The 144,179-nt window shown below is 46.6% G+C and overlaps 1 protein-coding gene and 2 long non-coding RNA genes across 4 annotated transcripts; 2 read left to right on the top strand and 1 right to left on the bottom strand.

The window, feature by feature from the left end:
• Positions 1-22,226: 22,226 nt before the first annotated feature.
• On the top strand, positions 22,227-27,038 carry LOC120324009. The gene is made up of 3 exons (XR_005564997.1): positions 22,227-22,325; positions 25,995-26,054; positions 26,792-27,038. It is a non-coding gene; the product is annotated as an uncharacterized LOC120324009 (long non-coding RNA).
• Positions 27,039-27,297: 259 nt separating this feature from the next.
• On the top strand, positions 27,298-30,838 carry LOC120324008. The gene is made up of 5 exons (XR_005564996.1): positions 27,298-27,584; positions 27,671-27,884; positions 27,972-28,078; positions 29,191-29,313; positions 30,488-30,838. It is a non-coding gene; the product is annotated as an uncharacterized LOC120324008 (long non-coding RNA).
• Positions 30,839-73,705: 42,867 nt separating this feature from the next.
• Positions 73,706-139,261, bottom strand: KCTD16 (potassium channel tetramerization domain containing 16). Of its 2 annotated transcripts, none has more exons than XM_027718674.2 (3): positions 139,098-139,261; positions 137,415-138,553; positions 73,706-74,257 (listed from the first exon to the last, which is right to left on the bottom strand). In XM_027718674.2, the coding sequence occupies exons 2-3, from the start codon at positions 138,244-138,246 to the stop codon at positions 73,806-73,808; spliced, it is 1,284 nt and encodes a 427-aa protein (XP_027574475.1). In that variant the 5' UTR covers positions 138,247-138,553; positions 139,098-139,261; the 3' UTR covers positions 73,706-73,805. The 2 variants fall into 2 exon arrangements, with proteins under 2 accessions (XP_027574475.1, XP_027574474.1); XM_027718673.2 differs by lacking the exon at positions 139,098-139,261 and adding an exon at positions 138,826-139,088.
• Positions 139,262-144,179: the final 4,918 nt, after the last annotated feature.

Genomic DNA, 144,179 nt, shown 5'->3' with positions numbered 1-144,179 from the left:
ATAAAGTCTGCTGGTCCCTTTACTTCGGCCTGTTTAGGTTTGAAAAATATCTGTAGTTCAACCTGTTTCTGAGTGAACTCTCAAATTCCCCGTAAAAGAAACAACCTGGTACAACTGAAACAGCTCAATGTCATCATGGAATTTTTTAGTAATGACGTTGCTATTCCTGGAAAATAAATGGACCCCTCAGCACCTTTGCTGTGGGTGACATCGGAGGCAACATCTGTAATTCTGCACCTCCTCTGGCGTCGTTCCGGAATTGCTGAACCAGCTCCCAGCAAAAGCAGCCTTGTATCAGCAGCTTGATATTTATATCTTGGCAGAGAGCATGTGTTTGCCAGGATCATTTGTCTCTGAAGAACAATAGCTGTAGTACATGAAAATACATTTTCTACCCTTCTCCTTCGCCCCCGTTACTGATGTCACCTGAGCCGGCTGTCTCGCTGCCGCCTTCCTTTCCGTGGCAGTGCCTATTTTTACAATTTTTTTTCATTAAGATGGACAAAAAAAAAATGTTTTTTCAGCCAAGCAAAAGGCAAACCAGTCCTTTGCAGCCTTAGGGCAAACCTGTGTGGGTTCCTCTTTGGGTCGAGGGGACTGAACTCCATAATGAGGGCAGTGGGCACTGCTCAGCTCCAAGGGGCACAACAAGGTGTTGGGAAATACCCATTTCTCAATCTCCCACTATCCACTGAGCCCAGACCTCCTGTGCCAGCCACTGCTCTGGGGACGGGCGAGTCCCACATGGCAGGAGATCACAGAATCATTAAGTTAGGAAAAGACCTCCAAGATCATAGAGTCCACACTTTGACTGATCACCACCTTGTCAGCTTGCACCAGAGCCTAACCCTTGACTTCCAGCTGGGTTAGAAGAGTTCGATTCACTTTTTTCAGTAGAACAAAATTTGAATATAATTAAACTGTGATTTTGGTGAATCGAAATCATAATTTGAAAGTGCCAAAACAAACTGGCTTGAGTTTGTTAAAGATTTTTAATGTTAATTTAGCAAATATTTTGATCAACTCAAATTTGATTGATTTCATTTATTGATTCTGGGTTTTTTTTGATGTGGGAAGAGACAGAAAGTTTCAGCTCAGTTATTCACTGAGTTTCAGTTAGAATTTCACATTTTAATGCTAGTGATCTATAAGCATGTCCAAATGTTTCACTTGCAACAGGTAAATTTTAGGATTTATTCTCATAGACAAAAAATAGTTGGTTGACTAGAATCCAGTTATGTTGTGTTCAGTTGATTTTTTTGTCTGGCTTTAGTTTGACTCACCTAACAGCTGATTTGCTGTGTTAAGTCTTGCTTTGTCTGCCATGAGAACAACAATTGCTCCACAGCAGAAATGGTTAATGAGAAACAGTCAACTGTCAATAATCAGTAATCACAACATTTTAGAAATGCAGATTCATTTCTCTACAACTGAAATAATTGTAGCTAGAGCAGTTTAAAATACATCAGAAAGGAAAATAAAAAAGTTACAAAATTGGGAGAAAATTAGTTTTTCCCGGGTGACCCCTGAGTTTTGGCTGAGATGGCTGAGGGTCTGCCTGGACCTTTGATTAAACAGCTTCAGTTTCAGGGAAAGTGAATCTTGAGGAGCAAAATGAGTTCATGTAATAAATAAGAGCGTTCTCTGTAAAAGTGGAATAGTCAAAGTCATCAAACAAAAGGTGAAAACAAGAGTTCCCACTGAACCAAGCAAGGTAAAGGTGTGCCTGGAGCTAGGGGAAGGGGATGGAATGTGCATACCCCTTGAGGGTCCATCCAGCTGAGCATGGGGGTCTGTCACTGGTGTTATCCCCAGTCTGAACTGAATGCCACAGGAGAGTAGGAGTGAAATCACCACAAGCTTGTCTGTACAATTGCTGGGTGTAACTTAGCAGCGATGCCTCAATGCCTTTCAAAGTGGTATTTCACTTAGGAAAAAATGGAATAGAAAGCAAGCCAGAGGTCTACTGCAGTGTGTCAAAGTGTTTTATATCGCCAAAGGAAACGATAAAACAACCCTGAAACAACCTGACAGCTGGGAGAAATGGGCAGCCAGGAGCAGCTTGTGCTCGGCTGGAGTGATGCACTGTGATGCCTTGGAAAACACATCAGTTCTGGTGTCCAAAGGGGCTCTGTAGGGCACAGTTGGGCTTGCAGCTGGGACAGCTGAGAAGGTTTTTTTCCCCCCTCTAAGTTTACGTGGTTTGGGGTTTTGGGCTGGGTTTTTTGAGAGAGCAGTTGCTTCAGGTGGCATCTGGATGTCCTCCCTCCAGGGCACTTCTCGCTGCTTGCAGCACAAAGTTGTTGAATGGGTTTGGAAATCATGGGAAGGTGAAATAATTTTGGAAAGGGATCACCAGAAAGGTTAAAAAGTTGGTGTTACACAAAATGAGACTCTCTGTCTTGTTTCAACTTGTGTGTAGAAAATAAGCTGCCCTGTGCTCTGCCTGGGGAGGAGAAGGTTTCCTCGCTGGGGTGGTCTGTCCAAGGTGTCGTTTGTCTCTCAGGAGCTGTGTGCATCAGGCAGGAGCTGAGACCTGGAAAGCTGTTGGAAAAGCAGGTTTTCTGTAGGAAAAGCATGGGACAGGTGCGGAGCAAAGAACTCTGCATCTGAGGTTGTGGACTCCCCATCCCTGGAAGTGTTCAAGGCCAGGTTGGACGGGGCTTGGAGGAACCTGGTCTAGTGGAAGGTGTCCCTGCCCATGTTAGGGGATGGAATGAGATGAGCTTTAAGGTCTCTTCCAACCCAAACCACTCTATGGAGAAAAGCCAGTCTGGCCCAGCCTGTAGTGTGCTGTGCTGGCAATAGTGGGGGAGACAATCCATCTTTTTATTTTGAGAAAATTAAGTCAATAATTTTGCTTAGTTTTAGTATTTAGATATGCAGAATGCAATGCAGAAACCCAGGGGCAGTCTTCCTCATGTTGTTTGAGAAGGAATTACGGGGTTTTGGCCTTTTAAAAATGCTTCTGTAGATTTGGGCAGATTCATTCTTGGCTTGACTCTATTAACTTACAAGTGTTATTATCAAGAGTACCAAAGTGCCAGCAAGCTGTGTGTGACAACGAGCCAGGGACGTACAACAGAAGTGATTAAGGAGCTCAAAGAACTTAGAGGGAAAGATTAAAAGAACAAAACACTTAAATTGGATAAACAGCGACTGAGAGCGGCTGTGATAATCAGCTGCTGGTGTCTGAGGGGTGCGAGTGCCAAGAACGTAATTTTAAAATGGATTTAGCCAGAAGTAGTGGGATAAACTGCAAGAGGTGAATGAGACTTTTTTTTGTCTTTTAATATTTAGTGCTATTAGAGAACAGTCACGGCCAGTAAGGACCCCTGCATGAAGGTGGGTGCACAGATTGAGGCACAACTGAGGTGCACGGGTACTTTATTCTTCATGCAATGCCCTGAGCCTGCTCATGACACAGTAAATTCTGTGGTGGCTGCTATTAAGGAATGTTCCTTTACCTGAATTTTTTCCCAGTACAACCTCAGAGGCTGCAGCTCTGCACAGACACCTGTTGAGGCGAATGGAGCTTTGAGTCCCTGCAGCTGCTGTTTATGTGCTGTTGTTATGCTGTTTTATGTTAAAGCACAAAAATCCTGCACCAAAAAAGCATTGTGATATTCATAGGAGGATGGTGATTCATGGAAAATTGCCAAGTTGGACTAAACTATCAGTTTCTACTGATCTGATATACGGTAGTCACCATAAAACAGCAGTGTGGAGGGCAGAGGGATGTTTTATGGCACCTGAGAAATGACATGAATGCTCTGGTGAAGAGCTATTAAACTGGGGGGGGGGGGGGAATACCCACACTGCCCATAAATACTGATTGGTCTGACTTCATGGGTTACCCAATAACATCAGCAAAAGATGTATTCTGTACATATAATGTGGCCAGAACATACTTCCTGTAGATTGGCTGAAGCAGCAGCAGTTGGCTCTTACTTCCTTGGCACCTGCTCTGGCATAGGGAGAGGCTGCTGATATTTTAACCAGTGTTTTTAATAAAGGGGGACATTCTTGGCCTGAGATCAACCTGGTTCCTCTGCAGAGTGTAGGGTAACAGCTATTTGTCTGTGTGTGACAACAAAGCGCTTTATAATTCCAGCAGGCAGAGAGGTAACACCATTTGGCAAATAAACATTTATTGCTTAGTGTGTGTTCAGAGCACTCTAGAAAAATGTCTTCGACAGGTTGGTAGTGGAGCAGAGAGGCTTCAAAGTGTTGCTTTGAGGCAAGGTGGGGGGGGAGAATTTTTATGGATTTATAGCTCCTAGGGAGGGCTTTTTTGAAGACCTGGGTCTATCCATGGGCACACAGGCTCTTTCAGAAACATTTTTCAGCCAGAACAATTCTGTCATGAATGGTATGGGGGCTTCCAAAAGCCTCCAAGTAAGCGACAGACTCTACCAGAGGCTTTGCTAATTGAAATGTATTGATGGCAATTATCCATTCAGGTGCCTTCCCAAGGCATTCCCATGCTGGGAGCCAGGCTCCATCAAACCTGTGCAGCAGCTGATGGGAGTTGCTGACTGTTAATCTCCCCCAGGCTCCGAGTGGGATCTGGGAGCTCTGAGGTGATGTAGGTAGGTGATGTGTTAAGCTCTCAGACACATAGGTGTAGTTCCACTCTGCTACCAAAGAGTCGTTTTTGTTGAGCCAGTTTGGTGCTTTTTCTCCACCCCTAGTGTGGTTTGAATCTTAGCACTGAGCAGTAGCCTGAGCTGTTCCTTTCTGTAGCCACTTGCTCTCCCTGGCCTTGGGGTTGTCTCTTTGGGGTTAACAATTATGGGGTACCCTCCCACTCATATACATAAGCCCAATTACATGGCCTAGTGCTTGGGAAAGGGGCTGGGATGCTGGGAATGGGCTGTGCCTCGGTGTCTGTGGAGTGCATATCTAATTACTAATCTTATTACTATGCCTGCTGCAAAGTTTATGGAATTCTGTCCTGTGGGGTCAGGGAGCTCAAACAAATAAGATCTCCCCAGAGGGATCAGTGTATTCCATAATGTCATAATCAATTTGGAGAATGACTTTTTGCTGCAGCTCCAATTTGGGTCTTCAAACGGTGGTGTGGTTAATAGGATTTCCCATGTGCTGTGCAATTCCTGAACCCGTCCGTGCTGTTGTTTGACATGCAAAGTGCGATGTTGTCTTTTTATTAGCAAGGCTGCCTGACTGACATAGCTCCGTATGAGTGCTGGGGAGAGACAACTTAAAAGCAAATTGTAATCGGAATTCTGAGCAGGGCGAGATGAGAATTAGCTGCCTGTCTAGTGCTTTTCTGTTTATCTCCAAATGTCAGCACTCTGCACTGCAAGTTTTGATAGGAAGGCATCTGCTGTTCCCGCCTGGAGAATTAGTGAAGGAGAGAACGAGGATGTGGGGGGAGAGGGCTAATTGAATCAGGCTGCAGCGTCAATGGCTCTGGAATATGCTCATGGCAAGTCCAAAGCAATAACGGCATTTAAGGCCAGCAGGAATCACAGAATTGCAGAATATGCTCAGTTGGATGGGACCCAGAAGGATCATAGAGTCCAATACTCAGCCCTGCACAGGACCATCCCCATATGCCTTTGAGAATATCATCCAAACGTTTCTTGAACTCTGCCAGGCTTGGTGCTGTGACCACTGCCCTGGGAGCCTGTTCCAGTGCCCAGCTGCCCCCTGGGGGAAGAACCCTTTTCTCATATCTATCCTAAGCCTCCCCTGACACAACCTCAGGCCATTCCCTTAGGTGCTGTCACTGGTCACCACAGAGAAGAGATCAGTGCCTGTCCCTCTTCTTCCCCTCACAAAGAAGTTGTAGAATGACTCCTGTTGATTTGCAAAGCCACCCCTCTTACGAAGTCCTGTATTGCCAAATGCCTGGGACAGGCTGAAGATAGGGATTTCTGTACTTTAACTCAGAGCAGGGGAGGCAGCTGGCTGATGGAGCTGAGTGGACAACCTTACATCCATCTTCTGGCCTTGAGCTCAAAGCTGCCTTCTGGAACAATCAGCCACCAGCGGGTGTTGGAGCAGGAGGCGATGGCATTGCTGTTCATCACTGATTCTTCCTGTGGTGAACACTATGCCTTACATCAGAAATGATGTGTTTGTACATGTTTTGTGTGAGATTTAATGTGATGTCAGAAACCTCACAAGCTTCCAAAGATGTGAAGTCACAATTTCACAGCTGTTACTCTGGGAAAACTTTCGGTTCAGCATATTTGCTCTTCCCTGGCGGATGTGCTGTCGGAAGTGGGTGTTGAGTCTCCAGTCTTTTAACCCAAAGCCAGGAATTTGTGTTGAACACAGCCATTGGATGTGGTGTAGGAAGCTGTGACTCTCACCCTGCTGCAGACCCCGCGGTGGTCCCGTGGTTTGGCCACACGCGGGACCTGGACATGGCTGTTGTCACTCATCTGTCCCAGCAAGGGCAGGACAAGCAGCTCCAGATCTGCTCACCGAGCACTTTTCACAGCATTTTGCTGCTGTTTTCACACACACAAACCTCATTCTTCTCCCTGTGGCTTTTCAATCCCCGCTCCCAGTGGGCTGTTTTATTTTTAATGCCTGTTCAATGCTGGAATTTTCTCCCAGGCTTTGCCATCCCTGGTCCCACACCGGTGGTGCTATTTTTACTAGGAGCTGAGAAATGCCAGCACAGCACTGAAAATTTTATCATGCCAACTGTGCAGCTGTATCTGCTCAGATCTTTATTGCGTCACTGAGCTTCAGCCTGGACTGTTCTTTGCTGGCTTTGTATTTCATTATTTACAACACACGTTTTCTGACCCCAAATCATCATCTCTCTCACTTCTCTCAAGTCAGAAAACTGCTCTGAGCCCTGCTGGAGCGTGGCAGGTGATGCCCAGACTGGGGGATGTGTTACCCACCTCTCCTGTCCCTGTGCTGGTGAATCCTGCAGTGAGTGGGACATTTGTGTGGTTACATTTCTGTGCTGAGCAGCTCATGTAAAAACTACCAGTATCACCTCTGGTGTGTTCCCTACACATCCCTCTGTACCCAAGGCCCCTGTGACCCATTGTCACAGCAGTGGGGTGTCTCTCCCTGTTGCCCTGTGGCTGTGCCAGTTGTGGTGCTGCACAGCTCCACACAGAGCCCACCAGTGGCTGTCCCTGTCCTGTCTCCCACCATCTGTTCCAGAACTATCTGTTCTCTCCTTGTTTTCCCATTGCTCTTGCTGCTGGTGTACAGCACTGTGATCAGCACTCCCTGGGGAGTGCTTGCTGCTCTCTCCACCTTCCTCTCACCTTCTTTAGTACCAATATTTCCGTCTTGGCAGCCAAAAAAGGAAAGACCACATAGAAAGAAACTTTTTCCTCTAAAGTCTCTTCAAGAACCTGTGACGTGAGCTGAAAATATAACAGCAAGAAGGTTGAGTGATTGTGTAACTGGGTGAGGGAAGTATCAGGTGAGAAGCAGAAAGGACTGTGTTGGGGCTGCTTGGGAGGTGAAAGCTGATGACAAATTCGAGTGGTGTCCCACTGCAAATTCACAGAATCCCAGAACAACTTGGATTGGAAGAAACCTTGAAACTCACCTTGCTCCACACCCTGCCATGGGCAGAGACACCTTCCACTAGACCAGGTTGCTCCAAGCCCCGTCCAACTTGGACTTGAACACTTCCAGGGATGGGGCAGCCACAGCTTCTCTGGGTAACCTGTACCAGTTTGGAAGAATTTCTTCCAAATATCCGATATAACCTACTCTCTTTCAGTCTGAAGCCATTCCCCCTTGTTCTCTCACCACAGTTCCTGATGCAGAGTCCCCCTCTGGCTTCCTTGTAGGCCCCTTCAGATACTGGAAGGGGCTGTGAGGTCTCCACTCAACCTCCAATTGAAGCTGAGAACTTTCCTGGGACATTTTCCATGCCTGGAGCACAGCATGGGCTTGTCCCAGACGGAAAGGGGCCATGCTGATCTGCTCTTTCTAAGGTTATCTATACAAAAGTTATTTTTACCATCATTTTTAAGGATATCTGTACAAAAGATATTTTTATCATTTTTTAACTCATTTATATTCTGTTCCCACTACAAGCACTATGCAAAATGAAGGCTCAGACAGTCCTCAGAGCTTTCGGTCTAAATGGAGAAGAAATATTAGGCCTTTCTCCCACAAATGGGTTTGTAAGATAACTATAATACCAGAAAACAGCTGCCTATAAAATCAGTATTAACCTGTTCTCTTGCCAGGGCAGCTACTTGTAATTTTTCCAAGTTCAGTTCATTGGAATGTTAATGGCAGCGAAGGAGGGAGAGGGAACTATGGACATTTTTATTCCATTAATTACATTATTTATATATTTTGTTGCTTATGTATCATCCTGTGGTAGAGCTGCTTTCCAGGAAGCATTACCTGAGTGCTGACAAAAGCTGCCATCACTTTGCTGTGGCTCCAGGACCTGTGGAGTGACTGTGGATCTCCTGGAGGAGTGCTGAGCTCTGGAGAATGCAATGGAGGCACTCCCTAAGTAAAGGGAGTTATTTAATCAGGTGATCGAGTGTAAATGTGATGAAAAGGTTGGTGAGGAATTAAATTTTGGTGCGCATGTACAATGTGCAGAAGGTACCTGTCATGAGATTGATTTATTACAAAGCTGTCATGGAAATAAGGTACAAACACAAGGGATGAGGGGCTGCTGTGTTCTCCTCATGTGTATCACAGACAAGCATCCATCTACAGTGATTAATTAATGGCAGTAAAAACTGCAGAAGAAGGAAGAGTTTGGGAAGTTGTTTGGGTTTTGTTTTTGTGTTTTTTTGGATTTTTTTTAAGAAGTAAGACTAAAAGAGTTCTTTGCCAAAATTAAGAGGAATAAATTAAAAGGTCAGGATTAAAAGCTGTGTTTTGGAAATGTTTATAGCAAGAATTTCTCATCCAGGAGGTAAAAAACCCCAACCTCCCAAAACAAACTCTGTTGATGTTCTCATCTCACTGCAAGGAGTGGGAGAGCCATGGCCTCATCCTGCATGAGGGAAGAGCAGCTCACAGCTACCAGTGGTTGTAAAACCACAGGACCCTTTGCATAGAAGTGCTGGGTGATGTTGGAGGTCTTGGGTCTGTCCCTGCCCTCAGCACAGATGGGTTTGGTTCATCATCTCACCCAGTGGGAGCTGTGCTGACCTTCACCTGTCCATGGTGTCACCTGTGTGTGCCTCCCTCCTACCTGTACTGACCCCCTCCTGCTGGAGGGGGGGTAATTAAACATCAGCTTCCTGAGGGGCTTTTATCTTCTTGAGGTTTGAATAATGAGGTTTGATCTTGCTCTGTGGGGCCTGACCTTCTCATGAACTAAACATCTGGGATAGAGCACAGGCTGGGGAGAGAATTAATTGCATCTCCGTGAGGACTGTGGGCTCTCAGGAGCAATGGGAGGAGCAGTAGTTCCTATCTACCAGGAGCATCAGCTCCTTGCTGCACCACAAGTTCATATCCCCCTTTTTTTTCTTTTTTTTTTTTTTTCCCCACCTCCTGGCAGCAGCATGGAAGGATGAGAGAACAGGAAAAACCTGAATGTTAATCTCCTCCCCCCTTGCCCTTAGATACATGTTTCAGAAATGATTTGTTTCTGTACAAATCCTGGGTTTTATACCTTTTTATTAAACAAAACCTCCAAATAAATTTCAGCTGCTTTCCTGCCTGCCTAATCCTCGTGTTTTTGTACAGATAAATCCTGTATAATTAGCTGCAGCTTGGGAAGCCTGTAGTGCCTGACAGGAATGAAATGAAATATCTCCTCCAGCAGCAGTGAGTGTGAGGTGGGGGTCCAGCACCCTTTGGGTCTGGGGGCCCAGCACCCTTTGTCCCACAAGGTGACAGTGCCAGCCCTGGCTGACGTGGCTCCCACCAGCTCCTTTTAACTGCTCCAGCCCTGCAGCAGAACCTTTGCTTCTGACTTTTTGGGAGGAGCAGTGTGTTGAAACCAGTGGGATTTGAAAACATTTGAAACCTTGAATTTCCATGTGGGTAGAAAAGTACTCACTGCTTGCCCCCTTCTATTTGCAGCTCCCTCAGGGGATTCACCGGGACAAACACACACGCAGGAAAAACTGAATCCCACCAGCTTGGATGTGATGATAAAACAGACATTTTAGCTCATGAGAGTTAAAATACAGTTCTTGTTTTCTGTAAAATTTGAAAGCAATATTTGAAATAGGTGAATTGAGTATTTCATCTCTGTAAAATTAAGAAATCCCGCAGAAACACACTAGATTGGTTTTGCATGGCAGGATGTGGAGAGCTGGGGCAGGGATTCTCATTGGACAAGGCCTGAACAGTGAAATACCTTTTTAACAGATTTTTGAAATTAAATGTGTGGTTATTCATGTTCCATGTTGCATTATCTTCTTTTTATTTTAAATAGTTAATGCTTAAATTGATATTTCATCTCTCAACTGAATACTTAGCAGAGAGTTTATGGGTTTTCATTGCAAATCACAGAGTTAAGATGTCAATCACTCAAATTCATTCAACTGTGGATCCTATGAAACAATGACAGGGACTTTGGTGATGCAGGAAAAACATTCTGAGTTTTTTGTGTTTCATGTTACTTTTGGTAAATATGTGCATTATTTTTCAGACATTTCACAGATGTTTCTAAACTCTTGGAGGGCAGGGAGAGGAGGGTTCCTGCTGGGTAAGTGACTGAACTCATGGTGTTAACAGCAATAGCACTGGTAAGGAGTTATATTTTTAAAGGGGAACTTTATGTTGAATTATGTTATATGCTAAACCAGGATGTTGAGTCAGCCTGTTTCACCTCATAGCTTTGCCCTCTCTTGTCTCCATGGATCAGTACATTGGCACAGGGGCAGCAGCACTGCAGAATGGACGAGCAAGGAGTGTTATCCATCAGCCCACTTGGGGTTTTACTGCTGGCACCATATCCTGGGTCTGGAAATGCAGTTTAAAACGAGCAACCTTGTGCTCTGTTCATGGTCTAAGCCCTGTGCGGTGGCTTCACAGAATCACAGAATGGTTTGGGTTTGAAGGGGCCTTAGGGACCACCTTGTTCCACCCCCCTGCCATCTGCCATTGGAAGGGACATGTTCCGCTAGACCAGGTTGTTAATGCCTCATCCAACCTGGCCTTCTGTCTCACTAATGGACACAGCTGAATTCTCCCATCAGTTGGAGCTCTTGCTGGTTTCTGCCATGGCTGGACAGTCCTTCTCCCTTTCTTCAATAGTGGGAGACTTGCTGTTTACATAAAGAAAGTAAAAGAAAAGAGAAATGGGTAGGACCTTTTAAACTGCAGAACTACCCTGATCCAAGCACACATCAAAGCTTTCGGGCATCAAACCAGACCCATCCAGGGTTCATCAGAACATTTCCACTTCAAACTATGCAAGCTTAATCTTTTTCAAAGAAATTCTGTCTCATCTAGATATACACACGTATATAAAAGAAAAAAGTGAAGAAGGACTTGAGAATCAAACATGTCATTTTTTGTTTATGGAGCATGAAGGATCTTGTCAGGCTTGTCATTCAGGCAGCTCTTTGTAACCCCAAACCCTCTCTCTGTAAGGAACATCTCCTGCCTCTCCACAGTCTCATGACTCACTTTCCTCTGGCATTTCTGCATCTATGACCTGCCCCTTTGTCCTCTGAAAGGGCTCAGAGCGAGCTGGGTCTCCCCAAAGTCCTCTGCACCCACCTCATGACAGGAGCAGGACAGAAGAGGTACGAGGGGGTTCATGCTGGGAGTTTGGAATGAAGGTACAAACTCAAACCAGTTTTCTGGACCTTTTCACAAAAGCAACTGCTGAGACAAACATCCCTGAATTCTGCATTAATGCTGTCTGTGCATACATGGGTTGTACTTACTCTGTACCCAAGATGGGTTAAAAACATTCTGTGCCTTTGTTTCAGCTCTGATTGAATTGAAAATGTAAAGTCCCAGAAAAAAATGAATTTCTTGGGAAGGGACTGTGCGAGTGAACCCACGGAGCTCAGCTGGTATTTAATTCTGCTATGCAGTCACACTGACTGTGAGAGCTCAGGCTTCACAGAGAAAAAGGGAATTCTATTATATTAAGAACATGGCAGAGAGACTGATAACATTATCAGAAAGATGAAACTTTGCAAATGCTATTTAGCCCTTGCCTTCCTTTCCCCAAATGTGAAAATGAATGATGAGAGGAGGACAAAGCCTGTACCCTCTCAAACTCTTTCCTTTGGGTTTGATTTGGTTTCTCTGTCATGATGGCCATGACTTCTGCCTGATTAAGAGTTCAGGGAATAAACTCAATAGTACCTTGAGCATGAGTGGAAACCAGGTTATTTAACCACCCTTCACCTGTCTCTCACTCTGAGGTTCAGGAGGGGCTGATTAATAACTCCACTGGTGTGAGCTGTTCCGTCCTTTCCTTTTGTGCAGCCTCTTTACAGCTCCATATCTCTAGACATCTGGAATGGAGGTTTTTAGAAGAACAAAGCTTGAAGGAATGATGTAGGTCACTTGGCTTGTTTAGCTGGAGAAGAGGGGACTGAGGTCAGACCTCACCGGGGTTTGCAGCTTCCTCACGGGGGGCAGCTCCGATCTCTGCTCTGTGTGAGCAGTGACAGGACCCCAGGGAATGGCTGGGGCTGTGTCAGGGGAGGGTTAGGCTGGATGTCAGGAAAAGGTTCTTCCCCCAGAGGGTGATTGGGCACTGAACAGGCTTCCCAGGGCAGTGGGCACAGCACCAAGGCTGACAGAGCTCAAGGAGTGTTTGGACAACGCTCTCAGGGACGTGGTGGGATTGTGGGGGTGTCCTGTGCAGGGACAGGAGTTGGACTGGATGATTCCTGTGATCCCTTCCAACTCAGGATATTCTGTGATTCTGTGTAAATGATGGTGAACATGGTAGGGATGCTGCATTGACAGTTGGACTTGATAGTCTTGAAGGTCTTTACCAACCTTGATTCTGTGTTGATTCTATGATTCTATATTGAGGAATGTGGGATTTTCTTCTTTAGTACCTGTAAGCAGATGACTTGTGTGTTCTCAGGCATTTTAGCCAGGATTTCTGTGTGCTAACGCTCAAAAGAAAATGCTGCTGTTTTTTCTTTACCAATGTGTTCCCATCTGATGATTCTGCTACGGTGTTCTCTCAGCAATCCAGGAACAGCAGCAGAGAGGAGGGGATGTTAAATCTTTAAAATGAAGCTGAACAAAAAGTGAATTCATTCCAGCAATAATTGCTTTCTGTGTGCAGAGATTAGCTGCCAAAACAACAAGCCTGTGATTTGAAATGCTGGCTTCCCTTCTATGAAGAACTGTTGGGCTAATCCTCACCTGGAGTAAGAAATCCTAGAATTCCTTAGGAGTAACAGTGCTGTGGCACCTCCCATCAGCTGAGCATGTGACCCCATCCTGTTCAGGGCATAACAAAATTCATCAGTGCAGATTTCTGGAAAACCCAGGACCTGTCACTTTGCAACAACTCCCTGAAAGCTTCTCCATGAAGACACAGTAATTTATGCAACCACCACAGTGGGACCTTGTTGATTTTTCAAAAAAAAAGGCAAGAAAAACTAGTGCCAGTGGCTCTGGCACTGCTGAGCTCTGAGCTGCGAGGGAATTGGCTGAGCAGCAGATTATTAGGGAAGCAAATCAGAGATGTAATAAGCTGTGTACATTCAGTGTTCCCAGGCAATTGGAGCGCTTCTGCTGTGAGGAAAGGCTGAGAGAACTGGACTTTTTTAGCCTTGAGAGAAGAGGATTTCTTGAGGAACTGGGAACAGCCTTCCAGTGACCGTGAAGAGGTCAAAGAAGTCAAAGCCAGGCACTGTACTCTGATGCACAGAGGGAGAAGGAGTGATGAAAGCCAGAAAGTGGAAGAGGGGAGGTTCTAGAGGAACAGATTTTGGCTATGGGGATGACTGGAGGGTGGTCCAGGGGCTTCTGGAGTCTCTGCTGTTGGTGGTTGTCAAGACCCAACTGCCCTAAGTGCCTGTCCAGAACTCAGCATCAACCCTTCCCTGAGCAGAGGGTGGTTGGACCAGCAGTTTCCCAAGGTCCCCTCTCGCCCAAACAACTCATTGACTGTCCTGCCCATTGGAGGAGATGGAGAGATTTCTTCTGACTTCCGTCAACCCTGCATCAAGCTCATGGCATATTCTTCTGCTCTCTGATTTTGTGTCCATGTAAATTCTCTGTATTCACTTTGACGTGGAGTAGGACCAGGAGCTTGACATGAGAGGCTAAACGTGACATTGCACACATCCTTCAGATTCAAGGCTGCCCAAGAGTTTTCACGTAAAAAAATCTATGTATTCAGCGTAAATATGACTTAATTCCATGTGGATTGGAGAGAAGAGCACATCATCTCCCCCAGCCACAATTTCTCCACTGAGAAGGGGCTTCACTGGCTTTTGAACTCAAACAAGCTCAGTGACTGATTTCCATGTTATTCTAAACACCCAGGACTTTAAAGATGGGCTATTATGTTTTGATAATAATTCAGCTGCTCTTAGATGAGGCACTTAATTCCTGAGGATCCTCCTTTGTGCAGATTATGCCCTGGTGCTTTGAAACACACCTGTGCATGAGCTGGCAGGATGCATGATCCGAATGCTCCATCCCTGTGCAGGCCTCCCTGCAGGAACAGATGTCTGAAGCACAGGCTGGCATCGCTCACCAGGTCATTAGAGACACAAAAATTCCAGTGTAATCTAAATTATTTTTAAAAAGGCCCAGTGTACTGCACAGAATGGGAGTGAGTAGCTTTTTTTCCTGACACACAAATCCTCTGCATAAAAACGAGTTGAAAATACCCAGCGATGCGTGGAGCAGAAATAAAAAGAATTTGTGTTTTGCTGCCCTGCTTACATACATCTCCTGGCAGTAATTGAATGTATCATTCCCAGGAGGAGAGAGGAGCAACTCACCTGCTGGAACTCCTGCATTAATTGGCATGAATATTGAGAGTCTTTTGGGAAAAGACACTAGGGGTGGGGTTGGTTTTGGTCAGAAATAAATGAGCGAAGAATTACAAATACATAGTGCTTAAAAAGACTGAAATCCTGAAGTCAAAGGCTGTGACAGGACAATTACAGCAGATGTTTGTCTAACAGATACCTGGTGCTGATTTATGTGGGGTGTGTGCCCACTGTTCTCTCTGCCAGGAAATGGGAAAAGGCACAGAGAATTTGTAATCCTTGTGGCTGGTATTTCTCCATACTCTCCCATTTCTCCAATTATAAATGCTGCTGAGCCTCCTGGCTTTGCCGTGCAGCCTCTTACACCCTTTGATTGTTTCCACTTTAAGGAAAGCAAATTTAAAGAAAATTTTCTTTAGTCTGTTCTTTTGAAACAGTTTTTGCTGGTGGAAATCTCTGACCTTGATTCACAGCCTGGAAAGCCCCTAAAAATTGTCAGTAAATTTATGTGGGATGGGAACTTTTTCATCTGAATTGTGAGCAGTTCAGTCACAAGTTTAGTGACAGGATGAGAGGAAATGGCCTCAAGCTGTGCCAGGGGAGATTCGGGTTGGACATCAGGAAGAATTTCTTTGTGGAAAGGGCTGTCAGGCCTTGGAAGGGGCTCCATCCCTGGAGGTGTTTGAGGAATGACTGGACGTGGCACTCAGTGCTCTGGGCTGTGTGACACGGTGGGGATTGGTCACAGGTTGGACTCGATGATCTTGGAGGTCTTTTCCAACCTTAAAGGGTCTGTGATTCTGGTCTTTCTCCCAGGAGAAGGAAGTCCAGGCAATGCTCTCTGCTCTGAGTCGTGTCTGGAATATTGACACAGAGGAACCAGGCAGCTGGTGGGGCTGTGCTCCTCCTGCCTCGTGCCTTGGCAGCTGTGAGATCGTTATGAAGAATCAACAAGGATAAATGATTTTCTCAGGCTGAAATAGTGATCAGGCCGTTATGTTTACACTTTTGTTTCCAGTACAGCCTCACACAGGACTCTGTGGGGCTCTGTACCGTGGCCGTGGCTCAGAGCTGTGTTTGGTGTGGCCCGTGGGGTGATTCGGTGCCGGGTTTACAGCTCTGCCAGTGCCGGCTTTAATTTGAATGCTCTGTGCTATGTTCCAGGGCTGCTCTGCTCCAGCCTATTAATATTCTTTATGAACATGATGGCAGTATTAATTTTTTCAGAAATTCTAACTCCAGGAGTGCAATAAAAAGGCAATTATGGAGCTCGCGGATACAGATTCCCCACCCTGGAATAGCATTTCTGTGGTGGATTGCAGCCATGTAGCTGTGATTATGATGATAGAATATAAAATAAATCCGATCCAGAATGTGTAACTGCAGCTCCTGGAATTGTTGTTGAGGAATTTAAGCAGATTGCTCTGCAAAATCTTGTGGTTACTTTAATCAGATTCTATTTTGCTTATTAGTGTTAGGTTAGTTTAGTAATTCCTCAAGAGAGCTCCAAACACATATGCAGTGCTGATTCCAGGAATGCTTCTGATCTTTTTATCAGTAAAATACTGAGTTGAATCTCAGAGAAAGTTTGATGTTTTCTTTGTGCAAATGTTATAATCAACTAATCCTGTAAACTCAACTTTATTCAAAACTGATTTAATGTGTATAATTTTGGATGTTGTGTAAGTATTAAATGATAAAATTTTTTTTAGTTTAATTTAATTAATGTTTATAGAATAGCTGCATACAGTATGTTACAACTGAAGACAGGTTTTTACACTGCATAAAGAAATGCAGAACTTTATATTTTAGTTAATTTTATGACTTTCACAAAAAAACACAGTTTGACACCTGGCAGCTGAAGGTCTGGAACAATATCTTTACCACATGGATTTATAACTTCTTCAATGTTTAGATCTTCTCTTGTAGCTGTGCTTCAGCAGTTTTTAATGGTGTAATCGATGAAAGAGATAAACTAAGTGCAGAAAAATGCAGCATTGATTTTGTGATAGACTTTATTCTTCCCATTCCAACAGATTATGTCTGCTCATGGGTAGAGCAGGTCAAGAACTTTGTGGGAAAATTGATCCTATTGGAATGTGCTGGTTAACAGGAACAGAAAGGAGTCGCGAAAATAGGCCTGTCCTGCAAAACTTGGTTTTTCTGGCATTTCACCCTGATGAGCCACTTGAGCCTCCAGCACTGCAAAGGGAACCTCAGGGGTTCACAGCTTGCATGGTGACAGCTGAGAAAGGTAAAGGGACACGTTTAACTTCACACGCGGGTCCAAGGGCCATTCCTCATCCAGGAAACATCAAAACACTGCTGCCAGCCTCAAGCACGACCTCCTTATTTCTGTTTAGTGGGAAATAAAAATGATTTCAAACTGAATTGGCACAAAAATGAATCTCCAAGTATTAAAAAGTTGCTTAAATCAGAGGCTGAGAGATGGTTTATCGGTTTGTTTATAGTCCAGGTCTATGGAGGCTGAAGGCAAACAGAGCAGGAGTTGGGCAATGAACTGTTGTGGCAGCAGCAGTTGGAGCTGGACAAAAAGATTATAATTTTGGAGTTTTAAATATTAGGAAGTGGAGTTTGTTACCTTTGAGAGTGAACTTTATCTCCCTGGACAGGCAGCACTGAGCATGAACAACTGCCTGCAGTGCCCTGGATTTAGGGGGGGTTGCACAGCCCCATCCTTGTGCCCCATGAGGAAGAAAAGTCACGGCAAAACCACCCCAGTGCTGCGGAGGGCCCGGCCAGTGGGTCTGACTGGATTTCATCCTCACACCCTGTGGCATGAGGGGCTCTTCCACGGCACTGTCCTTCCATCCCACGCGGGACTTGAGGGGCACAGGGAAGGCTGAGCTGGCTCTCTAAGCTGTGGAGTTATCTCACTCTGTATGAGAAGTTTTGCTAATTATGTATGTTCAGACAGTAAGCTGAGGGTGGCTGTCACTTATTTACTGGTTTAAAGATGCATTTTGGAGACCCTGAGAGAAAACTGACTGCTCTGACTAGCAGGAGCCCCACGGTTGGTAATAGGATTTGAAAGTCATCCATCTCCTCATGAGTACTGAGCGTGCCACTGGCTCCTTCCCTCCGCTCCAGCTTCCTGGATGTGCTCTCAGCATGAATAAATGATGGGTAAGAGATTAAATATCCCTTTGATGAAGTTGGGGACAGGAGCTTTGAAATAAGTGTGAGTCGATCTGAGCGAGCTCTCATACTTCCTGGAGTGAATTAGGTGCTATTTTCTGGTTGTCTTTGATTCTAATAATGCTTAGTCAAATATTAAGTAGACTGTTAACTGGGGAATAGCATAAGAAGTTTAATCTTGTCAGATCAGTTCTGGAGAGAGCTAAGTATTTGTGGACTTTATGGTTCCTGCATAATTTATTATAAAGTCGTATTTTATGTGTCTGTCTCTTACACAGGTTCACCTCCAACAGAACCCACCACAGGGGGTAAAGGGACAGCTTTAGTCCTCAGGCACAGGAGTCTGTGCCTCTGGGAAGCCTGGGTTTGTGCTTTATTTACTGTCAGACCCAGGCTGGTTCCAGAGCTGCCTGAGGAGGGGTCAGTCATCTTTGCAGGCTTAAGAGTCAGAGCTGACATTTATTCCACACCAATAAACTCTCCCTCAACACACATGGTCAGAGTCACACACATGTGCAAGTCCACAAAGTCTGAAACTGAAGCAGAAATAGTCTCTTCTCTTTTTTATTTCCATTTGCACAGGAACAAAAAGGTGAGAATAACAACATCAGAAAAAATGGAGGAGGAAAACTAACTGAGACCCATAAGGAAGAAAAATAAAGGAAGAGAGGAATTAGTTTGTTCCAAATGTTGTGCCAGAGTTGTTGTTTTGTTTGTAAAAAAACTTGCTTTTACGTATTTCTGCAGGATAAGGTCTCTGGGGGAGGCGAAGATGCAGAGCCAGTGCTGTGGAATAATTGGAGGCAGAGAGATGGGATGCAGGAGACCGGGAAACACTGTCTGGATGATGTGCTCGGGTTATCAGTGCAGGCGGTTCCAGTGGAGGGGGAAAATGCGTGAGTGAATGAATGAATGAATGAATGTCATTTGCCATTTACCCTGGGGATGAAACATTAAAGTACAGACCAGCAGTAGATTCCCCCAGGCAGAACCTGTCTCCTTCCCCCTCCACGTGCTCTCCTATTTCCAGACGGGGCAGTTCTCAGTAATGACCCTGCAGCCCCTTCTGCCTCAGTTACCTGGGCCAGGATGGGACATTCTGCTCTGATTAATGTGCCAAATGATTCTTGCTCTCATTACAATGGAATGTGACCCCTGCTTACCCTGGAACGGGACGTTTTTGTCACCTCTCCCTTCTCTCCTCTAACAGCAATATCTCTCTGCTGCCTGCTGGATAATGTGGATGTCCGTTCACATTCCGGCTACAGCACAATGACTTGTGCTTGACAGATCTCCTTATGTCATAGATCATCCAGGGTAAAATTTACACAGCCTTGGATTAAAAGCCATTAGGCAGAAGACTTACATTCCGTGTGGTTTCAGGTAGGCAAACCCCTCTCCTTATGTCTGTCTGTTTTTTAAATATAATGTAATACCAGCAAATTGGAGAAATGCAATAAAATCCAATCAACTTAATCAGGGTTGTCAAAGACCGTGGTTGAAAATCATAATCCAGATTTCCACAAAGCAGATGGGCTACAGCTGGTCTGAAAACTGTGTCTCGGTGGTTTTAGACCTTTCAAGCCAATATTGTTTCTCCTCATGAAATTTCATTATTCCTGAAGTGACACTCTCCAGTTTTTAAAGCCTACATTAGTGATTGAGTACTAGTACAGACGCTGGCAAAGCGAACACACACCTAATGAAAACCCTGACAGGGAGTCACGGAGGGAGGTTTCTTCTCCACTGTCACCTCACAAAGGTGTTATTCTCCTCCTGCATGGAGAAACATCATGCCAGGGATCTGCAAAGTCCCCTGGGCATGGTCTCTGGAGGGGACATGGAGCAGTGAGGGCAATCTGTGCCCAGTGAACAAACCATGAGTACGTATGTCCTTGCAGAATTGCAACATATGGTCCAATTAAATCCACTCAGGGAAACTTCTACATGACCCAGGTATCTGAGCGTGGTAATCCAACAGATAACAAGGCTATTCTCCATCACCTGCTGCTTTTGACATTGCCCAACTTAAATAACCTTGGAAGGAGAAGCTGACCTATCCCTTGCAAATTCTGTATCATATCTGATCCTTCAGGGCTTGTGTCCCTCCTGAATGCTCCTCCAGCCTGGGCTCTGACCCCTCACACCTGCAAAGTTACCCGTGTCATAAAGGTGGTTGTTTTTATAAAACAAACAAAAAAGTGCAATTTTTTTTTCTGCTTTTTAAAAAAAGAAATGTTTAGTGTTAGGTCTGTCAGTCAGCAAAGAAATATCCCTGTTCACTTAAAATCCCATTGCTCACTCCCATTGCATTCTTACCAGAAAGAACTGGAGACTCTGCAGGGCAAGAAATTGTTAATCCATCCTGCCTGCCAGCCTGCCTTGTTCTGAAAGGGGTACTGTGAGTTTAGCTTTGTTTTCCCAAACTACATTTTGTGGGACCATGAACAAATTCTGCATAATTAAGCTTATCTTGCGTATGTCATCAGCATTCTCCTTCCGTATATGTTCTTATAATGGGATCTCACTGGAGGGGTTTCCATTAACTGCATTTGCAATGCTTCTTCCTTAATACTTCAAACCAAACACTGCCTGTGTCCGTCCATCACCGAGGCAGAGCAGCAAGAGGGTTATCATATGGAAAATGTCTCACAAGCTGCATATTTAAACACTCTTCAGATGTATTTGAAGGAATATTGTGGAAAACATGGAACTGAGTGGAGAGAGACTACAAAAATGAGACTGGTTTCACCACAGTGAGCAAATGACTTCAGACATCTGTGGATTGACTCACTCTGTTGGCAAAACCAGGTGAGTGTTCAGGCACAAAACCTGCCTTCAAGGATGGGATTGGAACAGTGTGCTCGTGGGAAAGCATCCATTGAGCTGATGTGTCTTCTTTTAAGGTCTTCAGTACCTTTGTGTCATGATATCTGCACTAATGACACCAGATTAGAGAAGTACCTGAGAAGGAATTTGTGCTGCTGGTGGGTAATTGCTCTCCAGCTGCAGCAGTTCCTTCCTCATCTTTATTTGTGTCAGAGCAGCCACATATTTCTCCTCTTTCTAGGGAGCCAGCAGATCTGCTTAATTATTCCATTGCTGTACAGATAATAAAGGGATGAAGCTAGGCAGGTACCTTGTACTTTTGGAAATCTGTACACTAATAAGATTTTCTGCATGGGCAATTCTGGGAAAGTTGTGTTTCTGTGCTCAGTTTTAGAAGGTAGGCAAAACCTTCTCCTGATGTTCCACCCGGGAGTTGACTCAATGCCTTGGGTTGAAAGGTTTCCAAGGAAAATGTAAATACACAGAAATAGAAGTGTTTATCAAGAGTGTCTTCAAGTCCACATTGACCAGCAACGGGTGCAAATCCTGAGGGATAGAGCCATTCTTCCCCACCAGAGATGCCTTTGTGGCAGCCACTCCTGGGCAGTGACCATTCCTGGCTACCAGAGCCAGGGCTGCTCTGGAAGTCAGCACTGACCCACATGTGGCAAAACCCCACCCCTCCATTCCGTTTAAATAGAAAACCATAAGATTTATTCAAGAAATGAGCTGGAATAAGGAGGAAGGGTTATTGTTCTATTCACTTTTGGCTCCTCTGTTAATGAAGCTGTGGGAGAGCAGAAGGAGCTGTAAATTGCACAAGGGGTGTCCAGGAAAGGGGCAGGAGAGATGAAGTGTCTCTGCACGGGGCACATCAGCTGCATCCGCCTGCTCAGGGCCATGCTCAGACGAGGTACCTGTGTGGCACTTCTTCCTGGTACATCTCTCACCTGGGGTTCGTCCCTTCCAGGCAAACACAGCCCGTGATGGTTCTGCTGACAGAGAACAATTTCAGCCCCATCTGTTCAAGCAGCGAGAGACCTTTCTGATCACTCCGGAAGTCAGCAAGAGGTACTTGTATGTTTTGTTCTTTTTCCTTTCTTTTCCTTGCCCATTGTAGGTTTATATTTTGTTTAGACTGTGTAGATTTTTTTCTTGCCTGTCCTCCAGTTTGCTGGGTTTTGTGCTCTTCCATCTCATGCACTGACTGAGCCCTGTTTACCTGTTCTGGCCCTCCCCTCTTTGTTCTCTTCTTTCTGTTGCAGAAGAACTGGATTACATATTTTGTCTGAAGGATTGTTTTTCATAAATTTCTTTTTTTTGTCTTTCTGCAGAATTTTTCTCTCAGCTTTCCAGTAGCTCTTCATCAAATATGATTAATCTGGGCTTGATTCTTTGGCTACTTTCCTCGCTTACTCCATCATGGGATTGAAACACATTTATTGCAGTATTGGGGTAGGAAGAACTTTTGTTATTGTTTATGGTTTACCTGTTCTTTGGAGAAAACACTTTCATCTCCAGCGTCATCAGACTTTTATAAACATTAACTGTGTTAATGAGAGTGAGAAAAGAAATTGCATTTGTGCCAACAGTGGGAACAAAATCAGTAATTTCTCCATTAGTCGATCAGGTTTGCTCATGTAAACAACGTGATTAAATTTGTCTGTGTGCATCGTGCTATATGAATAATAATGATAATTAAAAAACCATGCAAGGCCCAAAGATAACAAGATTGTGTTAGGGAAGAGCTAGGAGGGGGTGGCAGTATTGGAACAAACAAAGACACACTGAATTCATTACTGCCAGAGCCAGCCTGGCCATCAGTGTTGGGGGAGCCACTCAGAGGTGGACAGTGACTGCCACCCCAAAACTGAACTTCCCACCACCCTCACCTCTCTGGGGCTCTGTAAAAAGGAATGTAGGGGCTGAGAAAGGAGTAAAAACTGTATTTGAATGGACAATTCTCATGTGCAAGGCAATTTTAAAGAAGTGAAAGGCTTTGGAGTTGAAGTCTTCTTCTTGTTCAACACATCCCTAAATGCTTTTCAGAGCCAGGGCTTTCAATACTGTGTTGATGGGCAAAGAAAATGGTAACCCTTAGATAAGACTGTGAAAGGGATTTTGTGGTTACAAGATTCCTATGTAGAACAAAGATTTTGGCTGGAACAAAGATTTTGATTGCTCTGTAGCAGTTTCCATATTATGTCTGAGTAGCTCTGGTAATGTGTAAGCCTGGTTTAGACCACTGTGAAATAAATGGTTGTCATATATTTCTGTGACCTCTGCTAAAGGCAGAATTCTCTGGATATTGCCCAAGACCTCATGGGATGAGTTTGATATTCCCTGTCTCTCCTGGGCATGGCTGGACCCACAGGAGGCTGGTGCAAGGCAGGTGGAGAGTGTGGTTCTGGGTACCTCAACACTCTGGTGAGCCTCTTAAAACAAGGTCCATGGTGGCCAGATGGAGTTCTTCCCGGACCCTGATAGTTCTGCTGAGCACAGACATAAACTGGGAATAAGTTGGAAAGGCACCAAATGGAATCATTCACAGGCTACACTCAATTACAGGAATGGTCAGTGCTTTGGCTCAGGCAGACGAGCAGCTGGTACAGGAGTTCAGCAAAGCTCCTTCCAGTTTGGATTTAGAGACAAAGTCACTGGATCACAGGGAACTCAAAGGTCTGTTTTTTCAGCCCCTCTCTGGGTTCGTTGACATATCCAGCACACATTAATGACAGTGGGCTCTGAGCTCTTGTCTGAAAGAAGCAGCTTTAAATAAAAAAGAGAAAACTGTATGAAATTATGGCAATGTAGCATTGAAACATTACGGAAATTGGTGGATATTTGCAATGGTATCATTTACCTAGTGTTGTGTGATCTGATAATAGCTTTATTTCCATTATGGAAAAAGAAAACAGAAACATAACTTGATGTTGCTTTATCCTTATTTATTCCCATGAGACTCTCTAGACTGTAAAAAGCCTGAGATGCAAATGTGACTGTACATGATTTAAGGGCACATGGATCAGGAGAAATCGATGAGAGGCTCATCAAGTGCTCTAAGACCATCTGTGCCTGCTCTGTGCTGGAGCCTGTGGAATAGGAATAAGGCTGCAGGCACCGAGTGTTCCGCAGCCAGCACCAACAAATAAAGGTTTCATGTGTACCTGCCTGGCCATGGCACTCATGGTCACTCTTACAGGATTAACAGACCTGCCAAAACCAGTTCTATTCATACTCTTGAGAGTCTGTATGATGAAGGTTCATAATTCCTCTAGGGAGGAAATACCCACACAGCTGTTCCCCGATGGCTTGCTTTTCTTAAGGGTGTTTGAGTGAATAATATTATTTATTTAGAAATACAAAAACCCCATAGATGCTTGAGGGGTTTACTATACTGTTCAGTATTGAGATTTGTATCAGAATTCTTCTTAAACTCCATAATAAAAGATAGGAGAAGTGCCAGATGGACCCTGGAATGCTGTAGGTTTGGGATGTCAGCGAAAGCCTGTAGAAGGTTTAAGAAGTCTGTTACATTCATGCTGTGTGGAGGCATCTTCCTGTTAGGGGCTGCAACACACTCAAATCCAAATCTTCAAAGATAATTATAAGTCCTACTGAGCAAGTATTAAACATACAAATAGCTAAAAGGTGGGACCTCAATCTTTAATTGTGAATGTAAGAAGATTATTTTGATGGTGTGAGATTAACAGTGCTGCATCTCGAGTAATTAATGTCAGACTGGAGCACAGTCTGTCTCTCCTGCCTGGAGAGGATGTCAGGCACCATCTCCCTCTTATGTGGAAAATGTGACGTGTGAGCAGAATCCTTTTGATACTTTTAGTTCTCCCTTCCCAGATGTGTCCAGGGTTGCTGTGTTAGTGTGGCCAGAGGAGTGAGAAGGCTTTTCCCAGAGATTCACAGCTCTGGCACAGATACTCCAAAACTCTTTATTTCTCCCTTTTGTCACCTTGTTGTACTTTGATTGCATCTTCCATCCAATAGTCATGGCTGCTGAACCCACCTCTCCAAAGGGTGTCGACCCTGTTCTTGGGCTTGAGGCAGCATCTCTTGCCCAGAGAAGCTGTGGCTGCCCCATCCCTGGAAGTGTTCAAGGCCACATTGGACAGGGCTTGGAACAACCTGGTCTAGCGGAAGGTGTCCCTGCCCATGGCAGGGGGGTGGAACAAGATGGGCTCTAAGGTCCCTTCCAACTCAAACCATCCTGTGATTCTGTGACTGGAGCTGAGAGGAGGGGATGACCCTGGATTGGTGATGAGTGTCCTGCTGTCCGTTGGTGTTGGGTTTTGTACCCTCTGATTCAGTTTGTGAGGCAGCTTAGCAAATCTCCACAGCAACCCCAAGTGTACCATAAAATTGTGAATTATCTTGTTTAGAAGAGGTTCATTAGGAAGATTAATGAGGTATTATTTTTCCCTCATTCAATGTCGTGATACAGAGGGGACACAGTAATTTTCCCAGCTGTGCACAGCAGCGATTGCTCCTCTCCAGGGTCCCGGCATCGCTGCGTTGTCATCACTTTAACTGCTCAATCTTTGGAAGTGTGATTTGTCAGCTTAATTAGCCCTAAAGGAAGCACTTGTTTTAAAATGAGACAACAGTTTTGTTTTTCCCTGAGAAGGACATAATGTTCTTAGCAGCAGCAACTTGTTTAAATAATAGAGCTTTTAAGCTGAGGTTTAGATGAGCCCTAAGAATCATTTTTAAATTTTTCTCCACTCTGAAGTCTCCAGCTTGCCCATACCTTTTCCCTGGTGAGCCACCAGCCTCATCAGTGTCACATCAGTGCAATTACATGGTGCTGCAATGGGTCAGACACCATCACACAGCAGGGAAAGGTGAGATGTCTTCATCAAGAAGAATGGGGTAAGCTGGGAATTGTCCTGCTGTCCAGAGCTCATTTTCACAGAATCACAGAATCATTTAGGTTGGAAAAGACCTCCAAGACCATCTAGTCCAACCTGTGACAGCTCACCACCTTGTCAACCAGACCAGAGCACTGAGTGCCATGTTTCTTGAACACCTCCAGGGATGGTGATTTCAGCTGGGATGTTTCTGTCTTTGTTTTATAGCAGAAGAATTCAGATTTTCTTATTTTCCTAGTTTTCCAGGGAAGAAAGTTCAGAAGGAGGTTTGGAAATAGCCACAGAAAGTCCTAATTGGGTAAGTCTGATGTTCTGTGTTTGCCTCAGACATGTACGACTACAGAAATCATGTTAAACTAAAAATAGCTGGGGAGGTTTTAGTTAAAATTAAAACATGTGGAAGCTGTGTAAGGGCTAGAACTTGATGAGCATTAATAACCAGATCTGTAGCCCTATTGCCAACCCAAGGGTAGGAGATTCAACAGAGTTTCTTCTTCAGGAAAATATTATATGCTCTTTAAAAAAACCAAAAACTATCTTTAAAAAAACAGTTCTACCTGAACATTCTATTTCAGTCAAGAAAATGTCTCCTCGGTTTCAGGAGCTGGTCTGTAATTGTGATCCCAGCTATGTATCTTTTTCTCATTTATTCTTATTCAGACTGCATGTAACAATCGAGTTTCAGTTAGGGGGTTTTACGGTGTGCTTAAAAATAACAGGCTTTCAGCTGAGATTGCTGGTCTGTGTTTTCTGTCCTAAGCAATTATTTGCCAAGTTAGAATTCTTGTAAATTAATATGCCATTTTCCAATCGCACCAGTGGAGGCTGTTTTTGGCGTGTGTAGGAGGGAGAAGGGCTAACTGCGTGCTGGTTCAGGAGGATGCTCTTCAAATGTGAATGATCAGCAGGAGAAAAATCAAATTCCTTTATTTCAGTGCTGTGGGAATGATGATTGCTTGTTCTGAGTGGGAAGGGGAAGGAAGGAAGGATGGGGGAGACAGGAATGCAGTGTCCTCACAGCACTCTGTCTTCCAGGGTGGTGGGCCAGGATTTGACAGCAGAGCAGAACAGACAAAGCCAAAACAACCTTTGAGCAACAGGTCTTTGGTCTCACCAGGAGAAGGTTGATTTGCCCTGTAATGGGCCACTATGGCTGAACTCTGGAGCTTTAATCAGGTGGTCTGGCCCTTCAATAGCACACTTAGGGTTGGGTTTCTCTTCCTCCTCTTTTTTCCCCTCCTCCTTTTTTTCCCTCCTCCCTTTTTTTCCCTCCTCCTCCCTTTTTCCCCTCCTCTCTTTTCCCTCCTCTTTTTTCCTCCTCTTTTCTTTTTCTTCCTTTCTTTCCACGTATCAGGCCCCACACAGCCCAGTTCCCTGCACCAGTGGCTCTGCCACACATGTCCCTTCCAGCCTCCCTCAGAGATGGGCCCAGCCAAGGCTCCTGCTCTGCTCACGGGGTGTTATGGGAGGACCCTGCGGTGCCAGTTGGTTGCAATTTTCATCAGTTCTCCTTATCATCGTGCTATTAATTGCTTTAATGATGCATTCATTTAGATCGAAAATATGATATCAGTGAAATTTAATTTAAAAAATCGATAACTCATTAACACATTATTGCTACACCTACATGTGTCACCATATTAATCTCCTGTGCTGGAGAAGCAGTTGGCTTCAGCTCTGTGTCCATAGATCTTTGTTAGAAGGGAGTTGTTGGTAGGATAATCATGAAAGGAGAGTTATTGAGGCACCACTTTCTTTCTTCCGAGACTGTGGCCCCAGGTCATATGGATTCTTCTCTTTGGGCCAGGCAAGGCTGAAGAGTACCCAGGTAATATTCATTCTTTATGTTTTTGTTCAAAGAGAAAATGCTGTTTATGTGTTTGTGAGGTTGGTTGAAATTCCATCTTTTCACAGTCCGTGGGAAACAATCAGCCATGAAACTTCTAACTAGCACCCACAGTTCTGGGACACAGCCCAGGAATTCCATCAGTAAAGCAGCACACCTGGATATTAGTCCTGTTCCTGCTGTTGTATCTCAATAACCAACATCGGCTTCGGCTCAATATCTGCCTGATTCTGCTCTGGCACCAAGGGACCGACTGAGATGTGTCAGATGGTGTGACTGAAGGTTTGACACCACTCTGGGTTTCTGTGTGGATGTGTGTGTGTGTGTGCACAGACGTACATGAGCAGCACGATGTTTTGTATTTCTCAGCGGGACAGATGGGAGAAGGAGCAACAGTGACTACTGGAAACCATCCAAATGTTTAAATGAGAAGTGAGCTGGAGAAAGAACGTTTCTGAAAATGCATTTATTCCTTGGTGGGTAAAATACACTCATTACTGGTGTCTTCCCATGCATCAGTTGCTACAGTCTTTAATTAAATTATCCCTGAGTGATATCAAGCCATAGTCAGACAGAGCCTCGTGCTGCCCAGCAGGTATCCCGACCAGCTGTGGAGACTGTCCCCATGCTCTGCAGGGTGGCAGGTCCACCCCTGACACATCAGCAACACGACTGGACAGAGAAGTGTCTCTGTGTCTCAATAACCAACCAAGATGCCGCTGGTTGCTGCTCCAGGTTGGCAAGTGTGTCCTGGCTAAGCATGGAGATGGAGCCCGACCTGTGCTCCTTATTTGAGCTGTTACTGCAGGAGCAGCAGAGCATGGCTCTGGATTTTCACCAGTGACACCGAAAATAGCTGATATTCACACTGCACAAACCCCTGTGACACAGGCCTCTGTGCAAACGGGAGGGTCATGGGGGGCCTCGGCAGCACGAGGCTACAAATCAAAGGCAGTGGCTTCTCAGGGGCGAGTTCTGTTTGGAGGCTGTGTTAGTGACTTCAAGCTCATGCTAAATACTGTGATTTTTCTATATTTTTGTTTTTATTCCAATTTGTTTCAGCATAAAAAGTAACAGCATGTTGGTATGATAAAACTCGGTAAAAATTCAGAAGATATTATCTTAACCACCATATGAGGTTTCCGCTTCTTCTTTTTATCTTCCCCTATGTCTGAGATTGGGAGCTAGCACTGGATTCACAGTAGTTATTGAGCTTACTCTAACCAGTCCCTGCTTGAACAGCTCTGCTTCTGATGCTACTTCAAGCAGTGTGCTGAACCAAAGGGTCCTCCAACAACAGGCACTGGCACAAGCCTTGTCTCCAGAGGGTCCATCAAGGAGCATCATTCTGATGTGGGAGTTTCCCAGATTCAAAGGAATCTCTGTGGTAAAAGAGATAAATTGCAGCTCCCAGTTCACACCCGTGCAAGTGGGAAGGAGACATCACAGGGCAGCAGGAGCCAGGGCTGGGCAGTAACAGAGCCTCTCCCAGCACAGCCACCACCTGTGTCCCCAGGCCGTTACCAACAATTGTGCCAATACCTGATGGATGTTCCTGTCCCCTCTCCCTTTTCCCATGTTTCTGCAGGTGACTGTCCAGCTCCAGTCCTACTACGACCAATGCCACAGGTGGCCTCTCCAGGTGTCTCCTCCATCCCCTTAGAGCTCTCTTCTAAAGAACCAGTGTGTTATGGACAAGATATGACACAAGGTATGTGCTCAGGTATGATGGGTTCAGGGAAGAAGAGTTTAAGAAGAGAATTTTTTTTTTCCAGATAATATGATTTTTTTTAAGAGATTTTATTATCCTAATATTTTTTCCTTATGCTTAAGGAAAAAGTACATTCATATCTGCAACAATTAAAACCTTGTCATTCCATAGACCGCATTTTCTAGATTCCCCATCCGACTGCTCAAGCTCCAAAGTTCACAAGAGATCCCTTAGGGGTCCACCCTATTGCCAGGCATCAACTCCCACACCAAGTTCCCAAAGCTATAACCACACTAACAATGCTAAGGACGATTCATTACTAATAATCCTGCCCTCACCAATGTGCAGAGCTTTTCATTTTCATTGTGCTGTACGTACATTAACTAATAAATCTCTGCAGAATCCCAGTGAGAGTGGTAAGTGCTGTTATTCTTGTTTTATGGATGGCAAAATGAGATACAGAGAGGTTAATAGCAAGTCTAATTGGACAATAATTACCCACTTACCACACTGAAAATTAAGAAATAATCCTCCCATTGTCATTACATCAGCAGAACAGGGTGAGAGCAGTGTTCACATCCTCCCCATCCCACCATTTAGCCAAACAGCTTACATGCAAATTGAAGTAAAGGGAACACAAGAGCAGATAAATAAATTGTTCTTTCCTTGTTTAACATCTATTTTGCACCACTGAGTTATTCAGGATAGAAGAAAATTACTAAATTTCCTCTGTAATCTATTAGGACATGACAAAAAAAAGTCAAGCTCCATTTGTAGAATATATCTTTGAAAAAGAAATGGAAGAATTAGGATTTAATTACTGCTATAGACTGGTTTAACTTCATTTTTCTGGGAAGGAAAGAAAAAATGCAGCCTAAAAATATCTGACTTAAGAAAGACCAGTATTCTGAAGAGTCTGCTTTCCTTAACGTTTGATCTTTCCCAAGCAACTAAGACAATTATACCAATGACACCCACTGTATTAATCTAAATATTGGGTCTTCAGTGACTCAGTTCACGATAGGAATTTTTCTTCCAAGTCAGCATTTCAAAAGCTGTTTTGATACTCAAATTTCAATGTTATGAGTGAAAGAAAATCATAAGACACACTGGAGAAAATGTTTTATTTCATTTTGAGTTAACATTTGAATTTAAGTCTTCTTTTTCTTTCCAGTTTTCAAACCAAAACACCTATTTGGAAGATGACAGTTAAAAATCCATTTGTAATGAAAAGGACTGATTTAAGATTCCCGTGGGAAATGAGAAATTCAGCTTGAATTCTGATTTCAGTGGATAAGCACAAGGACCTACTTCTGCACATACTGAACTTGAGCCAGGCCCTGGCTGTGCAGGGGGGAACTCTCCAGTAAATCTTTAAGTCATTCCAGGTGATGTGACAGCAAAACAGTCCTAACGGTTTTCTTCAGTGACTCCACCTAATCCATAATGGAATAGATTGGAGGGACCCAATCTCGGGCACTTCTGGCTGTTTAATGGGCTGCAGCAAATGACAGGGGTTGTGTCTTCTGCTGGGGTTCGTCTCTCCAGGGGTTTGGGAGGGTGGGCGGCAGATCCTGATGCTGCTCCTCCACCTCAGGCTGGAGGGGATGTCCTTCCACCCGATTTGGGGAAGGAGTGGAGTGGTCCAGCCCCATACTCAGGCTCTGTGGTCTGGGCTTTCACTGAGAGTGTGATGTTCATTGCGGTAGATGCTTCAAGTGTTGAGGTGCTACTCTACTGAAATTGAGTTTTAAAGAGTTGTACCAAACCAAATTGTGAAAATCACCTTCATCAGAATCCCAGAGTGGTTTAGGTTGGAAGGGATTTGACCATCCATTTGGTTCCAGTCCCCTGCCACGGGCAGGGACACCTTCCACTATCCCAGGTTGCTCCAAGCATTGTCCAGCCTGGCCTTGGACACTTCCAGGGATGGGGCAGCCACAGCTTGTCTGAGTGACCTGTGCCAGGGCTTCACCACCCTCACAGGGAAGAATTTCTTCCCAATATCCCATCTAACCCTGCCCTCTCTCAGCGGGAAACCATTCCCTCGTCTACATGTAAGGTAAGAGTTAATAAAAACTGTGATTGTAAAAATTCAGGCTCTCTAAGTATTGTAGAGTTTTTTTAAACTTTATCACTGAATAATTTGAAAATATGGGTCAAGTCCTAAAACCTCTTTTTAAACCCTAAATGCTTTCAAGAAGTTTTACCTGAAGGAACTGCTCTGTCAGACTCCCAGATGGGTGGGAATAGCTGCTCACAGGTAGAAATAACTGGCTGCATGTGCAGCTGAGATTTCTGGTATAGCACTTAACGAAACTAAAGCAACAAGATAATGTTGCCTAAATAGTGCTGTTTGCGTGGGTGTTTTGTGATCAGTACCACAGAATTTATTGTGGAATGAAACTTGTGAAATTCAAAAGAAACAGAAAAGTATATTCCAGATTTTTTCAGAAGTCTGTAACATCCAGCACAAAATCATCATCTTTATCTAGTTTTTAAATTCTGTAGCACAAATGTAACTTTTGATTAAATTCCATAAATCTGATCAATAAATCCGCAGAAATGTAGTATTTTCAATTAAATTCTGTAGAGCTGCTCCCTAAGTACACAAATTGGGAGCTCAGAAAGGAGCTCTGCCTCTTGATACATCATTTTTTGCTGTGGATGCTCTTCTTAATGAAAAATGATGGCAAACAAAAATAGATTTTCTGTCATGGGGGTAATTGTTCTTTTTCTTAGTGCACTCCAAATATTTCTGTAAAGCATCATCTGCTCTTTAAACACACATTGTAGAACATCAATGGAAGTCGATACCTTTTGTCAATGAGTAAAATATTAAAAGTAATGAGCTAACCTGTTTCTTATTTAGCTATTGATCCTGCCTCTCTCTTGGTTTGTTTTCCTGAAACATGCAAAGCTAGGGATTTGGTTTCAGAATCAGGCAGAACAGCCCAGGCTGAAAGGGACCTCAAAAAATCATGTAATGCAGTGTACTGAGGGAAGGGAGCCCAGATGAGGTTCTGGCACCGTGTCCACTTACCTCTTGAACACTCCATGGCCCTGGGGAGGTTGTTGCAGTGACTGTTGTTGTCATGGCAAAAAAAATTCTTAAACTGAGACGAAATTTCTCCCAGTGCAACTTGTACCCATTGTCCCTTGTCTTCCCCACGTGACCACAGGGTTTCATTGTGTAAAACCCAAGTGGCAGGGGATGAGGGGATGAAATGAGTAAGAGCTGTTTCAGCATTCTCTTCGCCATCCAGGCAATTATTCCAGCTGTTCCGCTGACCCAAAAGCTACAAGCAGAGTTTATTCCGGTCAACTGTAAACAAAGCCTTGTGCTTCTACTTATCAAGTCACTTTGCTTCTTTCTGAAGGTCAGGATGGAGAACACTGAGCATCTGAGATAAGTGGGAGCTGATGCCAGTGCCCAGTGCTTCCTAATGCCCTGCCTACTTCTCTGGCAGCTGCCCCAGCTTTCCTCCAGGGACCTTCTTCCCTCTTCGTGGTATGTTAGAAGATGCAATTTTTGTTCAAATTGTGTTTCTGATGAGTGTATTCAGTTCACACAAAGGTTATCAAGTTGTACTTTTATATCTGGGTCTGCCACCCTGCTGAGGCTGCGTGCTGGGGAACGCGACCCCCGTGCAACATGGGTGGCTGGATGTGCTCTTGTGGCCTCATGATGAGACACGAGGTCTGTCCTCTTGTGGGACACTTTATGCACACCTCTCCCCTGGGACAAAGCTGTAGTCAGCAGATGGGAATGTTGCACAGCCCTGAAGGTGCCTGGCATGGGGCTGGGATGAGGCACAGACAGTGGGAGCAGTGGGAAGCTCTACCATGCTTGGCTGACCCATGGCCGTGGTGGGCACTGCTCCACTGTGCTTTCACTCTGCCCTCAGAGGGGTTTATTCCGTGGCTGTTCTGATGGGTGAATTAAATTATTCTTAGATTGTCTTATGAAAAACAATCAATGCAGTGTTTGAAAGGCAGGGGGTCCTACCGATTTTATTTTCATCGATGTTGCTTTTACTGGAAAACTGGTAGTTTTGGTGTATAGATTTTAATTAGGACTGAAAACAACCTTTCAAAGATACAACTAAGATTGGATGGAAAAATTCATTTTTGTGAGTCTGAACTGCCTGTTTCAGTAATTCTGATGATTAAAAAATTGAGCTGGATATTGAAGATAATACACTAAATAAACAACAGAGTGTTTTAAGTTATATTCAGTGCTGTTGTGAGTAAATTAAATAAGTGACTGGCACAGGATTGAAAGAAAGAGAAGCGATGTTGTACATTCAGCCCCACTTTCTGAAGGCTGAACTGTGCAATTCATCATTAAACAGCTTAGTCTGATGTGATGTTGGAAATGTTTCTGATTTGGTGCTGCTCAGGGAACACACATTTCTATGGAAATAAAATTTCTTCCCCAAAAGGGCTGTCAGGCACTGGCACAAGCTGCCCAGGACAGTGGTGGAGTCACCATCCCTGGATGGATTTAAAATGTGAATGTGGCACTTGGGTAAACAAGTTAGTGGTGGTATTAACGGTGCTGGGGGAAGGGTTGGACTCCTTGGTCTTGGGGGACTTTTTGAACCTCAACAACTTCATGATTCTCATCAGCTGTTACCTGTTACCTCAATTATTCTCAGGTTACCGAGTTCAGTTCAACAGCTCAGATGTCATCAGTTGAGAAGAGGGAAGGGAAAACTCAAAGTCCACAAAGGGCAAAAAGAAGTATAAAAGGTTCAGTGGGCTGAGTGGCCCCATGGGCAGTGCCTGCGTCTGCCTGACTGTCCCAGGACATGAAGGATGTTGTCACTGCAGGATTCGGATAGAATTCCTCTGGAATGCTTTGTACAGGAATGCCCTCTGTGCCTGGAGAAGGTCTGTAAAAACAGGCTTGTAAACATCTGACAAAACCACACCTTTCTAATCAACATTGAAATGCACCCTTCCCAGAATTTGGGAACTCTGTTCAAGCCTGTCTCTCATCCAGTAATTGATTTCTTTATTTCTCTTAGCTCCTGCCACCCCTCAAGAATGTGATTGAGTTAAATCTGGAGAACCTTAAAGGCACACTGATTTTATCAGGGAAGGCAATGAGAGTTCCTGGGTGGAGGAGGATCTGCATAGAGGCAGGGCAGGGCAGGGCCATGGCCCAAGCTGTGAATTTGCTGAGTCCCACAAAACAAAGTCATCTGGAAATTGTAATTTCATGGGTTCATTTGAAAGAGGCTGGGCTGGGGAGGTTGGACTATGAGGGATGGGATAGTGACCCAGGGGGGGTTTATGCAGGGACATCCCTGTGCTGTAGAATGTCCGTGCTTACTGACTGGTTGTTGCTTGGATCTCCGCTGGCATCAGCCAGTTCCTGCCATTGAACTCCAGAAACCCCTTTTCTGTTCTTATGAGAAAATGCAGTGTAAAGCAAGCCTGCAGTCTCTGGCAGGGCATTTCCATATCCTTAAACTGGATTATACATTATATAATGTACATTTCTTGCTCATTCTTTCCTCCTTAGTCCATCGTGCATCAACTTCTGCTGAGTGCTGGGGCAGAGGAGATGACGATGTGCTGCTGGGGGTGAAGGGATCCAGGTGTGCAGGTGACACCATTACCCCCCATCAGCATTTACCCCAGAGTTTCTGCATTTCAGTTACAGTATTTAAAGTTGAAATTGCTTTTGTGATGAGCACAGTATCCCAAGAGAAGGCAGCAGGACAATGGGCAGCGTTTCTTCCCTTGCGCCAAGAACCCAAATGAAAAAGCAGGTGCTGCCACAGCGGCTGCGCAGGGAGGGTGAGCAGCAGTTGGCAAAGCACAGATTCCTCAGAAGCAGAATAAAAAATCACAGGCATCCAAAATGCCACTGGGAAAAGCTGGAAAAGCACTGTTTTCTTTAAGAACAAGACAGTTTTACCACCGGGTTTTCCAATAACTCGTGTGTTGGGCTGCTGTTCCTCGTTGTTCCTCTCAGAAAGGACAAGCTGCTGCCTGGCACTATCTGCTCAGGCACAGGGACATTATCTTGCCTTGCAGCCTTTATGGCATTTTCCTGGAGCAGATTAATTAACAAGGGCTAGTTCCTCCCTGTTATTTACATATATAACAAGTTTGTTTCCTCTCTGCATTCTTTGTCCCAAATTTAACCATGTGTGGTTGTAGGCTAGTGGCTGGCAGTGGTGTCCAGAGCCATGACCAGGTGGTGGGAAGGGCCAGAAATAACCAAATGGTGGGTAATTCAGCACAAAATCATTTTCTCGTGGTCAACATGCCATTAAGTTCTTAAGTTTAAAGTGCTTGGAAAAACTGCAGTAAACTCAGTTAAAATGATGGTTATCTCACTAGAAAGTTATTAGCTATTGTTTCCCCCCACCCCGGGTTGATTTTATCAAAAGTTTTATGCTTTCATAAACTGGGATTGTTCTTATACCTCACAAGAACTAGAAATGTTTTTTGGTTGATTTTCATTGTTATTTAGGTCAAGACTTTCAGTCAAGCACAACTGTTGTGAAGCCCAGGGTGTGACTTGGGATTAACCCTTTTCCTCCTCAACTCACAGTAGCTGCTGTTCCCACCCCAGGAGCCCTCAGCCAGCCCGGACCTGCTCCAGAAGCATGGAAACCAGTTCAGCCAGACATTGCTGCAAGGCAGTCCAGAAATATCCCATGGACAGAAGGGATAAGGGCAAGGTTACTATTTGGAGAGTTTGGACTTCTTCCCATCTGTTGCCAAGGTAAATTCTCTCCTAATGTTGCAGAAACTTTCACATCCTCAGCAGAAATAGTGTGTGAAGTGGGGGAGTTATTGACAGTTTAGCAGCGATAGAGCAAGAGAGAGAGTAAATGTTAAATGTGCTTTACTATACAACAAATTTTCCGTATATGGCATCCCAATACATCAAGAAATTTTGCTTGCTTCTGGCCAGGAAAATGTCATTCATTTCACTATTCATATTGCTTGGAAAAAATAAGTGCAGTGCTCATACTTGTTTACACCCTCACGGCTCACTGGGAAAAGGCTGATTTCCCACCCTTCACTCACACAGTTCTGCTCTTTCCATATCAGTGCTGCTGTACCTGTGGGGGCTCTCGGAGCCGTGTGAGAGCACAGCCCGAATGATGCAAGACCAAAACGTGTCTCCTTCCCATCCTGTCCAGTTACCTTCTGCATTAACGAGAAAAAAATGTGTTAAACACACAAAGGTCCTTCTTATTCTTCTTGTGCAGAGGAGGTTGTTGAAGGGGTTGTTCAGTTTGGGCAGGCTGCAGCCCTGTTCCTGCAGATGGAGCACGCGCTGCCCACGCAGTGGGGCCTCCATCTGCCACCCAGCCCACCCGCCCCAGCCCACCCACGGGCCAGCAGCCCACCTACCGAGCAACAGAGCAGCAGGGAGGACTTAAGACAGCTTTTAAACCTTTGGTACGAGCTCCGCAACCGCTCAGCCAGACACAGATCCTCTCCACAGCACTGCGAGGAGGGACAGGGAGCCCAGCAGTTTCACTTTGCCTCTTGGAAGGGCAGCATGAGGTCTGTGCTCTGCCTTCAGGATTAAAGTTGAGCGAGTGGAGGTTCTTCCTGAAAACTGCTCATGAAATCACAGGCAGGATCCTGAGCAAGGCAGAAGACGCACACATACTGCCTGTGAATGCTGCCCTGACACCATCCAAGGGCACACAAATCAGAATAGTGGATGATTTTGTAGCCCGTGCCTTTCCCTGTGCCTCACTTACCCTGACACACATGTAAAGACTGTGTTCCCTCATCTCAGCCAAATTCAGAGTCTGTCTTTCAAAATCTTCAGGAGAAATCTCTGTTGCCTTATTTTTATATCTGCCCAACCCCCTCCTCACCAGGAGTTCGGTTCATCCCACGGCACCAGGTTCTGCTCTGTGGAAACAGACCAAGACAAGCCACGTGCATGGCTGAGGATTGTAATAAATCAAACACAATCTCCTCTCTGGGAACACTTTCCCAGACATGTCTCCAATGCCCCAAACCCTGTGGGATAAGGACATCTGTGACTACCTTTGGCTGTGACAGGAGTGCTCATCTTTCGAGATGTGGTCCCTACGGAAGATGTGAGGAGAGCTGGGGAGTGTAACGTGGCTGATAAGGTTTACTCATGGACTTTACTGTTTGTGAGTGTTGCTGGCAATTACTGGAGTGAGATAAAAGTGTTCCAGGAAGAGAGGAGCAGGAGGGAAAAAACAACCACCTCCAAGTATGCAGAGGAGTATCTTGGTTTTACAGATGCACATAGCATCGATCAAAATGCCACCTGCACACCCTGGCTGATACCTGGAATTACACAGTTCCCCTGAGCGTACAGGATGCATAAAATACACATTTAATGAAGCAGGCTCTGTCTGTGGGTCCAAGAGGCTTAAAAAGTGGAACATAGGATATATATGCCCAATGTCTGTTCACAACAGAGGAAAAAGGATTCATTTCATCACAGCAACTAGTTTTAATTTTTATGATTTAGTAGGTAAAGTTCTAAAGTGTTCAAAATAAGTTCAGATGCTCTCAGGAGTCTTTTTGGGGACACGCAGGTCCTTGTAGCGCATTTATTAATGCCAGGCAGGCTAAGGGCAAATGTTGGAAAATTTTAGGGGTATCTGCATAGAATCAAATCACATATTGGTTTGGGTTGGAGGGGACCTTAAAGCTCATCCAGTTCCAACTCCCTGCCATGGACAGAGACACCTCCCACTAGAGCAGTTTGCTCCAAGCCCTGTCCAACCTGACCCAATGAACCTCTGCATTGGCTGCTCAGAGCCCAGAGGATGAGGTCAGCCTGTCTGAGCTGCTCAATGTGTGTCTGTTCTTCTCAAATCTGAGGGTTGAGGTGGAAAAAATGGAAATAAAGAATAGGCTATTTTTATTTTAGTATGCATCAAATCCTGGTTTTATAACTTATTAATGATAAATTGATCTCAGGAGATATTAACTCTGTATTTACAGAGTGTTTAGACATGCTGGGGGCTGTTTTAAGAGTACCAGCTGCTCAGTGCTGATTTAAGTACACAGATGTTCTTATTAGCATAACATTCAAATTCGATGCCCTTCTTATCTGCATCCTGTCAATGCACAAAAACAACGGCACCAGCAGCCCAGGAGCTCCACGCAGGAAAAGCCTTTTCTCCCTCTGGGACCTCCCCACGGGCTGAACTTGCAGACCCGTGCAGCTCCTCATCCCATCACACCTCAGTGACAACAGGTGGGATCCCAGCACGGGATAGCGCAGGGTGGTGGTGCTGGAGAGAGGGGGCTTCTTGGAGGTGATTTGGTGAACCCCCGTGGGCTCAAGTCTGAACAGCCCTTGGGTTTAATGTAAACCAAAACTAGGGATGACCCTCTGCTTGGCTCTGTTTGACTGAGCTGAATGTTGTTCGCAGGTTACTGCTTCTGCGCTTCCCTTTGTGCTGATTTTTAACAGCCCTGTGCTTGGTTTTTGTTTGCGAGAGATGAGCTGTGATGGGCAGCAATGTCGCTGGTCTTTGAACCGAAGGAATGGCGGGTAATGACAGCAAATTGGTGTCTGGCTCCGTGAATTGCAAGTTACAGAAAAGTGCCTGACTCACAGTTCAGGATGGAGTATGACAAAGCTGGAAAGGGCAAATCCACCCCGGAGTGACTCTTTGCTGACGTGTTGTGATATGCAGAGAGGTCTGTTGTCTTTGGGGTGACAAAGCAGCAGGAACCTCTCACAGCTCTTTTGAATCATCTCGGGATTTTTTATCTTCAAAGGTAAAAAAGTTCATTGAAGTTTTCTTTCTTTGTTGGGTATTTTAAATACACTTGCTATTGCTGACCAGGGTGGAAATGACCCCAGCTGTGACATATTGTAAACCAAAGGTTATCGCAGAGGATCTAACACTCTTTTCCAAAGAGACTGGTCTCTACAGGGGACAAAAGTCTCAGAAGAATGTATATGATTTTCCACATGTATATTTTTGTGCTTCGTTTTTCTTTGCAGCAGCTTTGAGCAACCCCTCGCAGGACCCACGTTTTGATACCCCGTGGTTTCAGACTGTGCCTCAGTGCTCAAGGGACCAGGCAAGGAAAGGAACACAGAAAGGGAGGCTGTTTGGTGGTCCCTCACTCCCCCATAAGAAACATCCAGCAGTCCAGTAGAAATACAAAGTAATGACGACAGAAGAACTGGAAATCGCTTCAAAGGCAAACTCGTATCTTGAGAAACATGAGGAAAAATGTTACAAAGGAAATATGAAAGGCTCAAGAAGGATTTTCTGAGGCACTTTGTTACCGAAGTTGTTACCACCCCCCCCGCAGAGACAATCAAGACTAATGGGGACATTAGCACAGCCCAGGACTACACATCAAAAGAGTCCCTGGAGCAAATAACACCCAGTAACTGGAGCATCGCTGGCACCGCGCTCCAAACCACCCCCCTCTGCCTCAGAAATGAGTAAAAGGGTCGTAAACAGCAGAGAGAAAATTTTTGCCTGGTGACTGCAAATAAGCACCCAGCAGAGCTGTTAAAAGTTGCTTGCTGAAGAGAAAAATATGATTCTTCCAGTTTTATGGGCCATGTTCAGATAGCTCTTACTCCTGCGCCATAAATCCAATTTTCACATAGATTAAATGGAAAGGCAGCAGAGGCTCTGCTGAATAATGCACGGATTGTCATGGACCTGCGGTGTGAGGTACCCAAATCGATCCTCCCCCACGCTCATGCGTGGCTCCAGTGGTGCTGCAGTGCTCCCACCTTGGTGCCTGACTTCAGTGATACCTCTGAACATGAGGAGTACTACTGGTATCCTCACAGACCGTCACCTGTGGTCCTCCTGGGATCATTTATCTAAATTTTAAAACTTAAAAAAAAAAAAAATTATGATAGAGTTTAAGCTAAGAAGAGGTGGCTTGAGGAATACTCGATTGCTCTAGAAGGATGCTCAGAGGAGCTGCACCGGGGTACGGCCACAGCGGTGCCCAAGAGAGGAGGAAGGCAGATAAATGCAGCTCAAGTGTGGCATTTGTCATCCATTTAGTGCGTCTGCACCTCTGGCAGCAGCTCTCAGTGTGCTGTGGTGGAGTCACCATCCCTGGAAGTGTTCAGAAAAGGAGTAGACGTGGCACTTTGTGATGTGATTTGACTGACAAGGTGGAGATTGGTCAAAGGTTGGACATAATGATCTTGGAGCTCTTTTCCAACCTCAGCGATTCTGGGATTCTATGCTTGAGATTAGCTGTTGTGAGAAGCTGAAGCTGCTCCCTGGAGCAGTGGCTGCACCCGTGGGAAACTGCTGGTATCACAAAAAGTGTTTTTTCCAGGTGTGGCATTAAACACTGGTTCCCTTCTCCTAAAACAGTGTCCCATTTGGTCTCTGCAGGTTTGCTGACATTGCTATAATTGTGAATGACAGAGCTTTGGGAATACTGTGTCTATGAACTATGCTGTGGAACCGGTGCCACACAAAGTGTGCTGTGTGCCGTGCTTAATGCTGAGCACAAAGGAATGCCACTGGCTGTGGTGTCTCTCAATAACCAACCCTGTTTGCTGATGCAGTGAGGTTCTCTGAGGTTGCTCCTCGCTATATTTAGATCAAAGGAAAAGCTCAAATCTCTAACCAAGTGCTGCCTGATAGATGTAAGAGATTGCATAGTGTGTGGGGCAACACCTCAGTTATGCTCAGCCAAGGTTTCTGCATGTTTTCTGCATGTGTTTTGCTTAATTTTGGTTTCATCCTTCCAGTTGTACAGGTGTTTAGGGAGTGTGGCTGGCTTTCCATGTCTGTGTCCATTGGTGACTAGTTGAGGTACCTCTCTGAGGACACAGTCCTGGTCAGTGTAAACCCAGTCCTCCCCTCATCAATCAGCACTGGGGTTGGACTCATCTGTCGTTCTGCATCACTGGCACTGCTCTGCATTTCTGCATTTCTGTACTGAGGGTAGTTTTGTACCGATTTGTTCTTGCTCCAATCACTGATCCTCTCGTGCTTTGCTGGGTGTGAGTACCCTAGGGAGTACTGCCTTTGTGCTTGTTTCATTATTTCAAATGCTTCAAGAGAGGGCTTAAAAAGCCATCCCTATTTTTATTATTCACATCTACATGTTGAAATTAGGCTTCTCATACCAATGTGAAGAACAAAATCTCAGGTGTGTTAGATTCTCTGAGTTTTGGGGTTTCCTCTGGCTCCACATGGACCAGGAGTCCTCCCAGCACTGCCATCCCCTAGTTCTTCAGCCACTTGTACCTGTCGGTGTCTCTGGGGGAGTGATACCTGGTTTAAACCTCTGGAAATGCAGCTCAGGGCAGCCCCCTCTGCTCAGGAGCTTTGCCAAGGATCTGTTTGAGTGTGGCTGTTCCATGCCCTCTGAATCACCATCAAAGCTTTCTTAAAAGGGAGTGAGCTTGAGTGCTTTGAGCTTGAACCTTGTGTGCAAATGGGTGATTAAAAATAAACCTGTAGAGATTCCTGGAAGCAATGCTGAGGTGTGGGTGGCAGAGCTGGGCAGGGCAGTTGAGAGATGGCAACTCTTCTCTCACTCAGTGGGGTTGAAAAATTTCAATTCCAAAAATTTTCCCAAGACAGTAATTCAGCATTAGGAATTGGAGTTACCAATCAGGGCGTCATGTTTAGATTTTATCAGACTAATTTCCACTGGGTGTGGCCTTGGAGCTTTTTTAAACTAGAAGTTAGTGACTTCTAGTTTAAAACTTTCTAAAATGTAAAGTCACTTCAAGTCAAAAAATATTTTTTTCCAGAAAATTAGAGATGCAGGAGGTTTGTCAGAGCTGAACCTTCATCACAACAGTCACTGCTCACTGAGCTGCTATTGCCCAGTGATACATTTCTTTTGAAAAAGTGAGCAGCGAACAGACTCAGTGCCTTGCCCTTCCCATCACTGACCTAATCCCGAGGGAACACCTGTAGTATAACCCCCAGATTAGGAATTTCTCTGGCAGCCCTGTTTGAGGTGAAGGAAGGTCTGTGTGGGGATATTTGCCAGACACAGTGACAGCACTCTCAGAGCCCTTGGATGAGTTCCTTGAGTCCCGATTCCCAGAGCTGACAGGGGGTGCCTGGCAGGAGGAGCTGTGGGGGCTCTGGACCTGCTCACCTGTTGCCTTTTATCCAGGTAACAATTTCAGCTGGATGTTGACAGCTGGAACCACCTTTGTGGGGATACTTGCAAAGAGCTGTGTTTTCTCACGGTGGCACAGCTGTGGTGCTCTGTAAATGCTGGATGTTTTCTGATTGCAATTCAGTGCAGGGACTAAGGGGCAGCGCTAAACCTGCTGTGGTTGTGCTGTGCTTCTTCTCACCTTCTCCCTGCTCACTTCATTCCTTCTATTCCCACACAGCCCAGCACTGCCACCAGCCCCTTTCTCACCTGAGCAGGTTTAACTCCATGTCTGTCAGTGATCTCCCTGAACAGGATCGCTCCAACTTCCCTCTAATTCTGCCACCTCACACGACACAGGGATTTCCATAACTCCAGGAGAAGCTGCTTATTATTTTCCATTATTTTCCATTATTTCCCAACCAATCTGTTGTCAGCTCAGCTTCCAGCAGGCCGAGTGCTGGACAGCTTCATGCAACTTTAATGAGGCACAAGGTAAGTGGAAATACAATGCAGAGAGGAGGTCAGCAAAATCCCTTCATCAATTAAATAAGATGGAATGACTTTAATTTTGGCGAGGGCATGTTATCTGTCTGGAAGTGCAGCTCACAAACCAGAAGTGACACGCGGGCTGCGTGTAGGTGCTTCTCCAGAAAGACAAAGGTCCCATCTTGTCTGTGATAGGACATTTCATTTCAGAGGAGACTGACAGCTCTGAGCTCCGCTGACACCTGGGTGTGTGAATTCCAGGTGAAGTCAGTGTGCTCGGGAGTGAGAACTGCAGCCCTGTATTTCTGAGTGGCAGAGAAAGTATCATGTGAGCATTGAGAATTATTAACATTTTACAAATATTAATTATTCCCTGTGAGACCTTTAATTTATTTGCCACAAAATATGCTACAAAACAGGGAGCTTAAGTGTTTTGTTTTTTTTCTCTTTGAGTGAGGAAACTGAGATAGACAAAGAGGTGAAGGATCTGCCTATCTCCTCCCAGCTCTGACCCAGCACCTGTTGGGAAGTTACTTTGTCCACCTTGTCCTCATGAAAGTGTTTTGTTATGCATCAGTTTGCTGTTTATCTCATTCCAGCCAGACAAGCCCTCCCTCTCCCCCGCTGTACCCAAAGCAGGACAGAACTGGCTGAGCAGACCCCCCCACCCTACCCTCCCTCTGCCTTCAGCTGCTCCACTGAAGGGGTTAATTTGTTTAAACCACGGTTGTTCTCACGAGTTATAGGCTGACTCCTGCCAGTGGAATGGAAAAGTGATTTAATTTTCCAGTTCCAGCATGGCAGATGTGTGTGTGGGAGGGTTGTGAGAGAAAAGGGGGGGTTGTTGTTGTTTGTAAGGTGACCAAAATCTGGTCCACCAGATTTAATCTAACCTCCTTCCAGCCTGCTGAGCTGGTGATGGCTGACATGGTGCTGCTCTCGTGGTGGGATGCACAGCAGGGGGGGTGTGATGGGACACAGGGGGGTCCCACAGCCGGTGGTCTGTGCTCAGGGGTGACGAGCTGAGGGGCAGAGGAGCATGGCTGGTGTGAGAACAGCTCTCAGGAGAGGGCTGGTGTGAGAGTGACTCTTGGCTGCTCAGACCCTGCTTGGGCTCTCCCAGAGGCCCCATCGCTGCTCAGTCTTGCTGTAGGACTGGCTCATCCCACTGCCCTCCCTGTGTGTAGGCACATCTCATGCCTCATGCCTTCTGCCTCTCCAGGCTGTGGGGATTTGCACATTATTTGACTTGAAATGTGTCTTGCTTTAACATTCAGTCATATGCTGTGAAGGTCAGAGCCCTGCCTTGAGCTTGGCCTAACAGGTGAAAAGCTGTGATAAAAAAAATCCAATGTTAGAAAGCTTTTTCTCTTCCCTCTGTCTGTGCAGATGAGGAAAGCTAAATTTTATTTTATTATTTATTTATTTTATTTTAAATCTTTTTCTTTCTGTTCTCCTATTAGAATAATCTGTTATTAATAGATACTTTAATAAATAATAATACTAGATAATATTAATAGATACTTATCCTATTAGAATAATTAGAATTATTCCACATGAAACACAATCTTCATAAACATCATCTTCCTTTACTCTCAAAAGTTAGTCTCTGCTTTGGAGTTATTGGAGGGAATTGTGAGGAAACACGGAGCAGTGTTTGTGTGATATCTAACAGAGGTTTCTTTACCATGTGCAAATGGAAATTCATTGCAAACATGATGCAACAACAAAGGATGCAAATTTACAGCCACGGTGAATGGCAAATCAGTTCAGCAAAAAGAAATGGTGTATTTGGTGGGAACTGAGGCGGTGAGGTGTCTGCACACATCAGATGGGAACCACATTAATTCATTGCACAGGGGGTTCATTGCTATATTTTGGTAAAGGTGGTGCTCCGAGTCAGAACCGAGGGATTCCTGCCCAAACCTGCTCCATCCTCACAGCAAACAGGAGCACATAGCAGGGCCGAGTGGTAGCAGACGTCAAGAGAGGGTAACCTGGCTTGGAAATGCTGGGAAAGATGCTGAGCACTGGTTTGGGGTTACAGTTCAAAGCATAACTTGAGGCCATGGATCTGGAGACTCACATCCTGCTCCACTGGGCTGGAGATGTCCTGGCATGGGACACAGAGCCTTTGTGTTCAGCTGCCTCAATCCATACAGGAGAACAAAAGGGGAGATGCTGTTAAGGTTTGCCTCATTCCTATCTGTAAAGCACTTTGAAGTCTCCACAGGTCCATTTGGAATCATGTGTTGCAGGTCCATGGTACCACTCATGGTCCCTGAGAGAGCTGCTCCCTCATGGTCAGTGTCTGCTCTGTGAACCCCCTGAGCCAGACCCTGGTGCTCTGCACGGGGGGGGTTTGGTAGGTCCCCACACCATGTCTCTGTGATGCAATGGTTGGGAAGGTCATTGTGTATTTGGGTTTTTCCTTTAAATCAGCACATGAACTACTCTTGTACCATTGCTACATTCAAAACTGCCAGTCAGAGTTTTGAGCTTGTTTATCAAGAGGTGTTTTTTTTTCTCTGTCCCTTTTAACCTTCTCTGGTTTTGCAAATTAAAAGAAGCTTTCCCATCAGATTCAATTTCTATTTCAAATAAGTAGCGTTTATGCTGGGAAAAAACTCTTCAAACCGCTCAGGAATTGAGCAGTAAATCAATGGCAGAACCAGTTAATGATGCTGAGAAACTGAAATAGTCATGCGTTTGATTGGAAGGTTTTTAGGAAGACACACAAATGGAAACCACACCTTTTGGGTTCAAATCTCTGGATATTTGTCTCTGTGAAGCTAGTCCTGCCTGGATCTTTCTGGATCTTCCTGGATACTTTTCTGGGCTGGCTCAGAGCATGGACAGGCCTCCCCCCCCCCCCCCCCCAGGAAGACAGGCAGTGATACATCGTGCTCTGATATTCTCCAGTTCAGTGGCTATTCAAGCCCAATCCAGATTTTCAGCACCAGATAAAGTCCCACTGACAGCTTGTCTCCATTCCTGACGTGAAACATTCATTGCCATGAAACAGGTAGGAACTTTCCTGGGTTTGGGTGGGAGCTGATTAATGAGTAATATATTTATGTAGAAACAGAGCATGTGGAAAGCAGCTGTTGGGTGCTCTGAGTGACAGCTTCCAGCCTCAAGAGAACTAAGTATTTGGGGCTGAAGCTGTACAAGGAGACACATTGTTGGAAATTGGGAGTAAATGAAGTGTTAAGAAGGAATCAGCTGTTGGGCACGAAGCTGCACCTTCCCTGAGAAGCGAGGCTGTGCCTGGGGCAGCGGCAGCTTTTTTTCTCTTTCTTCCTTTCCCTTTTTTGGCTCTACCTGCAGCCCTTGCAGGCAGTGAGAGGGGAGCAGTGACACAGGATCTGAATGTCAATTCCGATGGCTGTTGGTGCCGCGTGTAGGTTTCCTAGTGGAGAAAGCACCGCAATGTATCTTAAGTATTTTTAGGGTAAAAGGACCATTGAGCAAAGATGAACCATTCTGGAGTGTTAACGCCGCGTGAAAAGGCACCGTTATCCTTGGCAAGTGCTGCTTGCTGTCGGCAGCAACCTGTTATTTGTGTTTATTTGTTTTTGTTAAATGAGGGGTACATTTCCATGCAGTACATTTTTAAAGTGTTAACCCGAGGAATGGGATCTATTTCGGGGACTCAGGGGCCATTACCTTGGTTGCCTGTCTCATTAACACCTCCTGCTCATCACTCCATCCTTTTCCATTCTGAAGCTCCTTTGGAGGGGCTGACACCCCATATTTGTAGTTCAGGCAGCAACAGCAATACGGTTTCCTTTAAGTACCTCACTTAGGAGCAGGATATGGAAACAATCCAATTAATCATTACGATTTCTTGCAAGCACATTAGGACGACATCACAGTGTTCATGCAAAGGAAATACATTTCAAGGCCATACCTAATTTTGTTGAATAGTCTCATTGCTGTCACATCCTGACCCACCTGTACCTGGTGCTTCACTCTCAGGTTTCTCCTCTTCCTAGTCCCATACCTCAGTTAATCCTTCTTCCCTGCATGAGCCCTGGAATGCCATCGCCTGTGCTGGCTCAACGTGTCTGGTTTGTGATTAATCTGTCTCATGCCTGAGCTCTGAACCCATTTAAACAGCCTCAGCAGCCGGGGACTTTCTATGAGATTTTCCATTTTCTTTTCTTATTTACTGTAGAAAATTGCTGATGGAAGAAAAAACAAAGTTCCCCTTTGGTTCATTGCCCACAGCTTGAAGGGATAGCTGAGGTCCATCTGGCTGAGACAGGAAGACAGAAACAAAAAGGGAAAGATGAGAGTGAGAACATCTGGATGCTGGTCCCAAGGTATCCCTGTTAGCAGACTGAAGCACTGAAATACCAAACCCACTACATCAAGACACCCTGGTGCTGAAAAAGAGGGATAGAAGGAGGATAAGCAGGGATTCTATAGAATAATAACTAATGTTAAGGTTATCACTCAGCAACTGGGTCCAGCAACTTTGTGTCTGCTTTGGAGTCAGAGAATGCTGGAGCAGGTTTTCATCCTGCTCAACCTGTCCTGGTGATCTTGGCAAAGCTCTTCATGCGACTCTGCTCTTATCCTAAAATCAGCAAGGTTGGAAATGATCTCTAAGGTTAATGAGTCCAACCACCCCATGACTGTCCTCTTCACCTGTGAGAGGCCAGGACCACCTCACTGCCCTTTCTGTGGGTGGTGCTCGGAGGTGCAGGTGCTCACACACACCCCTGTGCAATGATCTTATATAGAAGTTTTCTGCACTGAAATACTTGGAGGTGACTTAAAAAGCCAATACATAATGTTTTTATGGCTGGATGTGTTTATCACCATGTCTCAGCAGTATCTCTTGATGTGAGGAACAGTTATAAAAGCCCTTTGAGCTTATTTGACAGTAAATGTTTTGTGGCCATTCTCTATTTTTTTCCCCTTGTATTTTAAACTGCTGAGCTGTGTCATCAGTATTTATGAGCATCCAAACCCAGCACGGTGCACAGATCTGTGCCAGGGATGAGGGAGGAGATGGTGCCTGCCTGGGAGCAGGATATGGAGGGGGTGTGAGGGCACAGAGCGGGTGAGGGGGCTGGAAGGTATGCAGGGGTCCGGAGGGGCCACCAGGCATGGGCTACTCAGTGCTGCTCGGTGCTGCTCAGGCCATCCCAGCTGATTCCGCATTCCATAGCAGAATTCCACCTGGATGCCCCATGAGAAGGAAGGCTGCAGGATCAGGTGCAATAGAGCAGCTAACTTTCAAACACTGTAAGTTTTCAGGTGGGCAGGACTGAATGGATTGCCTTGGAATCCAATTCTTTTATAGAAGAGCAGCATTTGTGAGGAGCTTTAGCCCAGGTCCCTCCATGCACAGGCTCTGACCAGCACCAGAGCAGTGTCTCATGGGGTACAAGGGAGCAGTAAGTTCATTATTGATGCTGAGCAAAATATATCTGCTGCATTTTCCTCTGTGTAGGAAGGTCCTTACTGCACAGTAATATGCTGCCAATTCTGAATAATTCAAGTAGCCAAAGGCACTTCTAGATACATGCATGTGTGTTTCAGATCTGCACCCCTTCCTGAGATCCTCCTCCTCAGCCCTGGTACCCCTCAAACCTTCTCCCCCCTTCATGAGGATATCGTGCACAGCTATTAAATGATGAAGCTTTGCCTCCCTCAGCCTGTGATTAATTAGCTGTGCTTTTACCCCAGAGAGCCAATTAAAAGAGAAGCCCGTGCAATCCTACAAAAGAGCATGAAAGTAAACATGGGAGACTTGTCACGAGCTGCTCCCGCTCTGTGTCACCACGCACTGGGCTTGGCTGCTCCTGCTAGTTGAGAGTAATTGAACCAGGTGCTGTATTAATATTTATAAGTCCTCACTAACCCACAACATGATCTCCTCCTGGAAATGCTGCGTGTGGAGCACTTTCTCTGACCAGCTCTTGAGTGCCCTCCACCTTCCCTTGCTCCTGGCACATGGTATGCATGTTGCCAGTGGAATTTCATGTTACTCATAACTTGCTTTTTATATCTCAAAATGTCTGAAGAGAGATACCAATGGCCCTTTTCTCCCTAGGTCTGGCCAGGGAGGGCTGCTCTCTAAAAAGTGAACTCTACTCAAACAATCTTAATAAATAATGCTATAATAATATTATATTAATTATAATTAAGTATACAATAATATACACTGTCAAGTGACTTGGAGGACACTGCATCCAGCACAGGCTTGCCGTGATGTCTGTGGGATTCGGCTCTGCTGGTGCCAGGAGGAGGAAAACAGTGTTATCGTGGTGTATTTCTACTGTTCTTGGGTTTTCCATGAGTGACCTCACTGGGGAGCATTTCTGACTGAAAACAGCCAGGAACAAAACCCTCCATGACAGCCTCATGCTCGACACGGCTGCAACTCCTGCTCCACCTCGGTTTTCCACAGGTGTCGCAGTCTGTAAGTGCTTGCCAGTCCCTTCCCACCCGCCGTTCCTGGCCGTTGGCTGCCTCTGAGCTGTGTAATTGAGACAGAGAGCTTTGTGTGCACACACGAGACGCTGCCTCCTGTCCTCGCCCTTCCCCAGACCCGCTGGCACGTGTCCTGCTGGCACGTGTCCCCCTGGCACGTGTCGTGTCCCTGGCGGTGGCCGTGGCCGCCTCATCCCGTCGCTTGTCTGTTGGCAGTGGCGTCACAGATTATTTCACAGTTGGGTTGGATGGGCATAAGGACAGCAGGATAATGAAAGGTGAATATTGTAATGGCTTTGCACATCAATTCGTACCAAATTCCGTGAGGAATGATGGATAACTGTAGGAATAGGTTGCAATAACCCAGGCGTTCATTTAGCAGGAAACTGTAGTGTGAGTCTTAACTCCATGACCCTTTCCCACTGAAATGTCAATGATCCAAGTATTTTTATTGCTTTTTTTCTGCTGGCAGACTCTGAAGCCAAAGGAACCACTGTGAAGTCTCGTCTGACCTCTTGAGAACAAAGGGAAAAAATACTCCTGAGCCAAACTCACCATGAACTGAATGATGTGCTGCAGGACACAGGATCTAACGGGGGCTGCTCTGCTACCCTGGAGCACCAGGAGACACTGTGGAATGGGAACACATTGTTTTTTCATTGACAGTTTCAGCAAAAGAACAGATTAGAATCTGACCTCTGGGGACAAGATGGACAAGAATACGAAAAAGCATCCATTGAAAGGCTCAAAGAGTAGCACAGGTGTGTGACAGTGTCGTATCTTGGGCATATTTTTATACAATTTATTATTTTGTGGCAGTAGGATCTGAGTGTCACACAGGTGTGGCTGCAGCTTACCCCATGCCATGCTGCCTTCTGGTCAGCCAGGTACCAGCAAATAGAAGGAAAATAAAAGAGTTTGCAGAACAGTGTTTTCCAAATGGTTGCTCAGGATTCTAAATAATTAGGTCTAGGAATTACAGCAGGGAATGGCATGCCAAAGTGCCTTGGAAGAGCTGGGCAAAATGTTTTTAACAAAAACAGGAAAAATCTATTGATTTAACCTTGAAGAGTGAGGCATCCCACAGCAGCCTTCTGCTTAAAGGCCTCGCTCAAACCAGTAGACAGGAGAGACTGGTTTTGATGGTGAGGTCTCACTGGCTGTACTTCCCAGGAAAGGTATCCTTTGGACAAAGGGAGGATTCTGCATGGAAATGCTCAGAGAAGTGAACACAAGTGAATAAAGGCATATATTGAGCTAACCTGGCACTAAGCCCTTTTTTGACTCTCCTAAATTGAACCAAGATCCCTTTGGTTCTGAAATAATTTTGAAGATTTAATTATTCAGTTAATTGTTTGACCTGATTGATAATGCACTGTTAATTGGGAATTTAAACCCCGCAGACCTCAGGTATTTTTTTGGTGAGACATTTTGGTTTAGTTCTTTGTACGTCAGGAGTCATCACATGGATGCAGGGATATTGAGAGCCAGAGGGAAATCATCTTGCTGGAGATTGTGGTAGAGTGTAAAAAATTTTAAAATCCATATTGATTCTATATTTTCTTATTGCTCTGAGCTATGGGGGATACTGAGGTAGATTGGCAGCTGCAGGGGTCCCACACCTGCTGTCAGGGGTGCCTCTTGAGACTGGGGTGGGTCAGGGCCATCCTGGCTGTTTTAGTCTTGGAGAGGTATTTGCTTATCCTCGGGGAGAACTGCGCTTGAGGGAGCACAGACTTCATCTGCTCTTGGTTTGGTCTTCCTGGCTTTTGCCTTGTCCTTGCTCTCCTGGTGCTGCACCAGCTCAGATCAAACAGACCAGAATGTTCTTTGGATTGCAAGTGAGCTTGTCTTTTCTCCCATGGATGTCCACTGGCAGCAATAGCCAGATTTCTTTCTACATAAAGCCAAAGTCCGGGTGAGAAGATTCGTTCTGCCTGTGTGTGGGTAAACCAGGAGAACCTGAGCTCCATTGCCAACCTCGTCCTAGCAGATCTCACCAGCTTCCCACCTGCAGCAGAGACCAACAGCATCCTGCTCTACGTGGGCAGAGTGAGACAGGGAGACATTTCCCAGCATGGAGAGAGCAATTCTCTTCCTTTCTCAGGCAGCGTTTTAAGTATTAGCAACCATGGAAACTGGGATAGCGATGCAACCTGTGCACTGTGCCTTCGGCTTGACACAATTATCTTTGCAGAACAGTTGTGTTAAAAATAAACACAACTTGCACCAGTTTCCTCAGCCACCTCTCTCTGTGCTCTGCAGACCTGTCCAAGGGTTGGTGTTTGGATGAGGCTGGGCAATGGGTTGGTGGTGATGGCACATCTATAATTATTATGGCCATGTATTGCCTTGCTAAAACATCTGGAATCAATGTTTGCTCTTATAACTCTGGGCCTAGATCAGTAATAATTCCAAATTGACTGATGGGAGTGCATCAACCATTGACAGCAGAGACCACCTGGGATAACAAGGATTTCACTTTGGAAATCCTGGATGAGATCAGCTGAGGGCAGTGGTCAGAGCCCCAAGTCTGCTAGAGTTCAAGAAGTGTTTGGATAATGCTGTCAGGCACATTGTGGGACTGTTGGAGCTGTTCTATGCAGGGCCAGGAGTTGGACTCGGTGATCTTTGTGGGTCCCTTTCCACTCAGGATATTCTATGATTCTGTGAGGGTGCACAGGTTGTAAGCTGTGTCTTGAAATAATTGCTAGAAATAAGTTTAACAAGAAAAAAGGATTTGGATACTTTATTTTGTCAATGAACATACTGTGATTTAAAACTCAGAATAGTTTGGATTTGACGTCTCTGCCTCACATCAGTTTACACACTACAAGAGATGGCAGAACGTGGGGGGAAATTGCTATCAAATGGGTCTTGTTTGACATCAGACATCCCTCAGGAGTTTGTGCATTTCAGACCGCCCAGTGCTCACAGTCAGTGCCAGGCATGCAGTGTAAGCCCCATGTGATTTTCTCCAGTGTAACACTGTGCTGAATTCCTCCTCCATCTCCAGCAGATGAGCAGGATCAAAAAGAGCCCCGTCAGATGCTCCTCCACTTGTGTTTGCAAGCTCAGCACATCAGGCCACTGAGCTCTGCCAGGATCAGGCCACTGAGAAACTCGCAGTGGAAAATACCACAGAGCACAAACTAACACAGCCCAAAATGTTCCTGAAGCACCACGGTCTCAGTGTCAGACCCACAGCGGTTCTCGGGGGCGAGCTCAGCCCAGCTGGCTGCAGCAGGACAGGAGGAATGAGCTGCCCGGGGAGGTGGTGGTGTCACCATCCCTGGAGGTGTTCAAGGAACAACTGGACATGGCACTCAGTGGTCTAGGCTGGTTGACAAGGTTGAAATTGCTCATAGGTTGACTTGATGATGTTGGAGGTCTTTTCCAGCCTTATGATCCTGTAATTCTGGAGGGACTCCCCTGTATACCACATTGTTCTTGTCAGAGAAGCAATTAAAACATCGAGCAACTACATCATCAAGGAAAAGCATGTGGAAAAAGGGAACAAAATATGAGTATAGGAAGTATAAATTTTTTCCCCCTTGTCTTTTTGAGTGAAGGTTGTGGAAATCAAGGGAAGGTTTAGATGGCAGGCACTTAACCACTAAAGATTTTTGCAAGAGTCATTTCCACAATGTCTTACAGCCCATCTATAGATCTGGAGTCTGTGCTTTTAATGGACTGACATATGTAGACTAACCCCAGATGACTGTTGCTTCATTGCTTGGCTACCCAGATAAGAGGAATGCTTTCCTTTGATTGAGATCTTAAATCAATTGTTCCTTTACCCAGTGGCTGGTGGTTATTATCCAAAGGGAAGATAAAGTTCAGATGGTAAATTGTTAATATTGTAAGAAAAATGTCTGTTGTGTCCTGCTTAAAGTTTCCTGTCTACATGAAATACATTCTCCTATAATATTTAGGATTGTGTGTAATCCATCAGAGCCCACATTGAATCAGTGACTGTATTTGCTTGTTCTGGCTCTGCACTGTCAGGTTTTGCTGCCTAGTTGTGTGAAATCTGCCTGCACGAAGCATCCAACAGCGCTGGGGATCAGAGCCAAGCTCTCCAGGGCTCTCTGGCTTGCCTGGGTGTCCCCTGGGCGAGATATGAGCTGCTGGGAAGCTGGGCAAGACCCTCTCATAGTAATGGGAAAGCAGTGAGCTGTGCCACAGCAGATCCCCTTGTCCTGCCCCAAAATATCAGGGACCGTGCTGCTGCCAGCATGGAGATGGAAAAAATCCCAAAGGGGTCACTTGGTTCAATCCTGCCTGTCCCTGCCCTGTCACCCCCACTGGTGACACATGGAGGGAGAAGGGAGCAGGGGCTGCAAGTCAGAGGTGTGGGATGGAGCACCCTGAGCTGTGCCACCTCCTGAGTCATGTCAGTGTTCGGCAGTACCAAGCACACATCAAGCAGGTGAACAGCCCTGGTGTGATCCTGGGCATTCACACCCCTTTCCTACAGCTTCTCCCAGCATCGGGGTCTTTGCCATGTTGTGCTGTCTGTGGTGGCCCCTGGACCACCCTTTGCTCTTGAGCCACCAGCACTTTGAAAGGGGGGGGTCCTTCAGTTTCTTCCTGGGATTATTCATTCATTATTCATTACCTCTTCAAGTTCCATGACTACAGTAACAGATGAAAACCATTTGGGTGCTCTTCCTCTATATCATTGTTACCACAGATACCGACTTTCCTCTCAAGCACTCAAAACACATCATCTCACATTTGCTTCCCAAACGAGCACCCACTGTAATTCCTCATCTACTCATCTCCGATTTAGTTGGGATACTAATATTCCACACCCGTTTGCTGTTGAATTTTCACCTCTTGTCATTGAGAGAAATAGTTCTGTTGTTTTCTAATGGTGACTCACGTTGTACCTTATGAACTTTACCTACTCTCAGGGTCATTCTCACTGACAAATTGCTGTAGGCTGCTCCAGTAATTATTCGTCCTTAAGAAGAAGCATATCCTTTATTGAAGGTATCCTAAGAATAAACCGATCTCAGTATTAAAATGTCTGGTCTATCACTGGAAGATTAAATTCTTACCCTTTTGACCAGTTCATGCCAGTCCTTGAGAAGCAGAGGTCTAGAAAAAAGTTCTAAAATTGACTCCATGAAAGCTGTTAGAGAAGGTGTATAATTAACATGAATGCATATAATTAATTCTGATACATTCTTATTTTCATTTAATTTTTATGTATCAGATCTGACAGTGATTACCAAGGAAACTAAAATATGCTGTTTCTTTACATCCCCAGCAAAGCTGAGTTAGATCCTCCTAAGTGTTCTTCACTTGAGGCAAGGACAAGCAGCATCAGGTGTTCCCAGGTAATGGCTCTTCTGGTTGTTTCTCTCTTGAGTTTTGAGCCATTTCAAGCCCTCACTGTGATTTCTGACACTGTTGTTGAAAGGTGACTTCCAGCACCACCAACCTGGGACTGAAGGAGGCAGAGCAGGAATCCCAGTGTCTTTTCATGGCCAAGAGACTGGCACAGGTACCAACAGTATCCAAAAGCAGGGCTCTACTGCTGCTGGTGTCTTTGGTGCTGCCACAGCAAATGTGCACAGAGATTGGTATCTGAACTTTACTTGTGCTCCCACATGTTCAGCCTGAGCACACACAAGTTTGACTGCTGGGAAACACAAGGGGAACACCCTAAATCTAAAACATGTTCACTAAGGGAAGAGCTCAGTGAAGTAGAGCAAACCCTAGTTCCATCAAAATCAATAGGAAAACTGAAGGAAAGCTCACAAACTGGGATTTGGCCCCAAATTTGGTAAGGGAGCAACAAAGAGTGAAGAAACTGTGCCTTGGCAGACCCCAATTACTGCAGCCAGGGAGCCCAGCCCCACAGAGTGAGGCCAGATCCTTCTCCTCCTGTGCCTCTGTTGGTTCGGAGCCACGGACCTGACACCAAACACAATCCCAGTTCCCACACTGCCCTCTCAAACCTGTTTTATTTCCCGTTTCCTTAACCCAGATTTGTGGTGGTGTCAGCTGCTGCTGCTGTGACAGATGCTGAGAGAGGCTGGCAATATTTTTGGTGTGAAAAGCGGTACTTCTTTGCTGACAAGCTGTTAAGGAAAAGATTTACTGTTATGGGGCTGTTTCCCCTCTGGGTCATTTTCTGGAGGGAATAACTTTGGCTCTGTTGGCTAAGGACATGTGGGGGCACAGAACCAGGGGACACAGAGACACCAGAGCCCTCGGGGGAGGACAGTGTCCCATGTCCTCACACAAGGAAGTCAGAGCAGCAGCTTGTCCTGAAATGAAGATCTGTTCACTCCAAGTTCCTTTTTTGTTTTCCTACACTGATGAGACTCTGCTCTAGGTCTGGTTCTGCCTGAGAGGTGAAGTGGTGGCTGCGAGGCAGAGCAGGAGGGAGCACAACCAGCTCAGGTGGGGCACAGCTTGTTTCTCCTCATCCTCCTCCCGCCCTGTGGAGTGAAGCAGCTGGAAACGCCCTCCCCACCAGGCTCTGTGGCCTCTGGTGCTGTGACATGTAAGCAGAGGGGCTCTGAGGCTTGCTCAGGGATTGGTACCCAACTGGTGGGATAGAGGGGGGATGCAGGGGATGTCCCCCTACTCCAGGCACAGAGTGACCAGGCACAGGCCAGCACCACACGCTCCCTCTCCTGACAGCCCTGGCCCTTCTTGGGACAAGTGCTCTGGTCTGGGATGTGTCAAACACACACATCATTCTGCTGAAGTTCAAGGGATCTCGAGTGTATTCACACTTACCTCTTTTCTACGTTGGTGCTGTCATGAGCAGTTTCATCAGGTTCCCTCCAGCTGAGACAGAGCAGCACTGCTCCGGGACTTATTTTTCCTTCCCAGCTCTGCTGATGGCTGTGTACCCATGGCTGTCAGTGCCCATGTCCCCCAGCAGCCTCTGCCTGGGATCTCCTCATTTGTCTTCCACAGGAGCACAGGGTGACTGTTCCCACTGCTCTCACTGACGTGATGGACGGTGTGTGGTTAATGTGTGGCCACAGAGAGCTTGGGAGTAAATGCCACTCCATGGGAATCAGTATGATGTCCTATTCCATGCTCCCTCCTCCATGCAGTCTTTTCTTTTAGTAGAGCTTATACTGCACAGTCTGTGCTTTTCCTGCTTTGTGAATAACTAGATGACAGTTGTCAATCCAGGCCTTCTCCCTGACGTTGAATAAGTGGCTTTTTTTCTTCAAAGACACTTTGGGGATTTTGAATGATTTTTTTACTGTTAACAGAACTCACAGAGCTCCATAACAGCTTTGTAAATATTCACCTAAAATGCATGTCCCCCCTCTACTGCATTCCTGATTTCTTTTCTATTGACGGGGATCAACAGTGGCCTGTGTGAGGAAACAGCTAAATGTATATCCAGCTAACGAGGGGTAAATGGCTCTTCAGAACAAGTTGGCCTCACAAATTTCCACTTGTTTCTGCATTTTTTTTTATTTTTTTCACTAAATATTCAACTATGAATGTTATCCCCCTCACCTTGAATGTATCTGAACTCCCCAACCTCTCTTCTATGTGCTTTCAGTGTTCTGCAATGTCAGATGTTGCTCACAGCTGTAAGAGAAATTATCTTTTATACTTCTTTAAAGGAAAAGCAATTTAGAGCATTTACATCTGCAGAAACAGTAGCTCCTCGAGCGGCCCAACACCCAAGGGGGGTTTGTTTTTGTGCACTACTGGGCGATATCAAAGGCAGCATTGGGGTAGTTAATGATTTCCTCTTCATGGCAGCCTTTACATTTCTGTGTAGTGCCTTTATTATTCACACCAATCTGTCTTTCAGATCATCTTTCAGAGACACTCCAGATTAAATTTTCATCATTATCATGATAGAACTGGATGAATAAGTGGCACATCTGTTCATGAAGTGCTTTATTATGTGTTCTGATGAGGTTTTGGATGAATAGCAGGATGACTTAAATATGGAGCAGAGAAGCGCGTACAGGTTTATGCATAATCTTAAATTCATGACCAGTAGTGCTAACTCAAGGCATCTGATTTTATACAGAAGAGGTAATTATTAATTAGTGATATGGGCCAATCTATCATGAGGGCCAACTTAATGAAGGGACAAGACGAGACAGAGCAAACCTGCCTGTGAAACAGCACTAATGAAGCCCCACACATTGTTAAACTCGTTCTTGTTCCATTGCTGCAAAGGAAAACTCCATAAATATTTTATAAACACACCATTCTGGCCATGTAAAACCAAACTGCACTAATAAATCTATTTATCCAGAAGTTATTTTCTAATCTCTTACAGCTGCATCACTTACAAAGGAGGACGTTGATCATTTGTCTGTCAAAGAGACAAAAGGGCTGAATTTTCCACAGCCGGGTGGCACTGGAGGGTTTCCATGAACGCTCCCAAACTGCAAAACACACACGATCCTGTTCACCTTCAGGACTGGTTGTCTCACAAGGAGACAGAGCCCTCAGAGGCAGCCCAGGATGAACACAGCAGCCAAGGTTTTCCAGCTGTGGGTTCAGATTCCCTTTTAAGGGGGATATTTTTCTCTTCCATGCACCAAACCTTGCTTGAAGTCCCAAAGAAGGTGCCTTAGGCCCAGTAAAAGAATCCTGCTCCACTCAGGTGCACTGAACAGTTTGATGTCCAAGACCACAGAATCCCAGAATAGTTTGGGTTGAAGGACCTTAAAACTCCCCTCATTCCACTCCCCTGCCATGGGCAGGGCCACCTTCCACTAGACCAAGCCCCATCCAACCTGGCCTTGAACACTTCCAGGGATGGGGCAGCCACAGCTTCTCTGGGCAGCCTGTGCCAGGGCCTCACCACCCTTACAGGGAAGAATGTCTTCCCAATATCTGTTCCAACCCTGCCCTCTGTCAGTGGGAAGCCATTCCCCCTTGTCCTGTCACACCAGGCCCTTGCCCAAGGTCCCTCTCCAGCTTTCTTTTAGGTCCCTTCAACATTATATGATGAGGTACTTTACTGACCTCCTGCAGATGAGGTAAAACAAAGCATCAGATTCCTATATGTTCTTGAAATCTTTATTTTGAGGATATAAAATATGAACTTGTGTCAGAGGGAGGAGTCTCATCTGGAGCTCCAAGTGACAAATCCCCGGAGTGCAGGGGCTGTCAGGGGGTACAAGGTTACAGGAATAATCAATGAAATTGCAGCCTTGTACCACAGGGTTGTTCATCCATGGTTATGGAAATAAAGTACCATCAAAACTGCTGCAAAAACTGGAGGGTTACAGGATGCCCAATTTGGGAACACAACAGCAACACTCAATCACAGTATTCTGACAGGTTCTGTTTACAGAAAATGAAAATCACAAACTTCTACTGTTGTTGCCAGGATAATAGGATAACTGTTAAGGTTATTTGTCAGCTGTTACAGAAGAACAAATCTGGGATACTGTACATTGCCTCAGAAAACTGAAATCCCCGGGGCAGCACAGGTGATATGGCAAACTCCAGGATTCTCGTTATTCCTGTGGCCTCTACTGAGCAAAGTGCCCATCAGGTAAGTGATTCTTGTGGAATTTAGAGGGAATTTTACATGGGAGGATAGCACAACAACGAGCGGGTGCAGGATGGGGTTTGAGTTGCAGCTGCCACATGATGCCGGAGCTTTCATTTAATAGAGAAAAAACTGCTCATCTAATCCATTTTGATGGTCTTTTGCTGTCTAGAGCTATGTGGAAATATTTAGCTTCCATCTGAAAACACATAAGGAAAGTTAATTTAATATATCACTTAAAGAACAGGTCATTATACACTCAACTCTCTGCCTTATTAAGGCATTAAGAGCTTAATTTCGGGCTTGAGCTGGAATCTGGGAGAGCAGAGCTGTTCCCAGCCTCCAGGTTCAGACCTGCGGAATCTTGCAATTAAAAAATACTAGTATTTCATTGAATAATATTAACTGAATAATGGCACTTTCAAAAATAATGCAGAAAATGCAGTTTGTCTGAAATTGTACTCACACCACCCTGTTGCTTACAGGTTTTTGAGATGCATTCTTTTCTTATTGATTTCCCAGATTTTACAGAATATCTTTATTATGGCTTTCCTGTGGAGGTAGGATTCAAACCTAAATGGCTGTTGTAGGAATTTTAAATATTTAAAAAAAGTTCTGTACAGCTCAGCTTCAGACCATTGTTTTTGAGATCTGCCACAGTGGCAGATACCACATGGAACATTTTTGTCTCCTTCTGAAGATAGTATCAATCACGTCTGTTCCTGACAAGCCCTGAGGAGAAGAACATTTATCAGTACCTATTAGAACAGTCTAAAAAAAATTCTAGAAATGACATTTCCTAGCGAGGGTATGATCTGGTTGGAAAATAGCAGAAGCTTGATGCTTTCCCTCAAAAATTCTGTGCTGCCTCCTTATATAGCTGCTGTCATCACACCCTCCCCACACCTCATTCCTCTTATTTCAGGAGATCCTTTTTATATATTTTCACGTCAATCCCGTGGGGGAAGATTCCAAAATGGGAGTGAGCAGGAGGCCAGACCCTGTTCAGTCAGCCCCAAACCTCCCCAAAGTGCTGAGCCTACAACTTTCTGTTGGCTCCTGCCCCTCAGTCCCCAAACTAAGCAATGTCTGCTGCAGGGATTTGAGGGAAGTGTGAGGGTGGGGAGGCCCTGGCACAGGTTGCCCAGAGAAGCTGTGGCTGCCCAATCCCTGGAAGTGTTCAAGGCCAGGTTGGACAGGGCTTGGAGCAACCTGTTCTAGTGAAAAGTGTCCCTGCCCATGGCAGGGGAGTGGAACTGGATGAGTTTTAAAACCATGCTGGGATTCTGTGATTCTACAGAGCAGTGAGGGACATCAGTAGGCAACATTTCCCTTTTCCTGCTCTTTCAGGGCCGGACCCAGCCAGCAGGTTCCTGCCCTGGCACTGGTGACATTCTTTCTTCAGAAGTGAGCAGAAGTGTGGGCACTCTTCATCCATGGGCATGTCTTCTCTCCAGCAGGCACTGTATCCCCCAAGAACTGTCCAGAACTTTATACGCTTAAATTTGACACCACATACCTTCAGCTGTAACAGTAAAATCAGTGGGACCATTAAAGCAGATTATGCACTAATAATTATGCAAATATTCCTTCAGTGAAACTATAAAAATCTCATGAAGATTTAGTATATGGCTATTATGGGTTAGAGGAATATGTGGGAAATGAAAATGAAGATTGTCATTAACTTTAAGGAGTTAGGGGAATTTTTTTGCTATCATTTAAATACATGATATGGGACATCTTTGCAGGTTTAACCTGGAGGAGATGATTAGTTATAATAGTACTAAAATACAGCTGCAGGATGGAAATTTGGTCTGCTTGGAGACATGGTTGCTGGAAGAGAACTCACCTGCTTTGTCCTTTTAGAAAGAACTTTATTACCGCGTTAGGGCATTTATAAAAAGCAGAATAACATTTGTATTCCTATCAGGTAGATCTAAAGGGAATATCCATCCTCCTGTTTCAGGGCATAGATCAGTGGTTGGAAGAAATTACACAGGGGTTTGACCTCTCCAATGCCCTTGGATTCAGCTGTGGCTGGAGGAGCAGGAGCCTGGTGGTGGCTCCGAGTAGAGGGTGGAGCAAAGAACCCACAAGCCAGAATAGCAGGGTTTTCACTATGGTTGCAGCTGTGAAGTGATAAAATATTGAATGAAGAGACCACCCAAAGGAGAAAATTTAATTTACTGAAGTCGAGTTCAGCATCCTGGTTGTAATGTAGCACTTTGTTCTCAATTAACTTTAAACCTACAGAAACCTCTGGAGGTGTAGACACCACACTGACAGGAGGGTCTTCAGAGCTGATGGATCTATCCCGGTAGAAATAAAAGAAAAAAAAAAGCTATTTTCTTTGTTATGATTAATTCTTGCTTGGGTACATTGAGGTCAGAAATCTAAGTGGATTTTACTGGCCGTGGTGTAGTGCCCAGCTCTGATCCGGCTTCTGCTCGCCCAGTGCAGTGCCTGAGGGAGTGAGGAGCCTGCAGCACCTTCAGACAAGGGGCCAGGATGGGATAAGCAATGTGCTGCTCCAGGATGATCTGGGTGGGCATCCAGGATGCTTGGCTGCTCATCCAGGATGCTTCAGCCCTCCACTTACTCCAAGAAGATCAGCACCAGAGGTAAGGATGCTACAGAGGTGATTGGGTGCATCCCTGACAGTTTAAAGCAGAGGAAAAGCTGTCACTGCTCTCCCCATGAGGTCCCTGTGGTACCACACAGAGCCCCAGCCACCATTCCCTTGTACCATTCCAGGGACAGGGAGAGGGAACTGTGCTTGCTCATGTTTTGTTTGCTGGGGAGGCACATTGTACAGCCACAACTGAACTGCCAGTTTTGAGTTCTGCTTTGTTACCTGGATTTATTCCTTACTCACAGTGCTGGGAGAAACAAACATGTGACAGGGTAGAGATAAGTGCTAACACTGCACTGCAGCATGGGGCAGCACCAGCAGCACCAGCACAGGTAAGGGGCTGGGGAATGTTTTCTGGCCAGTGCAGCTCACTGTAGACACAAAGGGACGTTGAATGTATGACACAAAGATGTGAGCAATTAAAATATATGAAATTATGAGGGGAAATTTTCAGCCTTTTGTGTTGACTAAAAGCTGAAAAATGTCTGAAGAGGCTGGTGAGGAGTGGAAAGATTTCTGTAGATAATTAAATCAATATATTAGGTTTGTGGACAGCTGAAAGAGTTGCATGGAAATGTAGTGACAAACGTGGCAGTAACTGTGTGGGAAGAACAGGTGAGAAGAACATTCCTGAGCAGGATACAAAGCCAGAGGGAAAGAGGGGACATTGGGGCAGAGGGAAGGTATGGCTGGAGAATCCAGACCTCTGCACTTTAGGGGGCTCAGTCCTGTGGTCGCTGTAATCAGGAGCAGGTTTTCCCTTAAATAACAATTTTACCATGAAAAAAGAGAGCAGCAGTGGTGGGTGCAGGGACAGCAGGCATCTGCCTCTCTCCCTACCCTCCTCCCAAACCTGGCCATCAGGGTTGAAATGATGAGTCATTTCATCCAGGCCAACACTGCTGTTAATTGAGGGGTTATTAGAGACATATTTTTACCCCTTCTATTGCTGCCTGTGTGGGCACTGACCTTCACTGCCGCCCACCCCGGGCTGCACGTCTCATCTCACTGTGTCACTCAGCACTGGCAGCTGTCCCTGTGTTGTGATGACAGAGCTCAGCCCTGCCTGCATCCTCTGCATTCCCTATCCTTTTGCCTAAAGCTGGACCACCCTAGCCCCTGCTCTCCTCAGCTCTCACAGGTTTGATTGGATTAATTCATTATGCAGAAAGGCAGGGAGAGACCTGGTTGCAACAGGAAAAAATGAGTTTCTCTCTCACAAGGCCCTGTCACAAACAGTTATCCCATCCCCCCCAGGATAGGCTGCCCCAGAACCTCTTACACCTGTTTCTACCTGTCCATCTTTCCATGACACACTACCAAAAGCACATTGGGAAAGCGTCGTGGTTGTTCACAAGGCTTGTGATAAGACAGAAAGTATCTTATGACCAAGGGAAGAAGGATTCAGATGTAATGGTTCTAATGAACAATTATAGATATTTTATATTATTATATTTTATATTCATAATGATATATTATAGATCAAGACTTGTTCATTTGGGCTAATGATGAAAACTAAAGCTCACATGAGTAGTACCATTGATTTTAGCACTGGTAATATCACTAAACTATACACTATTCCCAACACATTATGTTAAAATTGCACATATAAGATGTCTTTATTGGATTTAAAAAATAATTAGAGTAGCTTAATAACAATTTCCAGTAACAGAGGCAAGATCATAGAGAAAGCAGAACTCACATTTTGGGAGTGTCCCTGAGTGTCGGCACCATCCAAGTGTCCTGGAGAGGGGCCGGGCCAGGGTGGGGGCAGGTGGAACTTGGGGTTAATGTCTGGGACTGAATGAAAAGGAAGAAAACTGTGGATTTCTTTTGGAGGTTCAGCCAAGGGCATCATTGGTGCCATCAGCATGTACAGTCCATCACCCACGTGGTGCCCTTTACCTGTCACTGCTCATCTGCTGGATCTTATCTGCATTTTATATCAGCTCATAACGAGGGAACGGGGGGAGGGACACAGTGATGTTGGAGTGAGATGTACTGAAATAACCCCAGCTCCGTGCAGAGGGGGGATGGTGTCCCTTTGCCCCCGGCGGTCGATGGGGGGTGGCGCAGCTCCCGGGGACAGCAGTTCCCACAACCCGGCTCTCTTCCCGACCCTCCCGCCAGAGCAGCTGGGGAACATCGCCTCTCCTGACAGCCCTTCTCCTCTGGAGAGCTCAACCCTGCCCGGATCACTGTCCCATTAGCACGAAGCTCTGATCCCCAGTGATGTGACTGCCGGGATTTCAGGGCTGTAGACGAGGTCTGGGATGTCAGAGCAAAGGCAAGAACAGCCCCGTTGCCTTCTGTTCCGCAGCTCAGCAAATCCAGCTGCTAAAATACATTTACATTGAAGTGTGCTAGAGGATTTTTGACAGCCCAGCACTGTCTAAAGCTGGAAGGCTTCAGCAAACCCTCCCCAGAAAGTTCAAGGGGTTAAATTCCAAGCAGAGTGTCTGCCCAAATTCCTTCTGCTCTCCCAGCTCTATTTCATGGGTAAATGGCTGCTCACAGGTATTGAGTTCCCAGTTCAGTCAGCACTAAGTCTCGAAATCAGGAATGTTTTGCTTCAGTAAAGACTAAATAAAAAGTGCTAAAGGGTTTAGATGTGGCAGCCCAACGTGGCACAGGCACACCTAACCGGGAATTTGGTAAGAGGAGGTGCTTTTAGTACCTCCTGGCTGCTTTTACTGGGATCCCTGGGGCAAAATAACCCTAAGAGCTGTGCCTCATTTTCTCCTCCCATTAAATGGGCATAATAATAAAAATACATCTGGAAAGATACAAAATTTATGCCGTGGAGAGGATGTTTATAGTATTAATGGTTTTAGTGATTTTTTAACGAGTCTCTGATGAACCTATTTTTCTCAAGCTTTTCTTTGGGAGGCAGCTCATTAACATGCAGTGTAATTGCTGCAAGTTTTGTTTTTCTTGCTGTGCTTTAAAAATCCTGAGCGTTTGGGGATAATTTTTGAGCCATTTATGATATTTGTGTCATCACAGCCCTGTTTCATGACTCAGTATCGCACCAAGATCCTGGTACAGCTCAGGGCTCACCCAGAGATGGCGACAAGCATGCAGCTCCTCTTCCCACGGACCTCAGGGGACATTTCTCATCCACTCCATTTAAATGGGTGCTGGTCTCTCTTTGGAGAACACCCCAGGAATTGATGTGCTGGGGAGGAGAGGCCAAGGGCTCTGCAGCTTCTCCTGTCACAGGTACCATCTCTATACTCAAGTGCCCACGAGGGGCTCAGCCTGGGTCACACAGACGATGCCAAGTGCCTTTTTTGTCTTTGGTTGATTTTTATTTATCAATAAAACAATACTACAAAACATGGGAAACATCTGCATTAAATACAGACCTGCTGATACTGTGCCAGTTTTTAACCTGCTGTATTTACAGAGCTCTCCCCACAGACACCTCGGCAGCAGTAGCGCGGGGGCGGAGGCAGCACCAGTTCCCGGCTCTCGGCAGCAGCAACGGGAGGGAACAGTCGAGCGAGAAGTGAGTATCCGATGCTCTCTGCCCTCACCTGACACCATCCCGTTGTCCCAGTTCCCTGCAGCAGGTTTCCTCGTTGCCCTGACTCGGGACAGAGGGGAGAGGCTGGAGGATGCAGGGTTTTGCGTCCCAGGCACTGTTATCCCACCCACATCCTGCCTGACAGTGGAGGGATCTTCTCTCCTGGATACCTCTGAACAAGCTGCTGAGCTCCTTGTTTGCTCTGGTTTTGGGGCACAACAATAATTTAGTCCCATTCCTGTCAAGCCCGGAATGACCTGCAGGGTCACACCTCTCCTGCCCGAGCATCGTGCCAGGTGGGAATCGCCCAGGTCAGGGAGCAGAAGGGGTGACAGAGGGACTGCCCACAGCCTTCCCCACCCCACACCTCCTCCAGAGACTGACCACAGCCTTCCCACCCCCCACACCTCCTCCACAGACACCAGGCGTGGGGGTAGCTTGTCATTTTGGGGGGTTGGGGATTACCTATGGGGAGGGGTGGCCTCCCCCCTGAAAGGGCTGTGGAAAGCAATGAGTTTGCTCTTCCCACCCCAACTCACCCTTGTGGCTTACGGCAGCACTCGGCATGGAGCAAGCCCAGTTCTAACCTAGTGCTGCCCACTCTGCTCCCAGGCCAGAACGACTGTAACTCCAGCAGCAAGAAAAAGAAATGTACATATATGTGTGTGAGTGTATATATATATATATATTTCTATATATAAGCTCCTTTAATTATATAGTTGTAAGGCAGATTAAAATCATTTTCTGGTATCACCTGGTATCAAAGGGAATCTCTCCTGTTTTCCATGCACATCATCCAGTGTTGCGCAGGGGAGGTAATTAAATCCTCAGTAATTATTGTGCAGGTGTTCTAACCCGAACACCCACTACTCTTTCACATCTGCCCTGACATGAAAAGAAGACAAGACAGTGCTCAAAAGTGCTCAGAATAGCAAAATTCAGCTTTCTGCCTCAGAATGAGTGTGGGAAGCAGCAGAGGTGAGCTGCTTCTCAGAACTGAGGGATGTCCTGCTGGAGAGGAGACCTGCCACTCATACTGGGGGTCTCAGCTGCTCCCCGTGTGTTCTCCTGTATGGAGAGATGGATTGTGAGAGACAACCCCAGCGAGGGGTAACAGGGCTGCAGACCCCTGGATTTGCTCAGGAACAGCAGCAGAACTGTCTCCTCAGTTCACCCTGCCCTCTCCCCCAGCTCCTTGGCTCCAGGCAAGGGGTGGCTAATCTGGAAGAAGCTCATCCGAGAGCTGTAAGGGGGGTTTAGGGACACTGGCCCTGCTGCAGGTGTGGCTCCGAGGCAGAAGGCAGGTGCCTCCTACAGAGTTCTCTGCCAGGATAGGGATTGTGCCAGGATCACCTGGCTCATGGTGCTGCCAGCACTGGGCTGGTGCCGCAGGTACACCCAGCGAGCAGCCGCCTCACCATCTGAGGAGACACAGCTTCCAACACACTTCGCCTTCCATATGCTTGTGCAGACACTGCAACATCCAAATCCCTGCTACAGGGAAGTACCATATGGGGGAAATGCTGCAAAGATGGATCTTTCACCTTCTCCCAGAAGGGGCCGTTGGAAAGGGCTTCCTCTCAACCACAGCCAAGTACCACAGATTAAAAATAATAATAAAACAAATCATCCCTGGATCCTCAGCTCCACAAGTGAGCCATCATCTGGTTTTCTGGCTTTTTCAGCCCCAGCTTGCCTACAGCGATGCTTCCCAATTCCATCCATGCAAGTATGACTGGGAGCGTTGGGAGCTGGGCCACCCACGTGGCAGTGGCAGCAGGACAGAGCCCTGATTGCTCCCAGAGAGCTGTGCTGAAGGGAGGAAGATCACGGAATCACAGAATGGCCTGGGTGGGAAGGGACCGTAAAGCCCATCTTGTTCTACCCCCTGCCAGGGGAAGGCAGGAACACTTTCCACTAGACCAGGCTGCTCCAATCCCCATCCAACCTGGCCTTGAACACTTCCAGGGATGGGCCAAGATACAGCAATAACCCCAAATTGTGAATCTGCTGCTCCAAGAACAGCCATACTGGGGCAGAACAGCTCCTTCCCACTACCTTTTCCTCTTTTATCTTTGCAGCAGCTACTGCAGGAAGGTGAAGCCTTCACTGCTGGACACCATTCCCCAGGGACCTACCTGGGATGGATGACTGAGGGCCAACTCTGGAAAAGGCCACAGCTGGCTACCTCTCCATGTCCCAAAAAGATATCCTGCCTTTCCCCCTGTATCTTTCTCCTCTTGTCATGCCCTGCACCTTCTCCACTTGTAACTCAGCCGCTGGCTGGGATGAAGCCATCCCTTGCCAAGATGTCTTTAAAATGACAAAGGATAAAGTATTTTTGGATACCCTCTGGCAGGTAACCCCTAATGCAGCAATGGCTTATCCAGCTGCTGGGGCCAGGACTTTCAAATCACAGCATCACAAAATCTCTGTGCGAGACAGGGAGGGAGAAGAACTTTCCCCTGTGACCACTGAACTGCTATTTTCAGACCAATCCAGAAATAAATGAGGAAAAATACCCATCACTTTCACAGGAGAATAATGCCCCACTGGGAGGGAGAGAAGTGGTCACAAGGCCTGATGCTAAATCCCCATGGGCAAGAAAGCCTGGATGGATCTCTGGATGTATTCCTGCGTGTGTATGTGACAGTTGAAGGATACCAACTTATTTATTCTTGTCTGTGCTCTTACAGTGTATATTCACTGCTTTATTTGAATGGCAAGACACAAATTGGCTGCAGTTTTCAGTCGCCCAGCGTCCTGACACCGGTGCTGTGCTCCCCCCATGCAGGGTCTGACACCCACCCTGCACATGGAGCAGCTCTTCACTCATCATCCCCTGAGCCAAAGGCCAGCTCTGCTTCCAGCAGCAATGCCAGAGCAGAAGGCAGCAGCAACACCTTCACTTCCCACCTCCCAGCCTCTAAAAATGGCATTTTTAGCGCCTGTACCACAGCGACCCAGAAGGTGCCATTGCATGAATGACCCCACACAGGTCACAGCTGTGACTTCATTTTTTCCAAGATCTCTCTTTTTCCTGGTGTTCTTTGCACCAGGGAAATACAGCAGGCTAAAAGCTACAAGATTTTTTTTTTTTACATACCACAGTAGAAACAGTTACCGAGTTATATTTGTCAGAGTCACAGTAGTTTATGCATATTTGCTATTCACAGACTGCAGAATATTGCCAATAACCTCACTGGTGGGGACTGACAACACGGATACATGCATTCAGGTGAGACCATTAGCAAGGATGTCTATACTGTATTAAGCACATTCATTTTTTTAAACACCTTCCAGTAAAATCGATTCCTTTAAATTTGTAGTTAAAACTTTTTTTTTTTTTCCACAATTACGCACAAAAGAACCTGTAAACAGTTTGACATTACACTTATGTACAAGTGAACCACGTTGGAAAGTCGAGAGGTAATTCAGTGGGTGCCACTTAATCTACATCAATGTGCAACAGACTGACTCAGCCTCAGCGAAGTCATTAAGTGCTGTATGAGGTCCGAAAATGTAACGTAAGCAAGGCCCCGAGAGATCACAACATCACCAAAACCCCTCTACACCCCGTGTTGGCTGGGACAATATTGCACTGGCAGCACCTGCTCTTTTGTACAACCCCAAATGACTGGGGGGGGAACTGGTCCAGCCACCTCCCTGGGGCTGGGGATGGCCAGAGGGGACCACAAAGGGGCCCCAGGGAGGACATCATCCCCCTCAACTCCAACACCCACCCGTTCAGCCAGCTGGGCCCTGCCACCCTCCTGCTTCACCTCAGTAAGTTTTGTCTGTGTAACTCTGAATTCTGCTTTTTTGTGTTTGCTTTAGCATTGCTATAGTTTAAAATCTGCAATATCCTATTTATAAACGGATTTTTTAGCTAAGTGACATCGATGCCAAGAAAAATAAAGAATGTCTTTTTATAATATAAATAATTTAAAAGTGCTTTTTCTTTTTTTTTTTTTTTTCTGTCCTTTTACTATTAATCTACAAAACCCCGTTGGGGCATAAACTATCCATAAGACTGGACAATTATTTTGTACCATGATACACATGGGGCCTTGTGCATAAAGTACTCTGAAAGTCCATACTCGCCGTGGTAGGAAGGGCTTTGGGAAGGGTAAGGAGCTGGAAAGTTTCCTCCAGCCTTCCTAGGACTGGGAGAACAGATTGGGACACAGCTGAAGGGCTTGGTTACGTGATGGCCATTGCCAATAAACTCCAACCTTGTCTTCTCCTTCAGCCCGCAATTTGAAAATGAAATTAATAAATGGACCACCAAACTAGAATTAAAACACCAAAATGTTCTCCAGAGCACTGTGAAGCCTCTGGACAGTGTGTGCAGATGGTAAAATAATTTGGTCCCTGTGGGTCTGTGTAAACTGACACATTCTCCCTGTGTCTCCCCCTGATGCTCTGAGTCCTGCTCAGGTGTCTCGAGGTGTTTGGGCACATAACAAAACCCTTGGAAACTGGGAATTCTGCCCAGGAGAGGTGGAAGCTGTCATGGGCACTGGGGCAGGTGGGATGTGGGTGGCTGTGACAGGAGCTGTGTCACCCACCCCATGGCCCATAGGGGCAGGGGTTGCTCACCACGTTCCCTCCCCAGCGCCCTAAGCTAAGCTTAAGTAAGACCAGGCCATGATATTTACAGACTGGCTGTGCCACACCATCCCCAAATGACTGGACCTGTGCCACACAAGCAATGTACATGGATGTGTATGTTCTTACTCATCCTCACTGGGACAAGTGCCCATTTTTCTCGAGAAAAGTTGTTTTAGGGGAGACTCAGTCAATGTAAGTTTTTCAGTTAGTTTCAACAGAACTTATACTTGGTCTTCGTTATGTGTGAAAAGTAGCTCAAAGTCCAGTTTGCCCCTAGATATTTTAGAAAGAATAAAGTACTCTGTGAACTGAGTTTAATTTTGGATTGCTACCAAAACTGTCCTAGGGAGAGACATGGGTTCTCTCACTGAAACAAAGTAGAATTGAGTAGAATATACTTTAGAGCCCCAAACCCATCTGCCTTTCTGGCAATCTTATTCCAGTTTCCTTTTTTCCTCTGAAATACCTTGTCTCCATTCTTCCCTTCATGGCCCCATTTCCCAGCACAGCCTCAGGGAAAAGCCCTGGTAGGAGGAAGGTTCTGGACATACCGAGCATGGGCCACGTTCCCCTCCTCCCGTTGGCCATAGGCTTTGAGGTACCACTTTGACACCCACCTATTGCATGGATTTCCTGTCCCTGGGAACAGTGAGAGGTGCCCACCCCTGAGGGGATGGGGAACAACCTTTCCAAGAAGGCATTGGCACCTGCCTTTCATCCCTAGGAGTGTGATTATATCTATCCAACTACATGGAAGTATATATAGTTTTGTGTCTCTGTATGTCCATGGCACTATTTTTAGGAACAGGTCTTCCAGAGTTACTGTCACCCTCCTGCCGCCATCCTGGTGTCTGCAGAAGGTTTGATTGCTCTTTCCTGACCCACTGCCACACACAGCTGAACTATGGGGCCACCATGGAGCACCATTTTTAATTCCCCTGGTCCCTGTCTCTACCTGCCCATGGTTTTTCCACACCATTGCTGGATGCTCCCATCCCCTGCCCCTGCCCAGTGGTGGCAGAATGAGGTGCCCCAAATGTGGCTTTTTGAGGGGGTGCCATGGAACAGGGGTGGTGCAGAGAGAGCAGTGAGTGAGGATGGAGAGAAGGGGAGCTCTGGGCAGCATCCACACAGCTCTGACTCTGTTGGGGAGGAGTGACAGCCCCCCACCACCACCCAGGCCTCCTGTGTTCCACCTACAGCCCACCAGTCACTGTGAGCAGCACAAAACCTGGCAGCACAGCCCCAGCTCTATACAAGCCACTCATAAAACAGCCATACATGTAGTTAGACCAGAACAAGACCCCTTAGTAGCACAGCAGAACACACACAAACATACACACACACGAGCCCCACGTCTGGGCACTGCCCTCCTCCAGCCCCATCTCAAATTGGGTTTCCCAGCAGGTTCAGCCTGCTTGTGATTACTGAAGTTTAAGACCTTTATTTCTGTAGCACTAGAGAGTAATAACCATTTCATCTCAAACTGGAGACATGAAGGCCACATAAATCAAGCCCACTCAGGTGCATTTCATTTGGTCTAATTTTTCCACAGTTATTAATCACTGAGCAATCCTGTGTCCCCGGAACATCAGCCTGGGAACACACACACACACACCCAATGCCTGTTCTTCCACTCTGGCACACGCAGTTTATAGCCCAAATATTTGTGATATTAAAGAGAGACTTGGAAAGATCTGGATTGAAAGGACAAGGTTTTAGCTCCAGTCTGCTGCCAAGGAACAAGGGGACCTGTTTTCCTGCTGGAATTCTGGAGGAGAGCCCTAGCTGTTCTCCATTTTTTCTTGCTTGGTGCCAGAGCAGGTGGGTAAGGTGTGGGAAATGTTTAGCAGGAAAAGAAAAATGTTATAAACTAACCACAACACAACTAAGCAGGGTCAAATCTGTGGATCTTGTGCAAAACATTGGTTTCTGTGGGAAAATGTGCCTTTTGAGCCTGTAAGTGGAAGGTGGCACAACAGCCAGGCCTGAACTCCAGCATGAGGGAATGTCCTAAAACCTGAACTCGTTCTAAAGCAGAATTCTGGGAAACTCTGAGTTTCCTCACTGAGCATTTCCCAGCCCAGAGCCTCTCATTCCCAATCCTTGGTACCAACATGGCATGCCAGCTGTAAGGAATGGCACCTTCTTCATGTACAATCTCCACAGAGGTGATGACCAGCTGCTACATCCAAACCCTGTTCTGCCACAACCTGGAGATGTATTGCTGGGAGGGTTTCCCCCTCCCCACAACCAGCTCATGCTTATGGGTCCCTCTGGACAAGTATTGCTTCCTATTGTTGCTGGTAAAATGTGCATCCTCACCAAAACACACCTGTGTGCTTGTGAAGACTTCACAGTTCTCTGCCAAACCCCTCTGTCCCAGCTGGGCATGATGGAACCCCACAGGAACCAAGCTTCCATCTTGCTGGAACTGCATGAGGATCACAGAGAGAACCAGTGCAGATGGGACAGCATCATCTCCCACAGCAACCTCCGAAATTTAGTAGGTGGGAAGCCCTCGAACCTGCAGGATGTTAAATTAGTCAAAATCCAAGTGCTCTGTGCTACCAGCACTGTCATTGTCTGTAGTTTTTTCTATATATATATAAAATCTTCTTTCTGTGCCTTTAGAAAACAAAAAATTTATCCCAAATCCTCCAGCTGGGTTGTTCCCAGATGTGGCCAACACAGGCTAGCTGGAGCAATTAAGTTTTCCATCACTCTCCATGGCTTCCCTCCTTGGCAGCCTGAGCCCCCAGAGCTGAGCCCCCCCGGCACTCCCCTGCTCCCGGTTTGGCCGATCCCATGCCTTTGCCACCTGCCAACCCCCCGACGCTCTCTGGTCTGTGCTGCCATGCTCAGGCCTTACCTGGCCTTGGAACTTCTGCACCCCATAAACCCACCTGCACCCTTTCCCCGTGGGTCAGTGCAGGACCAGCCTTTCCCATGGCTCCGGGGGTGACACTGCACACACGGTGCAGTTTGCTGGCTGTCCCACCATGGGATCTGTGGGATGGAACGCAGGTACCTCCTGGGGTTGTACTTTCTCTTGGCACACACCTACTCTCTCCTCCAACAGTGGATCCCCACACACAGAGCACCATGGGGCTGGTTGGGTGGGTGATTTCTGTGGGTGCTTCTGTGCCGGATGGGATACAGTGCCCTCTGTCCCTGCCAGCTGGGATAGACACCCCTGGCACTTGTGCCTGGCATCCACAAAAAACAGCACAGCCACTCCACACACAGCCGTGGAACCAGCCCTACAGCTTTCCAGCTGGGATCAGCACACCTTTAACCCACTGACACTGGGGAGCCTTGAGGAACACAAGAAGTGTGGGGAGGACACAGAGGGACAAGATCATCCAAAACAAATGGGAGTATTTGCTGATGGTAACAAAGAACCACAGACTGCACCCTGGTCTCCACTGAAACGCATTTACAGTGTCTCAGAGAAGGGGTAAAGACAGAGAGAGGGAGCAGGGGAGAGACAGTGAGATGGACTTCTACTGTTCAGCCCTCAAAGACCTGGAGAAGAAACTGAACATCCACAGACGGCTAAAAAATGCGCTCTTCTGAGAAAGTGCAGTTATGAGGAGAGAGCCAGAAAATCTTTAAGCAATATATATTGATATATATATATAGATATATATATACATATATATATACACAGAGATATATATACACACATATATATATGCACATATATATATATACACATGCTTAAACTGCCACGGCAGAGCTCGGGGCTTCGCAGTGTGCACCTCCCTCCAAACAGATGTGCTCCGAGGAGGACACAGAGGGCACGGAGCTCACATCCCCCTGACCTGCCTGTTCCCAGGCCACGCTCCCACGGCACTGGCAGCTGCATGCAACCATCCCTCGGCATGGGTCTGGTTGTGCCCTTAAGGTTTTCAGCTTGTGTAAGACTCCGAGTTTACAAACGAAAGCGTTTGTCATTGTGCTTCCAGGACTGCAAAAAATATCGTTACCCTACGACTAGAAATGTTAAGGTGAAATAGGCAAATTAGGCAGTACTAGAGATGGATTTTGGTTTCGGTGACCTAACAAATAATTATTATTGGGAATTATTTTTGTATCACTTAGGATCTGTCTCTAATGTAACAAGGTCATGTGCTCTCCCCACCCTGAGCCTAAAGGTGGTACTTCCGCAGCAGTTCAGATTGCCAGGGGTGTTTCCTCTCGGGAAACCGGTCTGGGATTTTGATTTTGAGGAAATCCTGGATACATTTTTCCAGCTCCTCCTCAATGGAGAGCTTCTCCTTCACTGCTTTTTTCTTGCTGGAGTTGGACTCCCGGGAGCCAGAGGTGAGAGTCCGGAGCAGGTCGCTCTTCCTGCGGATCTCGGACTGCTGCAGCAGCTGCACAGGGCCCTTCTTGGCCGGCCGGTCCAGAGTCTGTATGTTGGTCTGGCGCGTGACAGGGCCGCAGATGACGGTCTCCTGGGGGGAGCTGGCCTCCGACTGGCTGTCGCAGCTGGACGTCGACAGCTCGTTGCAGGATGTGCCGCTCTCTCCCTCCTTGTCGCCTTTGCCGTTCTTGCAGCAGCAGTCGCAGTGGGACGAGGACCACCGGGAGGGCTCACCTGCAAGAGGAACAGAGAGTGCCTGGGGTGACCAACAGCTCCAGATCCCCACCCACACTCAGGACAGGCTGCTCAGCCCTGCCGGGACCACGGGGGCCGGGATGGACACAGGCAGCCAGTGCCACAGGAACCCTTGCAGGGAACTTCCCTGAACGTCACCACAAACTGCCAGCAAACCCTCCACCCAGTCACAATCAGGAGCTGATTCCTATTAACCCTGGAACTCCTCCATCCATTCCACTGGCATGTGCTGCTCAGGTCCCTGCAATATCCAATGTGGGTCTGAAAATTTTCTGAGATTCTCAGTGAGAAATCTCCACTCAAGGATCCATGTTTAACCTGAGTGAGGGACCACAGCTGGAGCACCCAATTTCTCCAGACACCATTTCTTCTCTGAGGCTCAATTGCTGAGCCAGCTGGGGCTGCCAGATGGTGCAGCCAGCATCGCCAGCCTCTGTCCTTGTGGGCATCAAACCCCAGCATCCCCTTACCCTCCCCAAACCCGATGCTGTGGGTGTCCCACCTGCCCCTGAGCAGTCTCCCCACACACGAGGGCCTGGTCACACACAAACCAGAGGCTTTGAGGAAACACAGTCCTCATTTGCATGACCTCAGTGATGGAACCACAGGACAGTAACTATTTCCTGATTCATGTGGTGGAGGGATGGAATTTTTGTTTTTCAGCTGGAATCCTGCCCAGCCGCAGTAATCCGTGACAAAGGGGAGAGCTGGCACTGCTAACAACTGCTCCCTGACCACACCGCAGTCATCACGGAGATAAATGTCATTTGGAAGCATCCATCTTCCCACTAAAATGGAATTACCATTCCCAGCTCATGCAGAGTAGTAACATTATCCAAACCAAGAGAAGCATCATTAAGCTTTGCAACATCAGAGCAGCACTGCAGCCCCTGGTCTCATTTGGGACCCAGAGTCCCACTGCAGCTCCATCCCCAGAGTCACACCCCAGGGTCGAGGGGTCTCTTACAGCGGGACAAGGAGCAGGGGACAGGATGGTCTGGTCAGAGCCACAACACTGCCCTGGGGTTTGCAGCAGTGACAGGTGACACACAGTGCCAGGGTCACAGCCCTGCCACGGCTCCAGTGGAGCAGCAGGAGGTGAGGCCAACGGGGAAACCTCCTCACACCACGGGCTGAGGGGACAGTTTGGTGTCACCATTCCAGACACAGACCCTCACCAAAAAATGGGGGGAAAAAAGGAAAAATAAAATGGCCAACTTGCAGCTCCTGAGCCCAAGGATTAGAGCCTGGAGTAAGGGCCCTGTGAGCTCATGATGGTTACAAAGCCACTGACAGTCACTGCCCTGCTCTTCTGTGTCTCCATCTTTTCTCAACTGAGAACGCAGAGCACGTAATTTACAGGAACAGGCAGAAAAACAAAGTCGCCAAGCCTCCTCATCTCCTCCTTCCTCTTGCTTGTCAATGATGTAGGAGTCTCTCGGTCTGTGAGCTGTGGGGCTACATCTAATTTACAGACTTGTTTCAATTCTGTCCTGTATCTTGTCTTAAAACAGTCAATAATGGCTAAATTGAAGATTTTTATCATTTGCTGGGCTTGGACAAAGGCACCATGTACTGAGCCCGTGTAAAACCCTGATCACGTGTTCTCTGAGAACACTTCCAGGAGCCGTGTGGATTCCAGCTCCTTATTGCAGCTGACATTCCAGCTCCGTGAGGGTTTTTCTGATGGCTGCTCCCTGCGAGGGCTGGCTCCAGAGCTCTGCCCTTCCCAAACACAGAGTGAGTGATTCCAGCAAGCAGCCACTACTGCTTGGAAGGCAAAATCAATCAGGTGGAAGCAGTGAGTGTTTTTGTGGCCAGCCCTGGAGAGCAGGTTGGTGTGGGAAGGGAGAGTCTCCATCCCAGCAGTTTCTGCTCACCCCCGTGAGCACTTTTGCTCTTCTCCCCTGTAAATCAGTGATTTTCCCCATGTCGCCTCTGTGCATTTAAGGACAATAGTGAATCCTAACAGAGGAAACACATTTGACAAGCAGCAGTGCTGCCACCAGCTCTTTCCCAACATGTTTTCCCTCTGGACATTGTCTCCTTCCTTCCTGGTGAACAGCAGGACCAAGCTCGTGGCAGCAGCGTGGGGGATGCTTGCCAGCCCCAACACCAGAGTGACTTGCTCCTGTTGCCCTCGCTGCTGACCCCTCATACCAAACTGAATGAAGTCTGAGAAACAGTGAAAAATGAGCTGAGAGGGAGAAGGTTATTGCTCAGGTTAGTTCCCATTAGCACCGTGTAACCTCCTCCCACCTCCCACCGCTGGCTCTGAGCGTGGCACTTCTCGTGCCCTCCTAACAGCTTCCAAGCCAATTCATAGGGACATTCAGCCAAACCACATCTACATCCCACAGCAGAGGGACAGTCCATGAAACCCAAAGGGCTGCGCTCACCCAGCCAAGGAACAGAGGTCCAAAACACGCCTTAAGTGCCCAAACAGCCCAAATCAATCATCAACCCCTGAACATCTGCCCCTGCAGCGGCACAGGACATTGCTATGATCATCCAGTGAAAGTCTGTAAGTCTGCCCTCATGTTCAGCACATGCTCAGGTCACAGACATGCTTCTCCCAGCTGTAACTTCATGGCTGTCATACAATCCCAGAATGATTTGGGTTGGAAGGGACCTTAAAGCTCATCTCATTCCAACCCCCTGCTCTGGGCAGGGATACCTTCCACTATACCAGGTTGCTTCAACCCGGCCTTGAACGCTTCCAGGGATGGGGCAGCCACAGCTTCCATGGGCTGTGGGGAAGAAGGGACTCAGCCACCTGTGTCCTGGCCAGACCCAGCTCGGGGTTGGTGGCTTGGGCAGAGGGACCCACCAGCTGCCATCAGGCAAAACTACAGTATAAACTTCATTATCACAAAACAAGGCTTTTATAAGTCAATTAAGACCTAAGAGATGCTAATTTCAGTTAATGAATATTCACCAACTCTGGGCATACCACAGGTGAGCCGGGAGGCAGAAACTCATCTATTCATGAGGCAGAACTGCAGAACCCAGGCGAGATGTGGTACTGGAAACAGCCACAGGGTTTGGAGATGCTCCCTGGGCAGAGGCCTCCCCTGGCACCAATGCTCAGTGAGTTGGCCTGGGCCAGCTGGTGGGGAAGGGGCTCATGGGACAGAAAGATCTCCAGACCACTGGGAAATGTGAAAGCTCAGCTAAGCTGCTGGTGCCGCAGGGAGAGCTCCAGCCAGGGAGATCTTTCTGCACCCTGAACTGCTCCTCCACTCTGAGAAAACCACGGGGCAGAGGAGAACAGGTTTCTTTTTGTTAACCACCACACTGGGTCACCCTCTCACACTGCCCAGCAGGAGCCTTTTGATTAGAGGAAAACTGCTGCCAGGGTCACTTTTTTCCTTTGGGCAACATTTTGCCATGAAATAAACAGTTTTGCTGGAGCCCCAGAAATAATCTCAGTGCCAGAGGTGGGAGATTTCACTGAGTTTGAGTCTGGGTCAGCAGAAAACATTTGTTCCCTATGGTAAGGCATTAGTGTTCAGTGTGCAGGGGATGTGCATCTCCTGGGCTGGGGGATTTGCACAGCTCCCAACAGTGTATATCTAACCAGCTCTCCTCACCCCAGATTTAAGTGCTTTCAGAGTGACAGACAGAACCAAAAGGAGAAAAAGAACTATTTCTCTGTGTTTAGCAGCAAGAGGGAAGCACCTGCAGCAGCATTCACCCTGCAGGACCCAGGGCTGGGCAACGAGAGGTGCTGAGTCTGAGCTCGGCCATGACTCTGGTGCAAACCAAGCATCGTGCTCATTTAACCATCGAATTCATTAATTAATGTCTAAATGCTATGAGATTCTTAGATAAAAGTGGCTAATTAATTCTGGCCTGGCTTTCCTGCTTTCCTCCCTGATCTCAGCACATTTCTCTCCCAGTGCCCTAATTATAATTATTATTATTAGAAGCTTCTGAAGCAGCAGCAAAGCCTCTGATGTATAATTGACACACAAACCATCAGCCACCCCGTTTTCCCCTTCTCTCCCTCCTTCCCAACAAGTACACTGCAAGGAAGGAATGGGAAATCTCTAGTGGTTGGTTGCTATAAGAAAACAGAGGAGCAGAGAGGAGTGGGATATAAACCAAGATTAGCAGAGGACCTTAAAACCAAAGTCAACAAAGAGTTTTATGGTGAGGGATGGCACAGACCCTACCCCAACCAAGTCCAGCTCAGACATGGAGGTGTTTAAATTTGGAAGTGCTGATCCTGGCATGAACAGCCCAATGCAGATGGCCCTGGGGGTCTCAGGGCAGGGGTCCCCCATCCCCATCCCTTTGCCCCCCTGCCCCCCAGTGGTTACCACTGAAGAGCAGAGGGGCTGCAGAAAAACTTGAGGTGTCTGAAAGTGCCCCAAAGCCTAGTTCCACAGCAGGCTGGGACATCTCCCCCGGCCCCCTCCACTCCAAGGGACTTTAAGAAGCAGGTTTTTGAGTTAATTCACCCAGAAAAAGGCTAACAGGGAATTTCTTAGTATTCAAATGTAAATACCACCCATAGGTGACTCCCAACCAAGTCCTGTTTGACCAAGTAGCTGCACTCAGGTCTGAGTCTGGCCTCAGCCTCTCCCTGTCCCCAACATTGAATCCCCCCAGATTTAATACCAAACAAATTATCCAGCTGCTGTACTGGATAGAAATCATCCCCCACAGCTCTCCAGGCCCACCTGGGAGCACAGTGGGAGCACAGCCACACATGTGACACCTCTGACAGGCACAGGAGGAAGGGTTGAATACTTCTTGGGCATTTTTTCACTGGTAAATGCTGCTGTCTTGAAATATTCTAAAGGAGCACAGTGACTGTGATGACATTTGTACTGGGAACGTGCTCAGCCAGATCACGACAACACCTCCTTGCATTTTGACATCTGTGTTACAACTTTAATATCACACCATATATAGTTAATTTTCTGTTATAATGCTTCAGACCTATAGAAGTACAATGTTGTGATATTTCAGAACAAGTGTTACAAATTACCATTTTACAGGAAATTTCAAAATTTTTATTTTTTTGCCTACTGAATTTGGACTGGAAGTCCCTTGGTGTGAGACAACATGCCAGGGGATGGGAACTGTGCTCTCACATAACTCTGACCTCACAGGCAGATGGCCTCATTCTCAGAACTATACTTCTTTTATTCAGTTTCCGCAGTTTTCAAAGCCCTTTTTCCTGAAGTCTGTGGCCTGTTCCAGGAACGGTGTCACACCATCCCAGGAGTGTCCAGTAGGAGTCATGGCTGGGAAGGGACAATGTTCCTAGGCAGGGCACAGAGCTAGGTACTGTCTGATGCCTGGCTTTGAGGCAGGCAGGGATATTTTCTGTGTCCAGACTCTCTACCTCCATGTGTGTGGCTGTACCAACCTCCCAGCCTGTGACCATCATTTAAGCCATGTTTCCCGCTGTTCCTAATCCAATCTGGTCTATTTACGTTGTCCTTTCACCTTTTATTCTTCTTCCAGCTTCTTCTGCTTTAGGGCTCCGATGTTGATTTTGATTTTTTATTTCTGTTTCACATTCCTTTTCTCCTTCCTTGTCCCATGACTTTTACCTCTCCCCTGTCCTGGGGCTTTGCTGTATCCTCCACACTAATCTCTTCTCTTGGGGCTACTGCAACACCTGATTTCCATTTGGGTTGTAATTAACCACACTGCCCAGGCAGGACCTTTGGCAGGCAGGAACAGGGTGACCCCCAACCTGTGGGGACACCTCCTGACCAGCTCTCCATCCCACTGGGGTCCCATCACCTGTGTGTATGAGGGGCTGATGCCCTCGCCTTTGAGCTCACCTTTGTCTTCAACCTTGTGAAGCCAGTGTTCACCCTTCAACACCAAAAAATGAAGTGTGGAAGCTTTTAAAAATGTCACCCATTATTCATATGGCAAATCAAAAACTGGATTGCCTCTGGGGCCCAGGATAAGGGAACGTTGGTGAGGTGACAATTTGATTTAGATCACGCACTCATGCGAGCCCAACGCCTCCGACAGGTTTGCATCCATGCAGGAATTAAAGGTGTTGTGATTGATGAGAGATCAAGCTCTAATTGCTGTTTTAATAAATACATTCTGACGTGGTAATCGAGCCAGATTTATCAGAAGAAAATGTCCCTGTCTAAATAAAATTACCAAGGTAAAGCTGAGGAACAATGACAAATGCCAGGCAGTAACAGGCTCCAGGATCCACACTGGCAGCAGAGTGGACACACTGTGGGTTTATTTGTATTTAGGATCAAGTATCTTCAGTAAAATTTCAGTGAGAAAAAAACAGGGAAGTACTTGGTAGTAATGTCATTGGTTTGAACCCTCCCATATGTTCAAAGCCAGGTCTGGGGGGAGGAAGGGAACCAGGGAAGGAAGGGAATCCACAGGTGTTTCAGCCTCCTTAGCAAGCTCATACAATTTTTACTCTTGTTGGGGAAGCTGTGGTGCTTGAGCTGCTTCCCGTAGATTCCTGGTTCCTTCCTAGCCCAGTCTACAAATTTCAATTTTCTATTTCAAAGCTTTTTCCATTTATATATTCTGAACTTGCCAACTCAATATAAACCCCAGAATTGTTCTTGTTCACCCATGATCTCTCTTTTGTATGCAAAGAGGATTTCAGCCAGTCCCCAGCAGCACAGGCACTTCCATCAGGAGCCCAGCACATTGTCATTTTACCAACACTCCTGTAATCTTTCCTAGAAAACTCAGTTCAGGAAATGAACTTCTGTAAGAGTATCAAATTTGTTTGGAAATAAAAATAAGTTCCCCAAATGGTGGAGAAAAATAAGAGACCTGGTGTTAAAATACCAGAAGGCATTTTAAATGAGCCAAAATATTTATATATGGCTCTTTCTCAAAGTAACATGTGATGAAGTTAAAATTTGGAGCGGAAAGAGAAGCCCGAAGTGTGAACAGCAGTGTGGTGAGAAACGGAAAGCGCTGGGAGAAATTGGTCAACATGGTCATGGATGTTGTCAGACTTTCTGAAAGCTGTGGTGTACCCCATGTCATACAGATGACTCCTTGCACTTCATAACAGAAGATTTTTAGAGCAGAAAACTCCTTCCACGGTCAATTTATTCTTTTGAGCATCACTTTGCTGCGTAATTTTTGACTCTACTGGCGCCCCCTGTGCTGGCTCACCTGGAGACTCAGCCTGGACCTGGGCTACTCATCACTTGTCTAAAAGTGTCCTGAGAGGACCCTTCAGCTTCAGGTGTCTCCCACCTGGGCAGGCAGGTGGTGGCAGTGGCCGCAGGAGCAGCCTGGCCTTACCCGCATCCTTCCCAGTGGATGTGGTGGCTGTCCTGCTCTGCACCCTCCAAACCAGCACAACACATGAAGGAGACAGCCTAGAGGGGCTCCAGGCAGTCTCCTCAGCAGGTCTGATGGAGCCTGTGCAGATTTTTGGGTAGGGGGGCAGCAGGAGACCCCATGGCTCAGCACATCTCACCCTTAAGTGACTCACTGCCGTGTTCAGGAAACTGTTCTGCCTCTCACTGTGAAGATGTGCAGTGATACCTCAGCAAGTGTCTCCATCATTAATTCAGGTCATCTGTCAACTTTTAATTGTTTCTGATTATGGTCTCTTCAAATCAATCCTTTTTTTAAAGCTCTTTATCAGCCTGGCCGTAGCCGTGTGCTTAACCAAATCCTTCTCTGTGAGCACTGAAACCACTCTGGCCTGCATAGCCCAGACTTATCTGCACAGCCCAGATCTACCTACACGATCCAGACCTATTTGCACAGTCCAGATTCATCTGGACTGCCTTCCAGTCTTTTAGTTCTCACCCAGATCTGCCTTCCTGTCTTTTAGTTCTCATCCACTAAGGAAATCTTTGGCCAGGCTGAAGCAGGGGCAGGGCTGAGCAATGCTCTTCCAATTCTCACTGGTATTTTTCATTGATGGTTTAGCAAGGACTTTGACTGAAGAAGAACAGTAAAATGACCAGCTTGGTTTGTAGGAAAGGCTGGAGAGATCTGAGCATTCAGCATTCCAATATAAGTAGTAATTCAAGCAGTAATTCAGTACTGCTTCCTTGCTTTGTGCTCCCCTTTCCCAGTACTCTGACTAGAAACAATATTTGGCCATCAGCACAGAGGCATTTAAGTGTATTTTCCTCTGGGAAAATGACATTGATATGAGAACCTGACACCCAAGTTTTCTTCCACTCACAGTGTTTGCTCTTTCTGTCCTGCCATCTCCAGCTCTTGTAAGTTTAGCGCACAGAGAATTAATAGCTGCCACTACTGGCACCTTCCTTCTTCAAGTCCAGTCTTGCTCCCTCAAATTTAAGACTCTTCTGAATATTTTTGATTTATTAATGATGTATTATCTTAATACAGTACCTTATCTTAATACAGCCTTTCCTTTTATCTTTTGTTACTTAAAATTTATGCTCAAGAACTTGAAAGTGAAGTTTGATGGAATTAAACCACTCTGGGCTAAGGAGTAAGGGCTTTCCTTGTCCTCTCTGGACAATTCTCAGGAGTGACCCATGGCATGGGTAAAGAGCTGCACCAAAAGGCATGAAACCCTCTGGTCATACAGCAAACTGACAGCCAGAATCCAGGGAAGTGATGCAGACTGATCAAGGATTGAAGCCCCACTGCTGTTTTGTACTGATGTATTCATGATATTTATTAAGAAAGAAATTCCAATCATCCTTTAATTAAAGCACAGGTACAACCAAATTAGTCTGAATAATCAGAAAACACGTCTCTTCATAGAGTCCTAATTTTGGCATTACCCACATGAGCATTGCTGAAGGCTCCTTGCCTGCAAGAGCCAAGAAATCCAGCACGAGATGAGATGAGTGTCAGCAAAGCATGAACACCCAAACACAAAGCCATATATATATATATAAATAGATTAATAGAATCATAGAATCACACCTCTGCCACAGGCAGGGACACCTTCCACTAGACCAGGTTGCTCCAAGCCCCATCCAACCTGGCCTTGGACACTTCCAGGGATGGGGAGTCCACAAAGTCTCTGGGCAATACATAGGTATTTCCATACCTATAAGTAAATCCCCAATTTACATTAAACTTGAGCCCCGTTTTGAAACACCTGTTTTAATTACCAAAGCCAAAGTGTGGATTGTTCCTGCTTCTATAAGATCTGTATTTTAAACTGCTGACAGATGGTTGTGCTAATATGGGAGCCACAATTTTTGAATTTTTGAAAATTAGAGCTCATGAACTCAAAAATGCTCTGGAGATCCGAAGTTATCATGTCAGCCTATGTTGTTCCAATTAATTGCAATCAATTGCTAATTGAGAGCTATTTTAAGACTTGTCATTACTCTGAACATAATGTAGAATAAATTGCGTGTTCCCCTTTACCCCCACCACAAATGACATCAATGCAAAGAAATCTCAGGAAACGGAGTGAAAAAGAGTAACAGGAACCTGATACCTGATCATCTTCTACCTCTTTGGCAGGTACAACAAAACCAGGAGCTGCAGATTTAGAAAAGTAAGAAATAAGGGCTGAGACAAGGAATCTCAGGGACTTCCTGGGGCTTCACCTCTAAAACCTGCCAAAACAGCAGCTCTGATATTACTCGTATTTTAACAAGCTGGAAGTAGACGATCTTTAAGATCCCCTCCAACCCAAGCCTTTCTCTGATTCTGTGATTCTCTGATCCTATGATATACCCCTGGCAACAGGAAACACTGTTTGGAATGGGTTTATTGGGGAGAGCAGTTGGTTTGGCTTTAGCTTGACTGGCTTTACAGCAACGGCCCCAAATCCTGACAGAGCTACATTGACATAAAAATCAAATGACCTAAATAACTGTACAGCATTAGGCAACAGGCTGGATGCTTCCTGCAAAGCTGGTGGAGCAGGCAAATCCAACAGGGATAGAACTCTCAGAGGCACAAGGCACTGACGAGACCAGCACTCAAAGACAGCGAGTCTGTCACTCAACGTCGACGCTCAGACACACACCAGCTTGACAAGCTATTTCATGATGTCAAGTAGAAAAATCCCCAGGCAGAGAGCTAACTAATTCTTAAATGAGGAGCTTCTGCTAACAGCGCCGATTTCAACCAACAGCTAAGATATTTTTTAAATCCATCTACAGTTCTGCTGTCTTTTCATGGCATTTTACTGTGGTTACAGTCAGAGCAAACCCAGCCCTCCTTTTAAAAGACCCAACTCTGACTTTTTTCTCCTGATTATTTAATCATATATTCTCTTCCCGTTTATTTCCCAGCTGGTCCTCATACATAAATATATCCTATATATAAATCTATCTCTCCTTGGATCCTGTCAGTGGCCTCTGTGTGCAATTATCCTTGCCATCATCACATGGACAAATTCACCTCTTTCACCTCTCATTTGTTCTGTTCTTGCAGTCGCTCCAGTTTCTTCCCTCTCATCTTTTACTCTCAGTATCAAGTGATTTGCTATTCTTGGAGTATCCTCCCCTTGTCTCTTTGTCTCTGCTCCAGTGCTGTTCCCAAAAGTCACCCTTCCCAGGAGGAGTTCACAGGGGCTCCTCAGTCAACTCTCCCCTGGGCTCTGCAGTCCAGTTCTTTGGGTTTCCAACTTCTTGTCTGTCTGCTTTACCAGTCCTTTCCCTTCACTTCCCACATTCACAGCAGGGGGGGGGGGTTGTAATGCTATAAACCAATAATTAAGCTGTGTAACTGGGCTATAAATCAATAATTAAGCTGTCTAAAAGGCAGGAAGTTGTTATAACGCACAACTGAAGTGATGCTACTGAAAAGGGGGGGGTGTGGGAGGAGATTCTTTGAATTTAAACTCAAGATTACTAAAGGTGAGTTAATACAGCCCTGCAGCTCACCCTTACAGCTCACAGGATGGCTGAGCAGCCTCCCAGGGAGGAGAGGAGAGGATCAGCTGCCAGCCCCTGCTGTCTCCTGGGAAAGGAACTCCCAAGAAGGGGTCTCCAGCCTTTCCCCATGCTGGCAAAGCTCAATGCCCATGTTGGATGCCATGTGAAGGGTGGGAGTTGGAGGAAACCAGCTCTTCCATGGTGGCTCCTGGAGCTCTTCCAGCAGTACCCAAGGACCTGGAGGGGAGTTGCTCCCATTCGGACCAGCTGAAGCCGCTTGTGAAACACCACTGAGAACACCTGCACAGGCAATGGAGACGCTGCAGGAGCAGCCTGGAGTCATCAGCCCACAATGAGTTTATTAGTGGCATTTCTTCTCTGCCTCGTTTAGCCCCGTGTGCTGTGTTGTCCCCCAGGCCTTGCTGGCAGCGGCAGAGCTGAGAGGAACAGCTGCTTTCTGGATGGGGAACAGTGACATGATGAATGTCGTTATTACGGCGGGAGATGGACCATGGCTGGTGCACCTGGACCAGGCACAGCGAGAGGGGTGAGAGCAGCAAAGCAGCCAGAGATGGCTCTGCTGAGAGATCCAGCTGAAAAAGTTTCTTATGAAAACAATTACTTTGGAAATCACTTTCCTTTTTCCTGCTTAAAGCCCTTACTGATCTCCTAATTAGGAGGTTGTAGCGAGGTGGGGGTCAGCCTCTTCCCACAGGCAACGAGAGATAGGACAAGAGGAAACAGCCTCAAGTTGCACCAGGGAAGGTTCAGATTGCATATCAGGGAAAATTTCTGTACTGAAAGAATGTTTAAGCATTGGAACCAGCTGTCCAGGCAGTGGTGGAGTCACCATCCCTGGAAGTGTTCAAAAACCAAGTAGATGTGGCACTTTCTGATATGGTTTGGTGGACATGGCAGTGTTCAGTCAAAGGTTGGACTTGATGACCTTGGAGGTCCTTTTCAACCTTAATGATTCCATGATTCTAATTGCCATTATATGGTTTTAAGCAGTCTAAGGACCCTCGCTTACCCTTTATTGTTGTGCAAAATGGCCACTCCTGGCCCAAGAAGGGACACCAGTGGCACTGCTAGGAGCTCCTGGTGGCTGCGGCACCCCCTGTCCATGCGGGCTGCATGCTGAGGAGCTTCCCCATAGACCCAAGGCACTCTTCCTCCATCCTAAGGATTCATCCTCAAATGAAGGCCCACATCATTTCCCTAGTTACCAGGAATTCGCTGCCTTCCATACCTAAAAGGAGCTTACCGGAAGGGTGGAGAAGGACTTTTCACAAGGGCATGGAGTGACAGGGCAAGGGGGAAAGCACTTAAGCCGATGGAGGACAGGGATAGATCAGATACTAGGAAGAAAACCTTCCCTATGAGTGTGGTGAGGCCCTGGCACAGGTTGCCCAGAGAAGCAGTGGCTGCTCCATCCCTGGAAGTGTTCAAGGCCAGGTTGGATGGGGCTTGGAATAACCTGTTCTAATGGAAGGTGTCCCTGTGCATGGCAAGGAGTGGAACAAGATGAGCTTTTAGGTCCCTTCCAACCCAAACCATCCTGGGATTCTATGATTCTATAAGCAGAGTCAGCTGCAGAAGCTGTCCAGCAGTGCTGCAGGGCATTCCCTGCTTTTTTATCACTCAGATGGCATTTTACCCTGACAATGGGCACTAACAAACAACTCAGGTTCTTTGTTGCAGCCCTGCATTTGCACTAGTCCTGAACCAGCTGCATCCTTCATAAACACATTCTGAGGAAGAGCTCTGTGTGGCACTGGCAGACCCAGCAATGGATCATGGTGCAGGACAGCAGTGCCAGCCCAGAGCTGTGACACAGAGTGGTGTGTGTGGGGTGGTGGCTCATCATCCACCCAGACTGCTCATCCTCACCGGCTCCTGCTCCCACCAGCACGAGAGAACACTGCAGCTCCATGGAAAACCAGAGAGTGAGGGGCTGTGGGGTAAGGAAGCTGTGAGAAGCTGTTGATTTTTAATTATCTGAAGCATGACCAAGAGAGTTGTTGCCAGCAGAAAGGAGGGATGGTCCGACCCCACAGCAGGAGCATGGATGGTGTTGGCATTTTGCATCAGGGCCATCACATTTGTGGGACTATCAGATATCCCTTTCCATAGGGGCAGATGCTCATTTTTTATGAGCTATTTAAGACACTCTCTCTGGAAGTTTTCTTATTTTTTCCCTGTCTGAACCTCATAAACTGGGCTTCTGCTCTACAGAGATAAATTTGATTTATGTGAGAAACATTTCCAGGCACAGTGGGCTTTGCCTTAAACCCTGTATCTCGTTGTTCAGTGTTGCTGTGGCTTAGCTTGGTTTATTTTCTATCCTCTAAGTGGTGAATTGAACTTTCAGAAATGAATGGTTTGGTTTATCTGATTTAGCATCTAGAGCAAAGCACTTTTGCATCAAATAAATGCAGGCAGTGGGAGACCCTCCAGACACTACTTTATTCCAAACATTTTCAGCACCGGTTTCAAGAGCAATTAAGTTACCCATGCCTGGGCAATCCTAAATGCTCTGAGATCACAAGCTTTTCCCTTCCATGGAGGGTTTTGAAGGGGTGGGGATGGTGCTGAACTGTGGCAGGGACAGCCCCACTGTGGCTGGGCTCATCATCCGTTGCACGCAAGGCTCTGGAGGGCACCAGCTCTGAGTGCTCTCATCTTGTGTAGCATCAATGAAACACACATCTCGTTCCATTTTTGCAATGTATAAAAAGAATAAAAGTAGAAACCAGCCAAAGTCCAACGTGCCCCATTGCTTCCAACTTCAGAAAAGGTGCTGTGGGAAAAGGGATGAGCAATTCCAGAAAATGAATCAGAACATCGATGAAGAGGCTCCACGGGAGTAAATCCAAGTGAAGTCTGGGATGAATGACATTTAGAGATGGAAAACACAGCACAGCATCCACGCTCAGTGACAGAGGTGATGTGTGGAACACACCAGACCAGATACAATTCTCTCTGTGAAGTGAGAGGGAGGTGGTCACAGAGAGGCAGGTGGGGCTGTGGGGTCCTTGACTGTCCCCAGCCTTGGGACCACCCGACCAACCCTGCAGCAGTGCCATCCCTTGGTACAAAACAGCAGCAGTTACACACATGTCCTGTGGGAAGGGTTTTCTACCAGGTACTGAAAGACTTTTCCCTAGTGAGTCCAGAGGATAACTTGACTTTTTCGAGGTGGGCAGACTGTGTTGCCCATCTGGGGCCTGTCTGGCCCTATCCAGCACTGGGTTGGAGAGGTCTGGGGAAAATAAACTAAACTGGCTTGAGTTAACTAACCTCCAGCTCTGCCTTGCAGTTACAGAAGAAGAAAATAATTTTTTTTCCCCTGCTAAATCTGACAGATTATTTGATTTTTTTTCCCCATCTTTTTCTAAAGGAGAATGCAAAACTCTGTAGGGATATTAGAGGTTCCTATTAAACTTCTCTGGAGGACTGCAGTAAATCTCAATGACTATGAGCCCAGCACAACTGTGGTATTCACAGGCAGTCTCAGAGCATTACAGATGTATTCAAAATCATAATAATGGAAGGAGTTTTCTACATGCTGTAATGTGGGAATGCATCAAACATGGAAAAATTGGACTAACTGTCCTTTGACCTAGAAGAAATGCTGAAAATTTAAGTAAGCTCTCAGCTATGTACAGACGTGATCCTAATCCCTCTGGAAATAATGTGAGCATTTCTGCTGACTGGAAAAGACTTCAAAAGAGCCCACCAGCTGCAGCTGCAGCCTCGTGCTCCTCACCTCACACACACTTCATTGCTTCAGAAATCACCACGTCTCACAGCTACCTCAGAGCTAATGAGGCAGATTGTGAAGGCTGGCTGAATCTAAAGAAAACTTCAGAGGGAAAAAAAATATATATACAGAGTTAATTTGAGGGTTGGTGTGTCAGGCTTCCCCAGCTGGAGTAGCAATTCCTCTTCAGTACAGCACAGAGTACTGATGGAGCAGGAACAGGTCATGGGGAGCACTGACCTGGCTCTGGCCACTTGGGCAACCCCTCTATTGGCACAATGTGACCTGTGAGTGTTGCAGAGGAAACCTCCATCTGCAGGAGACAGGACACGGGCAGGAATACATGACACCAACAGGAATACACAACGATCAGTTCATCCCCATGGCGCTGAAGCCATGGGATGGAGATTCCAGAGCAGCTCTGGAAGAGCAGCCAGGGTTGCCTCCATCTGCCTGAAGTGGTGGAGCTGAGAAGTAACTGAACATCTCATTTGTGTTTTCCTGATTTATGTTCCTCTTTTTCTGTTTCATCAGAAGTACTTGTAATGCATTTCTGGAGTGACTGAACGCAGAGCTTCCAGCACTTTCTAGACAGATGAGGCACACAGCCAAGGGTGGCAGACATGGGAGCCCTTGCCCTGGCAGTCTGCACACTCTGGCTCCAGCCCCACCAACCCCATGAGATGCCACCTGCAAAGTCATTCAGGAAGAATTTCGGAAAGAATTTCTTCCCAGAAAGGTTTGTCAGGCATTGGAAGGGGCTGCCCAGGGAGGTGGTGGAGTCCCCATCCCTGGAGGTGTTCAAGGAATGACTGGATGTGGCACTCAGTGCTCTGGTCTGGTTGACAAGGTGGTGATTGGTCACAGGTTGGACTCGATCATCCTGGAGGTCTTTTCCAACCTAAATGATTCTGTGATTCGCACACATAAAATTAAAAGTAATTACAAAATTCGTGGCCGACATCTAACAACATCCAAGGAATAAGCTGACCTCCCAAAGGCCTTTCCCTGCTACTCACAGTGAAGACGTCACACGGGGGCCAGGCCATGTCCCAGCCTAGCTTCTCCAGGAAGGACTCCCAGCCCCCTGCCCATATACCTCTGTGCTGCTGCAGCCCTTACACAACAAAAGCCTCCCGAGGAACCAGCGCAGTTTTAGGGAAGCTGAGTGTTCAGCTGCTGTAATCACTCTAATTACTTGAGACGTTTCCTTTCTCCCTTCCCTCCTGCACCCTCCTGGGCCCTTTTGCCTTCAAATCAGCTACAGAAACAAAGTAATTTGATCAAGGAAGAGGCTTATTAACGCATCAGGGAGCTCAGCAGCCCAAGAAAACAGAACCCAACAAGGTCCTTCCTCCCCACGTCCTGACAGACTGAGTGCCCTCAGCATGGCACAGGGGTTTCTCTGGCGGGGAGGGGGAGGAAACCTCAGCAGCCCGTAATTTAAAAGACCCCCCTCAGTCCTTTCCATTTCAACTCAATTCCCAGCCATAAGGAAATGGTCTAGAACTCGGTTTTGGGTGTTATTTTCTTTTGCATCCAGCACTGATGCTGACACAGGGACCGGGCTGCTCTCACCTGTTGCTTTATCAGCTTTATCTGATGAAAATGAAATGCTGCAGCCCAGTTCTGTTGCTCAGGAAAGATAAACTGCAGTCTAAATGCATGCGTGACCTGCTGGTCAAGATGCTTGTTTTAGTGTTTTATGGTCATTATTTATTGACCAGCTGTGAGATCCAAATCTAGTCCTCCGAGCTCTCTAAGCTGGGCTGGAGCTCACAGGAGCTCAGGCACGGACACGGTGCAGTCGTGGGGGTGCAGGGTCTGCCCCCCTCTCTGTGAACTGCAGCAGCCTCATTTCAGCATCACTGCTCAGGTGAGAGAGTCTAAATGTTTCAGGTTCAGCTCAATATCTGATTGTGTGAGAAGAGCTTCTGCTTACATCACTCTCAGCTTCCTGAGAGCTGCTCAGGGCTGAGTCACCACGGGGCTCCCTCCTGACCTGTCCCTGGTGGCTTTGCATCTTTATAAAGCTGCTTTCAGGCAGCCTGAATCCAGCCAAAAGTACATCCCGCTTCCTCGGGGAGCTGATATTCCTGACATCTTTGCTGCCCAGCCACAAGAAGAAGCTGCAGATCCAGTGAGTAGTTGCTAATGGGAGCTGTTGGACCTGAATTAATGTGGAATATACTGCACACACATCACAGTGCCACACTCAAGGCTCATCCCAGCTGACAGCCAGACAGGGCTTGGGACCAGGAGGGGCAGGAGGGTCCCAGTGCAGCAGGAGTGGTGCAGAGTGGTCCTAGGACTGGGGGAACAGGAATAGCAGCAGACCCCTGTGGGAAGCCAGGACTGATCCATCGGGGCGCAGTAGGTACAGCCGAAAGGAAAAAGGAGGGAGCAGTTCAGCAGCTTTGTGCCAGGAGGAAGCCCCTTTTCCACCTGAGAAGGCTCCGGCTCCCAGGGTCTGGGATTCTCATGGCTGAGTGCTCAGCTTAGCAGGATTTATCCACTCTCTGGGGCTTAATATTATACTACACTCTCAAAGTTCAACCTACTGCCTTCAAAAAATAAAACAAACTCTTATTCAACGTGGGAGATTAATCTGTAACACAAAATATTTAATTAATCCAGTGAAATTTCATTTCATGGGTACTTGCATTTGTGCTGTGATAAGCAGTAGCTGAAGATCAGTGATTCACCAAGTACTGCCGATGACAAAGGAATCGTTCTTCTACATCGCAGTCAAGCATAGCAAATATCCAAGTAGTATTTTGGCATGGTCTGTAATGTTTGCTGTATTAGTCCTGTACATGAATAATTTACAGCTAAAGGTCTGTCTCGTTGCCATCACCAAATCAAAAGCCATTTGCTCTAGTTATGATATCACAGTGACAGCTTGGCTCAGACAGTTTCCACACTGCCAGCCTATGGATTTCACTGAGTTTAATGGATTTCTCTTATGTATTAAGCAAAAATAAAATTAAAGGAAGCATTACCAGTATCTGGAACAGAAGCTCATGTTTGGTTACAGTTCAGTCATGGTTCAATGACCAAAGGATGAGCTGAACTGAGACACCTCATCACTGTGAGAGCAGCCCTGGGCTATCCCATCCTCCCAGCAGAGCTGCTGGGACTGGGATCGCCCTGTGGTGGGTAGTGGGTGCTTAGGAGGGCTGGGGCAAGGACACAGAGAGGAGCAGTGTCAGGGAGAAACCCGGGACCCTGCCAGCCCATTGGACAGAGCAGGGAGCTGTTCCACCAAGGCACATGCTGCCTCTGGCCATGCTCCCACTTATTGCAGGGAGTTTGTCATTGGGAAAGTATCACAAATCCCAAACCAGTGGAGTCAGATCCTCATTTACACATTAAGCCTTTTTATATCTCTCTTGCTGCATATGAGTGCCATAAAACAAGCAGCAATGTGATTTACTTGCGTTTCAAGGCCCCTTTACAGAGCCAAAATGATTTATGGGGCCCCCGTGCACATGACCAAGAGGCCCTTAATATTTAACAGCTGTAAAAATCCTGCACGAATGCTGCACATTCCCGAGGCAGCTCTGGCCCACAAACAGATTAAGGTAACTCTGCATACACTGCACCTGGTCAAATATTAATCATTGAATAATTTATCCTGTGAATTTATTTTGTTTTAAAAAAATCATTCAACAGATAAATTTGCCCGCTCCAGTGCAAATACATATTTATGATATGGTTATTGGTCTAATGTATGTTTTCTGGTATCCTCATTTCAGGATATATATAATAGGAGTCAAATCCATCCCTAGGAAAACGAAGGGTGGAGAGCCCAGCAGAAGTTTTCTATGCAGGGCTACGCTTGGCTGAACGGCACTGCCTGCACCGGGGAGCTCTGGAAATGAGCACTTGCAGTCTCTTTAAATATTGATGGCTTGGCTGGAACTGTTACAAAAGCACTGGGGAGAGCACTGGGGCTGATGGAAAAGCCCCAACACGTGGAGCAGAGCACGCAGGAATCCCGGCAGGGCTGGCTGGTACGTGCTGTCCTCAGCACCCGCCAGCCCCCACCCTAAATGAGCCCCTGCACATCTGAGACCCAGAAGATCTGAGCCCCTGTCTTCCAGCACACCCCAGCTCCACTCCAGAGTGCACAAAACAGTGATGTGGAAGTTAGAATAGGGAACAAGTACCCACAGAGGTAGCTAAAGGTATTTGTTTCCCAGCATATTCCAGGCTCTCAGGAGGACAGGGATCCGATGGCACAAGGTACAGCCAGCCCTGGCCCTGGGGAGCCCCTCACGGGAGCCCCTCAGCCTGGCCAGGGCTCATGGCTCCACGGGGGCCAGGCCAGGTCTCATCCAAAGACATCCAGCCAACATGTTCCCATCACACAGCCTGATGACTCCCAGGATTTTAGGGGAGCAGTGCTCACACCAGAATTGCACTGCTCCCTTCCCAAGTCCTCACTTGGAAACCCCCCTTAAAACATTTTGATGGTGAACTGAAGGAAAAGCTGTGAGATTTTGGCACTCATTAACATCCTGGGAAGAGTAGAGTCAGCTTGGAGCCTGTGCTGGAGAGTGAGTCTACAAGATCCTGTAGCACATCTGAAACGTCACGTAGATGAGCCCAAAGGGACCAGTGCTCAGGCTTTTGCTGGAAACAGCTTGTGCAGGCAGCTAAAAGCAGATAATGCCTGCACTGTGAGACACACACTGCCGTGGGAGTCTGAAAGCACAAATCCGGGGGCCTTTTAGGGACAGAAAATTCATATGGGAAGCAAGTCCTGAGCTCAGGCTGGGCTTCCAGCTCCCTGAATCCCAGCACTGCCCCACTGCCTTACAATCATTACCTGTGGAGTCCTGCTTGATAATTGTAAAGTGTACACAAAAGGGGATTAAAGAAGGCAACACGACAGACATTGCTTGATTAACCTCAGCCAGGTGTTGAATTCAGATCATCAGAAGTTCCACACTAATGAGTGAGAGCTGGGCCGGGGCATTTCTGAGCCCTCCTGCAGCCCATCGCTCGAAGGCTTTCACCAGAGACTTCAGCTTGGGCACTAGGGGCATGCACCGTGGGCAGGTCAGCTCACCCAGCAAAAGAATGGCTGAGGAGCTTGGCCAGTAAGATGGGCAGGTCAGTTATTCCACCTGTTCTCCACCATGGAGAGGCACCGGCATCATCAGAAATACCCTGATTCATGCCGTGTGTGTTGGGTGTAGAGCAGTCACTTAATGACCCTAAAATGGCACATCCACCATGTGCACTGTGAATACACCACTAGAACAGCTGAGGGGAGGTATTTCTAGCACCTCCCTTGTCAGCTCACTGCGTCACAGCTGCAACTCCTGCCCAGCTACGGGTTGTGTGGGAGACAAAAACTCTGTCAAATACATCAAACTGGAAAAGCAGGACCAAGGCCTTAACCAGGACTGACACCTCAGCCAGGACTGACACCTTAACCAGCACTGCCGCAGTGATGCCTGCATCCCCTGCATCCGATTCAGCCCCTACATCCCCTTCAGTCCCTGTTTCCATCCCAGAAGTCAAGGACAAATCCAGCAACCATCTGAATGCATCAGCATATCTGAGTTCCCCGCCTGCTCTGAGCCAGCCAGCACTGCCACTCCGGATCGATTGCCTGAAAACCCCTGTCTGAATCCTGACAACTCCTCTGTGTGCCTCCCGACAGGATCGGATCCATAGCCAAGGGCAACCTGGCTTTGTTTTAAAAGTTTTAAAAGTTGCCTCTGATTTTTAAATCAGAGCAATTGATTATTGAATCAAAGCCCCCAGGCCCTGTTGGCTCAGCTGTCCTGCTCTCCCCGTGACAACCTGCAGCAGGATGTTCCCTGTTCTTTGGGGCCTGATCCCTCATTCCCCTTACCTCCACACTGCTTCTGGGCATTGCCTCTCACACCTGCAGGTCACCTCAGGTCCTCCCTCAGTCCCTGTCCCCCAGCACATCCTGTTTTACAGCCCTCAGTAGCACTGCCCAGCATGAGCACTTCATCCATGCTCAAACTGAACAAAACCCAGCACAAACAGCTTACCCTTGCTCCCATGGCATGAAAACTCCCACAGTAATAGTTAGGATTTTCATTTCTTCATTATGAGGTAGTTGTTGGTTGGCAACATTGAGATTTTCACTTGGAACAAGATTTTTCTCTCTCAGGTTCACCCTACACTCATCAGACCTTCTCTAAAATCCCCCAGTGACCCTTCACGCAGGAGCCAAATCACCAGGCAGTGGTGTCATTCTGCAGGAATGGGAGATTTCAGCCACGCTCCAAACAGAGGGATCAGAGAGGTCCCTCATCAGAGCAAAACATACCCCGGAAGTGGGTCCCAACTCCTCACTAGCAGCCTGAGCTCCTTCAGAATTTAGATCAGTTGGGATTTGAGCTGTGAGCATTGGACTCCTCCTCGTGCTTCCTCATGTGCCACACACAGCTCAGGTGAGACTCTGCTCAGCCCCTCTCTAAAAAGCCCAGATAGCAGGAGCTGGACTTCCAGCTACAAAGAAAGAAGTTTAAATTTCTGGTAAACTGAGAGTGATCCTCCATCACAGCAACGAGCCTGACATTCTTTTAGGAGAATATAAACTTAATTTTAAAACATCTGGGAAATTCCATTAAGCGATTTATCCTGTAACTGATGAAACTGCAATTTACTTCAAAGCCCCAACCAGCATTAGAGCCAGCCTCGTGAGCTCAACAGTACAATATTTGACACTGAAAATTACTGTAATAGCAAATAGTGTTGGTCTCCAATTAGCCTGATGTGGTAGATCTCAGTATTGGCGAGCAGCGACCAATGCTCTGGGATGGGCATGCTCAGCTCACCACAAACTGCCTTTAAGTGCAGTGAGAGGAGTGACACAGGTGCAGTCAGGGGGTCCCAGGTGAACCAGCACCATCCTGCTCCATCCCAGCCAGCTCTCACCCCTCCACAACCTTCTCCTCAGAGCAAAGAGCTAAATATAGCGACCCATCACCTGCAGCCTCTCCCCTCCGCACTCTCCTCTGCAGCATCACAGGCAGCCAGAGGACTGTGCTGGGATTAGGGTTGGGTAAAGAACCCACTGTGCTGCCAGCCCAGCTACAGCCCCAGGCAAGTCCTGGGCTCCAGGGAATCCAGGGCAGGAGAAACCTCCATGTCCAGCCAGCACGTGCCTAATTACTGTCCAACTGCCTCTTGCAGTAACTGGTGACTAAGATCATTATTGATCTAATTAGCAGCAAGAGAAGAAAATTCTGCTTTTTTTGTTGGGGATTTTTGTTTCTGTTTTTAAAGGGCTATTGGCTGGTTCCAGGTCCCAGCTGGAGCTCTGATAGCTCCATGCTGGCATTTGGGCAGCTGGCCCCAGAGCCCAACATCCGGATCCATCACAGGCAGGTGCCCTGGGCAGAGCTCAGCACCACACACAGCCCAGGGCTGGGCAGAGCACACAGGATGTGCCCAAACAGGACAGTCCTGAGTGAGGACTGTGAGAGCCAGTTCCTCCCACAGAAACTGCCTTAGTGAACAGCCTTGGTCCCAGTTTCAGGCTATAACCGAGCTGGATGGAACTAGAGGAGACCCAAGGATTTACACCCACCCTATGTTTCCTCCCGTTATCCTCAAACAATGCTGGGGCTGCTCCAATATACACACTCCCTGCCCGGGTTACACCACCCCCCCCAGCAATCCTGGTGTGCACAGAGCAGGAAGGGAGCAGCAAGGGGATCTGCTCCCGCCCTGTGCTCTGCCATAAGGATTCATGTCCAGCAAGGAATGCTAAATGGGCAAAACATACCACTGCCTGGAAATGTTTAGTTTGAAAAAAAAAAAGGATGAATGGAGGAGGGAAGGAAGAAGAAATATGTTGGTATATGGTGTTTGTTTATCTTCTGAAAGGAAACAAAGACTTCCCGGGACTGAATAGCTCAATTAAGCGCTTGCTGGAGTGACAGATTTACTGCTTGCTCAACAAATACATCTCAGACCAGAAGCAGAAACAGAATGAGAGAATGAACAGAGAGATCAGGAGAGCCTCAGATAACCCAGGACAGGATCCACCACCCTGCACAGGCTCTGGGAGCTCCTACAGAGTCAAGTCAGATGATTTGTTCTGCAGCTCTGCATCCCTGGGAAGGAAGAATAGCCTTGAGGAGAGACACAGCTCCGCAGCCCCTGCTCACCTGGCAATTCCCAATGAACCCTCACAGCCCTGCATAGGGGATCCACCACAGCGGGATTTCAGCCAAGGCTTGTTCTATCAGGTTAAAGGTTCACCTCCAGCTGCTCTCCTGGAGACATTTTCCTAAAAACAATGACAAAGCAATTACTTCCTGGTTTCTTTTTCATTGATTGCTCCTTACTCATAGGCTGGGGATGGGGTTGTCATCAAGCACACAGTGCTGAGCACCTGCCAAAACGCTGGGAGAGATGATGAGTCCTTGTCTCTCTAGTCACACGTGGGGTAGAGCCCAACCCTGCAGTTACACCTTCATGAATATTCAGGTAGTAATTTAAACCTCAAAAATCAGATGCAATCCTTCAGTTCAATAGGAAGCACTGGACTGTGTGTCCCTCCAGGAGCAGCAAGGAGTGCATTTTTTATTATGGGGACTCTGCTGAACAATGATCCGCTCCATTGAGGTGGGTTTTGATGAAACCAGACAGAGGATCACCTACGTGAGTTAAGGTGAAGCTGTTCCCAACCAGGCTCTCTGGCAGGCAGGTTTTGTTTCAGCCAACCAGTAGCAGTGGCAGGAATTCAAGATTTGCAGGTGCCCAGATAGAAGCTCAAACCCTCCTGTTACCAAACCTCCCTGCAATTATGGCAGACAAATCCCTATCCCTCCCTCGGCACCCAGACTGAGAGGATTCGTGGGTTTTCCGTTTCAGGCAGATTTTGAAAGGCACAAAAGCCCGTTGTGTGTGAAACTCCCGGTGATAATCAATGACAGTTGGGTCCTCATCAATCATTATGTACTCAGAAATCTTCACTTTTGTGATTAACATATTGTTTCTTTGGCTCTCCTCTTGATTAACAGGAATCACAGAGAAACACTCACACATCCTATCATTACTGGCTCAGGGAGCTCTGCAATTGCAGATTTTAATTAATATCCTGGTTCATTTCAGGGAAACTCGGTTTAAGTCTACTTTTTTGACGACCAAATAGCAGCCATGGTATGGATTGAGAGCTTTCCTCCCACAGCCTGGGGAAAGGGCAAATGAGAAAGAATATCACTCGGGAAAACTTTTTTTCTTTTTTTCTAAAACCTCTTTTCTTTTCCAAACAAAATTTCTGATTTTAACCCAAGCCAAGTAGTGATCTATTTCTCTCACCCACATTGCAAAAGGCTCTTTTTGTGCAGCAGAACAAACCTGTATTTGCAGTTTTTGGGGAGGTCACCATGACAATTCCCCAAAGTCATTTTTCCAAGACATCTTGAGTAAACCACAGCCCGACCATCACACCATGTTTTAATCTGGTTTTCAGTTATGTGGCACATGGGTCACATAATCACAGAATTGCTGAAGTTGGAAAAGACCTCCAAGGTCATCGACTCCAACCTCTGACCGATCCCCACCTTGTTAACCAGACCAGAGCATGGAGTGCCATGTCCAGTCGTTCCTGGAACACCTCCAGGGATGGTGACTCCACCAAAAAGTGTATCCGTATGGATTCAGGACCTGGTCTGGGCCTTGACCAAATGTGGTGTGGCATTAACCTGGCTGCAGGTGAGTGTCTCTTATGTGGGTTTTAAAGCTGAGCCTGGCCAGGACCTGGGTGATGCCACAACTCCCATACCTAAAAGGACCTCCATCTTGCACCATTCCCTTTTTTTCTTATACTTTCTCTTCACTCTTGACAGTTGACTTTTCAGCCTGTTCCTTTGCCGATGGCAGAGGGGTGCTGTGGCCGGGAGCTCTGCCCACAGCTGTCCCCACACTTGGGTTGCTCCCAGGGCTCTCAAGGGGTGCCTGCAGCCATCACCAAGCACAGAATCCTCCTCTGAGCCGCACGATACAGCTCAGCTGTTCTTCAACCTCCTCAATATTCTGATTGCTCCCAGATGCCATGAAAGGAACAATCACACAGTTCGCACCGAAGTGTGAATCACAAATAGGAATTTTTCTGCAATAAAAAAATCAAATGGTGCTGGAATGTGCTTTGGAAGAGGGTCGCACAGGCAGAAGTAAGACAAGATGGGAACTATTTTATTTTTAAAATAGTAGAACGTTTCTGTGGGGAAATACAAAATGCTTTCAGTCTTGAAATGCCTTTTTTTTTTTTTTGCCACATCTTCCTAATGAAAAATGATGAACAGCCTCATCTCTGCGCAGCCTCCTGGCTGTACAGGTGAAAATGACCTGGCACCCATTGCCAAGTTTCAAACTGAGGGTTGTCAGTGCTTTGGATCCCATTTGTCCTGCTAGAAAGTATGAATCATGGAAGTCACACTTTAAGCATTCCTGAGATTTGGAGAGAGAATTTTATCCTAAACGAGAAAAAAGTCAAGCAGCCACTGAACTGAAGTGACTTGATATGAGGATCCACTTTACCTGCAGGCGTTTCCCCTAACTATATGCCTTTGCCTTGGAAAACAGACAGGAGCTGAGGGCAGGATCCCCCACCTCTCTGGGGGCAGCTACTGCTCTTCTTCCCCTCAGTATTCCAGGGTGGCCAGGGCAGAGGTGCCTCTCCCCCCCTGAACCCTCCCTAGGTGCCAGGCCTGCTCCCCTCAGTGCCAGCTACAGCCAGTGGCATCCCTATAAACACTGGATGTGCCACCCAAAACCATAGTGAAAAAGCCAAGAGCAATTACTTAACTGCTTTGATCTGTGCTCTGGTGAGATCCATGGAGCATAATTACATTCTTGCTTTAAAAAGAGTGAAGAAGAAAAAAGGCTTTATTTTGATGTTTTAGTGTTTGCTTCACAGCAATATGTGCTTAAAGGGAACTATGGTAATTTATCTTTCCAATGCCTGTTTTCTACAACTGAAAAAACAGGAATAGCTTCTGTACATTTGCATCTCATTTTTAGCTCAAGCTTCTCAACAAGGATTCAGCCAAATGAATCGGCGCAGTTTGCACCGACAGCAGCTCAAGGAAGCAAAACCTCTAGGGATGCCGACAAAAACAGGCATTAAAATCGGGATCTGCTCTTCCATGGGGAAAGGAATTCAGCACTTGTAGCAGGATCTGAAGTTCACTGAACTCCTTCCATCAGCTCCTCAGGCTCTGGATGGCTCCCAAAGATCCAGTGGTCGACTGTGGCTGAACCTGCTGGGGCCAAATTCATCCTGAGACTCGAGACCATTCTCTCCGTGGCAGAGGAGGTGAGCACAAGCCCCTTGATGGCCCTGTGGCATCCCCACTCCCACCAGGGCTCCAGGGAGAGCGGAGGGCAGGCACCACTGAGGGGGTCTGGGAGCAGCCAAGCTCCCCCAAGCCCCCGCGTTTATTCAGAGTGGCTCTTTCAAAGTTCCTCCCGAGAGCACGCAAAAGCCTTCACTTTCAATTCACTCCGGAAAAAGTGAGGAATATTGGCCAGCTGCACTTTTTATGGGGAAGTTATGAACACTGATCTTGGAGAGCTGGAAAACACGTACCAGTTTTGCATAACAATTAACTTTTATGTTTTTCAAGAGGGCTGTTCCCTTTGCTGTCTCGGCACTCCGCGCCAAACGCCCTCCCCGTCTCAACCACTGAAGCTCCGCTGCCTCCAGCCACGGCGATTTCCCCAAACTGAGGTTTTACTCTCTGTTTTAACCCTGCCTTTGTCTGAAGGTCACCCAGGCTCCGAGGGAGAGGTTTCAGGCGTGGGGAGGACTCGGCTGGCTCTAATCCCTGGCTCCCAGGGAAGCAGGGGCCGTTAATGCAGCGCTTTCAAACCCTTCCCGGAGCCCACTTTATCTGAAAGTGCAGCAGTCGGAGAGGCTGAAAGCAGAGGTGGGGCTGATCCAGGCACTGTGGGAGCCCAACAGACCAGTTTAATTAGTAAGACTGAACCGAGATAGAAGCTTTCATCTTTTGATACAGCAAAGAGGACAGAGGAGCAGCGAACGATCTAAAAGGTGCCCATTGCCCCGGGCTGGCTTTCACTGGGCACTGCTCCCTTTGTTGCTCAGTCCTTTTGGTCTGGTGAATTCAGTCAGTCACAATGGATTGCTTATTGCATTTGAAAGAGTGGGAGGAAAAACTACTCCCAGAAACATGCCTGCAGTCAGGGTAGAGAAGTTGGAGCAGCTCCCGGGCTCTCTACTGCTTTTTTCAATCAAAGGTGTTCAAAACTGTCACCTGGGACAGCCTGGCCAGTGAGGCTGCGAGTGACAGCCACAGTCAGGCGAAAAGTCATCCCCACGGGTTTTATTCCAGGACAAAACAGCAACAGGCATCATGCTAAGAGTCTCCATTCACCACCTGGATATCTGGGGCACAGATGGTTTTCCTCCAGCATGGAGCATCTCTGTAACCCACTGCAGCAACACTCGGGTCCCAGCTGGTACTGACAGGGTCAGGCTCTTATTGTCATTTTACAAAGCACATGTAAAGTCAGCAGTTTCTGAGCTCTTGACAGCAAAGCCTGAGTACTTTGCAGGGCATCATCACCACAGCATCTCCAAGAACCCACATGGAAACAGCAAGTTCACCACTGGGATCTGACTGGCCCCAGTGCCTGGCTGGGAGCACCAGGCTGGTCTGGCTCATTGGGCTGCTGACCCTGGTCACCTGGGAATACAGGGAGGTGTCACAGCAGGATTCCCCCTCCAGACCATTGCAGATCATAGAATCATAGAATGGTTTGGGTTGGAAGGGACCTTACAGCTCATCTTGTTTCAACCCTGTGCCATAGGTAGGGACACCTTCCATTAGACCAGGTTGCTCCAAGCCCTGTCCAATCTGGACTTGAAAAGATGGATGTAAAGCTTTCCTTGCTTTCCTTGCAGACCCCTCACACTCAGAACAACTTCATCAATTTTACATTGTTGTACAACATCAAATCTAGGGCACATTCCAGGAGATGATTGGGAAGGTTCATGACATTTCCAGTGAATCCAGGACATGCAGGAACTGTGTATTGGCATCACCCCCAACTCACCCTCCTGTAGGTGGAATTTTGCCATTTAGTTGAACAGAAAGGTAAAACAACACAAGCATTTAGTTTTACTAAGAAAAGCTTCAGACAGGAAAAGAATAAATCTTTTTTCTTTGGGATCATCTTGTTTTTTTCTCCAGACAAGATGAGTCAATTGACACAAGCAGCTATAAATTATTCTTTTCCAACAGCACCTGTATGTCCATTTTTATCTGAGACAGAGGAAGAAGAAGCCTCAGACACACAGTATTTTCAGTGGAATATCTCAGGAGCACTTTGAGCTAGAAATGACTACACCAGCTCCCCTCTAGCAACAGACTGCTTTCTGATTCACAGAATGCAAATGCAGATGCTGTTCTTGGCACTTAACCAAATTATTGCACAACACATTTGTTTCTAGAGAAGCAGCGTTTAATACAGCAGCAATAAAAGGGAAAATAATACCTGCCATCACCTGCATTTGCCTGGGTTTGTTATTTCTGCATATGACACAGTGAAAATCCTAAACTGACAGCAACCATCAGCCCTGGAGACATCTCGGGCTGCCTGTCCTGGCAATAATGAACAGGGAGGAAAAGTAACAAGAATTTCTATGATGTCCAAGCCTTCAGCACCAGGGTCATCCTAGGGGTCACTTTGTAGGGTGAGGTCACACAACACAAGCCCTGCCTGGCTCCTGCAGTTCAGCCGGGAGGCAGAATGGTTAAATTAAAAGAAATGTTATCAAAGCCAGGGATTCAGAGTCTCTCCCACTTCAAAATATTTGGCTCAGGATCAAGAGAAAGACAATTAATCTGCATTAACAACACAAGAGCGGTTTTCTGGGATTCAGTTCTGACATAAATTACAAATATGGGTTTTGAATCAAGGTTGGCTGCACCAGCTGAGTCACAACCCCGTGCCCAGAGCTACCCAGAGGGACCCAGGATGGTGGCAGGGAGCCCTCCCATGTGGCTTTCTGCAGACCAGGAACATCTACTGCTGCCAAATAAAGAGAATTAGGAGAAAAAAAAAAATTCCACATTTTGTCTCTGCCAGAACGACTCCAAAAAGAACCAGAACACACTTGAAAACATGGAATTGTAAGTGAGGGTCAATATCTTGCCCCTCAATAACAAGGAAGGAGAGATGCTGTCTTTTTTCCTGACATTTTCTCTCTCTGTTCCCACTTGGTTCTGCTGATGTGGCTCTCTGTGCCCCCAAAAAGGTGGGGAGCACCCAGAAACCTGCCTGGGGTAGCCCAGACCCTACTGCACCCCTTGCAGTGACCCAGCAGGCTCAGGAGGGTGAAAATATCTTCACAAAGCTGAAACTCCTGCCTCCAGAGAGCCTAGGGCAAATGCTCCTACATCCCTTTACACTTCCAACCAGTTGAGTGGATCAGATTTTAAATGCAAGGGTCACCTTAATTAAGCTATAACATTTCCCTGCTTGAAACGAGCCCATTTCTCCCTCCAGGTTTCATCAACAGCCTCCATCTGCAACCACGTTCCCTGCAAAATGCCATTGGAACACCAGGGATTACTGACATGCCAACTCCTCAAACAAATTGCATCTTATCAAAGAGGCATTGAAGTACATAATACAATTACTCAAAGAACAGTTTTCTGGTGGCAGAGCCAGTGTTTTACATCCACCACTGAATTTACAGTCGAAGACTGAACACTGTCAGTGAGCACTGATCTGATACATGTCCCTCCTTGGGGCCTTTTCTTCCTCCCTCCTTGGGGCCTTTTCTTCCTCCCTCCTTCTTCTTTCAGCTCAAGCCACAGATTAATGTCATGGCTAGGCTTTGCAAATGAAGATTTGGGAACAGACTAATGTATGGTTGGAGTTAACAACAGGTTAATGACTCCTACAGAGATGGGCAGGATCCCTGTCAGCAACCACAGCCACACTAGCACATCAAAACCAGCTCCTGCTTCCCAGTACAGGTAGGAGACAGAGCAGTGTGGTCCATACACTGGATTTCATCGTCTCTCCCACAAATCACAGAATCACAGGTTGGAAAAGACCCCCAAGATCATCAAGTCCAGCCTTTGGCTGATCACCACCTAGTCAGCTAGACCAAAGCACTGAGTGCCACGCCCAGTTGCTTCTTGAACACCCTAAACATATTGAACATCTTAAACACATCAGGATGAGAGAGAACGGAGCAGTGCACAGGACACATCCTCAAATGGCACCAGCAGATGAGGTTCTTCAAAACCACTTACATGATATAACATGTATTTTATGCCTATTATATATAGACACATGAATATGTATCTGCAGAACATGCAGATATTTTGCATTGCTGAAGACTGAAGACCACTTGGTGCTTGTGTTCACTAAATCAACCTGACCTTTTGAATCACTGAGGTCTGTTTCACAACCAGGAGGACCCTGGGAACTGGAAGCACCTCATTTCAGGTGACAATGACAGCAGCTCCCTGGCCTGAGGACGTGCTGGCACCTCAGTGTAATCACAGCTCTACTCGTACAACTCAGGATGGGCAGCCTCACCTTCCACATTTTACTGTTGGTTAATTATAAACATAACATCTAGATTTTTATCTGTTTATCCAGATTTCTGTACATACAACAACCTTATTTACCCAGGCAGGGTGGTGTGGGCACCAGTAAGCAAATATTTGATGAGCATTATCTGAATCTTAAACGTTATTCCTAATAAAAATGTCAGCTTGAAAATCAATTAAGTCCCATGGAACCAGATTCACAGCAGAGATGAATCGGTTTATTTCTGGGAAAGTCAATGAAGTTAAACTAATTTACACAGCTGCTAACGCCACCCTAACTCCTGAACAACAATAAATAGTCTGTGCTTCCCTCTATTTAAGCAAAAACACATTACTGGTTTAAAAAGAAAAAGCTTTGCTGAAATAGATAATGAGCTTTTGGCCTAGAAGAGATTCTGCCTTTTTCTTTACCCCAACAACCCCAAACTGCTTTTTGCATTCTTTGCTTTATCTAATATCAGCTGCACTCACAGAGTCATTATGGCTGGAAAAGACCTTTAAGATCACCAAGCCCAACTGTCAATACAGCCTCAGCATATTCACCACTAAACCATGTCCTCAAGTGCCACCCCCACATGTTTTTTGAACACTTCCAGGGATGATGACTCTGCCACTGCCCTGGGAAGACTGTGCCAGGGATGGACAATCCTTTCCATGAAGAAATTTTTCTTAATATCCAATCTAAACCTCCCCTGGCACAACTTGAGCCCCTTTCCTCTCATCCTGTCACTTTGTCAAGATGTCTCCTTTTTTAAACCAATTTGCGGGGTCTGAGATAGGAGCCTGAGCCAGGCCTGTGGTGGGTTTGCCACTCAGGGTTCTGCCAGGAAAGAGTCTTACAAAACTACTTGTCACTAATTAAATCTAGCTAAACCTCCCAAATTTTATGGCCCCATGAGAACTCCCACACGAGTATTTCGTGCCAATTTTATGAGCCCAAATTACAGACACTGACAACGTGATTTAGGAGGACGTGGTAAATACTCCCTGCTCCTGAGGAGTGGTGCAGAGCCTGGCAGAAGGCATTAATTGAAGAGAAATCACAGGGCCCAGGCTCACTCTGTGTCAGTCCCCTGTTTGTCAATAGATGTTGGATGGAGCAGAAACAAATGCTGACAAACACCCTTGTGGGGCACAAACCCAGTGCTACACCCACCCCAGCTGCCATATCAACCCGATTCACCATCTCCTGAGATGTATTTTCTTACTGCTGTCAATATTGTACAGAAATGGGGATGTACTGTACCATAAATATTTAATTACAGGTAGCTAATGAAAACACTGAAGTTAATCAAAACCTCAATGTAACGTGCACAAATACAGCAAGGGACCTTTTTACATGTAAATGAAAAAATAAGATAGCAAATACTCTGGGTAAAACTTTTAATGCTGCTTAACTAAATTCATTCAGGTTAATTAAATCCTTTACAAATCATTATTTGTTTAGTGTTTGTTATAGAACACATCACAAAGCACGTCCCCCACTGCTCTGTATCCAGCAATTACACAGCCTTTTCCATGACTGTTTTGTCTCTTATGTTGGATTTGGTTGAGCCTTCCTAAGCAAAATAGAGTTTAAGTGTTTCCATGTCTCCCTCAGAAGCTGAGATACTGACCTTGGCCTAAAAGAAAAAGAGCAAAAGTCAAAAAGGAAAAGTACAGAAGTACAAAAATTTAAGTTCAGTGAGAAACTGAAGTGGTTTTCCAGGGAATCTGTTCTTCCCATGGGGCTGCCACAGCCAGGCATCACTGTGGCCAAGAGTGGCTGTGACATGTAACATTCCTGCATTTGGAAAACCTGATAAACAAGGGATTTAGAGGTATAAAATGAGCACAGAAAATTCCATGTTTCAGTACATGGAAAAGTCTCTAACAGACACTATTCCCTGTGAATAGCCAATAAAATTACTTGCATTTGCCTCGGTGCCATCAGCATTTTTGCCCCAGAAGCATTTCCCTTGCACTTTCCCCACCATCAACAAAACTGGTTTTCTTCCTCCAAAATGTTTTTCTCCCAATGGTATTTTCTTTAAAATTTAAATTTATCTCAACAGCTGTGGAAATTCACAATATTTGCTAACTAGAAGATCCCAGAATAAATTAAATATAAACCACAATGACACTGATTTATCCAGTTCTAGCGATGCAGTATCAGGGCCAGGAGGGAGCCTTCGGTGTCCCCTGTTGTTTCTGTCCTGCATCCATGAAAGGTTCATCACCATAATTTTAAGAGACATAAGAAACTGGATTTTTTTATTTCACAGTTGGGAAGTTCAGCATGGGTCTAATTGTGAGAAAGAGTAATTAGGCATTTGCAGAGAAGTCTAGAGGGGAATGGAGATGAGGAATTTATCATACTCCTCACACCTAGACATCACCTCTGCTAGGGAAACAGGAATTTATAAACTGAGTTTCAATTCTTCAGTGGGCTACAGTACAGGTTAATGACGGCTCATGACATGAGGTGCTACGTATTATCTGTGATCTTTAAACTACTTAAAATCATTTCTTGAACTCTGTTTTTGTTAGATGTGCCACTATGGTTTAGTTGGCAAGGTGGTGTTTGGTCAAAGGTTGGATCTTGGAGGTCTTTTCCAGCCTCAGAGATTCTGTGATTCTATTCTATCACAATATGAAGTGATTATAAATGCACAGAACCAGAATAATTAGCACATCATTATTAATAAAATGGGGTCATCAAATAAAAGATACAAGATAATTGTATTACATAATCCTACAGCTGGAAAGGCACAGAAAATACATGGGAAATCTGTTAAGCCCAAGGAGTGATTAGGCTGACTGGGACTGCGATGATGTAATTGCAGTAAAACAAAGCAAACATCCCTGTCCTTCCTTGGTGGCAGCGGGAAAGTCGCTGTCTGTAATTGGACTCTGCCAGGGAAGGAGCAGCCCCTAATCCCTGCTATCCTGTGTCTGGCATAACCCACTGCTCTCCCAGCCCATCGTGCACCAAATGCACCTGGAAAATGAATTGATGAGGACATTAATAATTACCAGCTTCTCAGCAAATTCCCTGAACATGCAATTATTTAACCCCAAAACGCTCCTGAGCAATCAAAGACAAGATGGAGAACAAAGCATTTAGCAAAAAATTGTGCAATCAAATAATTATTTATATTGTAATTGGCACTGAAAAAAACGTGCGTGGAGGGCGAGACAGGCAGCGCGGTAACTCCAGCGCTGCAGAGACCAGCAGCCACACGAGCCTGACTGCAGCCACCCCCCAGGGTCGCTCAGCCCCCTCCCACACCATCCCGCCTCCTCACAGCCTGTGCCCACATCCCATTTGTTTTGCTCATTAGTGAGCAGCCAAGCGGAGCCAGCGGGAGCCGGGCTGGGATCAGCAGCGCCAGGCAGAAAGGATTGCTGCTATCTTAGGATATGCTTCACTGGAGCCTCTTCAGAAAGGGAACTTCACCAAACAAGAAGATAAATCGCTCTAGAATGCAGGAGTGACGGGTGGATGGATATTCCCTGCATCCCTCGCAGGGCAGCCCCCACCTGAGAGCAGCCCCCGGGGAGCGGGCGGGCACTGCCTGCTGCCCATGGACACGAGGCTGATTTGAGTCAATGGAGAATTCAGACCCTAAACTGCACTAAATGACTTGGAGCATCCAAAAGCATTATATTTGTGGTGTGCATTGAAATAGAAGCACTAAACCTGAAGCCTCAATGTTGCAGCTCTCCTGGGAGAGCAGGAGTACAGCCCTGCCATGATGGCTCGCCTTGGATCAGGGAGAAAAAGAAAAAAAGGAGGGAAGAGTTTGTCTTTAGCAATCAGGTTTGCATCTGCGTTTCCTCCATCTCACACAGGTTGTTGCACTGTCATCTCCTGTCGCCTCACCAAGCCAGGGTTTCCAGAGAACTCACAGGCTCATGGCCACATCACTCTCACACAGCCTCCCTCTCCCAGTTCCTCAGCTCCTGGTTCTTGGTGCTCAAATGTTTGTAAATGGACTGTCTTGGTTTTATTCCAAAAAGAACTTGGAGTCAAAGCAAACCAGGACTTCGGAGGCCTTGGGCAATGCTGATGGGAAGTGACTCAGAGCCCCGGCAGCAGAGAGCACAGTGCTGGTGGGGGGGTCTGACCACCCAAATCCAGCTTGATGCAGCTTTTAAAGTACTTGTGATTTTACCTGCACAAGTGTAAATCCATATCAACACTTCTGTGGATACAAGCAAACCCCTCTCTGCAACAGAACAGGTGGGTGTGGATGAAAGCGATGAATGGCTGCAGACCACAAACACAATAACAGCTCTTCCTAAAAGGCAGCTTTTATCGGGTTTTGGTGGCCCGTAGAGCCACTTGTGCAACTCCTCCTTTCCCCCAGCTTCCTGATCCAGCCACTCCCCTGCTCACAACATGGTCCCAGCAGCACATGCAGCCTTGGGTGGTGCTTGTCATTCCCTGTCACTCCAGCCCGTCTCACATGTTCTTTTTTTGTGGTGAAAAGAGAAATGAAGTGGAGCCAGTAGGTGCAGACCAACCCTCAATCTTCTTTCCCTAGAAAGAGCTTTTTTTCCCCCATAAGCAGGAAGGTATCAGCTCCCATAAAATGGAAACACTAAAAGGCTGGTGGAAATTGGGAGATATACGACTGCAGACACGCTGGAAATGTCTTCATGTGCAGAACTGCAGCGTCTTAAGCACCTGGTCCAGGAGTCAGATAAATCACAGGCTGAAAGATGAGCTCAGGGAAGTGACTTTATGGAGGCAAGGCAGGCAGAGGAGATGGCCCATGTCAGGCAGAGGAGATGGCACACCAAGGGCAGAAGAGATGGTCCATAAGGCTTAGGGCACAGGGGATGTAAGGAGTGTGGGAAGAGCAGCATAATAACACATCCCTCATCCTGCAGCAAAGACTGCCGAGCAGAGCCCAGAATCCCATTATGTGCACATACCTGCATTATACTGGGATGGATTACATTTGACAAAGTGCATTTCTACATCTCTTCAGCTCCTTTCAGCCTTGACACACAACTCCCAGCATTACCATCACCCACGATGCTTCCCATGGGCAACATATTGCTCTTATCATTCATGCTTTGCACTGATGCCACAAGCAGGAACAAGAAGGAAATCACCCCATTTAAACAGAAAATAAGTTTAAGAAAATCTATTCTCATTTTAGGGCTAGATCATCACTGCTCTGTGAACCAAGTTCGTGTGTGTAATTATGGCAGCTATAAACATCAGTGCAGTAACCACACATGGTAACAAGCTCTTCTGCCCAGAGGGGCAGCTCTGGGCATGGCAGTGGGACAGTCAGGGATTGAGGACTCAGTCATGGGCTCAGAATCCACAGGGACCTTGTGAACGTGCCAGGCACACGTGTGTGAGCATCACACTGTGCCTGTGTAACCCTCCATTCGGGTCAGATCTGTCTCTCAGTGGCCCAGATCTGAAACTGAAATCATTCCCCTTGAAAGCTTTAGTGTAATTTATCCAGAATCTGATCCTAGATCTGGAAAGGCCATTCCTACCACCAGCCAGCTCAGCCCCACTGACAGCCAAGGGCCTTCCCCAGGATCCAGCACTACGTACAAACACAAGCATTGGTGCAAAGGTGGATGTAGGCTCAGGGCTCAGGGCTCACTCCCCTGTTCCTCAGATCATCTGTTCCACTCTTTTCCCCATGTTATACTTGTGCTTGCACACGTCTCCTCACTTGTGACATCAGTTACCTTGGACCATTTGTTTTGAACCATATGTATGAGTGCGTGCTAAAATAGCTTATTTTTCACTATCATTACTATCCTGTTTCAGAGGAATGTATTCATATAGATATAATAGTTATTAAAATTATTATTCCATTTTAAATCTTATTCATAATCCAGGTCTAGAAGAGGATTGGTGTCAGGGAGGCGAATGGAGGGCAGCACACCTTTCCATCTGCTGGCACCAGGGCAAGATGCTCCACTGGAAACTGCTGAAGCAACTGATTCGTGGGACTGAGGGAAAAGGCAGCCCCCATATGGTGGAACTGGAGCTGGTTGCAAACACCAACTGCTATTTCTGGGTGTGACTCTGCAACACCACCGTGGTACCAGTCTCTGTTCTATGACTCGACTGTCAGTGCTTGCCTGGCACCACATTCCCAGGGCAAGTGTCAGATCAGGGCACAGGGATGGCAGGACTCACAGCACACCTGGCCCCTGTCGGGGTCATGCTTAAAGGTACCAAAAAGCATGAGGAGGGGGCTGAGGAGCTTCATGCAAAAAGCAAGCCTCAAATTTAAGGGGCATTCTTTCGAACCTGTTGATGTCCTCAAGGCCTTTTTAAGCATAAGAGCTACTGTGCTGCTTGTGGCCTTTCCAGAACACCAGCTAACAGGCATTGATTTTTGGGTTTAGATCCATTTGCCCTGAACACTTGCTTGGGTTAGAAATGCAAATAAAAACAAAAAGTGAGAGGGAAGACAGTTCCGTGGCTGCTAAATAGGGGACGTGTTCACCTTCCTTGTATTGAGCTGGGCTCATCTGAGATGTGCCTGAACCGAGTTGTAACACAACACCCACAGTCACTCCTTGGGGACACCAGGCCAGGGACCACATCCCAGGGCTGCCCCAGCCCAGGTGAGGTAAGGTACATGCACTGCTGTTCCCACCACAGTGCCCAATCCCTGGGGAACCCAGGGACCTCGAGTCCATGAAATGCACATTAACCTGTCACTTGCTGTCCTGTCCCACACTGTCTCTCAGGAAGCAAAGGGACTGAAAAAAACCACAGAATCGTCCAGGTTGGGAAAAACCTCTAAGATTATTGAGTCAAACCTGTGACCCATTCCCACCTTGTCAACCAGACCAAAGCACTGAGTGCCATGTCCAGTCGTTCCTTGAACACCTCTAGGGATGGGGACTCCACCACCTCCCTGGGCAGCTCCTTCCAATGTCTGACAACTCTTTCCACAAAGAAATTTTTCCTGATGTCCAACCTATCCAATAGCTCCATAAAGCCCAGAAGCAGAGAAAACACACTTGCACCAGCTCAGCGTCATCCCTTAACATGTTCACTGTTTACAGTCAGAGGTAACAGTGCTACAACAGGAGATTTCTTCATATCAGACATCCCCCACTGCCACACTTCCTCCCCCAACAGCCAAGAGGGAATGGTGGGAAATCAAGATCTGGTGACTGATACTGCAGGTCCTGTTCCAGGCACGAAGCTGTGGGAGCTGAGGCAAAGGGAAGACACAAATACCATAATTGGAAGGTGCCAGGGAGCTGTCAGCACTATCAGCAGAAAGGTAATTACTATTTGAAAATTAATCTTTTTTTTTTTGTTACCCTATTGTTATTCCGTTTTTAATGTCAGAATGAGCAAAACAGGAGATTACTTTGTGATGTTCTCCCTTAAGGGGAAACACAGTTTTAATGGAAATAAGCACTGAGCTGGCAGCACCCACCCTGACCAAGGGAAAGGCATCCCATACCAACTCGGTGATCAGGCTGAAGCCCTCCACTCAAATTCCTGTGCCACCTCTTATGTTTTTATCATTTCCCAACACAAATCCACTTCTCCATTGCTCCCAGACTGGCCACCCACAAGCCCACTGTCCAGGGAACAATATCCCCATCACCCCACACACCTTTCATCTGTTTCTCCACTGTCCCTGCTTTCCCCAAGGTCATTAAAAGCTCAGCTTACAGATGGTGTCTCAAGTGTGAGATGTTCTTTCTTTCACTTCCACCCAAATCCAGTTTGAGTCCTGGCCCCCACACACTGCTGGAGCCTCTCCCGACCCCCCAGGTGCCCACAGGAGAGGATGCACATCTGTCAGCCCTTCCAACACAGGGATTCAGACTGCTCCTCTCCTCCAAACAAAATCCCTTCTGCAGCCCCAGCCCATCCTTTAGAGAATCCTCTCCAACAGCTTTGTTAGCTTTCTGTGCAGTTCTCAAACTGTCTTGTTTGTCTTTGCTTCTCATTTGTTTTTGCGTAATTTCATCCCCCAAAACATCTTTAATTAACAGTTTTGTGTTGATGACTCACAGATGCACCTTTCAGCTTCAGGCACATCCCCTTCAGTTCAAATCCCAAATTCCACCCTCCCAGCCCTGGGGAGGTCTGGGGACACCAAAGAGATCCCTCTCTCTTTCCAGGTTCACCACACACTTCTTTCCATCACTGGGGTCAACACCTTGATCATACAAGTAACTCAGCCTCATAGCTGGGATCATCCTCAGCTTGGATGTCCTGATTACATCCACACCTTGCAAGTTCTTTAGCCCAAGGATTGAAGATACCATCTCTCTCCTATTTCCATGTAAACAAAATCCCAGGTCTATAATTGTGAAATTCTTCTCTCTGACTGTTTCACCTTCCTGCCATGATGCCAGAAGATTCTGGGAAACGTCACACCCCCAGGTATCACCTCAGTTTCTGCTTGCAAACCCTTTCTCTACCCTCCTCTTCCTCACAACCATAAGCTGGTGCCTTACCTCCCTCCCCTCTTCTGAAACAAGGTTTGTGGTTATCACAGAATCTGAGACTGGCTTGGGTTGGAAGGAACCTTAAAGCTTGTCTCATTCCACCCCCCTGCTATGGGCAGGGACGCCTTCCACTACACCAGGTTGCTCCAAGCCCTGTCCAATCTGGCTTTGGACAGTGTCAGGGATGGGTATGGTTGTCTCCCTGGAGACCCTTGAAGGAAGGAAGCGTGACCTCTCCAAGGCTTCTGGGGAACAGCCTCTTATCCTGGCACCTAAAGCAGTGACCCAAGCCCACATTCATCCCTGTGAGTACCAGCCTGCCAGCCTTCAGGAGTCTGGCTCTGGGGATCATCAGCCAAATTATCTGATAATTCTTGCTGTCACTATTCATAGGGAGCAATGGAGAGAAGTCACAGGCTCCAAGGCAACTCACGACTCAAAAAATTTTGTGTGGAGGTGGTGGGGGTGGTTTGAATTCACATTTATTGCATGCAAGTAAAAGGAAAACTAAGCTTTGGCTTCTTTAGCAAATCATACACTCAAAGACCAGCATCCAAAACCAAATAGAATAAAATATGTTCTTGATGCAGCAGAGAAGGCTGGTACAGAGGGAAAAGATGCCAGAAAACACAGGAGATGATAAGCTGCACTGGCTGGCTGAGGAGACCAGAAAGGAGAAGGAAGGAAAACTGAGAATGGTAAAAGAGATTCATGAATGATGCCTATTTCTTGTAAAAATAAATAAATTTAAAAAAAAATCATCACTTTCAACACTTGGTGCTGTAAACAGGCTCAGGAACACACCAGATGCCTTTTCCTGCACTGCCCCCCCCTCAGCAGGAGCCTGCAGCCCCCCGGGGACCAGCACTGCCATGAACAAACGATGGGAGAACAGATTGCCTGGTGCCAGTCTTCACCTCTCTCCAAGACGGAAACAATCAGGGACATTTGATTATTAGGGTGAGAAAACCATTAATGATGTGTTGATGAACACAAAGTTAATTTTCTGATACATTTCCTACAAACTGTTTCTTTAGGAATTCTCCTCGGAGCCCAGAAAGCAGCTTGAAAGAGATACTGTTAAATATTGACTGCTGCTCTGGGATCATTATGGAAAATGTGTTTGGGTAGTGTTTTTCAGGGCACACCAAGGGGGCTGGGCAATTTCTATCAAGAGAAGCGCATTTCCTACCCCAGGAGGGAGGAGGGGGAAGTGCGACACACTAAACTGGTCACTGTTTGTTTGTTGTTGAGTTTTTCCTCCCTCAGAGCTCTCCAATAAAGCCCAAGGGCAGCAGTTTCCTAAGCTGGGCCAAGCAGAGAGTGGAAATTCAATGGCAAAATGGAAATATCTTTCACTGCACCACAGGGAAAAGCAAGAGCAAAGCAATTGGGAGGGGGAATGGACATGGGGGGAGGTGACCTTGGGACCAAAAAGGTCACAGGAAGAGGGGAGGAAGGAACAAAAAGAACCCAGCAGGGTATGCAGGAGTAGTATCCAGGTGAGCAGCCACTGCCTGGATTTCCAGGATCCTGCATGGCACTAGGAAAGCCCTCGGCTGCCACGGCCCCACGTGGAGGCACTGGGGCACCAGCTGGTGCTCACTGCATCACTCCACAGCGAACGAGCATGACTGAGCACATGGAATGGCTAATGCTTCAGCAGCACTTAAAAAAGAGCATTAGAAACGTAGTCTGAGAGGATAAGAAATTGAATTTTAAGCCCATAAAGCGGCACCCGGCCGTATCCGTGACGGAGCCTCCGCAGCACGCGGAGCTGTGCCCATTCCAGCTGCTCTGTGTGGGTGGGTGCAGGTGGCTGGTGATGCTCAAGAGAGGGTGCTGGGCTATTTCAGTGCCAGCACCCCAAAAGGTGACTGTTTCTAGGAATTTCTACACATTCCCAGTATCAAAAAACATTTCCAGTGTTGATACAGAATTCGGGGGTCTGAGCAGGGAGAACAGAGCTAAGCCAGGCACTTGCAGTGGGAAGCAGATGTTCTCCACATGGATCCAAGCACCCACAGAAGAGGGTACTTTGCATTTTTGTTTCCTTCTGAATGAGAAAGCACCAACTTAGCAACAAAACGCATGGACAAATAGCTCAAGCATAACGTGGTTTTCCACTATAATTTGTACTGTACACTGCAGCTAACGTGCATTATGCTGAGGGATTGCCGATTCACTGATTTTCCAGGCTTCTTAAGCCCATAATAAAGAGCACATGTCAGGGATTTCATTGCCCGCAGGCAGTGGCAGAAGCTATTCTTCCTGGCTGGCTAATACAGTAAAAGCCACAGTTCTGCACTTGTGCAGTACATGTCACTGGGAAATACAGATCTGCACAGTAAACGACGGCCTGCGGGGTTGAGTTCATCAGCTCAAACCCAGCAGCACGAAGAGAATGGCTCAATCCATCAGGTTATGGGAGGTTGGTGCTGTCAGGCTCCTTGGTCCAGCTGTGGAGGAAGGTAGGGACCTGTCTCCATCACTCCCAAATCTCCTGCCCGAGGAGAGGCACCATCTACCCATGAGGGTGAGAAGTGGCAGAAGTTGATACCTGGCTCCTTTCCCACAGCTCTGCTGCCCTTCCTTGTCCAGCTACCCTGGGGTCAACCCACCTCCACACCAACCAGATGAAGTCACTTTGGTTTCACACATGAGAAACTCTGGACTGCTCTGCACACACCATAACGTCTTTCAGGCATTGGAAGGGGCTGCCCAGGGAGGTGGTGGTGCCCCCATCTCTGGAGGTGTTCAAGGAACGACTGGACGTGGCACTCAGTGCTCTGGTCTGGTTGACAAGGTGGGGATCAGTCACAGGTTGGACTTGATAATCTTGGAGGTCTTTTCCAACCTTAACGATTCTGTGATTGCCTTTTCCCTGCCCACTCACATACAAAATTAATTTTCTGTCATTTACAGTTCATGATCTGATTTTCAGTTTTCTCCAAGACAGGAACGTTTACAATCAGGGTGGGGCAGAGAAGAGTAACACATGAACATCACCAGATGAAATGCTTCCCATTCTTTCCATTTTTCAAACACTGGTGGATACCAGCTAAAGGACAGCCTGTCCTTGTGCATCATTCACATTTACTTTAGTGTGGCATTTATTTTCATGTAACAAACACTATAAGGAAGAGGGGTAATGACTAAATTAATTTTGTACTTTGAATTCAGTTTTACTTACAAGAGTATCTAACAACATTATGGTTTGTTTTTTTAAATACTCATACTTTAAAAATGGAAAAAACCTCACTTTTTGCTTTAAAATTAAAATTCACTGATGATACATTCTCAGCAGTAAAACAGTTTAATTTTGCTCATCATCATCAAGAAGCATCTGAGTGACAGAGTCAAGTTAAAAAGCCCTGATTAGCACATGAAATGACAAAAAGATCCAAACAAAGGCAGAGCTTCAGATCCCTCAAATACCCCAAACAAATGAAATGTTGGTGTTGGCAAAGTTTGTTTATGGGATCTCCAACTCATGAGAAAAAAGAATCCCCCTTTCTCTTGGAGATGCCTCAGATGTGGATATACATCAGCCAGCAATTAAAACCTGATATAACAAATTGAGAGAGGAGTGATCCTGCACTGTCCCCTCTCCCTTCAGCCTGTCTAGAGCTGATAATGCAAATAATTATTTGTTTGTGAATAAACAGCTCAAGAGTCAACATGGGTGTGTTCCTAGTGAAGACAGTCTGTGTGCCATGACCGCTGCTCCTGAAAGCATCTGTGAAATTTCCATATTTAGTAAATCCATGCTGAAAGGTGTCTAATGTCAGGCATGTGTCAGCCTGTGCAATACCCACAGCATACAGCCCAGCAAGGGACATTGCCCTCTGCTCCATGGCCAGGCTGGCCCTGTCCCATGGCAGCCCCCAGCCCACACACTCAGAGCTCTAAGCCCACACTACAGGCAGTGTTTTTCCCAGGTACATTGCTCCTATATTCCTGGTACACCTCAATGTCATCAGTGTCTTCCAAACAACACTGTCTTATTTCTAAGATGCAATATTTTCAGATGAAACAGCCATATTCCAAATTGACAGTCTAAGGACTGAGAGAAACCATGAAAAAAAATCCCCAATAAACACAAAAATCCTTCTCCTGCCATGGCGAACAGCACTTTGCAGTCACAGCACTGACTCCACTGTTTGAGTGCTCCAAGTCCCTGATTTCTGAAAGTCAAGCCTAAGGGGAAGCAGCCAAATAAATTCAGAGAGAGGGAAAAAAAGAGAAAGAGTGGTAGAAAAGCACCTTTTGCTCCTCTTGAGTCTTTCTGCAGGAACTTCACAAGCACAGCAGAACAAAAGCAAAAGGGCTTCATTCAGATTTAAAGAAAGTTAAAGCCTGTTGTTCCTAATGGATTATCATACTTTAAAATAAACCAGATCAGATGTGTTCAGCTGAGCTGCCTCCCCTGACATCCTGAGCTTTTAGAGCTGGCCTCAGCACACATCCAGTAAAACTCCATGAAATAATTACCAGCAATTTGGCTGGGGGTATAACTTTAACCTCAGACTGCATAATTTGAGGAAAAATTCAAAATCTAGCTATGGCTTCTTACTTATTAAAGGAATTTTAACAGTCTGTGCTGCTGCTTCACATGCTCCAACTTGCATCTCCTGGATATTGATGAGTCCAAACCTGCATTGGCAGAGCTCCAGTGCTCTGCCTTGGCTCCTCACGGATTTTCACATTGGTGACATCCAAACTGGACAAAGAGAGGACGTGGTGGCATCAGGGATGCTTTACAATAAATGCCAGCTGGGCTTAGTCATTCCACCAGTCCAGATCCACGTCAGGAGCTTTGTCTCACAAAGACACGTCTGACCCCATGGCATTCCCATGGTGGGACAGGAGAGCTCATTGACCCTGGGACCCCTTCTTGCCACTCCTGCTCCCCAAAAAGTCAAAGCAGCCCCATGCAGAGCTGCCTCCAGTGTGCTGCTAAAAAGGCCACTACTTTTATGGAGACATAGAATGTGGTCCCATTTTAATTTCAGCATGTGGATCAAGTAATTGTTTGGATTTTAATATTGAGTCTACTTTTCACTGATTTGCATTTAAATGTGTTGTCAAAGAACTTCCAGAAGTCTTTAATAAGAAGGCCAATTTGCATTTTAATGTGCACTTAAAGAATTTGAAGAAGTCTTTTCATGTGAGCAGTGTTATCTGAGTAACATTCGCATTGGAGGGGGAACGAGAGCTGCAAGTACAAGTCTAACAAAACTACTTTTTTGAGATAGCCCAGCCTTGTTGGACTTTGTTTAGAGAAAAAAGAAAAAGTCTTACTGAAGATGTGGTTTAAAGGCAGAGCTGGGAAGGCAGTGGAAATTCTCGGGAAGGAGTGGGGATGGCTGAGGAGGAGATCACAGGGTGGGGCAGGGGAGCCCTCACTGGGACCAAGAGCACAGAGGGGAAGCCTGAGCCTGGGGGCAGAGACCTGCAGAGGGGCCATTAGCTCTGCAGGACTGTTTGCTGAAGCTTTATAAATAATTCAGCTGGATAATGATGTCTCACTTGCACTGCCCTGCAAGGTAAGGAACCAGCAACTTGTTTTCCAAGGCAAAAGTGAAGCCAGAGAGAAGCATGATTTCCTCCCTGTTCTCCTCAATAAAATGGATGTCTCAACCTCCTCATGACTCTCCCTGTCTCTTTAGAGCATGTTGCAGTATCTGAGCTGTACCACTCATGCTTTCAGGTCACAGGGCAACCCTTCTCTCCTCAATCCAGTGCCACTTACATCCACCAGATTAATAGGACATCGAGAGGTTGGGTAGTTTATTAGAAACAGAAATAGAACAAGTCTGCTCAAAAGCTAAAGCCAAAGATGAGCTAAAATGAAAAAAGGAAGAGAAGAACCCTCCCAAACCCCAACCCTGCCCAGTCAAACAGGAACACCCCATGGAGGAACAGCCCAAAAGTGTCCCCCTCATGTGCATCGCTGTCCCTCCTCTGTGAAGGGACAGGGACAGCACAGGCCAGGTCCTGTGGCCTTTGACAGAGAACTGCAGCTGCCCACCAGGTCTGAAGGCCCAGCTGGTGGCTGCACAGTTGTCCTGACATCCATCAGTACAACACCAGCACAGGTCTTCATTAAGTTAATCATTACCAGCAGCCTGGGTTTAAGCACTAGAGAAAGAATCCATGTTTCTGATTATGAGCTCTAACCCACAGTCATTCCTAAGTGGAGCAAAACTCTGAGCTGATATGAAAACAAGCTCTTTCTTCCACCTGTAATAGCAGCAAAGAAATGGATCCTTTAGCTTGGGCTTTCTCATGGAGCATTTGTAACTGCCTGCAGGTTTATCTTAACAGAAAATTAAATTTCTACACTGCTCAAGTTCTTTATGTTCTCATCTAAGCATCAAATGCATTCAATCTTCAGAATAACACAGCTGATCATATAGTTAAATCATAAAGTAATAAAACTTAAACTCAGTAGAATCACAGAATATTCTGAGTTGGAAGGGCCTCGCAAGGATCATCTAAGTCCAGCTCCTGGCTCTGCACAGGACAACCACAAAAATGTATGTTATGTGTTTCCAGATTGTGAAAACAGACACCTGATCTAGTCTCTGCAGAAAAATTCTCAAGTTAGGTTTATCTTTAAAACAAACCATGTCAAAAATCCATGCATTAATACCCACAGCAGCTGAGAAGCATACATTCCCACTAAGAGTAGAGTTCCAGTCTTACCTTTACCCCAGCACAACCTCACCAGTGCTCTGTCCCTTTCTCAGCTCTCCCCCCACAGATAGAGGGCCTTGACTCCAACCCACAGCTAAAATAAATAAATAGTGATAAATAGAAAGAGTTGGGCTACAGAGGTAGTAGGACCTGTTTCCAACAAATAGATGAAGACAGGCTCATCACTAGCAACAAGTGGAGGAACTTAGAGACAATCAGAAGGTTAAAAAAATCTCCTTTAGGCCCCAGAAGCTCCTTGCAGCTCTGACAGCACCAGTGGGACACAGGAGCTTTGTCCTGCTGCTAAACAAATGCATGGCTGAGCCATTCATCAAAAATAAATGACTTGGGGAAAGATATTTATTTTTAGAAGATGAATCCTTCCCTGACGAGGCTCTGTTCAGTTCACATAACTTCACCATACCCAGTGACTTGGGTTGTTTCCCTGTCTCCTTGGTGGCTGCTGGCACTGGAGAGACACCGCTGCCACCCCCTGCCCCTGGCACCACCAGTGCTGTGAGGGAGAACTTCTGAGCTGGGAGAGGAACTGCAGAGCTCGGATCCAACCTCTGCACCCTCCCTCCCAGCCCAAGCTGGGACAACAGTCCTATCCTGTGCTCAACAGAGATAGCTCTAATTAAAAAAAGGTTGGCAAAGACCTCCAAGATCATCAAGCCCAATGTTTGATAAATGTATATATATGTATATAAATGTATACTCACATCTATACACTGCTCTCAACCACGGCCACCCTCCCTGCAGAGCTCTCCCCAGGCAGCTTTGCAGACTGGCCGATATTCCACAGTGCAATCCAAAGTTTAAAAACTGCAATTAACCAAGTGGAGACATATGCAAGGAGGCAGCACAATAATTAGTGAAAAGCAAACGGGGTACTTCAGAGTTTCCATTCCATAACACATAATTGGTACATAAGTGAGAGTGTTTGTTTACATGGTGCGGGGTCACCTACTGCTGTCACTGAACAAAGCTGTCACTGGTTTAGATGGAATAGGTTCCTGCTCCATAAGCCAATTATTTTCTCACCAGAGACCAGAGCATCAATAAAAATGAACAAATAAGCCCGTTCTGATCAGCTGAAATATTGGTTATGTGGGACTTTGATCATATTCTTTATTGCAATAAACATAAACAGAGTTATCACATCCACATGGGCACTGACAGCTCCTGGGGTGTTCCTGAGCCTGCCCTGAGCTGAGGTTGTCCCCATCCACCAGCCTGGGGGGCTGAGGGGGGGTGATGTCAGTACCATGCAGGAAACACCTGTAAGTTACACCTGGGCACCACGTTACCAGTGAGAGCTTTTCCATCATGTCAAAGACAACACATCTGCTTCCCAAAGCCCCAGCATTTCAAGCCCAGGCTCCTGCTCTTCTCGGATTTGTCCTGGTCAACCAGCCAGGAGGGAAGGGCTGTCACCCCTGTGATGGGGCATATGGCTCACTACTGACAAGAAAAACACACACAGCTATCAGGCAGGAGTGGTCCTGTGTTGTTCTAAAGATCTGCTAATCCTGTTTCAGAGCCAGCGATGCATTCTTAGGGGAGCACACTGGATGGTCTTTAACATCCATTAATGAGTTGTGCAGGAGAAAACACAGTGACAAGACAGGTTTTGCATCATCCTGTCTTTAACCAGCAGGCCCAAGCACAAGGAGACCTTCCCTTGTTGTAGAGCTGGTTCTGTTTCTGGTGGATTTGGGAGGATCACAATAATACACATGTTATTTGGGATATTGTTGTCAGGGTGTGCAATACACACCAAATGAAACTTCAGCTATGGAGGCTGAAAACAAGGTAAAGGTCTCACCGAAATAATTTTAATCATGCTGGTGGATGGACTCAGCAATCCTGATCCTGCCATCACAGACAGGTTCATCCATTTTTACTCAGGACCTTGTGGTTAATACACATCAGCTCCAAGGGCCGATGAGCAAGGACTCATCACATGGATTCAGCCTCCTTTGGGGACATATGGGACGTGTCCCTGTCCTGCAGAAGGGGCCTGTTTTGTATGAGTTTATATCCAGGTGGACGTGTTCAGAACAGCTCAGTAAAGATGTGACTCCTGTACAACCAAACAGCTTTTGGCAAACTGTGTCATTATGGATTTATCAAACCTGACGTGTCTCTCCGGAGTGGCCGTGTCACAGCACTGGGTGAGCACAGGGGAGGATGGACCAGACTGTGACAGGCAGAAACACAGACAAGCACTTCAGCGCACACACAGACATCCCTGGTTTGCATTTTCAGCTGGGAGTAGAAGATTTAGATTAAAAATGCAGCATCTCCTGCCTCCTGCAAGCCCTGGCTCTCACATGACCCTGCCAGGGAAAGGGGGAATGAGCACAGGAATGTGTAGGTCAGGGAACCCCCTTCCAGCACTAACCTCCCACCCTGGTCCCATCGAGGGGACAGGGTGGGAACAGCCTTTCTTGAAAGGCTTTTGGAATACCCCTGACTTGGGTCTTATTTCTGCATTTGGGCCAAGAGCATGGCAGAAAAGGGATCACCACGCTCCGGCCATGCCCACTGCGCACATCAGCAGGAACAAATACAGACCAATGCCTCATAACCTCACACAAAGCCTTTTTAAAGGAAATATAATTTTCCCCACAAAATATTCTTTAAGGTTTAACTTAATCTGTTCTCTTCAGTCACTGCATCCCTTGGGAATAAGCACATTAAACCAGTGATGATCTGTACAAGCAAAGAAAGGCATTACAGTGCCATTATCAATACAAACCAATTTAAAATCCTTCCAATATTTGGAGAAGAGCTACAGCACAGTTGCAAACAAAATCTCTGATCACTTTTTCAAACAATGTTTAATCTGTCCTTTAGCCATCGTCTGTAGAAGCTGTGTCTGCATAGAAAAAATAGTGTGGAACTGAGGTCGTCAGCAAATGCTTTCTAGCTAATATTTTACTTATTATTCCATTTACTTGGCATAACGAAACATACTTATTATTACTCCTTGGAGTGGAGAAACCTGGAAGGGTCAGGTGCAGGAAATTTGGGTACAGAAAAGTCTCTCTGTCCCCAAGGTGATGGTTCATGTCACCAAACAGCACGGTGGACACTTGGAACATGACATTGGAACTCAGGTTTGAGTTTTTTTGGCAGATGTACTGACACTGATTTCAGGCCCGGTTTGATTCCAAGCCATCGAGATGTAGATGCAGCGACATGTGGGAAGAGTTGCGTGGGTTGATAATCCCATGGACATGACTGGCAGGGAGCAGGCAGGAGGGTGGTAGGTGTGTGGAGGGGATGTGGGACATGGTTAGAGAGGATGGAGCAGCCCATGCCAGGTTGTACCAGGCTGTGCCAACTCCAGAACAGCTCACCCATGGGGGAAAAAGCAGGGAGCAACAGCCCCACATGGCGGAGCGGTCACCCACGCTCAATCCTACAGGGATGTGTCACGTGGGGACCATCCCCAGCACTGCCAGAAGGGAAAAGGAACAGTGTAAAGCTGTAACCTGCTCCCGGCAGCCAGGACCCAGTCAGCAGCGCACAGATCAAGGCCCCACCAGCTTGGGGATCTCCACTGGGGATGGAGAAACAGGATCATCGCTGCCGTGAACTCTGGGGGCGGAGGGTGACCCCTTTCTATCCCACAGATCGGGGGGCTGTGGGTTTCAAACACAGTGTAAAGTGCAAGAAGTTAATATTTCAGAGCTCTATAATCCCCTCCTTCAGAAGCAGCAAGACAAACTTTTAAATATTTATGCTTGTGAGGGAGAAGGTGGCAGCGGGGATGGGAGCACCGTGTGTTCCTGTCACTGCTGCACTCCACCAGGTAAACAGAGTCAAAACACACTGCCAAAAGCGAGGAGGCAGCTGCCAGGATGTGATGGAGTCAGTTGCTCTCCTATACGGTGTTGTAATGTTTTCCCATGAAATATTCATTGCTCATCCCCACTCGCCCCGTCCCCATTAGTACTTCAGCAGAGCAGCGGCGCTGCCTCCCCTCGGCAGCACGGTGCCTGCCCTTCCTGGGTACTCTGAGGGAAACCAAATTAGCTCAAACACCTCTGGCTATGGCACAGGCATCTCGGTCAATGTCATCTTATCTGGGATAATTACGGAAAATACTAATTATCGGAAATAGGTGGGAGTGTGATTTTTTGCGCTCCAAGGGATCCCAGAAGCCCTTTCTGCATCAGCATGGCCGCCCCAACAAGAGGGGACGTGCCAGCCTTGTGGGGATGGGACATCTCACAGCCTTTGGAGATGTGGTCCAGCATCCCTCAGCCTCCCTGCAGCTCTCAGTCAGCCCCACTGCACCCTCCAGAACCTTTGCATCCTCCACCACTTTCTGAAAAAGCAGAAAAAATTGCAAGCGAGGGAACCGGGTGGGGGTCTGGGGCTCAGGAGTCCCTGGGTGCCAGGTCCCTGCCTCTGTCCCCTCAATGCTGCACTTCCAGACCCACTACATTTGAAGGATGGGAACAGTCTTCTAAACCACCGTGGGCTTCAGCAGGGAGATTTGTGATTTGTACATTTGCATGCGAGAGGAATGAGTAATGGCAGCAGGCACGAGGGAGGAATAAATGAACCTGATTATACCCACACCTGCACTGCTGCCTTTGCCCTTGTGCCATATGTTTGCATCATCTTTCGTGGAACCCTCCCCTGCAGCTGGTACTCCAGGACATACATGTGAAATGCATCAAGGACAGGAACAGACTAAGATTAATTTTTGCTGGCCCGGCCACTTGATCACAGTCAGACCCCAGCAATACATTCCCTTGTTAGGAGTAAGCTGGGCAGACACTTACTCAATGGTTTAACCCTTGGGAAATGTTGTTTTCCCCAAATCTACAGATCTCAAACACCTACAGCTTGTTTCAAATGCAGGAGGCTCTGGGACTCTCCTGCTTTTTGGATCAGGCTCTAAATCCAACACCAACACTAGCTGGCACAAGGTCCCCCTGACCAGCTGCACACAGCAAACATCCCTGCAGGAGGCAGCTCCACGTGCCACATCAAACCTCACCCCTCTGAGAAGATGCCACCAACTGCAGCCCTGGCAGAGACAGAGCCAAAGCAGAACCAGTGTTGGCACACGAGGGATGCTCACAGGTCCCTCCCCTGAGCGTGTGATGTGGGGCAGGAGGAACAGACGGAACACGTGCACAGGTGCTTTCTGTGAAACACTGGTGTCCCTGCAGGAAAATTAGTGCTTTGTAGTGGGTGTAAAATATTCAGGTGGACATTAATAATTTGTAGCAGTAGATGTATTTTCTTTCTATAAAAGATTAATTAAGCTTATGAATTATGACAAAAATATTACCCCATGTTTCACAACAGGGTTAGATAATCAGATCCTTATGGCATAAAACTGGGGTCAACCTGGGTTTATTCCAACGCAACCAAGACCAGAATCCTGCCTGGCCATCATTATTCCCATCAGGTGTACAAGTCCTGTGTCGGGATTCAGAGTCACAGGAGGTTTGGGAACAAGTGGCTGCCTCCCCACGAGCCTGGTGCAGGACTTGCTCACCCTGGGCACAGAGACAGTTTTCCCAGAGGAGGTTGGACTGAGCACATGGGACAATTTTCCCAGAGGAGGCTGGGCTGAGCTGATGGCACCGGCTCTTCTGTAAAGCTCAGGTCTGGAACCTCACACCTCTCAAGGAGAACAGCAACAGGCCTGAGGGGAAATAAAAGGATCGCTGGGAAGGAAATTAAATATACACAGAGAGGAGTTTTAGGCAGAAATAGGGCTGTTTCAATCTAGCAGTCCGTGGAAAAGAGATTCTGAGAAGACTTGCACATGTGCACAGACACACAGAAACACGCACATGCACAGGGAAAGAAGAAATGACAAGCAGAGCAGTAACAATAGTCAAAGTGTAATTCGTTCTTAACCTGTTCAAAATAAAAATAACTGTGTATAAGTTCACTCCTTGGACCATCTGCATCTCATAAGCATAAGTTAAAATCCTGACACCATCTGTTCCATTGAAATTTTAATACTGCACCAATATGCCAAATCACAATCCTGCAGCAAGGACAGCAGCCCCCTCACTTCCCAACCAACCTGCTGGGCTCTAATGAGAGGGGAAGAAACTGGAGTGAGCTTGTTGCCAAATGAACCAGGGGCTTCTGCTCCTGGGGTGGGAGAAGCAGGCCCAGGCCATCAGCATCACCCCAGGAGCCTTCACAGCCCCAACAGGAATTTGGGTGAGACATCCGAAGACTAAAATATAAACAGAAAAAAATCCTTTGGGTTCTCAACAAGACCACCCTTTTCCATCCTCCAGAGCCAACAGCCCCATGAAGCCCTTCCAGAGGAGAGATCCATCACTGCTGCAATGAGGGTCAAGTGCCCTGTGTTGGCCACAGAGATGGCTGTGACTGTCTGGTCCTTCTGCACCTCTGCCAGGCACCAGCTATGGGCACCTCCTGACTTCTGTTTGTGATAATAAACAGACACTCAGATTCCAGCCAGAACCACAATGGTTGATATAGTGAATTCAGGGATAAGCTTGGATTCAATGGCAAAAAAAATGTCTTGTGAAGTGTCTAAAAAAACCTACCTTGCTAAATTAGCCTAGAAAGATTTATCCCATCTTTTAATTAATCATTACTAGAGAGGCTGTTGAAAATCTTTGCATATTTTTTATTGGTCCTAGTGGGAAAAAATCCATTTTAAAATGGAAATTAATATAATATCTGCACAGCCTTCTTCAGTGATTTCTTTTTGCTTAGCAATATTGTAGAGTTACAAACCATACATCATGTCCTGTGCTGCTCAGAATCAATTTCTCCGAGGAAGAAAACCAGAAATGTGTTCCCTTACCACTGCAGGATATGAAGTGAATGAAGCCGAGGGAGGGGAGGAAGGCAAAACACAGCCAAGCAAGTAAATCTTACAGACGTAGCACATATCCATTTTTTCCTGATCAATGGAACTATGTAGGCATGTTCACAAAATTTAATTAAGTTCTGTTCCCCAAGAAATCTATGTGCAATGTTTCCTTGCAATTATTTATTTACTATCTGCCATGTAGCTTTTAGCTTTCCTCCAGAGAATGATGGGTTTCCACTGCATTTCCATCAGCAGGAGCACAGCAGAGACTGCTTCCAAATGGTTTGGGGGAAGGTTTGCTCTTCCCTCGCTGTCTGTAGGTTGACTGTCTCCTCCTCCAAAAAAAAAAATCTATTAATGTCTTAAACATGCTTAAGTATCACAGAATCATAGAACCATACAATGGTTGGTGTTGGAAGGGACCTTAAAGCTCCTCTCGTTCTACCCTCCTGCCATGGACAGGGACACCTTCCACTATCCCAGATTGCTCCAAGCCCCATCCAACTTGGCCTTGGACACTTCCAGGGATGGGACAGCCACAGCTTCTCTGGGCAACCTGTGCCAGGGCCTCACCACCCTCACAGCCAAGAATTTTTTTTCTAATATTTAATCTAAACCTACTCTCTTGTCCTGTCCCCCAGACTCTTGTAAATAGTCTCTATCTTTCTTGTAGGCTCCCTTCAGGTACTGGAAGGCCACAATTAGGTGACCCCAAAGCCTTCTCCAGGCTGGAATTATGATGGTGTTTGAATCAAAGCCATGAGCAAAAGCTGGAAAAACAATTTTCAAGCGAACCAAAAGCTGTTCTGCTGCCAGCAGCCATGGATGCTGGGGGAGCTGGGGCTTTTGCCTGCTCGCATCCAGACTTGGTTTGATCCCAAGTCTGTTGTTGCTGGATTGTGACTACAGAAACTCAAACCCTGTGCTATTTGGGCACAGCACTACATGCAACAGCCAGTCACAGGGATGGGAACCATCCCATGGAAGGGAACAGCCCAGTCCGAGCCAGGTCTGAATCCCTCAGTTTATCTGTTGGAACAGGGAGAGGTGGGCAAATCTGTCATCCTGCCCACGTGAGCAGCGCCTGGCTGCCAACATGCCACCTGCCTTGTTCCAGCCTGATTGGGGACATGTGGGCTGCTGGTAGAGAGGAAGGGATGTAATTATTGAGAGTTTCAAGTGGATCATCTCCAGTCCTTTGAATTTCAGCACAGGAAAGGTTTTCAAACTTTTTAAACCCAGAAAACTTGTATAAAGTGAACACCGGTGCTTCTTAGCTACAAGTCAAATATTTTGAAGATTTTGAAATGGAAGTAAATTAGAGCAGGGTTTGATCCTCCCCATCAGTGACCTCCACTAGGTCTGGGATGTGGGGTCTCCTCAGCACTGGAGATGTCACTGAGTTGTGCAAATTCTTCCCACAGACCAAACTTCAACGAACTTTTTAATTCCTCTGCAAGAAATGGTGCCTCTTGACTTCTGCCTTCTCTTACAGGACTTTAAAACAGCAGATTCTTTAATGATGTCTTTACCAGTGAAAGCATTTTTATCAATGTCCTTATTTAAATATTCTTTCTCTATGCAAGGTAAGGCATAGCAGCTTTCTATCTGCAGACTCTGCACGGAGGGAAGGGAATGATTTAATCCTCACATAATATAAGTGCATTGACTTGAGAGAATAGAGGGTTTATTCTCTTGAATGCTCACAAATGAATGAAATCAAGAATACCTAGAAACTGCTCTTCTCCCAGCTAGAAAACAGAAGGTTTATGTCTTGGTAATTGTGGCTTCATGAGGGAAAGTGAAGGTACCCTTGGGCTGCACGTGGTTTGGGTTATAAACAGTGCCCAAGGGAATGAGAGAATTTATACAAGCCACGGGTACAAAACCTCTCTAACTACAAGTCTGTGGTTCAAGACATGATGGCAGGGTTAGAGAAAGTCATTCCATTCAGTCCTGGCAGGAATGGCAGAGAGATAACTCAGTCAGGGAAGAGCAGGCTATAAAATGTCACAGTCAAACTCACAAAACAAAATGAGCCCAACTTCCAAAAGTCAGCAACATGTTTCCAACAGTGACCTCTCAAGGAAGCACAGCTGTACTTAAATAAAATACATTAAATATATTCGCTGTGTCACGCAATGGGATATCTTCTATGGCAACCCTTCCTAATTAGCCAGTCCCCACAGGAGTACACACTGCCAGGGTAAGCAGCAGCACAGCTGCAGAAATGCTTGGCCAGATCTGCAGCTTCTGGAGCTGGTGCAGCTCTGCTGGGCTCAGCTTCTGTCCTTAACCTGAGCTCTTCCTAGCTACTCTTCTGCCTACAAATATAACATTAACAATAAAGGTAATAAATAATGTAATAAATAGCATTATTTATGCATAAAAATTATATTATCACTGACCATGATTGGGTCATTAATTCAGAAACAGAATTCCCTCTGTAATTCTGCAGGAGGACAGTGGTCATTTTTTTTCTCCCACAATTATGCTGCAACATCAAACCAAAGCAAAAAGCACCAGGCAATCTCTTGAGGACCAGCTCCCTGCACTGACTGATGATCATCTACCAGGAGAGTAAACCAAAGAAAATCAAAGCCAACATACTTTTAAAACAATCAGCAACTCCGCAAATTCCTCCCTACTGATTTTGGCATGTTAGAACAGGGAGATTTGAGATCTTTGGTGAAGCATCTCAATGTTTTCAGAGGCCCCGGGTTTCTGGTCTGCTGCCTACGCTCACTTTCCATATGACAACACACCAAGGCAAAGGCACTGTGAGGGAAAATTCTGTTCCAATTGAACGTTATGGACGCAGGTGGTATATTTAGTGTAACTGGTGGTCAAAAATCACAGTTTTGTAGGAGCATGCAAAGAGTAAATTTGCAAGAAGCCGTGTTCACCTCCCTGTCTCAGGATCAGCTTCTGCGATCCCTCTGGGGATCCTTCATGGAACCAATGTTGGACTTGCCCACACTACCAGTGAAAACTCTGAGCTGAGAAAAACCCAGTGAAATTCCCTTAGTAGGAGCACAAACACTTTTCCAAGCTCTTCTCTGTTTTTTGCTCACTCAAGCTTTGCTCAGAGTTTTTGGCTTTGAGAATATTTAAAGTGCAAAATTCAGTCAAAATCAGCATGTTCCACTGGGTTCTATTTCAGCCTGATTTAATTCCGCTGTAAAAATACACTCTGATTCAGTTTGATGGAAATTCAATCTGAAGTCTTGAAATAAGTCTCCTCGAAAATATGCAGAGAGAGAGAGTTTTTTCTTTAAATTTGGCTCTCAGGCCCTGTCCAAAGCCTAAATCTCGGAGAGCAGCACCCAGCAGTTGCCAGCTGCAGTCCCAGCTCAGAGCGAGGATAAGAATGTCTCTTGGGCTGCGGCTCCCTCCAAACTAGTTTTACTCTTCTAGGAACACAAATTAAAGTTCAGGTTCATTTTCCTGCTTGGAATTAAATGTTTAGGGATGTTGTAGTCACTTTCCAACATACTCCAGAACCCTGTGATGAAGCACAGCTGAGGAGATTTTCACAGGCAGAGTTAAAGGTTCTTGTAGAATCACAGAATATCCTGAGTTGGAAGGGATCCACCAAGATCATCAAAATCCAACTTCTGGCCATGCAGAGGACAATCTCAAGAATCTCACCATGTCCCAGAAATGAAGGAATTGTAAGCAAAAAAAAGAAAGAAAACATCTCCCAAACCCCCCCCACAAAATCAGGCAAGTCCCTTCTACAGAACTGCTCGGAACATCCACGATGAAACAATTTCCATCAAATATGGTGCGTTATCAAAGCCTACGAGTTTTGCTGACACACAGGATAACCTAAAAAATTTGTGGCAGGACTTATGTGTGTCAGATCATCTCAGAGAAACAAAACTGAGAGACATGAGTGATTTAAAGGAGAAATCTAAAGCTGCTGGATCCAACCTGCTGCTGCTGTGACGCAGCCCCGGTGCCGAGTGGCATCACAGCAGCAGGATTTTCAGGATGGTTTGCAAACCAGGATGGCCACAGTTCTCACTGTATTTTTTGGTAGAGGAATTATTTAGCTGCCTTAGCAGCTAATCAATGAGCTCCTAGAAATCATTAATCACTTTGTTAGTAGATCCAGAGGCAGTGCTGGAAAACCTGTAACGCTAGTGATGTATGAACTAGCTCATGGACTGAAAGGACATGAATGAGAGTCGATACAAAGGGGTCACCAGGAGCACACTCCAATTGACCAGTTTATATTTATGGGTATTTCAACAAAGCTTTGAAATACAAAGTTCCAGTTATTGAAATACAAAAACTATTCTCACAATTCCAGACTTTTCCTTTAACCATTATTAGACAACTAATTTAACAAGCTAATGTAGGACAACTAAGGAAAACAGCCCACACAGTTCTCTGATGTTCATTCCCTATTTTGTTTACTCATGTCCTACTACCAAAGATAAAGCCAAGGGACTTTCATTCCAGAGGAAAAGTTATAGAGTCGTAGAGTCACAGAATGGTTTGAGTTGTAAGAGACCATAAAACTCATCCCATTCCACCTCTCTTTCACTAGAGCAGGATGCTCCAAGCCCTGAACAACGTGGCCTTGAACGCTTCCAGAGATGGGGCAGCCACAACTTCGGTGGACAATCTGTGCCAGGGCCTCATCACCCTCATAGGGAAGAATTTTTTCCTAATATCTAATCTAAATCTACTCTCTGTCAGTATGAAGCAGTTCTCGCTTGTCCTGTCACTACAGCACTACACTTCTACGAAATGTCCTTCTCCATAAATCCAGGGTTCCTGGGAAGGCCTTACTAAGGGCCATTAGCCCAGGAATAACCACCAGGTTCCTGCACTGAGCCAAGGAACAGCCACATCACCTTAGCTTTTATATGGCACATTAGTCGATCAGACCCAACCCTTTATGAACCTGAGAGGCATTCCAGGTGTTCAGCACTTCCCAAACCATCCAAATACCACACTTCCTTGCACCATCAGATTTGGAGCTTGAGCTCCACTGTTCCTTAACTACTTAGGTTAACATTAGGAGGCCTAGTAATGGCAGCAATGTTTGACTGTGTTCCAGAACTGACCTGAGCATGTCTGAAAGTAGCAGGGAAATCATTCCCGTAGGATTCTCTGACCTGGCCAGCTCAGTCAGCATTACACCTGAGTAACCTTAAAGCAGTTCCACCAAGTATAACTCACTACTCACTCTATTTTCTTCCTTTATAAAATATACAATTTTGAGCAAGTTTCAAGAAAAAAAAGAGTTACTCTTTCTGTTTGCAAAGAAGTAATTTAGATTTTGTTTCATGTCTCCATATTTGCTGCATGTTAGCCTTGAACTTGAAAAGCTGAAAAAAAAAAAAAGGAGAAGAAACTGAGAAAATATTGTGGTTAGGAAATTAAACAAATCCAGGATGGCTGGACAGAAAAAACCCAACCTGCTGCAAGGAAGTGTTTGTCTGTGTGCACAATATGTTGCTGGTATTCACTGAATGGCAAATATCTGAGTTGTGTTTTCTTGTTTACACTCCTTTGCTCTTTCTGATTCTGTTTTCCTAAGAAACACACCAACATTTCAGTAAATTTTGGAAAAGGTCAGACCTGACCAGGCTGAAGGAAGCTGCAGAAAGTGGTTAGTGGGAGCCACTCCTTGCCGCTCCGCAGCCATAGTCCAGGGACACTGGGCCACTTCCACCCGGCATTCTGCTGTCCCAGGGCAGCAAACCAGGCATCCCCTATTTCCACACCTCCCTCTCTCTGGCACACATCTACTTTTATTACAGTAAACCCCTCCTCTGATCAGCCTCCTGAAATGGTGCTGTGGGACCTCACGCACGCTGTTCCTGGCCAAGAGCCAGCTCGAGACTGCAGTTTAAAATACATTGATTTTTTTTTTCCTCCCCTAAATGCCAGCCCTCCTTGGTTAATCCTTTAGTCATTATAGTCTTTTTCTGGATCACAGAGCAGCAGCAGCAGTGAAGTGCCACAGGGGAGGCTCTGTCTCCAGTCCCACCCAGCGGTCCTGCAGAGCTGTGGTCGTGCCCGAGGGTGGCCGGGACATGCCCACAGCCTGTCCCTGTGGCCAGGCCCTCACTCCACCCAACCCTAGGGGATTATTTTCACAAATCCCTGGCACACAGCCCTCCTGAGACCTTGGAAACAGGGGGAAGACACAAACATCAGATCATAGCCCACTCAACAGCTCTTTGGGCCAAGCTGATTTACCTTTCACAAAGCCCCTTCCACCACAGAGACCTCCACAGACAGGGGACAGAGGGATAAGGATTGTCCTTGGCAAGGAACCTGCCTGGCTGCTGCGCAGGTGTTGGGACAGAGGAAGGATTCCTATCACCAAGAGTTGCTTTGGAGCAGGAGGGAACAGGTCTGTACAACATTGCTAATGTCTATCTCAAACATTCCAGTCAATGAAGATCATATCCAAAGGGTCAGGAAATAACGAGCTGTGCCATGAATGCTGGGTAGAGACAAAGGACAGGACCCAAAAGCCATTCTTGCTGGTTCCTCAACATCACTTTTCATACCCTGTTAGAATGAACTCCAAGTCCTATATCCAATCAACCATTTTACCAAGTTTTGCTTCAGTTTCCCATTGAGCTGGAGATTCTTGGCCTAATCTGACAATCAGATTTGACACTACTGGTTTCCAAAAGTAACAGAATTTTTCATCTATGGAATAACTCTAATCAGTAACTATGCAGGCTTTTCAGTCTGCCATGACAAATTGGGAAAAAATCAACACAAGTCTGACCAAAAAAGCTCAGAGCAAGGTCCTTCTGACATGGATATACTAACAGACTTGGCTGGCTACAGCCCCACCACCTGCAGATGATCATCCTGTAAGAGTTTGGTTTGGCAAGAGGGACCAGAGGCATCGATGATGACAGTAATTACCTGGAAACAGAAACATCTCCTGTTAGCAGGGCAGAAGCTTGTATTATTCGTTGGATTTGACTTCACTTTGCTTGCTTTTGGGTCATTTTGATCTTCACTGATTTAAAACCAGACAGAAGCAACTACTAGATCATATGACAGTATCAGTTTAAAGAGAGGGGAAATGGGTGATGTTCCTCTCCCACATCTAGCCCATTTGACAGCACAGCTGTGGGTGTCACTGTGCAAGAGTGTTCCATTTTGTTAGTCAAATTTCTGCCACGCAATGAATTTATGAGTCAGTGGTAGGCACATCAGTATGGGATCCTTTAGTTCTATTCACACATGCACAGTGACGGGTCCCAGCTGGCTGCAATAATCCCAAATGGATCATCTTGTCTAACAGACACCAGGATTATCCCAGAGATATGTGTCCAACAGATGGGCACCAGGGCATTCGCAGAGGGTATCGCTTGGCACTTCTCCTTCCTCCTGCACATCCCAACCCAAGAGGATTCACCTGTTTATCCCAGGATAATCTGAAACCTACTTCACACACATCTCTGCACACCAGCCTCCTACCAGGAGCTGCAAACCACAACCAGCCACCACTTTCTCCATGGAGCAAGGTGAGGCACCAACATTTACTGCTGTCCCTGGAACAAGTGGAGCCAGTACTCATCCTTCAGGAGCAAGAGAATTATGAATTCAATTTTGGCTTTCAGAGCTACAGTGCCAGAAAATCTCATGGTTTCCTTTGCACATCTGCAGGTGCTTGAGCTGCTCCCCATGTGTAGGTGTGAAGTGGCCAGTGCAAGGCAAGGCTTCCCCAATCAAACTCACTGTCCTGATTTTCTTGTGCCTGCTCAGACTTTGAAGTACAGCCCTAGGAGGGGAAGGAGCAGTTGTCTGTCTACATCTCTGTATTCCTTTTTGTTTCATCTCATTGTAAAGGCTTAAAACAGGTAAAAATGAAGATCCAAGAACAGACTACTCACCTTCTTCAAAATTTAGAGGGTTGGAGATAAGGTTTTACTTTAAGACCATCAAAACAACAGTGGGAGGGGAGCAAAATAGCTCAGATCAGAAATCCAACCTTAGCCAGCATAAAATGTAAGGAAACATCTTTGCTATAAGAGAAACTGGAGGGAAAAAAAATCTGCATGAGCAAACTCTCAGCTCCTTTCCTCCCCTCAGTCGCCCTGCGAGCCTGAGCCCGGCTGTGCCTCCTGCCCACCCACCCCGCAGGAGCTGTGTGTCACAGAACCGTTCAGTGACAGCTCTAGTGGACCATCCCAGCCTGTCTCCAAACCCTCCTGTGCCTCGGCCTATTTGGAGCTGGAGTGGAGCCCAGCTGTGCCCCAAGGACTGCACTGTCATCCCCAGCACCACTCCGAGCCCATCCTGCCACAACTCAGCAAACAGCTGTAGGTCGGCTGTGCTGGACACGTTCTGTGTTTCGGGAAAACCTCCTCCACGGGGAACAGGCATCTCCCACTAGCCTTAATAGAACCTAAATTTGAACGCAAGGAGAAAACCTCATGCAATATTGATGGTACAGTACTTTAACAGCACACACTGTACCCGTGTGAGAGGCTGCTCAGCTCACACCCTCTCTGGCCCATCTGAGCTACTTTCAGATGAATTTGCACATGAAGAACGTTCTTTATCTTCACACCAGCCTTTACCTTCTGAGTGGCATTTGGAGCATACAATGTATTTGGTGTATCAAAAAAATATTCCTCCCTCTATTCTTCCATCTTTGGAACTAGTTCCCAGTTGGGAAGAGTCCCTCCAATGGGCCTTTCACAGGAGCTACTAAGTGGCTCTGCAAGGACCACCTCTGCCTTTGCCTCACCAGTGGTGTAAGACACCTCCCAGGTTTAGGCCCATTAACCTGATCAAAACATCTTGATGAATTAATGCTCAATATAGACACAGTTGGCAGCTTCTAAATAAATAAATATGGCTAAGCAGCTGCAAAGGAGATGTCATGTTCCACTGGAAAGCCAGATGTCAATTTTATTGGTCCTCAAAGTTTTAAATGAAATGGTTTTGGGAAATTTTGAATGAAATTATTTTGGGAAATTTGGAAAGGAGGTTCTTTTGCTCTGGGTGAATTCTCTGCCTGCCCTCAGGGGGACCAGCTGCAGCCAGACCTGAGCATGTGGCTGGAGAACCCCTGCAGCCCACCCGTGGCTCCATCGCAGCAGCAAATGGTTCGGAGCGTAACAGAACCAATCGGATCGAGATAAGAGAGACTCATTTGGCATCACAGCCATGGCTTCGGATTTTACCTAGGAAAGGACCCTTTGAAAAATCCATCTCTGAAATTGTATCAGTGTCAAAAATCCACAAAACTTATAGGAACCAAATGCAAAGCCTATTGAACTGGGTAAGAGTCTTTCCAGGAACTTTAATTGGATTGGGCTTTCCTTGCACTGCTGATGCCTGCTATAGACTTTTACTCTCCAAAATTTCTAAGGTCCCTAACTGTGGCTGTAGTGCTCTGGAAGCAGTGAGAGCAACCCCTGAAGATAAAAATTTGAATAACATGAAAATCAGGAGTCTGTGTTTGCTAATTCAGGCAAAACCCATGTTCATTCTCTCTTCAATTAGTAAAAAACATTGTGTCTATATGGCATTCATATTTTTTCTCTGATTTGAAATATAAATGCAAACACAATTTATTTTAATCCATTCCTTTAACTACATTAGTTCTCCTCCTAGAACTTGTATGAATTTCAAGCAGAAGCTGCCTAATAACATAAATCATCCATCCCTGTCGGAATATAAGCGGATCCATGACCTTAGAACAATTTTGCTAAGAAATCCAGCTAGAAAACTAATTTTAAGTAAATCTATGGATGTCAAAAACCCAGATGGCTTTTCAGGATGCTAACTTAAGCTTCATTACATAAGCAGATTAGGGCTGCCTGTTGAGCCCCGCACAAGAGTAGATGTGTGCTGAATCCACGGAATTACATCCAAACTGTTCACTTCCTGATACATCTTACATCTAAAACTTTTGTCAGCTCCCCACGCCTCGAGCCTGTTAACTGTGAGCACCACACACACCCAGAACGGCAGCTCTGCCAACCAAATGTTATCCCTCTATCCCTCTCCCAAGGCCACTATCCAAAGCAGCAGCTGGATAAAGCCCATTTCTACAGGCAGACTGGGGAATTGTTCCATCCTTCACCCTCTGCAAATGAAAATGGAGGGAAAAAGCCTCATGAGCCTCTCAAATATTTAAGCACAGCAGTTGTGGAATGATTTTTTGATACAGACTTATAGAATCAAAATTACCCTCATGTTACCAATGGTAACCAGCCTCTACCTGAGTATCAGCTTAGGAAGTTAATGAGCCCAGCAGCGCTACCGGCTCAAATCAGCACAGCAGAGTGAGATCTGATGTGACTGCAGGAAGCAGGGCACACACTCCTCATGGATGAGGACAGTTGGTTTTCCACAGGCATGTTGCATAACAAGGCACAGCACCCTGCCCCTCTCTGCACAGAGCCCCCATTTCAGAGCACGGCAGCCGGCTCCAAGGAGGCCCCGTTGAAACGCAGCCAGAGGGACAGGATTGTGTTTTCCCTTCCCTGTGTGGAAGTGTGTCAGTGTCTGCTGACAGATGGCTTGGCTGACTGTGCTTGACAATTATCAAGCTGCTATTACCTTTGTAAAGTGACTCCCATTTGAAGATTTTCTGTAATTAATTCCGCAGCGTGTTTGCAAGGCTCATTTTATGTCCCGCACATCCCGGGAAGTGTGCAAGGCACTCAGCTGGCTGATTTACACAGCTAGAAGCACCACATCCTCCAGGCGGGCGGACGGGGTGCTTTCAGCAGTCTGTGCTGCCACCTAGCCAAGGCCAACCCGCTGAGCTCAGCCCCGGTTTGCATTTCCAAAGCTCAAACTGAAATGTATCCCCCCAGATCTAAATAAAGCCTTAGTCTGCAGCAGACACAAGGAAATCGGCACTCTTTGTGCCTTGGGAACTGTTCGGTCAACGGAAGAGAGCAGCTTAAAGCAGGGAGTTACATTTCCCTCTGAAACGTCCTGTACTTACGGTAGAAGACATATTCGGTGTAGCTGGACCAGACCTTGTCGTCTGTGTACTGGTTGACGAAGGAAGCTGTCACCGAGGAGTTACAGGCCACCATGTGGAATCCACACTCGGACAACATGTCGAAAGCCCTCTCCAGGTGCTTGAACTTGAGATAAAACCTGGAGGTGTACCTTTCTGGAGCCCTGTCCGGGTCTCTGCTTTCATTTAAACTTTCTCCAAAGACCTCTTTGACCAGAGCAATCCTTCCACAAACCAAAATCCTTGGGACCCTCCTGAATTTGGCATCTGCTTGGCTCTCCCTGCCAATAGTGCACGACCCCCGGTACCCGATGGTAATGAATCCCCACTTCCGATCTGACGGTAAGAGCGATGAGGGTGGGCATATTCTCGTGTCACTGCCTTGGGAGACCTCTTCGTAGTCACTGTGGCAATAATCATCAGGGCTTTGCTTGTTGTCATCAGGAGTCAGGAGTTTGACTAAGTCTGGGAGCTGGAAGTACTCAGCCTCCCTCTTGAGCCTTCCCTTCTCTGGGAAGTGGTCAGGCAAAACCACTTGCTTGTCCCTGAGATAGTCCAGAATATAGCGGAAAAGGAAACCATCTCTGTCAATGAAGAATCTTCCCTTGGAGTCCTTGGCCAGATCGTTGGCTGTGTCTCTCTTTGGGGTGAACATTTTCCACAGCAGGGAGTGAGGGGTGCCAACCAAGGTGGAGTGGCGAGTGAAGTAAACCTGGCCACCCACGTTGAGCTCCACTACCTCTGGGAAGGAGTGTAGTCCAGTCCCCTGCTCCCGAGGAGGCAGGTAAGTCCTGCAGTTGCCACTTAGAGCCATTGTATTTTAAACCAGAAATCAGCAGCGCAAAGCAGCAGGACTATCAATCACATCAGAGGGTAGAATAAGGCTCCCAGCATTAAGGAGAAACAGCAGGGAAAGGAGGAGTGAGAAAATAATGATAGCCAAAAGGTTTGTTTAAAAAAAAATCTGAATTGTCCATGAGTGACAGTGTGGCAGAAGCGGTTTATACCCTGAGCCACGGAGGCTGGAGAGCAATCACCTCGTGAAATGCAATCACATCATTAGATCTTCCAACAAAGCCATCAAAATCAAGGTCAAGCCAAGCCTATGGTCACTCACAGGTCTGTCGAAAGGGAAAACAAAATAAGGCACAAATTACTCTTCTAAGCATCACAGCAGCTGTAACAGAGCAAAGCAGAGCAGTTTGTAGAGCCAAGCTAGATCTCCTGCTAAATAGGTCTCTTTTTTTGCAAGTTCTATGCTTCTTTTTCACAAGTATTCATCAATGGAAGGGCTACATACGACTCCACTGTTTAAAAGAATATGCATACTTCATCTTTAAAGAAACGTTTAAATTTGACATGCACATGAGGGAACAAAAACAGGGAGTCTTACCTTGGTTACAATTAATGCATAGCTCTTGTAAAGGAATCAAAATGTCAAGACACTCAGAACACACATACAGGCACACAGGGTCCGGGTAGTGTGAATCCGATCCCAGCAAGGGACAGCAAAGGCAAGAGAAGTACTCTTAGCAACATCCACGTAGATCTCAAGAGTTAAACCGAGTCACAGGGAAGTTAACCGTGGCGGGTGACGAGGAAAACCAGTACATACAGCACGGGGGAGGAAAATAAAATAAAATAAATAAAAAAAACCCAACAAACCCAAAAATTCCCGAGTGGATGCGCTGGGCTGGGGGAGCGGTAGGGCAGCGCGGGGTGCATCCGCCAGCCCCGATGACTTGCAGAAAGCCCGCAGCCTGCGCTAGGGACTGCCGGGCTCCGGCGGCTCCCGCGGCGGCAGCGAGGCGGGCAGCGCGGCCGGCGGCACCGCCATGGCCCGCCGGGACCGCCGGGGCCGCCCCGCGCCGTCCGCTCCGCCCCGCTGCGCGGCTCCGCGCCGCTCCGCTCAGCCGCGCGGGGCCGGGAGCGCGGAGGGCGATGCCGATTGCATCATCTTAAAGGAGTCGGGCCGGGATGGGCTCCCGCGTCCCGCGCCGGGAGCGGGCACAGCCGGGTAGAGCCGGGCAGCGCCGGGCAGAGCTGGGGCAGAGCTGGGCAGAACCGTGCACGGGCGGGCAGAGCCGGGCAGAGCTGGGGCAGAGCCGGGTCAGAGCCGGGCACGGCGGGACACCGCGGGCAGCAGCAGCACCGCGGACAGCGCCAGTCGCCGCCGCGCCGGGTCCGCCACCGCCCGCTCCGCTCGAGTTGGGCTGAAGTCCCCGCCCCGCTCCGTCCCCTCGGCCGGCAGCGCCCATCCCTGCCCCTCCACAACGTGCCTTTCCTGGCTCCGCGCAGCCCCGCGGGGGTCTCAGCCGGCGATGCGGGCGGGCAGGGCTGGAGCGCCCGGCGCGGGGGGGCTCCCGGCGCCCGCCGCTGTCGGGCAGGACCGGGCTTTTATCCCCATCGCCCCAGCGGCGACTGGCGCAGGCAGGAGCCGGCAGGGACGGGAGGAGGAGGAGGGACCGGGGGCGGCTCGGGCGCACCCGCTCTAGTTGTGGGTCTGTAACAGGGGGAGCCGCGGCCGTGGCTCCGCGCCCGCCCCGCGCTGCCCGCGGGCGCGCCGGCACCGCCACCTCGTGTCTGTCCGCGGTGCTCGGCCCCGGCGCTGCGGGCAGGGAGAGAGAGCTGAGCGCTCCGGGAGCTCTGGTGGGACACCGGGAGCCCCCGCTCATAGAGCTCGGGGGAACGAGCCCGGCACGGTGCCGAAACGCAGCGGCGGAGTTGCGGGAGCGGCTTTCGAAGCGCGGCCACAGCGCCGGGGGGACAGGGGGCACAACCCTGTGCCAACACGCACCGGTCCCGGGCAAAAATACGCTAGTCAGAATGATAACCGTGTGAGAAAATAAAGCCTTTTACTCAAACGTGGACCAAAAGCTCTAGAGTGAAATCTCTGTGCGATGGAATCACTGTGTGCAGATACATTTCGCTGAGATACTTCAATGAGATTCTTCTGAAAACATGGCCGTAATTTAAAACAAAATAGTCAAAAAGTACTATTTTCAAGGCTAAGGCAGGAAATCATTATTTGTGTACTTACAGACTATTCAAATTAAATCTGAGAGCTGAACAGTTAATCAAACTCTTGATTTTTACCTTAATTCATTAATTCTGAAACAACTGCTGTACTCCTGAACCAAGGGTCTGTCTCTCGCTTCAGAATCTGATTCCTGATTTTCAAACCAGCAGAGTCTGGTGCTGCTACAGAGAGTCCTCGTTGTGGCTCAGAGAAAAGCCCACGTCCTGTGCCCCTGCCCTCTGCAGAGCAGCTGAAGCAGTACAGGTCAAGTGCTCCATAACCCTTGCACAGAGGATTTAAAGGTGGGATGTGAGATCATGTTCACTTAAATGTCTTCATTACTTTTTTAAGAGCCTTGATGCAGCCAGTGCAGCCAGGATTTAACATCTGCATGACCAGCCAGAGCAAACGGCAGCTCCCTTCGGGAACGGAGTCCACCAGTGCTGCCCCTGTTCAAAGCAGGGAGTATTGCATCACCTTTCCCAAGTATTTTGGTTGTCCATGCTAATTAATATGCTGTAATCATATTAAAATCCATTTTCATAAAGGCAGTGGTGCCATATTGGCAGGGCTTGAAGAATCAATTCCCTCTCCCCAGTAAAAACTGATGGTGTTCAAACTAGCACAGAAACGTTTGTGATCTCACTGTGATTAAGATCCAAACCTCCAAGGTTGGGGTTAAAGATCACCTGTGTGGATGCTTTGAGGGCCAAGACAACACAGTGAGTCTGATGTGCAGGTGCTCAGTGAACAGTGGGTGACAAGAGTCTTATAAAAACCTGTGATTCCTGACAAGCTCCATGAAGCATTCCGGCAAGGATTCCATGTGATTAGCCAATACAGAGAGCTCTAAGCTCTATGTCTTTTTGAAACATTATCATCAGAATTGCCCTTTGAAAAGAACAAAAACCTTAGAATTTTAATCACAACAGCTTTAGAAATGCATCTGCACTTTTCAAATAATGATGAAAGCAATTCAGCATCTGCTTTTATTTCTTTACACGGGATGTTCCAATCATTTCACTGTAACACAATTTCCTTTGATGAAATGACTTCAGTCATAAAAGCATCACGTAAGGCTCCCCAGCCAAATACAAGCCATTGGCCAAATCCATCAAAATGCAGCCTGAGAGAGTGAAACTTTAAAATCTGGGCCAAATACATGGTGATGACCTAAATGTAAAATATGTGTCAGGACCATGCCAAGGAGCAGCTCAGTTCTGATGGAAAGAAAAACAGCATCCATCAAAGCGGGGAGGATAGAGCACGTCTCACTTCTAACAGATGTCTTTATAACCTTCAGCACAGCCAGGGGAAAATTGAGCCTCAGCTTAAAGTGTATGTTCCAGAAGTCCCGGCAGAGCTATGCTTAAACCTGATCTATGAGTGATGTGACATCATTCACAGGTTTGAGGTCATTCCTTATGAGAAAGTGCTAAATTAGCATTTCAGGAAAACATGGGACAACCGACTTCATTGAATTTGGTGGGTGCTAAAAAAAGATGTCAGAAAAGAAGCAGCAATGAGTGCTAGAAAGAAAGGGCAGTGTTCAGCTGGGCTGTAGTGGCAGTGGAGTGTGTACGTATCACCTCCACACATCTCCAGTGAGAACACACAAGCTGGAAATTCAAATCAAGTCACCCACATGTAATGAGAAACATCAGAGTTGTTTATCAGCAACAAACACTATGCAGTGCTTAGAGGTGCTCAGTGAAGAAGCAACTGAAAGTAGCAGAAACTGAATGAGTAATTCTGGGGGAAAAAAAAAAATCTAAGTTGGATTTTGGACAGCAGATTTCAGCTAAAAAGCCACGTGAGAATTTTCATCACTCTGGGTGGTTTTTACACACAATAGTTTAAATAAAAAAGGAAGAAAGAAGAACAGTACTTCCAGTTCTAGGCCTGTGCTTTGATTCAGGGACAACTTCAAGGTGCCACCTAAGGATCCTTCAGCCCTGTTCCCTGTAATGTTCTGTGCTCCTCAGTAGGCTTGTGTCTAAGTACTGAGCCAAGGCGACATTTCCGAGGGCAGAACTCCAGGCAGCCAGAGGGAAGATGGCAGTTTCTGAGAAGGATGGCATGGCAAAGGGACAAGGAAATGTCTGGATTTGGCTTATTGTGAGGGCCAGTGGTTTTCCCGAGAGGCAGAAACCACTTCCTGCGCTAGCGCTCCCAGACAAGACTGCCAATCCGACCTCAATCCATGGCAAAGGACAGAGCCTGGTAGGAATCAATTCCAGGCTCCTGCAAAGTTGCAGACACCTCTCTAAAAGGTGTGTATGCTTTCCATCACTCAGGTAGCTCCACAGATTGAGCTCCCAAGAAAAGAGCCAGGTAAGAACAACTACGGTACAAGCTAAAATAAGAGATTATCCCCTGCTCCAGCAGTGTGAATTACACACAGTGAAAGTCTCATCTGCTGAAATCCAGCAGTGTGTGGGAATGGGAAGCCCTCACAAATCTTTCACTTTGAAGAAAAAGCATAAAGTAACACTAAATGGCAGAGTCTCCCTGAGAAAGGATCTTCCAGCAAAGAGTATGAGTGCCTTGAAGCCGGGTTTATTCACAAATGCAGAGTAAAGCATTACACAGTTTTGCCCTTGATCTTTTATTCATAACTCATGTGTATAATGTATTTTCATCAAAAACAGGCAAAGGGGAAGAGCAGCTTTCCCAGATGCTCTGGACATGAGCACAGGCACAGTGCAAGGCAGATGATTCAAACACAGACATGAGACAACATTTCTTCCCACCATGTAACACACAGGGGGGTCACAGCTTCTGCAGATGAAACTGTTTGATTCTTCTGGCAAACACCAAACCCACAGCACAAGCACAACATAAGGTTCGAGGTTTACAAAAACTGACATTAAGGGGCTATCATGTTCCACTTATTTTGATATCAATCATTGTACATCAGACAACATTTTGGAAAAGAATTGATATACCCAGTGCTGATAACTTCTTTGGAATTCCACGGCCACTGTTCAACAAAGCAACTTGCTACACAAACAACTCTAACACTGCAAGAGATCCAGCATGTACAGGCAGTCCTTATGGACTCACATCAACAACCAAGGACTAAAATCAAATAAAAATTGCTCTTTTCAGTCCCCCCTCTGCAAGGAACTTTCTTTCTCCCTTACAAGTTCTGCCATAGCAAGGCCTGCTTCAGCAGACTTCTTCCTCCTCTCCCTTTTTCCATCCCCCCGTACTTCCAAAGTTCTTTGAATAATCCTTTTATTCTCAGTCTGGTTCAAATTATCCCGTCATTAATACCGGTGTATTTAAAGTGTATTTTTTAATGTTACAGCTAAAACAAAGTTTGGTCTTCACTGGGTAGCATGATGATGATAATAATAATGATAACAATTATGATGTTGATAATAATGATGATGACAATGATAATGATGATCATAATAATACTAGCAATGATGTGTAACCCATCCACTAAGTTTATGAATATCTTCACTTTTCTCATCTTGGAGTCATTTCAAGGCCTCTTGCAAAACCAGACTCTCTGTTCAGACAGTGTTCCAAGCCAGGCTGGACAGAGCTTGGAGCAAACTGGTCTAGTGGAAGGTGTCCCTGCCCATGGTAGGGGGTGAAACTCTGTGAGGCTTAAGGTCCCTTCCAACCCAAACCTTTCTGGGATTCTGTGATTCTACAGCCACCAGTGCAGCTGGTGCTGGTGCCTCAGGGAAGGGACAGTGTTTGGTGCTGCACCA

This window comes from Pipra filicauda, unplaced genomic scaffold (genome assembly GCF_003945595.2).
Source record: "Pipra filicauda isolate LSUMZ 115617 unplaced genomic scaffold, ASM394559v2 scaffold3_size10097308_pilon, whole genome shotgun sequence".
NCBI lineage: Eukaryota > Metazoa > Chordata > Aves > Passeriformes > Pipridae > Pipra > Pipra filicauda.
Note: the sequence above shows the minus strand (reverse complement) of the source record. Positions and strands in the feature narration are given on the sequence as shown.

Excerpts from the sequence above, each read along its gene's own strand:
- KCTD16 (XM_027718674.2), bottom strand. The coding sequence starts at position 138,246 with ATGGCTCTAAGTGGCAACTGCAGGACTTACCTGCCTCCTCGGGAGCAG. Across the intron at positions 74,258-137,414 it reads CACCGAATATGTCTTCTACC|GTGAGCCCTCCCGGTGGTCC; the intron begins GTAAGTACAGGA and ends TTCCTCTTGCAG.